This window comes from Mustela putorius, unplaced genomic scaffold, assembly GCF_011764305.1.
Source record: "Mustela putorius furo isolate JIRA1106 unplaced genomic scaffold, ASM1176430v1.1 tig00000695_pilon_pilon_pilon, whole genome shotgun sequence".
NCBI classification, from domain to species: Eukaryota; Metazoa; Chordata; class Mammalia; order Carnivora; family Mustelidae; genus Mustela; species Mustela putorius.
In genome coordinates this window covers 7,925,078-8,065,780 of record NW_025421447.1, presented here as the reverse complement: position 1 = coordinate 8,065,780, position 140,703 = coordinate 7,925,078, and the positions used below count along the sequence as shown (strand labels likewise).

The window sequence follows — 140,703 nt, the reverse complement described above, 5'->3', positions numbered from 1 at the left end:
CCCTAGTGTGCCATTTGCCTTTTAATTCAGTGTTTATGGTAGTTTTTCATGTAGAGAAGTTATTTGACTTAAAAAAAAAATCCGACTCCATCTTTTCCTTCATAACTTCTTATTTTGGTGTCAGGCTTTATAAGGTCAATTACAACTCTAACAGTATATACACAGTATATACACACTCCCTTTTTGCCTTCTGACTACCCTTGTTTTATTTTAATTTTTGCACGTGGATCTTTCATTACACTGTTTTTTTGTGGTATAGGATTGGAGGTAGAAAGCCACACTTGCTTTTCTCCCCCCTCTATGGTTAGTTAGTTGTTCTGATTCATTTATTGGGTAACGGGTCAAGTGGATCCTATCATCTTTAGCACATATTAAATTCATTCAGACACCTGTGTTTGTTTCTGATAGATCAGTTTGGCCCCATTGATGTTACAGCTTACATGTATAGTGCCATTGTGATTTTATGGAACTCTGTGATTTCAGAAAACTTTCCTATCTCAGATGGCAACTTCTCTCATTATGAAACCTTTGGAAAAGTTTCTTGACTATTCTCACACAGCATTTTTTTTTTTTAAATCAAATAAAGTAAAATCATTTTGTCAATCTCCTTCCCTCTCCTCAAAGCCTATGTGTCTTTTATTCGAAACTGTATTACATTCATAAACTCAACTGGGAAGAATGATGTCTTTGATAAGATCATTTTCCCATTTAAGAATATAAGGTGTTTTTCCATTTATGAAAGGCTTTTTTAAATCCCATAATAAAGTTCATAGGTTCTTTTTTTTTAATATGTTATTTATTTATTTGAAACAGACAGACAGAGAGAGAGAGAGAACATGAGCAGGAGGGAGGGGCAGAGAGAGAGGGAGAAGCAGACTTCCTGCTGAGCAGGGAGCCTGATGCAGGGGTTGATCCCAGGACCTTGAAATCATGATCTGAGCTGAAGACAGACATTTAATCGACTAAGCCAACCAGGCTCCCCCGAATTTATTTATCTTATTCATTTTTTGACTCTTACTGATTTCCCTTGACTTTCAGAATATTATTGATACCACCCATGGAGTGACATGCTTGTTTTTCTCATTTTCACAGGAATGTCTTTGCTGTTAAGGACAGTCTTTGCTCTCCATTCCATTCACCAGATATCATACTGTTTGTTGGACTGAGATCAACACAGTTGTCATCTTGACAAAGACTTTCTCTCCCCAGTCACTATGCATTTTCATCAGGGTGCATCTTATTAGGGTCGTTATGTGGCTTTTCTCCTGTGTCCCATTCATATGATGAACAACATTCATAAACTTTTAACGTTGGCCCTCCTTCCATAAACGAAGTGTCTCCAGAGCCAGTGGGAACAAATTAGCTCACATTAACAGAAATAACTCAGGTCTCACTGGTGCGGCTCCCACCTGCGTAATATAAAACAGATGTCACAGACTGGAACTCAGTAGGGTCATGTCTGGTTTGGCCTGCCAAGAGTTTTCAAAGATCGAATTAGCTGCCAGCATTTAAAAATCAAGAGATTTCAGATCAATAATTCTAATTTCTGATCTCTCTTTAAAAATTATAAAACCTTGACCACACCAGTCCTGCATCCCACATGCCCACAGCGGACTGTAGCTGCCCCCCTCGGTGTGTGTGTGTTGTGTGGGGGCGGGAGATAGGCTCCTTCAGCTTACTTGTGTGTTTTCCACACCTTGTTTTCTCCATATTCCATTGCTTCCTAGACATCAAGGTCAAGGTTCCATTGCTGGTTTTGCATTCATGCAGTTTTTCTGATAATGGGATTAGGCCAAGGTGAAATATTTCTTGTGATCATGTCTCTAGCAAATGTGGAAAAAAGACAGGAAGCCACGAGGGTTATGGGCTTGAAGAGGAATGGGAGCAAACATATCTATCTATCTATATATATATATATATGTATACGTATGGAAGTGAAGAATATTCCTATATGTTTAATACGTAAAATGTGTCTCTTGGAAGAACACAGTGTAAGATGCCACCAGAAAAGAAACCATACTGTGTGTAGGGAAAGAAAATCTTACTGAACTGGGGAAAATAAAAGAGGGAAATTTGGGGGGTTTGTTTCAGGAGGCACAGAGTATAAACAATGCCGTCATGTGATGCCCTCATATGGGAAATGAACACCTTCTCGCCATAAGCTTGACCTCTTGGGTCTCAGAGACGCTCTAACTCCTGGCCCCTGTGCCAGTCTTCCAGCTTCTTTCAAAGCCTCCTTCACTGTGTGCTTCTTCCCAACCCTCTCCCCTGGCTCTTCTCCTGCTGTGTCCAGGTTGGAAGACCCCAAAGGAAGCAGCTCTTTGTGAGGGAAGTTCTTTCCCCATCAGATCCAGATGCTAAGCTGTGAGACTGGCCAGGTATAGTGGTCACAGTCCCATTGGTGGCAACACCAAAGGACAGGCTTGGAAGGAGGGGGCGTGCGGGTCGGCCCCACATCCACCATCTGCTCCCCAAACATCCCATCTAAATTTTAGGATGGCAGTCGATCAGTCAGAGCGTCAGCCTCTCCTATGTTGACCTTCTAGAACTTCCACTGGAGGCCACTCCTTCTGGTCCACCCACAAACCCCTCTACACAGGCCCGTGAATTTTGATAAGTGATGCTTTGGGCAAACCAGTCCACCTGAGGCATTGAGTATGTCCAAACTCCTGTAGGCTCCCCCAGGATGTTGGCATCCCTTGAACAAACCCTACGTTGTCGTGGCGTATTACTGTTTTCACTAAAGGCTGAATACGGTTTGTGCTTATTTTACTTCAGATTTTTATATCTGCATCGTGGAGAAGAGTGGTCTATAGTTTCCTTTTTAGGTTTTAATAACAGAAAACGAAAGGGGAAGTTTTTCAAGTGTTGGTAAGATTTGGAACATTTGTTTTTTTGCTCTTTAAAGCGTATACATGGATACAGTTTTCGAATTACCAAAAAAAGTTGCAAAGAGAGTTCCCATAAAAGTTTCAACCAGGTTCCCTAAATATGAGGATAGAACATAACATAGTATGATTATTGAAATCAGGAAATTAATATTGATACAGTACTGTTAATGAATCTATAGAATTTATTTAAATGTTGCCGATGGACCCACTAATGTCCTTTTCCTTGGTCCAGGATCCAGTCCAGAATCTCTCATTGCATTTTATTGTTGTGTGACACTGCCCCTCGTCTTCTGCATCCTGACCTTGGTGCCATTGGAAGATTTTGAAGAATGTCCCTCAATTTGGTTTAGTCTGATGTTTTCTTATGGTTAGATTGAGATAAGGTATTTTTTTAAAAAAAGATTTACTTATTTAAGAGAGAGAGAGCACGTGTGCACACGTGAGTGTGGGGAGGGGCAGAGGGAGAGGGACAAGCAGTGGGGAACCCAACAATGCAGGACTCAATCCCATGACCCTGAAATCATGACCCAGGAGATCATGACCCGAGTGGAAATCAAGAGTTGGATGCTTACCCAACTGAGTTACCCAGGTGCCCCCAGGGGTAAGGCACTTTTGACCAGAATGCCATGGAAATCAAGCACATCCAATCAAGAGGTAAATGATATTGACGATGCTTTGCTATGATACCGTCAATATTTTCACTTGGTTAAGGTATATTTCTCCCTGGTCTCTGTTACCAAGCTACCATTCTTCCCTTTGAAGCGAACATGTGTCTCACGGGGAGCTACTTGAAGTCTAAGCAAATAACCCACTCATAATCACACCTTTGGCCACCACAAAGGGCATCTGCTGATGATTTGTGCCTACAAAAGTTCTTACTGTGACATCTGCCAAATGGCGATTTTCTAATTCTACCACTCCTCCTCCATTTAGTCATTGAAATTCTACCACTAAGGAGATGTTGTCTCTTCTCCATTTACTTGATTTATTCAGTTTTCGTGTTTCCTTGGTGATTATTTTCAGAGCCTTGAGGATACACATTAGAAGAGGAAGCAGAGATGGGTTAGACCCCTCTGAAAACACAAGACAGTGAAAAGGAGAGATTACAGAGAGACATATAGTTTTATTTAATTTTTTATAGACTTTATTTATTTATTTGACTGAGAAAGAGCATGAACAGGGGGAGTGGGAGAGAGAGAAGCAGACTCCCTGTTGAGCCTGATGCAGAGCTCTAGCCCAGGACCCTGGGATCATGACCTGAGCCAAAGGCAGATGCTTAACTGACTGAGAGACCCCGGCACCCCAGACATATATTTTTAAATGAAGCAACAACAGAGAGCTGTACAAAGTATCACGTAATCAGGGGCCACACGAGTGACAAGGGCACCTTGAGTCTTACCAGTTGCTTGGGAGAGGTGCAGGAAAGAAGGTCGAAGATGTGTCTGAGTGGCTGTAGTTGCAAGTTCTGGCCAATAGGTGTCAGGTGGTGACCAGATCTCCAGGTCAGTGGCCTGCCCTCTGAGGACAGGGAGACACAGGGGGAGCTCAGTGAGAGGATGGGATAGCATGCAAACACAGGGGATGCAGGATGAGACTAAGTGGGCTTTGTGGCATGCTCAGCTCCCCGGCAGTGAGCTCTGACAGGCAACTCTGCTTTCCTCCACCTTCAGTTTTAGGATACCAGGGACATAGAGGAAGTCAAGGATGCCATAATTTCCCTGGTGTCTCCTGACCCTTGCAAGTGACCTCACCACCCAACACGTCAATCCGGGCTACACTGTGCCATCCTGGCGACTCAGTTCCTGATTCCAGAGCAGTGCCACCCCAGCGTCCCACCCCGGCCACCTCTGGGCTGTCTCCCTCTTCCCCCTTCTCCTATTTTTGGGGTGGAAAAGAGTAGGGATTGGGGAGACTAGAGTCTGCGCCCACCCTTATCAAGTCGTGTGACCTCAGCGTGCCCTCTCAGTCTTTTGGGGTTCGGGTTCCTTATTTGTGACATGGTGGCGTGCGTGCGTGTGTGTGTGTGTGTGTGTGTATGTGTGTGTTTGGGGGGGTGGATGACGCATCCAAGTACGGGCTCTGAGAGCACTTCCAGACCTAACTGCAGACTAGAACCAGACCGTCGTGCTCGCCTGAGGGTACTTTCTGTTTCTGTGCCTTTGGGGAAGTTGCTTTTTCTTGGTATTTTGGGAGTCAGGAAGAGAAAAGTCACTGGTGTTCACATCTTTCAAAGCCTCAGGTAGGGGTGTGGCTTCTGACCCACAGTAACGTCCGACCTTGTGGCCAGTTTCAGGCGCCTTCAACAGCTGTTGTGACACAGGAGTCCCATTCAACAGTGGAAGTGGAAATTTCAGCCTGGCCCTGCGCCGATTCTGCAATCAAGGGTTATTCTTGCCTCGCCAGGGCTGCCGGCACAACCCCTCCCCCAGCCCCATTTTGGAAGGGTGGGAGCGAGGCACAGGGCACGATTCCCTGCGGAGTTCTTCCTAGCGGCGGCGTCTGTGGGGGAAACCGAAGGGGCAAGAATAGGGTCTGGACTCTGGAGACGACCCCTCCCCCCGCTTCGGGGGCTGAGAAAAGGCCGAGTGACAGCCACCGGCGGGGGAGCGGGGGGAGTCAGCCCGGAGGCTGGGGGTCCCGCGCGCGTCTGCGCACCAGGGGTGCAGGCATTGTAAAGGTTAAGAGCGCCCAAAGAAAATAGAAGTAGGAGGAGGAAGTGGGGCGCTGGGTCGCCGCGAGAGAAGGAAGCAGCTCGACGGAGCTTCCCCTTTCTCCTCCTTCCCCGAAGCCCCCACCCCAAGCCTCCCCCCGGCTCCGCCCACCCCTCCTGCGGGGCCGAGGCCGCGCTTCCGCTCCCCGGGACACGACCGCACCTGACTCCCGGGGGGTCGGTGGCGCTCGGGGCCCCTCCGGCCGCGGCCGTCCACCTACGGGGCCTGTCCCTTCCAGGACCGACGCGCTCCACCCTGGGGCCGCGGCTCCGGCGCTGCGCTGGGCCAGAGGGGCTCGGAGGATGCGTGGGCCGGCTGGCCCCTTGCCCGCGCGCCCCAGCCGCCAGGTGGCGCTAGAGACCCGCTGGGCGCCCCGCCCCGCCCCCAGCCCCACCCCGCCCCAGCCCCACCCCGCATGGCCCCGCCCACCTACATGGCCCCGCCCCCGACCCGCCCCCTGGCCCGAGGTCCGAGTGCAGCCCGGGCTGGTGCTGAGACTCACCGCGCGGATCCTGACCGGCGCCTGGTCCGGGCCGCACGCGAGCCGCGGGGAGTAGCCGCTGGAGAAGGGCTCGGCGCCCGGCGGGGACTGCAGGTGCGTGGCCGGGCGGGCGGGGAGGGCGCGCGGGGAGGTGCGGGGAGAGGAGCGTGGGCACCGTCGGGGAGCAGTGGGCTCTGAGAGCGGCGTCCGCCGCGGGCGGGCTGGGCAGTCCTGCTGTGTCCGGGCCCGGGGACACGCGGGGCCGCAACCGGCCGTCCCGGTACTCCCGGAGACAGAAGGGGCGCCCCGGGGGGGGACACTGTAGAACGCCGGGGCCGTGCGTGTGGCCGCGTCCTCCCTCCTCCCCCGAAGACCGGCCCGAGTCGGGGTCAGGAGCCCGCGTCGCTCCGCCTGGGGACGGTCGCGATGAGCGTGGGCGTCGCCGCCAGGACCCGGGCGTCGCGGGGGTGCCCCGGCTCCGGCCGCGCTTCTGCAGCACCGCTCGTGGGCGCGGTGGCAGGAGCCGTGTTTACACCTGGGTGTCCCCGCGTGAGTCCGCGGGTGCGTGCGTGCAGGTGTGTGCGCGTGTGTTCAGGTGTGCGTGTGCCCGCGCGCTGGCCCAGCCCAGGCCCCGGGAGTAAATTAGCGAGAGGTGCGGGTCAGCAGGAGGAAGGCCGTGGTTGGATGGTTCGGAGGGAAAAGGAACGCGAGATGAAAGCGGCAGGATGTGGTATCAAGTGAGTTAAAAGCCTCAGAGCAGAGCGGAGGGGTGGGTTTGGGCGAAATGAGGGCTAAAAGTAGGCCAGGTCTGCCCGGAAGGCCCCTTTCTGGATCACGCCACCTTCCTCCCTCCGGTGGTCGCCGCATCTTCTCGCCAGCACTCTTCCTCCTGGCCTGGGCCACCTGGTGAGGCGCTGGTTCCCAGAGCTTGTCACAGCACACAGCCCCCAGGCCCCAGCCACGTTCTTCGGGAGGGACGGGGCGGGGGCCGAGGTCTGCAATCTGTAGTTTTCTAAAGTTTGAATAAGCTCCTTTAGGGAGGCGCTGGAGCCATTGTGGGGGAACCCTGTGCCATGTGGAAAGGAGACTTGAGCTGCCGCCCCCGGGGTCTTGCTGTGTGACCTTGAGCATCTTCTGCCCCTTCCCCACGCAGCCCCATTGCCCTCTCTGTAAAATGGGCTCTAACAGTGGCCTCCCCAGGGCTGTGGGGAGATTCCATGAGAAAAGTGTGACAATTCGAGCTGCACATGGAGCTGCTTCCTGGGTGTTTGCAGAACACCAGTTTGCAGATCAGGAGCTTCCCTGCTTCCTCAGCGGGCCCACCGCCCTGTGCATCCAGGAAGACAAAGAAGGTTTCCAATGGTCAACCTCTCTTTTTCTGGGTACCTCTCTTTTCAGGAGACCCTTCCTTGCCTTTTAAAGCATAAGCACCCAGGACTGTTGGGACAGGCAGGCTTGGGGTCTTTGTATGCTAGGCCTCATTGGGATTTTAAGTACCCCCTCCCCAACATCTCCAGCTTAAGAGGGAGATGATTATCTTCTGTCCCCAAGTCCTTGCTGACTCTGCCTTCGTTCCAAGAGGCTCGCCCAGTGGGCTCACCTGGCCAGCCCTGTGGGATTGCTGGGAGCCAGAGTCTTGGTTGGCTCAGCTGTGGGTGGGCTCAAGGTCTGGATCACAGTGTCTTAAAAGGGGAAACTTCTAGAGAGGCCAGAGAGTGATAAGCAGTCACTCAGGGGAGCGTCTGGTGTAGATGTGTATGGGAGGGAACACAGGAGGGGTTACACTGACTTGTCCCCAAGGGAAGATGAGATGTTCCTAGAGCAAACACATGACGTGTTAGGATAGTCTGGGGATTGAAGACATATGTGTTTTTACATTTTAATGACTTGGAAATCAAGATGCATCTTACCTTGACAACGGACAGCAATATTTCTTTTTTGGCAATGCACAGAATAGTGATTTTGGGGGCATGAGTGGTGGCCCACCATGGTGTCTTTTCTGTTTGCTTCCAGGCTCATGGCCGGGTTCTGGATAACCAGGGGTTTCAGTGAGGTGCCTTCTGGATAAGGGCGATAGAGCTGTAGCATGGTGGGGGCTGAGTGTGAGGACACAGTGGGTAACTGGTGGCTCAGAGCAGGCATTGGGTCCTTCTTGGGTCTGGTGGGTTGGGGCAGTAGTTTCCAGCTTTACACCAGCTCCCTGCTCAGCCTTGCTCCCATGGCCATGATCACATAAGGCAACAAATCGGAGCACGAGTTTTGACTGTGAACCCTTCAGACCTGCCACCACACCCTGGAGAAGGCTTGTACTCCTTGGCATGGCTAGCCAGGTCTCCCACCAGCCAACTCAGGGCCACCCTGCTGCTGTCTCTCCAGAGGCTCGGGCAAACCCCAGTGCCTTTGTACCCGCTCTTCCTTCTCCGTATGTTGCTCTTCCCTTCCTCTGCCGCCCAGTGGACTGTGACTCCATCCCCCATTCAAACCTCATCATCTTTGACGTCTTTTCTTCCACTGGCTCTCCACTCCCCAGCCCTGGCCACCCACCCTGTCCTCCCCACACCTTGTGTGTCCTCCTGCCGGACCACCGACCACTCTGGCCTACAGTGTCTGACCAGCAGCGTGTTGGCTTGCTCACCTGAGCCACCTGACCCTCTGTGTGGCTGTTAAGCTGTCACCGTGAACCCCCGCTCCGCTCCCCAAGATGTCAGAGGCCTGAAGTCCATGCAGGCCAATAATGGGAGTTGCCCGCCTGCAGGAGGGTGGGGTCAGGAGGGAGGGGTGTGCTTTTCATTTTCGTGTCCTCTGGAGTCTTCTGGCTGCTGTTGTTGACCCAGGCAAATGAGGCTGTGTGGTTTCCTTGTTGGGGGCAGGGGCTGGGGTGTGAGGGCAGAAGGTGGCGTCTGGGCTTCTGCCTCCCATACTTGGTTGGCCTTGTTCCTGCCAGTCTCTTGCACCGCCAAGTACACGACTTTGGGTCCATCCGCGCATGTCCCTGGGGATGTCCGTTCTCATGTGCGTGGAGGCGTGTGACGGGTGTGTAACAGGTGCTCTCTGCAGTCCTTTCCTGAGCTCCCACCTTCCTTTCCCCGGCTCAGCACATTTCTTCACGGAACACCTTCTGTGTGCAGGGCAAGGGCTGGGCTCCCTCTGGGCGTCCCGAGCCACACAGTGTCCTGCCCGTGTGTGATTCGTCAGGCGGCCAGGACTTCGACCCGCTTCCCATCACCACAATGGTGAGAATTAGCAGGGCCTGTGATTTTACACAAAGGGAGCTCCCCTGTAGCTTGGGGGGGTGAAGGAAAGGCTTTCCCTAGTGAAGTTCTATTCACCGTGAGACCCAAGAGATCCAAGGCAGAGAGACACAGGAATGTGGATCACAGCAAGGTCGCTGGGCCCAGGCATAGCTGTGCAGCATAGAGCAGGCGCTCAGCCCTTGAGGCCATCAGTGCTATAACTGGTGCTTCCCTTTTCCTCCGCCCTGATCATCAGCAGGGAGCATGTGTCACCGCTGTCTCCGTGGGCTTCTGGCAGGAGGCCTCCGCCTCTGTAGCCCAGCAGCAACGGGAGCCCCTGTGTGCCACTGTCCGCTGGGCTTGCGTTCTGTCCCTATCCGGAGCCACTGCCCTTACAGGGTTAAGAAAGGTTGGTTTTCTGCTATCTGGTCACCCTCCTCCCCCACATTCTCCTTGTCCACCCAGAGCTCTCCTCCCAGAACCATGAAGTCCGTGTGCGTCCGCGTACATACATAATTTCCCTCCCTCTCTCTTTCAAAGTTTTGCATAAATGGTCAGGCTCAGGGCGCCTGGGTGACTCAGTCGGTGATGCGTCTGCCTTTGGCTCGGGTCATGATCTCAGGGTCCTGGGATTGAGTCCCGCATCGGGCTCCCTGTTCAATGGGAAGCCTGCTTCTCCCTCTGCCTGCCCCTCTCCCTGCTTGTGCTCTCTCTCTCTGATAAATAAATAAAATCTTAAAAAAACCCAAATGTGTGTGGTGGGGGTGGGTACAGGGGGTGAACTTCCTGACCGTTCTCTGCACCCCCTCCCCCCACCCACCATGCTTATGCTTTCTGAATTTCTCATCAAGTCTTGAATTTAGGCCATTTTCAAGATGACAAAAGAGCATCACTTTTGCTACCGACGTTCTTACAAGAAGCCCTCTGCTCCGTCCTGGCCAGCGCTGCAGATGGTCCCGGCTCCCGGAGTGCCCAGGGACCGGCCCGAGCCCGGGGCTTTGTTTCTCTGATACGTGGGTCCGGTCAAGTGTCCCGTGTGAAGGAGGTTTCCTTCAGTTCCTCATGACTAAGGACTTTTGGAAGCATGAATGGGAGGGAAGTCTGTAGACTACTTCCCTCCGCGTCTACCAAGATGCTCTTGTAGCCTTTTCCCTTGCTGGAGGTTTGTGTCACACATGATGTCATTAGCTCCTTGGATTGAGCCCGTCCTGCATTTCTAGAGCAAACTCTGTCTGTCTGGTCAAGGTATTTTATTCTTTCCAAGCAGTGCCAGGTTTGACCTGCTCGGAACCTCTTTCGGACTTTGGCATCCTTACTCCTGAGTAAGGTCAACCCTCCTCATCCGTCTCTGTCCCGCTGTCGTCACTGGAGTGAAGCTCTGCTGAGTGATTTGGGGATAGACTCATCTCTTGTACCCTGGGGTTGGCAGCCGGAGCAGGGGAGTGCTCTGTGCCTGGAAAGTCAGGATAAAGGCTCTGGTCTTGAGTCCCTCTGCTCGTGCATCCTGGCCTCTGGGGGCTGTCATCCCTTCCTTGTCTCCCTTCCTGAGCCTTCCACACACATACCTGTGCTCCCGGCTTTGATTCTTGGCCTCCAGCAGTCAGCCACGAATTCTGAGCCCTTGCTTCCCGTGCTCTTTAGCAACGGGGTGGCCCCATTCCGCTCCAGGGGCCGTGCCTGCCGGGGATGCTGAGAAACCATGTCCTACGCAGATGCAATAGCCAAGACGGTGATGACGTCATGCCAAAGAGGCCGAGAGGCTTTCCTTGAAGAAGAGGGCCCTGGGGACAAGTCGTATCCATCTCCACATGTTTGGAGGGCAGCGTCCCGGGGAAAAGGCGAAGGCAGCCTGCTCCGTGAGGACCGGGTCCCCAGGAAACCAAAAACAAGACCTAAAGGGGCCTCAAGTTGGGTACAGGGAGCATCGAGGACAAATTCAGAACAGATCAACAGCAGACTGGGTGGCCTTGCGGTAATGAGTTCCCTGTCAGGGGGAAGCATTCAGGGGAAATACACGTCCTGTGTAGGCAGGACTGCCGTGAGAAAGGAGGCCAAGGCTGCTCCGTTCCCAGGTCTCTAGTTCTCCAAATCCTAGCGGCTGTGTCTGACGGGTTGAATACAGATCAGTAGTTCTGAGAATGGGATTTGAATTTAAGGAGTTCGGTGGCCTTGAACAGACAAAATCCCAACGTTGCCCAGTTCCCCCACAAATCCCACAGCCTGTTCCTCCCAAGCAAGGCCGCTTTGGGGGTCAGAAAAGTGTAACCATCCAGGGCAGGAGACCCTCGCCCACACCCTGTGCTGAAGCATGGGCTTTTGTGGGAGGGTCTATCTTGTTCTTAGCTCCTTCCAACAGCTGGGGAAGGACACCCATCAAGCCCTACGTGGAGGGTCACCTTCCTGGGCGGGTGCCACGTTCAGCCCCTGGCTGCGCCATGCCTCCTTCCACCCAGCCTTCTCTATAGGACGGCTCCCTCCAAGGTCACTGGCAGCTGCCTGATGGTGAATTCCAGTGGCTGCATCCCAGCTGGTAGGGCTCCCCGGAGTTTCCGAGACCCCTGATGCCTACAGCTCCCCTGGAGCTTTATCTCTTCCCGCCTGCACCTCCTTCCCCAGCCATCCCCGGGCACGTCCGTGTCCCTCTCCGGCAGGTGTATCTCCAAGCCCAGGCCTGCTGTTCGCACTATGTCAAGCTCACCCCCTGTCAGGAGCCCAGCTCCTCACCCACAAAGTGGGCTTCCTCTGCGGACTTCCCCATTCTTGTCTCTGCTGACAACAGCCTCCCAGACATGAAACCTTGGAGTCACCTCTGGGTCCTCCCTCCATCTTCCAGTTCTCCGCTCCCCGGCCCATGTCATGGCGCCGCCTGGGGTCCTGGCCTCTCTCACTTCCCCACTGCGCACTCTGCCACACGTCATTCAGCTTTTGTCCCCACAATCCCGCCCATGGGCCTTCCTTGCTCTGGCAGCAGACTCTTCCTACAAAAACCCCTTCGCCACCAGTCTTGGAAGCTTCTGGAAGCCTCTGGGGATGCCCTGCCTCACAGGGAAAGCCCAGAGTCCTTGGTGGACATTCAGATGTCAACCCTGAGTCCGGCTCTTGGAGTCTTTCCCCCTGAATGTGTACCCCTTCCTCTGGCCAGGCTGCCAGCCTCAGTTTCTCCAGTACCTAATGTGCATTCTTGCCTCTCCCCCATCTTCCCGATGAGGAGACGCCCCCACCCCCAGCTGTCATGTTCAGCCCCTTCTCCCCAGTGCCCAGCGGGCCAGGATTTGGCATGCCCTGTCCGTGTTGGCTGGTTGAGCCGCTGCACAGAGGAAGCCTGGGGCCCCAGCCTTGGGTGACAGGTGATTAACACCCCCATCTGAGATCTCGTGGGGTTCAGTCCTCCTGCGACCCAGGGACTGCGCCCTCCAGGAACTGCATTGGATTCTGTAGTGCATCCGAAGGAGCAAAAATACTGTGTTTTTGCCTTCCTGGACAACAAGGCAGATGTCCCCCTCTGGGGGGGTCCGCCCAGGCCCCAGGGGCCCTGGCAAACCTCACATGCAGAGAACCCTCTCCTTGGGAACCTGTGTCCGCCCTCCATGTGAGTCAGACTTAAGACAAGCCATTCTGGAAGTCTGACGGTGGGGAAGCCCCGGGGAGCCAGCCCCACGCAAGTCACTCCCAGACCTGGGGCCACTTCTCTACAGGGACCTAGGGAAGTCAAGTGTCTGTTTGCGACACGATGTTTACAAGATAGAGGAGCTTCCTGTCCCTGCCTGCTTGGCGGGCTGTGGGGCAATCAGGAGCCCCGTTTTCAGGGGGGGAGAAATGCTGGGAGGATTTCTGGCGATTCTGCAACCTTCCCCAGGGGGCCGGGCCATACTGACCCTGGAGGAGGCCGAGGGAGGCATAGAACTCAAGTTTTTAAATCGGGAGAAAGTCAAATACTACCAGTAACCAATGTTAGTTTGCATATCGCCATTTATGGCTTATAAAGCATTGTTCTTGAACCTGGGTCTGCTAGTCGAGGAGGAACCCTTTAGAGACTCCCCTGGGTCACTCCCAAGCAGGGGGATGGGTTGGAGCAAGCAACGGACGACGGACGACGAGGTTCGGGTTTTCTTCCCTTTCTTTTTTTTTCTCCCCCCTTTGAAAGGGAGTAATGCTTTGGAGAGGAAAGAGAGCTTTCTGGGGAGGAGAGAGCAGTGGGAAAGACTCCCCAGGAGAGAGAACCCGCCTATCCCGATCCTTCCAACTTGGGCAGTGACACCACTCCCCCTGCCCCCCGAGAAAAGGGCCGAGGGGGCTGAGACTGGCCTTGCCTGCCTCCTCAAACATTTGTGCCAGTGGCCCTGGGCACCCCCTCGCAGCCTGGGACCACCCACAGAAGAGCACAAGGGGCTTGCGTCCAGGATTCCCTACTGTGCCTGCGACCCTACAGCAGCATCTGGATGGGTCTGTTAAGGTGCCCTGGACTTTGGTGGCCCTGGGGATAGGAATATTCTGGCATTCCCTCTCTAGCAAGCAGGTAATCAGAGATGGGGCTCACCACAGCCACCTGACTTCTCATGCCCCGAAGATGTTTTCTGCAGTGAATTCTTCCTCCAAATCCATGAGCTGGCCAGCAGCAGGGCAGAAGTGCAGAGGACTCCCGTGACGTCACATCAGCCTGCAGGGCATGGCGTGATGATACTGGTTTGGGGATAAGGTGCTCTAAGACACAAAGGAAGGACGAAAAGCAAGGGCATGACTTTGAAAGAAATTGGTCATAAAGCCCCTATATTAGAGAGGCAGAAGTTGGCCGAGGGAGGTGATTTGAGGGCGTGGCCTTGGGGAGGGTCCAGAAAACACATTTCTTAGCTAGTGATGCTAAGGAGCTCAGGGTTGTGCGGTGCTAGCTGTGTGGGGTTGGGAGAAGACTACAAGGTTCTAGAAGATTCCCGAGTCAGCTGGAAAAACAAGGTGCTGGGACTTGTGGGAGTTGGCAGAAGCAGGCCCTCAAGACTGCATGGCCCTATGTTGGAGGCTGTGGATAAAGAAGGAGGTGCCACCCACTCTCCATTCTCCTGTTCTCCCCCTGCCCCAAGGCAGTATGCAGCATTGCCCCAAGGTGGGCGGAGAATGCCCCTTCTTGGCCCAAGGTTCCGTCTGCCGGCTGCTCCCCATCAGGGCTCCCGTATGGGCTCTGTTGAAGGGATTGGATTGGGACAGTCTCACCTTGGGTCCACTGCTCAGCCTCTCAGAGTCCGATTTCCCCCCTGTCTTCCTCCCCATTCAGTGCTTTCAAAGGTCAGGGATTACTCATTGCCTGTTACTCCTACAACCTGCCCAGTGGATGGAGGCGGCAACGGGATTATCATTTTTTTAAAATAAAGACTTAATTCTTGAGAGCAATTTCAGGTTTGCAACAAAATTGGGAAGAAGGTGCAGAGATTTCCTGTATAATCCCCCCCCAACACATGCATAGTTTCCTTTGTTCTCAGCATCATCCACTGGATAGTACCTTTTTATCCAAGGATGAACCTCTGTTGACACATCACAGTCACCCCCAAATGCCTCAGGGTTCACTCCTGGTGTTGGGCTTTTTTTGAGTTCTGGTAAATGAATAGTGACCCATAGCCATCACTGTAATCTTATATGGAGCATTTTGAATGTCCTAGAATTCCTCTGTACCCTGCCTATTTATTTCTTCCTTTTCTGCCATCCCAGGAAATCACTGATCTTTATTGTCTTCATAGGTATGCCTTGGGAATGTAATTGTTCACAAAACCATCTGATCTCATTTCAGGAGGACAAGTTTTGTTAGTCTAGGCTGTATTTGCATGGTCCTGTCTACCGAACCAGTAGGAGAGTCTCTCGAAACCATACCCTCTGAACTTGAATTGCTTCAGTATTAGCTGGCCAACCCAGTCTGCTCCAAAGAATGGCTGACCTTTACATAAGTCAGTCTCTGTGGGGGATACACAGAAATGGGCTCGCCGTAGAGGAGGTGTATGCTCTCATGTAATAGGCTGAGCATAAGTCATCCAGACTTTATGTGACAGGTTCGTAGGTTGGGAATCTGTGCTCCTTCCATCTTGTTGATCTGCCTGCCTGACCATGTGGCTTTCATCTCATGGTGCATAATGGCTGCCTAGCAATGGCCATCATATCTGCATTCCAGCTAGCAAGAGGAAGAAAGGGAAGGAACGAGGCATGCCTCTTCCTTTCAAAGGCATGATGTAGAAATTGCATTCTTCAATATATACCTGTATTGATGGCCAGAATATAGCCACATGGCCACACCTGACTACAAGAGAATCTGGTAAATGTAATCTAAAATACCCAAACATTATATTATTATAGAAGAAAGAAAAAAGGATGTAGGAGGACAATTAGGAGTCTCATCCACGTTTGGACCCCACTAGTTTGAGGTCTTTCTGAATCTTCTCTATCATATAAAGTTCCTTTATCCCTTCTGCTGTGTGGCAAGCATGCCTTCTGAGCTCTTTTGAAAACCCTTTAAAAATGGCACTCTATCAAAAGCTGGAATCTACCCTAATGTCCATCTACAGATGAAGGGTGGATACAATGTGGCATATACATGCGATGGGATATTAGTCAGCCTCAAAAGGGAGTAAAATTCTGACATGTTCCAGTATAGATGAGCCTTAAAGACCTTATATGAGGTGAAATAAGCCAGTCACAAGAGAAGCAGTATGGTATGATTCCCCGAATATGAGGATCCCAGAGTCATCAAACTCAGAGGGACAGAAAGACAACCAGTGGTTACTAGCAGCTGGTAATAGGAAGAGGGGAATTGGGCAGTTAGCCTTTCATGGGTGTGGAGTGTCCATTTGGGAAGATGAAGTTCTGGAGACAGATGACAGTGGTGCCTATGTGACGATGTAAATGTCCTTCTGCTACTGAGCTGTGTGTTGAAAAATGGCATGCTTTCAAGGGCCAAAACAGAGTGCAGATGCAGATCCTCAACACCCTTTTAGTTTGGTTAGTGAGCCAATGGGGAATCCCTCTGTGTCCTCCTTCAGCTCACGCTTTTCGAAATTCTCACAAGGCTCCTGCAGGACTCGTTCAAATCCAGAGATGCTGCTTTCATGTATTTTCTTGTATTACTGTTGGTGAGGCCATTCCAGCCCCTGGGGATCCCTGGGTCCTCTCCTGGGTGTTCCCAAACTGCCTTTGATGGCATGCAGAGAGCTCTGTCAGGGGGCTGGCCAGCTCAGAGATTGTGGCTCTGTAGATCCTATGCTTTTGATATTCTCTGAAATTGGGACAGCCATTTCTAGGGTCTGTTTCTGTCTTTGTCTGTCTTGCTCTCTATTTTCTCTTGTACATCTTTCATTTTCTTCAATTCTTTAAAGATGATCGATAGCAGTCCCCTTTCACAGACTCTGGTTTCCTTATGACTTGGAGATGTGTCTGTCCTCATCTGCGATTCTCAGCTCCTTTTTAAGCAGCAAACTCTCTATATGACTTCAGAGCCCTCTGTGGCAGATGTCTCTCCCCTGGTCTCCCCCTCACCCCTTCATTGGTGTGGTCATCTGAATCCCAAGGCTGATGTGTCACGTGCTGGTTGAAGGTTTGACAATGGCCACACAAGACCCTTGAATAAACCCTTAACACGTAGCCTGCTATCCAAGGCCATTCCCATCTGCCACCTCACCCCATGAGGCAAAATTTTCCAGTGTGCCCTGTGTCATACTTTATCCTCCAGTGGAGCTGGTCTCCTGCCCTTCCCTAAAGGAATCATGCTTTCTCATGGCTTTTGCCTCTGTCCATCTTCCCACCGCCATGCCTGAATCCTGCCTCCATCCATCTTCCCACCACTGTGCCTGAGTCCCACCTCTGTCCGTTTTCCCACAGCCATGCCTGAATCTCACCTCTATCCTCTTCCCACGGCTGTGCCTGAATCCCAGGGCAGTTGTTCCTTCCTGAAAAGTTGTCTGGGAATTACTCTTTCCGAGAAGCCTTCTCCCACCACCAAGTTCCTATTGCACCTGTCTGGTGTTATCCTCCGCTGGATGTCTCACTCATTGGGTACAGTCCAGTAGGAATGGTGCTGCTCTGAACTTTGTGCTGTGTGTCCTTTGAGTAAAGGTCTGGGAGTGGAATTGCTGTGTCATGGGCCAGCACAGGTCACACTTGAGTGGGTACTGGTAACTGGCTTTCCATTTGATAAGCAGCTGTCCTGATTTTCACCTTCTCCACCTGCAGCTGTGAGGCTTCAAGGTGCTTCACAACCTCACAAACAGGGTTTTCTGTGTTTTTCATTTGGGCCATTCTGGTGGGTATGTGGCGGTATTGCATCATGGTTTGAATTTGCATTTCCCTTGTGACTAATGAAATTGAGTACCTTTTCATGTTTATTGGCCATTTGGAGAGCCTCTTTCATGAGAGAGAGAGTCAATCAAGTCTCGTGCCTGTTTTTCTAGTCTGGTTTGTGTTTATCATTGTTGTTGGTGATGGTTCTATCGCTGTGCATGGTGACCTCTCAGGATCCCCTCTTTCCATCTGACCACAAGCTCCTTGAGCTTTCTGGATCCCCAGTGCCTACTAAGACCCTCCCATAGCAGACCCTGAACACATGCTTGCTGTTGGTTAAGTCAGCTCTCTTTGATCCCTACTTTCCAATAGGATGACCGTTCTCTTTGAGAAAGTGATGGAGGAAGTAGGCAGGTGAGTGGTTCTCCTTTCTCTAGATCACCTGTAACTACTGCCCCACCAGCCTGGAGTGGCTAACCTTATCCCCAGGCTGGGGTTATTCTGAAAATAACTCTACAGACCCTTTTTGGTGTCCTTGGTGCTTTTCACAAGCCTTCCTTTCCTGACATGCTCACTCCTGCTCTCCTGTGTTCATTCTCTCTTGGGGACCTCCCTTCTGTCTTTGACATATGTCCTAGGAATCATGCTTCCAAAACGTCAGATGATCAGAGGAATGACAGTTTATTAGCTGGCTTGATTTTAACCTAAGGAAACATTCCAGCTGCTGTGCAGGGGGAGCACACCACCATCCCAGGGCCCTGCTGTGGATCTCAGGTTGATGATTCACACAAGAAAAGTGGCATCCATATCTCAGTCACATGAGTTCTGCGTAATGCCCTGTCCATCTCTCTTCTTTTGTCAGCCCTGAAATCTCCTCACCCTTCCCTCCTCCCATTCATTGTGCATTCGTTCATCCAGCAAACATGTGCCAGGCACTCTTCTAGGCCCTTGTGGGGCTGGAGGAAAAGGACAGGCAGCAAGTATGATAAATAACAAGTAATATGTATGGTGTGTCCGTTGGTGGTAAGAGGTGGGAAAAATAAAACAGGGTGTGCCAGGGGTGGGGTTTGCCCAAAGCTCTCCTTGAGAACATAACATAAACACTGGACAGAGGGGAGGGAATGAGCCTGGCAGACATCTGGGAGAAGAGCACTCCAGCAGAGGAAGCAGCAAGTGCAAAGGTCCTGGGGCAGGAGCATGCGTGATGTGTTGGCTGTGGTCATTCGAGCCCCTGGGAGGTGGCACCTTCCAGGCTGGCACCAGCAGAGTTCAGTATCTGAAACGAAGGGCAACGTATTAGTCATATTTATATCTACCACAGCATCGAGCAAAATATCTTGTGGTCTCAATTGCTTGATAAGGGAAGTTTTTCTTTGAGTGAATGAATTTAGGTCGGATACCCCCTAAGGGCTTCCTCCTGTCATGGCAACCTCCAGGGGCTGGTCAGGTCTCTTGCTCGACTGCTCCAAGCACCAAGTGCAAGGCTTCCAGCAAACGAGGCAGGAAGGCTCCGCTCTATGACCTAGCTCGAGAAGCCACACACTGTCGCGTCTGCTGTCATCAGTCAGGTGAAGCAGTCACACGCCCGCTCAGTCTCCATGTCTTGATGGGCGAGGGACAAGCCTGCTCCATGGAAGAGGATGGGAGATGGGGTGACCCCATCTTGGGAAAATACAGCCTTGTCATGTCCCTTCCATTTCCCTGGGGAAGAATTCTCATTTTGTGTTGTCACGGGCTGTGGAGGAATTTCACGTATTTCCTGGGCACCCCGGCCAGCATAATCTCCCAGGCAAAGGTGGTTGCTGAGACCAGCGCCCCCCCTCCACGGCTGCCCACCCCTAGGCCCCAGGGATGAGGCCCCCCCCACCCCCAGGCATGGGGATGCGCCTGGGGATGCTGGGGAGTCAGGCACAGATCTTGTGCTCTGCAAAGTACGAGCGCTCCTGGGGTGCGGCCGACGATCCTTGGGCCGTAGTTATGTTTTAGCTCAGTGTGGTAATGGTGCCTTCGGGTTGGGGAATGCAGTTCAGTCTAACATTTAACAGTGACTTGTCATGGTATCTGCAACCAGCAGCTAACTTTCAAATGGTTCAGCAAAAGGGGTGTGTGTGTGTGTGTGTGTGTGTGTGTGTGTGTGTGTCAAACTAAGGATTACTCTGTTCCCTGGTTTAGCAGCCAAAGAGGAGTAAGGTCAAAGGCAGATAGAGGTGGGGCACCCCTGCCTGCCTTCCATCCGTGACTCCCACCCACAGGCTGATTCTGACCCCACTGGGGCTGCTGGGGGGCTCATCGGTCCACAGGCTGGATCTGCGCAGACCCCCTCCTCTCGCTGCAACGGCTGTCCAGGAAGGAGGCTTCTATCCGCTCAGGGCCTGGGGCATCAGCTGTGGGTGAGCCACAGGAGTGGGCAGAGGTGGCTGTGCTAAGGGGTAAGGAGGGAAGAGGGCTGGGTCGTGGGAAGGGGTGCCGGAGAGAGGCTCTCCAGGGGAAGCTGGGTTTTCGCGGAGCGGTGGGCAGGCAGGGGCAGGGTGTGCTTCCTGGGGAGGTGAGAAGGGGGCTGACCCTCAGCCCAGCTCTGGGGTCTGCACTTCCTTCTTGGGGGCTTTCGAAAGAGCCCACGACCTCATGGGGGGGATGGGGGAAACTTGAGTCCTGGGGAGCTTAGCCCTCCTGTAGGGGAAACCTGGCCCCACGGGGTCTCCCCGAAGCCCCTGCACTACCAGCGTGGAAATCCTCAGAGAAATCGACAGGCCTGGGGAAGCCCGCCCACGTGACACCCCCCACGTGACACACACACCCCCCCCCCACGGGTCTGCAAGGCCCTGGGGTCTTCCTGCAGAGAGGATGCCCCAGGGCTCCCGGCCCCTTGCCCCTGTGCACCGCGGAGCTGCAGCCCTCTCTGTCCCCCACATCCTGTGCCCCGGGGTGCGCGGCGCTCTCGAAGCACAGGCCAGATGTGCAAATTCTGCGGCTGTGCCTGGGGCCGAGCGCAGCACGGCTTGCTTTTCTTGGAAATCATTGGTGATTTGTTAGAAAAACAGGAAACACTGGGGCTGCTGGTGTGCATTTTGACTTTTCTGTTTTTGTTTTCGAACTTATTTCATCGGTCCCAGGCCCGGGACGTTTTCGGGGTACTTGTGGTCAACTCTGACCTTCAAGCCCCCTCCTCACTCCTCCCTACCCTTCCTCCCCCTGCCGCCCATCCCCTCTGTCTCTGTCTCTGTCTCTGTCCCTCTTGCCTTGTGTCCCCTTCTCCCCCACCCCCAATCACTGCTGTGGGGAGCAGGCAGGTCTCTGGAACCATGGAAACAGGTGTTGTGTCTTAGTGATGCCATCGCTTGGTGATGCAGGGGCACGAGCTTCTGTGGAGTTGGGCTTCCCTGCACCTGTGTGCCCCCCCCCCCCTCCCGCCTGCGGTCCTCCCACCTTTATCACCGTGGTTAGACAGGAAGCAAAGTGGTCTCCGTGCACTGGGACCACTGCAGCTGGTGCCGTTGTCCCTTGCTGGGGGATGGAGGGTGGTCACGTAGCTGGAAAGGGAAATGCTTCATCCCTCGTGGGTCAGACCGGAGCTGAAGGGGTGCTCAGAAGGCACTTTCTCTATGGAGACACTGAGGGCAAGACAGAGGGGGCTTTGCATGGCCCTGGGTGGGGTGCCTTCACTGGAGAGGAAGGAAGAGAACGGCTGAGAGGTCGGAGTCCAAACTCTGGCTCTGCCCTGAACCATCCCCTCCCTGGCTGTGTCTCGGAACAGCAGGAGGTGTGCAGGGGGTGGGTGGGGAGCTGGGGTTGTTTTGTGCACTGAGGTCAGAAAGCCCCCCCCCCCCCTCCAAAAGTGCTCACTACTTGGTGAGTTTGCCCTGGGTCTCATCCTGTTAGGGGTAAACTCTGAACATGCATGATTGGTTGGTTTGGGGCTGTATTCAAGCACATTTTTTGTTGTCCATTCCCCACCCCATAATGGGCCAATATGGAGAGGCCCATCTCCCGTTTTACAGATGAAGAAACTGAGGTCCCCAGAGGTTGCACAGCTTAGCTCACCGTTCTTTGTTACCCAAGCAGCCCCCCGCCCCCGCCAGGAGGCGTGAGGGCCAGTGGCTATCTGCCCAGGGAACTGCTGTGCCCCTATCCCTCCCCCCACACCGGGCTCTGCCCTAGGTTTTCATTCAGTGTCTCTGTACCACACATTTAGCTGGGGCCTCCCCCTCTCCTGGGGGAACCGCGCTTAGGGGCTGCCCTTCTGAAGTCATATAAAAAGTCTGATATGAGAGATTAGAAACTCCCCAAACCTCTCCAGGGTGTTATTTTAAGAAGACATCAAACTGTCTTGAGATATCTAGGATGGGTAAGACTAAGAAGAAGATGGGAACCAGCAGGAGGAATGGAAACACAATTTAGGGCACTTCCCAGAAGAGAAGGGGGTTTGAGGAATTCCAGACTAGGGACGGAGAGTGAGCAAGAGGGTTGACCCTTCTTCACAGGGGCACTCCTGAATAGGGTGATTGGTATCAGGCCCTGCTCTCCCAGCCCACATGCCTGCGACCTCTGGGTCACACAGCTTCTGAGGAGCAGCGGCTCTCACCCAGGGGTCCAAGAACTTGCGTGGGAAATGGGTGCCATCTTTGTTGTCACCCACGTCTAACTGAAGCTCAGTGTTCCTTCCATTATGAACGCAGACAACAAGCCACAGTCATATTAGTAGCACCTGTGACTTGATCCCCAGTAGAAATCCAGATGTGGTCCTATCACTTTGTAGGTCATGTTGAGAGCACCTTAAATGTCACTTATGCTTTTGATGACTTTCAGGTGATAATAGTGCTGAGACCGACTGCTGGATTTTGTTACTTAATGTGTTAATGAGAAGAACATACATGACTATTTCATATGGTTGATTATGACAAAAAATCGGTGACTAGTTTCAGCGTAATTTGTTTCCTTGTCATCCCGTGTATTTTGTTCTGTGCATTTGAAACATTATTCAGAAGAGGGGTCTGCAGACTCCAGATCTAGGGCACAAAAAGGTTAGGAATTCTTGCTGCCAGAGCAGCTTGGGAAAGAATTCTAGGTGTTACCCGAGAACTGAGGAGGGCTTTGATGTTAGGCAGACCTGATTGGGATCCTTCTGGCAGACCCTGGGAAAGTGGCCTTATCTCTCAGAGCCATAGTCTTCTCCTGTGTCGACGGAGGTAAAAGAAGGTCCACTTTTGTTCTGCGTGCATGTGCCTGCCTGGTCTGGTACCTGGCAGGCAGAGGTAACTCCATCATGGGAAGGAGTTGGTGGTAGTGTCAGTGGTTTATTTAAGCCCATGAGACTCAAGCAGGATTCTCTCTCTCTCTTTTTTTTAATCACAGAGGAGATTCTAGGCTAGGTCCTTTTCTTACTCTCCTTCATGCGGAAGGGAAACTTGCATACCTGGATAATCTTGTCTTTTACTTTTGCTCTGGGCTGGACCAGGTGGCCTTCAGGTATCCAGTGTGAATGTTGATCCATAAAGGGAAGTATTTAAGAACTGGCCATGATATGGCCACACAGTGGATTACTATGCAGTCACGAAAATGAATAAGTGTGATTGCACACTGAAACATGGATGAATCTAGAAAACACAGTAAGTTAAAAAAGCTAGATGCCAAAAAATGGTATGTTGGGATCCCATGTACATGAAATATCCAGAGTAAGGAAATTCATAGACACAGAGAGTAGATTAGCAGTTGCCAGATAGTAGGAGGAGGGAGAAGTCACTGCTAATAGGTATGGGGTTTCTTTCTGAAGTGATGGAAGTGTTCTGGATTTAGATCATGGTGATGGATACAGAGATTGGTGAAGATGCTGAAAGCAGTGAAGTGTGAACCTTAAAATGGTAGATATTCTGTTATGTAAATTATAGCTGAGTTTTATAAAGTCACTACCCACCACATGGACATTGAAAAGATAATAAAGGAATATTACAAAAAACTCTATATCCACACATTTGATAACTTAGGCGAAATGGACCAATTCCTGAAAGACATAATCAAAGCTCACACAAGGATGGATTAGTGGAATAGATCTGTCTATATTAAAAAAATTTAATCAGTAATTAGTAACCTTACAAAATGGAAAGCACCATGCCCAGATGGTTTCATTGGTGAATTTTACCAAACATTAAAACAACAAATGATATCAATTCTTTACAATATGTTTCAGATTATCTATGTAGAAAATCTTCAAGAATTGACCAAAAACAAACAAACTAACTTAGAATTATAAGTGTTTATGGGAAGGTTACAAGATACAAGATTAATACAAAGAAATCTGTTTTTTCCCTATATACCAAAAATAAGCTATTGGAATTTGAAATAAATATAACACCATTGACATTCACACTAAAAAAATACTTAGGAATAAATCTAACAAAATATGTCCAGAATCCATATTAGGAAAACTACAAAACCCTGGTGAAAGAAGTCAAAGAAGAGCTAAATAAATGGGAAGATGTTCCATGTTCATGGATAGGCAGACTCAATATTGTTAATTTGCCACTTCTTCCAAACTCAAGCTGCAAACTCCATGCCATTCCAATCAGAATCCCCACAAATTACTTTGTCTGTATCAACAGACTGATTCTAAAGTTCATAAGGAAAGGCAATAGATGCAGAATAACCAACACAATATTGAAGAAAAAGAACAAAGTTGGAGAACTGACACTCTGACTTCAAGACTTACTTTAAGGCTATAATAAAACAATGTAATGTAGATGAAGAATGGACAAATAGATGAATGGAATAGAATAAGAGAGCCCAGAAATAGGTCAACACAAATATAATCAACTGATTTTTGTCGAAGAACGAAGACAATTCAATGAAGAGAGGATAATCTTCCTAACAAATGGTGCCAGAACAATGGAGTATCTACAGCAAAAAGTAAATTGACATTAAGCTTAAACCTTCACAAAATTAATTCAAAATAGACCATGCACCAAAAGGTAAAATACAAAACCAGAAAACTCCTAGAAGATAATAGGAGAAAATTTAGATGACCTTGGGTTTGGCAATGAGTTTTTGGGTACAATACCAAAAGTATGATCCATGAAAGAAAAATTTGATGAGTTGGGCCCTATTAACACGAAAACTTCTGCTCTGTTAAAGACACTATAAAGAGAATGAAAAGACAAGCCATAGACTAGAAGAAAGTATTTGCAAGACACTTCTCTGACAAAGAACTTGTATCCAGAATATACAAAGAGTTCTTAAAACTCAACAATAAGAAAATAAACAACCCAATTTAAAAATAGGCAATAGTATAGTGCCCAGGAGAGGCAAGGGTGGGGGTGGTGGTGTTCAGAAGGATACCAATTGTGTTCTGCTCCTTAATCCAGGGCACTGGTTCTATGGGTGTGATCACTTTGTGAAAGCTCATCAGACTACTCTTATGATCTGTGTACATTTTATATATAAATGTCCTACTTGAATAAAAATTTCACTTTAAAAAATAAAAATGAACAAAAGATCTGAACTGCTCATCAGAGAAGATATATCGATGGCAAATAAGCATATAAAAAGATGCTCAACATTCTATGTCCCTAGGGAAATTGGAAGTTAAAATGAGATACTATTAAAATGGCTGAAATCCAAAACACTGACAACACCAAATGCTGGTGAGGATGTGGAGAGATGGGAACTCTGGTTCATTCCTGGTAGAGATGCAAAATGGTATAGCCACTTCGGAAGATAGTTGGGTGGTTTCTTAGAAAGTTAAGAAATCTTGCCATATGATCTAGCAGTTGGGTTTCTACGTATTTACCAAAAGGAGTTGAAACTTATTTCCACACAAAAACCTGCACCTATATTCATATTGCCAAAAATTGGAAGCCACCGAGATGTCCTTCAGTAGGTGAGTGGATAAACAAATTATGGTATATCCACTGAATGAAATGTTATTTAGTTATAGAAAGACATAAGCTATGAAGACACGCAAAGCCACAGAGGGACTTTAAATGCATATTACTAAGTGAAAGAGTCCCATCTGAAAAGTCTACATAATCTATAACGCCAACTGCGTGACATTTTGGTAAAGGCAAAACTGTAGAGACAGTACAAAGATCAGTGGTTGCCAAGGGTTGAAGAGAGGGGAAGGGATGAATAGATTACAGCATAGGGGATTTTTAGAGCGAGTAAAACGATTCTTTGTGACACTCTCATGGTAGATACATGACATTTCGTATTTGGTAACTGCATATAACACTGTATAACTGTAATATTCAGAAGGAACTCTAATGTAAACTGTGGACTTGGGTTAATATCATTGTATCAACATCATCTTATCAATTGTAACAAATATACCACAGTCATGGAAGGTATTAACAAAAGGGGAAACAGTGGGCGGGAGGGAGTTGGGGGGTCAGAAGGAGTATGTGGGAACTCTGTACTTTCTGTTCGTTTTTTTCTGTGAACCTACAACTGCTCTACAATTTGCAGTTTATGAAAAGAAAAAAGAATCCCTTTCTTGACTCTTCTTACATCAATTGAAATCCAGCTCTGAGTTTCACCTATCCCACCAGGAGCTGTCCAGGAGCTCAGAGTTTTTCATTTTCCTGCCACCGGCCTTCCCTGAGGTGGTTGCCTTATTAGCACGGAGGCAGTGAGCGGAGGGAAAAGTGTACAGAAGGAAACACATCATTAGCACTCTAAATCGTTCTGTACCCTGTGGCATTAGGAACGGCTCCTGGAAAGCTTGCGTTCTGACCTGACTCTCTTCCTTCAGTCCCAGGAAGGGAAATGCAGAACGAAGGAGGTCTCAGGGGGCCATCTGCCCACACTGCGGGTCGCTGAAAATGACCAGTTCAACACCACCCAGGACTGACTCACAGGGAGGTTACAGTAGATGTGATTTCCCCCAAAGCCTGAGGAAGATCCCCTCTTGCTTGTATGGCCACATCATGGCCACATGCTTGAGTGGGGCTTTCGGTTTGCACAGCACATTGCCATGCTCCCCATGTCCAGGGAGAATCCACTGGGGCCTCGCTCCAGAGGCTGGAGTTGGAACCGTTTGTAGGGCGGGTGGGCCACTGTTGCCAAGCTGAGAGCCCAGTAGAGGAAGCAGTAACAACAATAGGCATTGGGGGAACAGGGGCAGGGGTGGGCACCCAGCCCAGCGTGCAAGGCTTCCCCGAAGAAGGGACTTGATAAATGAAGACAGAAGAGTATATATTAGTCACAGCAGAAGCAGGGGAAGGTGGTGGAAATGTTTCAGGCAGAAGGAGTCCAGGCAGGGAGATGTTTATTATGCAGTGGGAAGGTGAGGGTAATGAGACTGGCCAGGGAGGAAAGGCCCAGACCTCTCGGGGTCTTATTATCTAGATTGGGGGTCAAAACTTGTCCTGAGGCACCGAAAACTTAAGGACAGGGAGGGAGTGATAATCAGATGCATTTTCTGAGACAGCTCTGCATAGAATGCCATGTCTATGCTGTGATCCCATCTAGTTTGAAGAAAGTACATGTAAACGTGTAGGTATGTGTGGGGGCATATTCATGCATTAGAAAGGACTAGAAGGATAACAGGGTCAGACAGGCAGCAAATGTCTGTGTGTTTGAAAAAGGAAAGTGGGGTGCAAACTATAGGCTAAGAAAAATTTTAAAGATTTATTCTGTACCCAAAGGTATTGCACAAGTCTCTAAAGACATTTTTATTGAGGTTTATATGCATCAAAAGTACACACATTTTGGTGTACAGTTTGGTGAGTTATGGAAAATATGTGTACCTGTTCAGCCTGTATTCCTAGCAAGGTCTAGCATATTTCTATCATCCCAGAAAGTGCCCTCATGCCCATTCTGGATCATCTTTCCCTGTACCAGCTGGAGGCAACTGCCTTTTTTATTTATTTCACCATAGATTAGTTTTGCCTATTCTAGAACTTTTTGTAAATACAGCCAGGGAGTATCTGTCTTTTTGTGTCCGCTTCATATGCACACCATGTTTTTGGTTTTCATGCATACCGTACTTGCATTAGCACTTTGCTTTTTTTGTTTTGTTTTGTTTCTTGCATTGCTAAGTAAATGGGTAAACATATACCGAACACGTTTTCACCTTCTCTATTGAAGGATTGGGCTGTTTCCAGTTTGCTGCTGTGCTACACGAAGCTGCTATGAACATTTTTTTGTACATGTCTTTTTGCCAATATAGGTCCTCATTTATTTGGAGTAAACAAGTAGAATTATTGGGTCAAAATGGTAGGTTATTTGTGAACTTGACAGAGCTGCCAAGCAGGTTTTCAAAGTGGCTGCACCATTTGTTGCTTCTGCCAACGATGTTCCGCTGTTCCATACCCTTGCTAATTTGATATCGCTAATCTTTTTAATTTTAGCTCTTCTAGTAAAGTGTGATCACACTGTGGTTTCAAGTCTCCATTTCCCTGAGAACTGATGGTGGCGAGCATATTCTCACGTGTGTAGTGACCTCTTGGATATCTTTTGTGAAGTGTCCACTCCTACGTGTTCAATTCCAAGATGCAAGTCATTTGTCACATACATGTATCATGAATATTTTCTCACAGTCTGTAGCCGTTCTATAATTTGGTCATTTCCAAAATGTTATATAAGTCGCATCAGACTGTAGGTAATTTTGGGGGATTAGCTTTCAATTCAGCGTAATCATCTGGAGATTCATCGTGTGTGGCGTGTATATTGATAATTATTTCCTTTTTACTGCTGAGTAGTATTCCGTGGGTACCATAGTTTGTTAAACTCTTCACCCCCTCAAGGACATCTGGGTTGTTTTCAGTTTGGGGCTATTATGAATAAAGCTGCTATAAACAGTCATATATATGTTTTTTGGGTGAACCTAACTTTTCATTTCTCTGAGATAAATGCCCAGGGGTACAACTGCTGTCAATTCCAATGTACGTATTTAGTGCTACAAGTTTCCCTCTTAGACTGCTTTAGCTGTGTCCCATAACCTTTGATATGTTAGATATTCCTTTTCATTCTGTTTCCTGCATTTTGGGATTTCCCTTGAGGCTTTCTCTATGACCCATGGATTTTCCAGATGTGTGTTTAGTCTCTAAGTGTTTGGGGGTTGTCCTGTTATCTTATCTTTCTGTTTGCTTTCTGGTTTGATTCTGTTGTTTCAGTTCTCTTACATTTGTTGAGGTTGGTTTTATGGCCCTGGATATGGTCTGTCTCAGTATATGGCTCATGGGTACTTGAAAAAATGTGTGTTTTGCTGTCATTGGGTGGGGTGTTCTGTAAGTTTTGACTAGATCCTGTTGACTGATGGTGTGACTTAGTTCTTACGTGTCCTTGCTGATTTTCTATATAGCTGCTCTCTTTGTTGTTGAGGGAAGGCAGTTGATGTCTCCAGCTGTAATTATGAGTATGTTTAGATCTCCTTTCTGTTTTATCAATTTTTACTTCATGTAATTTGCAATGTCATTGCGTAGGGAAACACATTTGGGATTGCTGTGTCTTTTCGGTGGCTTAACCTTTTTGTCATTCTATAATGTCACTCTCTGTCTCTGGTAATTTTCTTTGCTTTGAAGTGTACTTTTACTAATATTAATATAACCATTCCTTTTTTTTCCCTTAGTAATGTTTATATGGTATGTTCTTGCCCACCTGTGACTTTCAATCTGCCAATAACATTACATTTATGAGTTTATTACAGACAGCAAGCCATTGTGTCACGTTTTGCAATCCACTACTGATCTCTGTCTTTTAATTGATATATTTAGCCCATTTAAATTTAATGTAATTATTGATATGTTAGAGTTTAATTCTGCTGCTTAATTATTTGTTTTCTGGGTTCTTTTTTCATTTTGACTTATCCGTAATGTTTTTGTGTGTATCTCTTTGTATAGCTTTTTTAGTTTCTGCTCTACCTATTACATTTTATGCACATATAGTCACAGTTGAATGATGTCATCACTTTACCGTTCTAATGGAATGTAGAAGCTTTACTTCTCTTTAGGCCCCTTGACCTTTTCTCATTTATTATATAATAGTCTCAAGTATTTACTCTGCATATACTTATAACCACATCAGATGGTGTTAACATTTTTGATTCAACCATCAAATATAATTTAGAAAACAGGAGGAGAAGGAAAGCTTATTGTATATATCTGCATATTTGCTTGCCATATTCTTTCTTCATTCCTGATGTTTCAAGACACTTTTTTTTTTTTTTTTTAAATCATGCTTTTTCTGTTTGGAGAATTTCTGTCAGCCATTCTTTAGGGTAGCTATGCTGCTGACAAAATCCCTTAGTTTTCTTCATCTAAGATTGTCTTAATTTCTTTTTCATTCCTGAAAGGTATTTTTTTCTGGATATAGGATTCAGGGCTGGCTGCTTATTAAGCACTTGAAAAATGTTGTTCCATTCCTTTTGGCTTTCATGACTTTTGATGAGAAATCCACTGTCATTTGAATTGCTTTCCCTCTAAGAGAAGGTGATATTCTTCTCTTGCTGCTTTCAAGATTTTTTCCCCTTGTCTTGATTTTTCAGAAGTTTGACTCTGATATATCTTGGTGTGTATTTCTTGGCTTTATCCTGTCTAGGGTTCCCATAACTTCTTGAATCTGTAGTTTTATGTATTTTGCCAAATTTGCAAGTTTTCAGCCACTATTCCTTTGAGTACTTTTCCAGCTTTGTCCTTTGCCACTTGAACTCAGAGGATATACATGTTAGACCTTTCGTTAGAGCCCCACAGGTCCCTGAAGCTCTGTTCATTTTCCCTAGTTGGTTTTCTCTCTGTTCAGCTTGGGTAACTTTGTTTTTCTGGATTCAAGTTCACTGATTCTTTCCTCAGTCCCCACCATCTGCTGTGGAGCCTGTCCTCTGAGGATTTTATTTCAAGTTATTGTATCTTTCGGTTCTAGAATTTCCATAGCTTTGCATTCCTATCTTCTGTTTCTTTTCTGAATGTTCTTAGTTTTTCTTTGTTTATAATTACCCATTGAAGCATTTTTAATGAAGCTGCTTTAAAGGCTTTGCCAGATAATTTTAACATTTGTGATTTGCCACATACTGATTGTCTTTTTTTTTTTTTTTTTTTTTTTGCTCAATTTATATAATTCCCTTCATTTCATTCCTTGTCCTTGGTGTGACAGGTTATTTTCCACTGAAGCCTGGCATGGGGGGTATTATAAGAGTTAAGAGGCTCTGGGTCTTATTTAGCTGGCTTCCTCTAACACTTCCCTGAAGAGAGAGGCTACTGCCTCATCACTACCAGGGGAGGGTAGAAGTCCAGCTCCCATTCTCAGCTTCTGTTGACAAGAAGGAGGCGCTCCTGATTCCTTCTGGGGAGGGGGGAGTGGGAAGTGTGGCTTCCAACTAGGCTTCCACTGATGCCACACTGCCTGGGAGGCAGAAGGGTGTCTCATTACTGCTCCATCAACACCATGGGGTAGAGGAAGTGACCTCATCACCACTGGGCAGCAGTGAAAGTCCTGGCTCTCACTAGGCTTCTTCCGACATCGCCCCCATCAGGGGATGGGGGTGGGGGGACTCTTGACTGTCTGGTGGGGTTGGAAGTCCAGGATCCCTGGTGGTCCTCACTGACACCGTAGTGTTGTAAGGGGCTCGTTACTGGCAGGAAGGATGAAAGGCTTGGCTTTCTGAGACACCACTCATGGTTGGGGGAGGAGGGGTCAGACAGCTCATTAGAGCCCTGTCAGAGCGAAGTTCAGCACCCACCCCAGCCCCCCCAGTTTGGTCTTTGCTAGTAGAGATGATGCCATAGTTCTTTCTGCGGTGTTTGACTGGAGTAATGCGGTTATTATCTAAAAGTTTTGTGTCTTGCTAGGTTGCCTCTTTGCTGAGCCTTTGGCTGGAAAGACCAGGCTTTTCTTGGGGCTTTTTCTGTCTGTACCCACTGGTGTCTCCAGGTTGTTGGCTCCTTGGGTCCAAGTCTAGGATATATGAGGCAAAAAAGAAATCCTTTTCCATTATGTTCACCACTATGTCCCCTTTATGTTTTCTCTTTCCTTTGTTAGTTTTGTATATAATGTCCAGGACTTATACTGTACTTTGCAGGAAGAATAGGGGCAAGTACGTCTTCTTCACTTTGCAAGACCATTGTCGACTTTTTACATACTTAACAGCTGTTTTTTGTGTGATCAAAAAGTAATGTGTAAAGTATATGTTATTATAAAAATGTTTTTACAGGGCACCTGGGTGGCTCACTTGGTTAGGCGTCTGCCTTCAGCTCCGGTCATGATCCTGGGGTCCTGGGATCAAGCCCCACATTGGGCTTCCTGCTCAGCGGGGAGCCTGCTTCCCCCTGCTCCCCGCCTGCTGCTCCCCCTGCTTATAATCTCTGTCAAATGAATAAATAAGATATTTTTTAAAAAGTGTTTTTACCTAAGGTAAAAATGGTATCTAATCTTGCTTCTCCGACTCAGATTAACCCTTGGCAGGTAACCTTATATAATTTTTTAGATGTAAAGATTTTTTATTTTTAAGTCATCTCTACACCCAACATGGGGCTTGAACTCACAACTCTGAGATCTAGAGTCTCATGCTCTACGGACTGAGCCAGTTAGGTGCCCCTTTTTAGATGCAGATATAGGACTTTAAAAAGACATAATTGGAAGCATCTTGGGATCCTTTTGGTCACACTTAGCAGAAATGAACTTGTGCTAGGTAAATTAAAAAAGAAACTTAGCAGAAGAATATCAGAGTATCTTATAAAACCCACCCAAGCAAGCTTCTCGAGGGAGTTGACTCTCCCTCACCTTCTTTTCTCTCCTCAGCCTATTCTTTGGGTCTTCTAGCCCCCTTACATATTTGATCCAGGTCACCCAAACCTCCATCCAAGTCCAGTGGTCACTTCTCTGTCCTCATGTTTTAGATGTTATAGCAGTAGTCCATTCTCCCTCCTTGCATTATTCTTTTTTTTTTTTTTTGACAGAGAGAGATCACAAGTAGACAGAGAGGCAGGCAGAGGCGGGGTGGGGGGAAGCAGGCTCCCCACTGAGCAGAGAGCCCGATGCGGGGCTCGATCCCAGGACCCTGAGATCATGACCTGAGCCGAAGGCAGCAGCTAAACCCACTGAGCTACCCAGGCGCCCTTCCTTGCATCATTCTTGTTTTGAGGGTCTGTGACATCATTGTCCCCTCTTTCTGCACGAAGCTCACCTTATCATCCTCCTGCTCATTCTTCACATGCCACCTCTTAACATTGGGTGCTCAAAATGTGATACAATGTGGACACAGTAGGACTCTTGTTTTCTCCTCCCCAATTGTCCTCACCCCAAACTTCCCCATGTCAGCCAGTGCAACCCACCAATCTTCATGAACGGAGGGGACAGAGGCAGCCAACTGTCTGGAAAGGGGGCACATCCACTTGGGGGCCAAACTTTAAATTAGCCATGATGCCAGCCCCGCCCACCTTCCATAGAGATTTTGGCCAGAACTGAAACCTGGATTTCCCAAATCCATTTCCATCTGATTTAGACACGATGCCCAAAACACACCAAGTGTCGGTCTTCAGTGTGGACTGTGAGTTTTTCTTTGTCGTTGTGAGTGTATTTGGTGAGACCAGGGAAAGACTGCCTCAGCGTCCACTGCCCGAACACCAGTGAACAGGCCCTCAGAGTCCCAGGGAGTTCTAGACTGGGCTCTCTGGGTCTCTCGAAATCAGTGTCTGTTTTGTAAAAAGTTGTAAAAACCACACCTGGCCAAGTAGCAGGACGAGTTTCTGATTTCAGTTCCGTCCACAAACCTTGACGATTTCTTTTCTTGCCGGAGGAGTTTCTCTTGCACCCCTAAACCGTATTCATGAATGGGCTGGCAAGGGAGGAGGCGAGAGATTTTTTTACTTAAATAATTGGCAAGAGTTTAAAGAGAGGGAGGAGAAGGAGGCTGACGGAGATGTGTGTGTTGGTGTCTGAGCTCAGGCACCTGTTGTTGGAAGGACAGAGAGAAGGCGGGGGTGCTGAGTGGTTCTCTCTCTGGGAGGGAGGAAAAATGTGGAAGGACGGGGAAGAATAATGGCTGAAACCGGTCTGTGCTGGATCTATTCCGATGGCAAAGCATCTGGATGTCAGAAGGCTCCACACAGTCTTCCTTGCCCCAAACTATGAAAGAGTCACTCTGTCTTACAAACTGGCGAAGAACCTGGCAAGTGCGAGTAGCCTGTGATGAACACAAGTCCTCATGACAACCACCGTCTTTGGCTGCTTCCAGAAAAATCAGAAAGCTGCTCGTATATGTGTAATTGGCCTTTCTCGAGCTTTTACATTTATTTATCTATCGCTTTGTTACCGTGCAAGCCTTTGCTGGCAAACAGGACAGGCTCTGCATTTGAAAGACAGCTGGATTAAAATAGCCTCCCATGCCAAGTACTCAGGGGTTAGCCTGGGAGTTTTTACCTTGGCAAGTTCCTGTAGTCCTTGTCGCATTCCCCATCTTGGCAGTAATTTCAGTCTGCTCGTCTTGTGTTCCCCTTTATTGCACAGGGACGCCAAGATGCTAGGGCATGCCGAGAAAGGCCAGGCATCATTTGCCAGCTGAGAGAGCCCTCTATGCCTCAGTCCTCTCATCTGTAAAATGGGGACAAGAATGTGTGTACCTCCTATGAATTCAGTGAATTAATTCATAGAAAGAACCTAGAACAGTGTCTGGCACATAGTAACCCCTCAGTTAGCATTAGCTGCTATGATTCTAAGTATAATAGCAAAGGCAGCATCTGGGGTGCTGGGCAGCATCAGATGCTGCCTTTGCTATTATACTTAGAATCATAGCAGCTCAGTGGGTTAAAGCAGCTCAGTGGGTTAAAGCCTCTGCCTTCAGCTCAGGTCATGATCTCAGGGTCCTGGGATCGAGCCCCACGTTGGGCTCTCTGCTCAGCAGGGAGCCTGCTTCCCTCTCTCTCTCACCTACTTGTGATCTCTCTCTCTCTGTCAAATAAATAAATAAAATATTTTTTTAAAAGAAGCTAAAACATTTTTTAAAAATTTAAAAAATGTAGCAATGGCAGCCTGGGGCATCCTGTTCTCTTCTCTGGTTCTTTCCGATGATTCCCTGGGTAGGAGGGAATCAGACAGAACTGGGTTCACGTGGCTCAAATCTTCCTGCCCATGCCGCGTGCTAGTTGTGCGACCTGGGGAAAGTCACATAGCCACCAGGACACTCCTGATCCTTGGATGTTCAGGGTTTTGCAAGGTTGCTCAGAAGGAACAAGGTCATGGGCTTCAAGCCCTAAGCAGTCTCTGGTATAGAGTCAGCCGAACGGACATGAGTGTCTTTCTCCTTCCCTTCCCTCCTCTTGTTTCCTCCTGTTGGTCTTAACCACAACACTGGTCTTCCCAAGCAGCCTGGCACCCTTCCCTCGGTAAAGAAGGGCATGAGCAAAGGTGAGAAGTAAGTGAAGGTTTATCTCTGTTTCCTTGGCAGCTCTCCCTTTGCGTGCCCGTCTGCTTCACCTTCCTGCTCCCACGCCCCCTCCAACCACCACTGCTTCCCTTTTCCCATTTCCCCCCTTTTGTGGCCCTGCAGTCCTTCTGATGTCCACTCTCTACTTTCACTGCTGTCTGGGACGCATCTGTGAGCTAAATATCCCTCCATAGAGTTTGCATTTTGAAGAGTCAGCAAGGCCAGAGGAAGTGAGCCATCCTAACCCAGTGGGGAATGAATCACTGGCAATGAGAATTGGGGCAATTTGTGTGCAGGATGTCTTTGCTGGAAGCCTTGAATTATAACACAGAGGCACGACCCCCTACTCAGCCCTCTGAGTGTCTATCAAACAGCAGGGATCATTTCCTATGAACACGGCCCAGGGAAGAATTTGGGCTTTGAGAGTCAGGCCAACTTTGCATGTGCTTCCAGCTTGGCTCATAGGAATGGGGACCCCAAGAACTTGGGCAAATATGTGGCTGGCTCTCCCTGAGCTGTAGGAATTATGGGTGACTCTCATTATGGTAGTGGGCTGATGACGGTCATTAAACTAGGCAAGCCAGTGAAAGTGCCCCGCATGGTATCTGACACAGAGCAGCCTCTTGAAATAGCCAGCCTTCCTGCCTACCCACCCTCTTTCCATCCTTCCTGTTCTGTAGACTGAAACTTACAGAGAATTGACATTCCTATGTAATATTGCAAAGGCGTCAATTAATTATTTGTTGTTTCCCTTTCTAAGTTGTGGTAGAACACGCATGACGTGAAATTTACCACCTCGGGGCACCTGGGTGGTTCCATCCGTTGAGCGTCTGCCTTCGGCTCAGGTCACGATCCCAGGGTCCTAGGATCGAGCCCCACATCGGGCTCCTTGCTCAGCAGAGAGTCTGCGTCTCCCTCTCCCTCTGCTTGAGCTCTCTCACTCTCCCTCTGTGTCAAATAAATAAATAAAAATCTTTAAAAAGATTTTTATTTATTTATTTGACACAGAGAGATCACAAGCAGGCAGAGAGGTAGACAGAGAGAGAGGCAGAGGCAGACTCCCCGCTGAGCAGAGAGCCTGATGAGGGGCTCGATCCCAGGACCCTGAGATCATGACCTGAGCTGGAGGCAGTGGCTTAACCCACTAAGCCTCCGAGGTGCCCCTAAATAAATAAAAATCTTTAAAAAATAAAATAAATAAAATAAAATTTACCATCTTCATGTTGGTAAGTGTATATAGATCAGTGGTGCGAAACACATTCATTTCATTGTATAAAACTAAAACTCTGCACCCGTGTCTCCTCCCCCAGCCCCTGACAACCACCATTCAGCTCTGTCTCTGTGAATCTCATTGCTCTGGGTGCCTCCTAGACAGGGAATTGTACAGTATTTTTCTCTTCGTGACTGGCTTATTTTTCTCAGCACAGTGTCCTCAAGGTTCCTCCGTGTTGGAGCATGTGACAGGATTTCCTTCCTTTTTAAGGCTGCAGAATATCCCATTTCGGTATATGCCGTATTTTGCGTATCCATTCACCTGTGTCTGTGGACAGTTTGGCTCTTGTGAATAATGATGCCCTAACGCAGATTTACAGGGTCCATTCACGTCCCGGCAGTCAGCCCTTTTGGATATACTCCGTACTGGATCATGTGGTTGTTCTATTTTTAATTTTGCGGGAAATCACCAGCACCATTCCACATTCGGCAGTGCACGAGGCTTCCCATTTCTCCTCACCCTCACTAACCCTTCTTATTGTTCTGTTTTGTTTATGGTAGTCATCTGAATGGGCACAAGGTGGTATCTCATTGTGGTTTTGGGTTCTTTTTTTTTTTAAGATTTTTTTGTTGATTTGGGAGAGGGAGGGTGAGACACAGGAGTGGGGGAGGGGCAGAGGGAGAGGGAGAAGCAGTCACCCCCACACCCCACCCCTCCAGCTGAGCAGGGAGCCTGGGGTACATGGGGCTTGATAGCAGGACCCCGAGATCATGACCTGAGCTGAAGGCAGACACTTAAACGCTTAACTGACTAAAACACCCAGGCGCCTCTCTCTCCTTGTGGTTTTGATTTGCATTTCCCTATCCGTGAGTGATGTTAGCATCTTCTCATGTACCCGTCGGCCATCTGGATGTCTTCTTTAGAGCACTGTTTAGTCAAGTCCCTTGTCCATTTTTTTAAATGGTTGTTTGTTGTTGTTGCTGTTCTTGAGTTGTAGGAATTCTTTATGTATTCTGGATATTGACTCCTTGTCAGATAGATGATTTACAAATATTTTCCCCCATTCGGTAGGTTTACCTCTTCACTCTCTTGACTCTGATGCACAGAGTTTTCGATTTTGATGGAGATCCACTTTATCTGTCTTTATTTTGTTGCTTTTTGGTGTCATAGGCAAGAAATCACGGGCAAATCCATGGTGAGGAAGCCTCTCTGTTATGTCTTCTGAGAGTTTTATCACTGAAGCTCTTTACATTGAGGCTCTGATCCATTTTTATTTAATTCTTTGATACCGAGTGTTCCCAGCTCATAATAATGTGTGTATTTCCATTTATTTGCCTTCTTTTGTTTCCCTCAAAAGTTTTATTTCATTAAAACCGTGCCTATTCTTTTTTTTTTTTTAAGATTTTATTTATTTATTTGACAGAGATCACAAGTAGGCAGAGAGGCAGGCAGAGAGAGAGAGGAGGAAGCAGGCTCCCTGCTGAGCAGAGAGGCCAATGCAGGGCTTGATCCCAGGACCCTGGGATCATGACCTGAGCTGAAGGCAGAGGCTTTAACCCATTGAGCCACCCAGGCACCCCAAAATCTTGCCTATTCTTAAAGTTTATTTTCTCTTCATATTTTTTTTTCTAATGCAATTTCTGGTTTTTATTCATATAATGAAGCAATAGTTGATTTCTATCTTGTACCAAATTTCTGTATTTGTAGCAAACCACTTTACCTACCTCTCTTTGTGATAACCATGCCTTTGGTTGATTATTTTGGGTTCCTAGAAACATTCTGAAGGTGAAAAAATGATGAATTACGCCAACGCTTTAATCGGCAAAGGTAGAATTCATTGTAGCCTCAATGAATGAAATGGCTTGTGACATAGAAACGCCCAGAAACTACCTCACCCACACACTCATCGTGAAGTTACTCAGAAGGCTCCAGCAGAGCAATAAATGAATCAAAACAAGGAACTCATAATGAGGGGTGACATAGCATAAAAACAAAGAAACAAACAAACAAAAAAGTAAATCCGTCTTAAAGCTGCTGCCTTCTCCCCAACGAATCACTGCCATTTTCCTAGTTACTACATCTTACGTGAATGTCAACAAGAATTATTTAAAGAATTGTGGTGTAGTGTAAAAATATTTAATACAAATCCAATCCAGATCTGCACTTTTTAAAAGTAATTTTACAACATTTAGAATAAGAGAGGGGCTAAAATTGCAGGTTCAGAAACAATTTCTTAAAAACCATGTAGAAATTCTAGACCCAGCTCTGGTAAGGTTTTAAATCTTGATTAAAATGAATGATGTTGTCAGAAAACCTAAATTTACAAAGCTGACACATGAAGGAGTTGAATACTTATGCGATAATGTGAAAACAAATTTTTTTTTTTTATTATTCATTTATTTGACAGAGAGAGATCACAAGTAGGCAGAGAGACAGGCGGAAAGAGGTGGGAAGCAGGCTTCCCGCCGAGCAGAGAGCCCGATGCGGGGTTCGATCCCAGGACCCTGAGATCATGACCTGAGCCGAAGGCAGAGGCTCAACCTGCTGAGCCACCCAGGCGCCCCAAGAAATTTTTTTTTAAAGATTGTATTTATTTATTGGACAGAGAGAGAGATCACAAGTAGGCAGAGAGGCAGGCAGAGAGAGAGGAGGAGGCAGGCTCCCTGCTGAGCAGAGAGCCTGACACGGGCCTTGATCCCAGGACCCTGAGATCATGACCTGAGCTGAAGGCAGAGGCTTAACAACTGAGCCACCCAGGCACCCCATGAAAAGAAATTTAAAAAAGGATTCTAGAGGGACGTCTGGGTGGCTCAGTTGGTTAAGCAGCTGCCTTCGGCTCAGGTCATGATCCCAGCGTCCTGGGATCGAGTCCCACATCGGGCTCCTTGCTCAGCAGGGAGCCTGCTTCTCCCTCTGCCTCTGCCTGCCATTCTGTCTGCCTGTGCTTGCTCTCTGCCCTCCTCTCTCTCTGATAAATAAATAAAAAATCTTAAAAAAAAAAAAAGGATTCTAGAAATAACCTTGAGGAGAAGAGCCAAGGTCACACTGATGGATGGCAGAGGTTGACTCCCACCTAAGCAGAAGGGTGCCATGACTCCCCCGGGTTCTAGACTCAGATTCTAGTGATAGATTTGCCACTTTCTAATCTGAGCAAGGCTTTTCTCTGCTCAGAGCCTCCATTTTCCTGTCTGTAGAATGGGAGGAATGCACTAACTGGTTTCCAGGATGCCTTCCTAGTCAAATAGTCTAGTACGTGCGTGTCTTTGAAAGATAGAAGGCATCACTTCTCAAGCCTGACATCAGTGGAATCAACCAGAGAGTGTTTTATTTCCTGGCCCAGTCTCAAAGCTCTCTGGAATTGGGCCATAGAATTGTTTATGCCCAGAAAGCACGCTGATAGCTAATAGATAGCATTTACTGAACGCTTGTAAAAAGCCAGGCACAAATTTTCCACTAATTTATATTCTAGTTTCTCCTCAGATGGTGTAAGTGTTTCTCCTTTTACTAAACACGTTCTATCAACTCATTGTGTTCAACCCGAACCCTAGTAGACCCCTAGCCCTGCATTGGCCCGCCCACCAGTAATTAGGAACTGTGACCCCACATGACGTGGGAACTTGAACCAGGGTAACGAAGGACAGTAAGGCATTGAATAACCAACTGGAGGTATGTTTAGAGGATATTAAGCCTATGGAAAGGGTCTTAGAACTATGGAGCCCAACCAACCAGCTTCCCTGAATGCTAACAACTCACGTAACTTGGTACAGTCAGGAAGTGATCGTTGGTACAACACTGCTCACTAAACTGTGGACCTTATTTGGATTTTAGCCATCTTCTCCCCACCCAATGTCTCCTTTTAGTTCCAGAGTCCCATCCAGGATCCCACATTGTGTCTCCTCAAGTTCCTCCAATCTATGGCAGTTTCTTGATCTTCCTTTACCTTTATGACCTTGACATTCTGGCGAGAACTGCTCAGTTATGTTATAGGATGTCTTCTCATGACTCAGTCATGATTATGCATGTTTTTGGTAAGAATCCTGCAGAAATGACATCGTGTCCCTCTCAGTGCATCCTATCAGGGGAGATAGGATCTGAACATATTTTATTGTTGGTAATATTAACTTGGATTATGAGGTTAAGGTGGTGCTGGGTTTCTCCACTGTGAAATTATTATTTTTCCCTTGCAATCAATTAATTTCTTAGAGGAAATACTCTGAGACTATGCAGGTATGCTGTCCCTTCTGAGATTTTCATCCATAGATTCTAACAGTCATATTGAGGATGGTTACTACTATGGCATTTGCCTAATGGTGGTTTTGTATTTTTCTCCTTCTAGCCACATTTATTGATTGGTATTCTTTTGTAAAAAAAAGATCTGTTCCTTCTCCTCCATTTATTCCTTTATTCAGCTGTTTAGAACATTAGTGTAGACTCATTTTGTAGAGTATTTATTTCATTCTATAAATTATAATCCAGCACTTTCATTATTTATTTTGTTGTTAAAATTGTCCTGGCTTTAGCTGTTGGAAGCTCTTTCAAGCTGGCTCCCCTGTCCTCTGACACTCCCATCCATTTTCAAGGAATGACTTATTTTCTGGCACTGTAAGATGTTCCTGGTTCATCTTATATATTTCCTGCCCGAGTCCTGGAATCAGCCATTCCTCTAAGGAACCCTGGTTCCTGTGAGTGGAGAATGGTATTTAGAAACCAAGACCTGGGCACTAGGTGTGCTCATTGCTCCTGGGATGTCCTTTCCTGGCTCTCTCGGTAGAGCCAGAAAATATATGTACACATTTTTTAAAAAGGTTTTTTATTTATTTATTTTCAGACAAAGTTCATAAGTAGGCAGAGAGGCAGGGAGAGAGAGAGGAGGAAGCAGTCTCCCCACTGAGCAGAGCGCCTGATGCGAGGCTCAATCCCAGGACTCTGGGATCATGACCTGAGCTGAAGGCAGAGGCTTTAACCCACTGAGCCACCCAGGTGCCCCTATATGTATGCATTTTAACAGAAGCATACACACATCCATTTCACTTCTTTATGTATCTCTGTGTAAATACATTCAGAATCCATGAGTTCATGCTGATTTCTCCTACTCCCATCTAACCAGGTTGGCTCATTCTAGATTTCCCCTACTCCTTATTTGTCACTTCTTTCTCCTACAGTGAGAAGCTGGCTCTCATAACCTATGATACATTTACTTGTTTGCTTAGTCATAGCACACACATAAAGAGGTCTCCATATTTTAAACACACATCCCTATGGCAAACAGGTTTAATAATTACAAAATGATGTGTAGTTCTTTTTGTCTTTAGCCTTATAGTAGCCAGTCGAAATACTATTTTCCAAAGTTCCTCCATTTAATTCTTTCTTCCCCTGTCCCTTTCAATGTGCTTATGTTACTCATTCACCATGCATTTGGGTCCATTCGTTTTGTAGACTTTTGTCCCCCTGTCCGCCGCAATCCCAGTTGACCTGAGTTATTTATTTAATTTGGGGTATGTAAAACCTTGCTGTAGTTCTGAGAGTCAAAGGGTTACATAGAAATTGCCCCAAAGAAGTGTTGCCCTTCCTCCTCCCCAGATCATTCTCCTCTCCTTCTCACTCCTTTCTTACCCCAGTATCTTTAGTTTTAAGTGTATCCTTCCTGCTTTGAATGGTGAGAAATTTTAAAATTAGGTCACAGAAGAGATTCTGCCTTGAACCGTCATGGGGAGAAGAGTGGGGCCAGAGAAGGGAGGTCAAACCACAGGGGCAGAGGGAGGAGTGATGAGGGACCAACGCGGGGAGGGTCCATGCAGGACCACATGCCTTGGTGCCTTTCTTATTCCCACCTGTGGAACTAAGGTTTCAAAGCATAGGCCTGGAATATTCCAGAACAGCAGGGGAACTGTATGGGTGCCGGCCAGAGCCTGGAGGTACCTATTTCTCCTGCTATGAGATGTAGGATCTCTGCCTCTGCCATCCACAGTGTTTGAGAAATCCTCCAAGAAAAGAAGCCCCAGTGGGGCTGCCCCAGGAGAGTCGGACCTAAGCAGACCTTCCACCAGTCCTGCACATTTGGGAAGATGACCCTGTCTTGCATCATGAGGTCAGGTGAACATGTGAAGAGGAGGTCTCCCTCTGTGCCCTCTGGGCTCACCCCTCCCCAGCTGCAGGCCTCCCTGTTCTGCTCAGGGTCCCCACTAAGGACTCACCCTTACTGACTCAGAAGAGGAACTTGGAGATGGGGGCAAGCCCGGCTGCCGACTATTTCAACATGACCCCACCACGGGTGAGGGCCATTCCCATTCCTGGCAGCTGCTGGAATTTCACAATAGATGCTTCTCTTACCAAGGTGCTGAGGGAAGCCAGGCCTTGCCTGGCGATCTCTGAAAAAAGGCATCATCCTTTGGGAGGGAGGGAGTGCCACCTTCTTTCCCCTTCCTCTCTGCCCCAAAGCCAGTAGGGTTCTGCTAACAAGTCACAAGAAACAGCTGATGACTGACTCATCAAATGGAAATGAGGGTGCCAAAGGACCAGGTGGTGAGCCACGATGCTCTGGGTTAACCCCCAGGGCAGCTCGGCTGAGGGTCCCCCCACCTTGCCCTGGTCAGGCTCCCACCTGCCTGGGCTCCCAGGGCCCAGTGCCTTGGGCAAGTCAGCCTCTCAGAGCAGCTGAGGGAAAACTCTAGATGGTGTCATGATGCCAGGGGGAGTTGGCATGCTGAGAGCTGTGCCCTGTGCCCTGGGGATCCCTGCCCCATCCCTGGAGAAGGCCTTGATTGTCTTCAGTCAACTGCTGGGGACACTAAGGCCAGGAGATGGGAGTCTCGGGGGCCTTGAAGAAGGGAAGGAGTGTGGGCCAGCAGGCGTTGGAGGGGCGCTGTGAAGGCTGCTCAGAGCAGCCCCAGGACACTGTGTCCTGACCCCCTCAGGACAGGGGTGCAGCAGAGGCAGTGTTGGCTGAAAACGTTGATTTGCATCTTGTATTTACAGTGGGACGCGATAGGGCAGGATGACTAATGTCTGCCTCGTGACACCCGGGTGTCCCTTGCCGCAGGGACTGGGCGGAGGGGACTCTAAACCCAGTCATTGTGGTTCAGCCCTAGGTCCAGACTGGAGATGCTCTGGTTCAGCAGGTACTGAGCTTCCAGTCCTGATCCCCTTGCTGGAGGGTGGGTAGCTGGTGTAGACAGACATGGACATGGGGGGCTCAGGATTCCTTATAGCTGGGGAGGTAGGTCTCTTAAAGCAAGACCATGTTATAGCTAATTAAGTCTTCATTTTGGGAGGTGTGAACATGAGCGGATTTTCTTTTCCTTCTGATAACTGGCATCTTCACTGTGCTGAGAGCGCCCTGTAGTGGCCAGGCCCAGGCCCCCTGCATTCATATCCCAGCTTTGCCACCTCTTCACTGTGTGACCTTGGGCAAGTCGTGTAACTTCTCTGTGCCACAGAGGACCCATCTCTCCATCTGCCTCCCCAGAGGAGATCCCCCCATCAGCCTCTTACTGCTAACTTTCCCTTCCCCTGCCTCCCCTGCGGGGAGCCCTCCAGGGCCAACTACCAACAAAACAGCCCGGGTCCAGCTTTTGTGGCTAGACCCCACCCCTTGTCCTCCCCACAAGGACCTCTCACATCTCTTTACCGGCCCTCCCTGCTTTCCCCCTCAGCCCTGCTGTGGCTCACAGGGAGCCCGAAGCCAGTGTGCTTCCTAAACAGTCACGCGACAACAAAATGGCAGCCCCCCCCCCCCCCCCCCCCGCCCACCTGGCAGGTGTCTGGTCTGGAGAAGGGATTCTCTTAAAGACAAACCCCACCCCCACCCCCGCCCTTGGCTTTGGTAGAGAGAGGAGAGTCCTCTGGAATTCTTGACAGCATGTCTTCCCAGTCTTCCCTGTATTTGTGAGCACGGGTAGGTGGCTGTGCCCCTTCTGGACAGACCCCTCCCATTGAGGCCCCCTGGGGTAACTGCCCCCCTCCCCGCTGCTGGCTCACCGTGACTCTTTAGAACATGAGCAGGTGGGTCACTGAGCACGTTTTGTCCCCCGAGTTGGGTCTCGGCCACAGTCGGGGAGCACAGAAGGAGTCCTCGATACCGTTGTCTGCTTGCAGCGCAGCCGGCTCTCCCAGCCGGGCGCCCACCCTGGGGCTGCTCCATCCCCTCCCTGGGGCTAGGCTTCCCCTTCTGCAAAATGAAGGACTTAATGCAGGGGCGGGCGGTGGGGGGCAGCCTCTGAGCTCCTTCCAAGAACCCACCCTGGGGCTCGTGGGGAAAAACCAGCCTGGGGGGGCAGAGGGTCTTCTGATGCCATGTGAGCCATCCACACCCCAGAGTCATCCTTCTGAAGGTGCCTGAGCTCCCAGCTCCTGCAATGGATACCAGGAGCCCTGAGTTTGGGGAGGACTAAGCTGGAGAGGGTCCTGTCCTGGGGCTCCACTACAAGCAGAAGGCTGTGGCCTCGTCACTGGGGTCCGTTCCCAGGACGCACACCCAGGACCCCAAAGCCCACACCCTGCACCATCTAGCTCAGTGGCAGTGAACTCATTGCCTGGGCTGCCCAGGGAGGAATCAGGGACATTGGAAGGGCCCAGGGACATCCTTGGGCTGCCGGTGCCGCTCATGGAAACAGCCAGCGTCCTGAATCCCTGGTGAGAGGTTTTCCCGAGCTCAGTCTGCCACCACAGCAGCCGGGAGATGGGGGGCCTGGCCCTCTGTTCCAGGGTCTCAGTCCTTGGCAGGCTCGCCCCTGCACCCAGACTTCTGCACATGCTGCCTCTTCTTTCTGAATGTTCTTCCTCTCGCTTCTCTCCTCTCTTCCTCATCCAGCTTCGTGATCTCTTCAGGGAGGCTTCCCCGATGGCCTAGCATGGGCTCCCCATCTGGCCTGCCCCTGGCGCCATCTGTCTTCACAGCATCACCTTCCGCGATGACCTCTTTCTTGGTCCATTAAGTGGTCCGGTGTCTGTGTCTGACACCAAGGAGCACGGCCCAGCAAGGACCTTGCTGATGTGGGGAGATGCTGGACAGCTCACAGAGGGCCCATGTGTCCTTGGTCAGGCGTGCGGTTCCTCCTGGGCTGTGGAAGTAGGAGGATTTGCCTACATGGGGCCCCCACGAGCCAAGGGTTCCAGTCACACAGCTGGGTCCCTGTTTGGATTTTGCAGTTTTGCATGTCGTTTGCATGGCCCAGCTCTAAGCTCAGGGCTTCTGCTTGTGGTTTCCTGGTCCCTCCCCAGTTCCACCGAGCTGGACCATGGCCTCCTCGGCTCGTCGCCAGGACCCGGCCTGACGGGCCAGCAACAGAGTCCTCTCAGAAGGGGTGAATGCGGGAGAGTGGGAGGGCGCCAAAGCCTGTGGCGGGATGACGTTCGTGGCCTGAGAGCACACTGGGGTCATCCGCTGTGGCATTCTTGCCAACAGTCCTCTGGGGTCGGTGCCTTGTTAAGCCCATTTTACAGAAAAGGAAACTGAGGTTCGGCAGCCTTCTCCCTGCCCATCCCTGGGGCCTGGGGGGGGGGGCAGAGAAAAAGCCCCCTCCCTACGTGATTCTGATTTTTCTCCAGGAGTCCTCTTGCCCACTGGGGTGTGGCTCCTCCCAGGCACTCATGGGGACACTTGCTGCTGCCTGGTGGGGCAGGCAGGCCCCCATTCACCTCACAGCCTGCATCGCTGAGCTATTGAGCTGCAGCGACTGTAACCCCCGCCCCCCCGTGCTGCGCTCTCGGCGAGGCTGAGGGAGCTCCATGCCGCCGGTCCATGTGCTTCTCCAGCCTGTGGCTCTCCCGGCTGACGGGTGTCTGTCCCCTGTGCAGGCGATGACTCAGGATGCAGCCAGGGGCCACGACGTGCACGGAGGACCGCATCCAGCATGCCCTGGACCGCTGCCTGCATGGGCTCAGCCTCAGCCGCTGCTCCACCTCCTGGTCAGGTAGGTCCAGTGGGTGGAGGCGGGGAGGGTAGAGGGGCTGGTGGGGCCCAAAAAGCCTCGGGGTGTGTGTGTGTGTGACAGTGAGCCCTGGAGTGCTTACAGAAGCCGGCGGGTTCTGGTTCTAGAGCCAGACCTCCCCTGAGCCGGTGCGCAGCACAGCACCTGATGGAGAGTAGCCCCTCAGAACGTGGCACTCTGTCTTCCCCCAATGTCTTCCGCCGCCTCCTCCTCCTCTTCCTCCTCCTCCTCCTCCTCTTCCTCAGGGCTATCTTGCTTTCTTCACTTGCATCAGAAAGAGAGGTCCTGGAAGAAGCTATGGGTCCTGCTTAGAAGAACCACAGCTGCTGATTCCAAAAGAACTGCTCGGAATTCATAGATGACTCACCCCAGAATTCTGTTGCATTGGGTTCTGGTTCCTTCCAGAGCCCCATCTCCTTTCTGCCCATAGGACAAGGGGGAATCTCAGCCGAGCTTCAGTGATCAGGAAGCTTCCACGTCACATGTTTCCCAGGACCCAGGAACGGGCTTATCTGCAGGCAGGGGCAATTCTATCTCTGAAGACTGGTGCCTACTTTTGATCATTTCTCATGCTTCTAAGAGTGTTCATATCCCATATCCCACTTGCCTCTCTGACTAACCCCATAAGATAGGTAGCCACTGCTCCTTGAACATACCCGGTTCCTTCCCTGGTTCCTTCCTACCTCAGGACCTTTGCACTCACTTGCTGCCTGGAACTCTTCCCTCGGAATGACACGTAGCTGGCTCCTTCTCATCTAGGCCTCAGACCAAGTGTCACCTCCTCTGAGATGTTTTCCTTGGTCTTTGGAATTACACAGATCTAGATTAAAGCTGTCTCTCACTGGCTGCTGTCACATGAATGGGTTAACCACTTGGGACCCCACCTGCCTCACCTGTAAAGGGAGAGTGGCGGCCACAGGAGCTTCTTCCTGAAGGGCGGAGGGGAGACTCAGGGGGACAGAGTCCATGTATGCAAGAGCCTAGCACCTTATCGGCACACAGTAGGGGCCAGTCAGTGGTCCTTTACTGCCTACGGTCTGGATGGAACCTAAGCATAGACAATAGAGTTGGTGGGGGGCGGCATAATTACGTAAAAGAAGACAAAAGTATCTGACTTTGGCCAATTTTACAAAACTCCATGTCCGCATGAAAATGCTGTGAGGGTCTCCCCAAACTTGTAAGGAGCCCAAGCTCCTGAAGGTGCCCGCAGCACAAACTCCCTGCCGCTCACGGCTGGCTCCCCTCGCCTCCCCCCGCTACGCTGGCCTCTACCACGCGCACACGCGCACAGGCACACGGGCCTCCATGTGCACCCCACTAACTTCCAGGGGTTTACCACTGCTGCCTACGGGGAAATAGAGCCTGGCACAGTAAGGAAGTCTGGGGAAGTTACACAAGGACAGAAGTGCCCACTCTGGCTTTCAAAAGCTACACGGATGTAGTGTCCCCCTTCCTGGGCCCCCAGCCAGGCAGTCCCAGGGTGGACTCTCGGTCTCTCTCGGAGGCTTGGTCTTGCTTTGGGACGGAGCTTGCCATGACTCTTCTTCTCCTCTTTCCAGAACTTTCTGCCTCTGCCCTCCTTCCCTGCACCTTGCAGATTCCAGCACCCCCTGTAGGAGCCAGAGCCGCAGAATCGTGGCCTCTCAAGGGGACCCCAGCCCGTCTCTGTGTCTCATGAGCCCCGCTCTCTGCAGGACTGCAGGCACTCGTCTCGATGAGGCATGATGGTGTTGGCTGTTGGTCCAGAGTCTTCTCAGTCCGTCCCTTTAACCAGGAGGGCCCCCATGCAGTCCCCGGGGATTCCCGCTGCTCTCCGGACCTGACCCGAACTCCCACCTCTCTCTCTGCCTTTGCAGCTGGCCTGTGTCTCAACTGCTGGAGCCTGCAGGAGCTGGTCAGCAGGGACCCGGGCCACTTCCTCATCCTCCTGGAGCAGATCCTGCAGAAAACCCGAGAGGTGGGCGCTGGCCAGGGGTCAAAGACGCGAGGGAAAGGTCCCCATGGAGTGCTGGTTCTGGGGTGTGCTTGGCCCAGCGTGGGGGGTTGACAAAGGGCACTGGGAACCCCTGACTTTTCTGTTCCAGCAGTGCTTGGGGATTGAACGTTTCTTGGAGGGGCTTGTGGTCCTTTCAGTAAGAGAATGAGGATTCCTAAAATTCAGGAGTCCGGATTCTGAGTTTAAGCTGCTGCTGCTTCTTCTTCTTCTTCTTCTTCTTCTTCTTCTTCTTCTTCTTTTCTTTTTGGGAGAGAGAGCAAATACAAGTGGGTTAGGGGCAGAGGGAGAGGCAGAAAGAGAATCTCGGGCAGGCTCCTCGCCCAGCATGGAGCCGACTCAGGGCTCGAGCTCATGACCCTGAGATCACAACCTGAGCCCAGCTCAACAGTCAGATGCTCCACCGACTGAACCCACAGGCGCCCCCCACTTTCAGCTGCTTCCTAAGACAGACATTTCTTGCAAGTCTGGGTATTCACTAGAGAGGAGGGAGTAAGCTCTCCCGAATTCCTTTCCTTGGAAAGAGCCAGGAAAGTAGACACAGAAGAGAAAACCGATTAAACAGCGAGACCATATGAAGAGGCTTTTCCGACTAAGAAGAATGGTGTGTTTCAGGCTCAGCTGGGCTGGGCTTCTAGAACAGCTGGGGATCCGTAAAGAGGGTGCTAGCTCTTCTATAAAGAATTGTCTTCTTAAGTGTTTTTTGTTTTTTTTTTTTTTAAACATGTGACTTTTTCAGCTGCCCTGAACTGTCTTGGTTTATCAGAACACCCAAGGCCCCAGTTCTGGTACCACCATTTACAAGGTGCTGTTAGACCCCGACCATAATAAGCAGGCCAACTCAGTTGGCCTGCTTAAACTGCCTTTGGGGTGTTTAGTTTATAAACGCAATTCTCTGCAGCCATGTAGCAATAGGGGAGGATTTGTAGGAGGGACCAAGGAGCGGGTGTATCAGGCACATGGTTCAGGGTAAAGAGAAGAATTCTCAGTGCACCACAGAGGGTGGGCCTTTCTCTGCATCTCTGATGCCCACGAGTTCCAGAAGGGGCCGACACCTTTAGCATGTTGACCGAAGGATTCTAAATCCCGTGCAAATGTACGGTGGCAAGTGGATCAAAGAATGAGTTGAGGAGTACATAAACCTTGGAAACAAACATGGAAAGAATGTTGCCTCGGTTACAATAAAATAAATGCAAATTAAAACCATAATGAGACAGTCTTTGCCTAGCAAATCAGCAAAAAAAAAAAATTACAATGAGGAATGCAGGGAAGGGTTAGAGTGAAACCCGTGCTTTCGTATGCACAGCATATTAAAATTGGCACAGTCCTTCTGGAGAGTAACTTGGCAGGGTGCTTCAAAGGTCAGAAATATGTTTATGGTCTTTGATCTGTTGATCCCATTTCTTGAACTCGAACCTAGAGAAGTAATCCAAATTGTGGAAAAAAGTGCACAAAGTAACGTGCATTGTAAAAGGATTTAAAACAGCAGGAAGATAATCTCAAAGGTCCAGAATGAAGCTAATAAATGACAGAGATCTAGCAGAAGAGATATTGCGCAGGTAATAAAAAGATGGGCATTATCCAAAGGTATAAACAAATTTTAATGTATAAAAAAATGCATCAGTGAGATTTATTAAACGGTGTACTGAAAATTGACTAAACGTCTGAAAAAATGCAGAGTGCGTTTCCTAGCGCATACCACACAGCAGGTGGGATTCTAAGTGCATTAAAAATTTACATTTAAGAAAACGAAGCTGCAGAGAAAAGAAGAAAAAGTGTATATGAATATTAACATGATGCTTGCTTGCCAAAGCAAAAATCCATAAGGGAAGAAAAAACAAACACTTCTAATATTGAGACATCAGGAAAAGAAATCTATAAATTAAAAGCTACACAATAGGGGCGCCTGGGTGGCTCAGTGGGTTGAGTGTCTGCCTTTGGCTCAGGTCATGATCCCAAGATCCTGGGATCGAGTCCCATGTCAGGCTCCCTGCTCAGTGGAGAGCCTGCTTCTCCCTCTCTCTGCTGCTCGCACTCTCTCTCGCTATCTTTCTCTCTCTAGTAAATAAGTAAGATCTTAAAAAAAAAAAAAGACAACAACAAATTTGAAAAAATACAACCTAAATAAAATGGAAATGTGTAACTAGGAGCAGGGGGAAAAGGTAGTCTTAGAGATGATGTAGCAAAACAGAAATTCATTTATAAATAATAATAGGTTAAAAATGAGTAAAAATATACACACACTGATTTACATGTCTGCAGAGGAAAATACAGAGAAAAAATGGTGTTAGGAGAACTCATTGCGACATGAGCGGTGATTGCGTTTGGAGGGGAGATATTGTGAGTGCTTTTTTTTTTTTAAGCTTGTATTTCCCAAATTATTGCCTTGTGGTTACCTTACTTTTCCCGTAAGAAAGAAAGGACAGAACAAGAAAACGCCACTCTGTTCTGCACCTGTGATGAACCTCACGCTCTCCTCCTGTCCTGTCCGCAGGTCCAAGAGAAGGGCACTTATGACCTTCTCGCGCCCTTGGCCCTTCTCTTCTACTCAACTGTCCTCTGTGTAAGTTCCAGTGTGGCGGGCCGGGGGAGGCAGGAGAGGCTGGGGAGGGAGGATCTCACTCCTCCAGAGATAAGCCGGGACCTTGAAACAGGTGTCAGCTGTCTGATGGCTTTCCAGGGGGGCCACCATGAGAGGCCTCAGGGCTCCGTGCGGATGCTGTGGTGCCTGGCACAGCTGGGCTCCCGTGGGGAGTCTGTCATCCACGGCCCGTTCAGGAGCTGTGACACGGATTCTGCTGAGGGGTTTCCGGTCCACCCCGTTCTGTACCCCCAGAGTCGGTTCCCCCGGGGTGAGCATGCCGTCTTCCCCAGACCGGTGGCATCGAACGGCCACACATATGTGGGATCCCATCCACTTCCGAGCCAAGAAGTAACCTTTGCCTCAGTGGGGATATGCAAATACAGGTGGTTCAGCCACTGAAGACCATTCCCCAAATGACCAGGAGCAGTGGCACCATTAGACTAACCCCCCCGCCCCGGGTGACAGCTTTACAAAGGGGCACTCTCACGTGTTGGGTCTTATGTGGGGTGAAAGCATGGCCCCCGGGTACCATCCGGCCCATGTGTAACTCCCTCCCTGCGGATAACTTCCGGTTCTTTCTTCCCCTGTCCCGGGACATACTGCTGCCGGGAACAGAGTGCCTTCTGTGGAACATTCCAGAAAGGAGCAGGGTCTGTTGCGGAGTATCAGGCAGCTCTCTCTCAGCCAGACCTCTCTCTCCATCCAGACACCACACTTCCCACCTGATTCGGATCTCCTTCTGAAAGCAGCCAGGACCTACCACCGCTTCCTGACCTGGCCCGTTCCCTACTGCAGCATCTCCCAGGAGCTGCTCACCTTCATCGACGCTGAGCTCAAGGCCCCGGGTGAGTGCTGGCGTGGCAGGCGTGGGGACTTCGTGGTGCACGCGGCACCCGGTGGCTGACAGCAACGCAAAGGAGAATTCTTAGGGGAAGCAGCAGGGGTTCAGGGCGAGGAGACCCCGCTGCACGGTCTGTGCCTGGACTCTGGTTCACCAAAGAGTTTCCGAGACTGCCTGGGTCAGACAGAGGAGCCCACGTAATACTGACTAGAGGCCCCTGCTGGTCCTCTTTGCCTCAGGAGCAAATAGGGAAATGCATGTGTGGACCGATGGCGCTCTGACCAGGGGAGTGACCCCGGCCAGGGGCGGACAGGTTGATGGGCGCCGTGACAGGTGTGGACAAGGGCCTGGTGCCACGTTTGTACATGTGGGGTCTGAAAAGGAGGAATTCTTGAAAAATGGCAAGTGCTCCAAATAAACACAAAAACGAGGGCCCGGCAAGGCGTTCTAGAGCAAGAGAAAACCTAAGGAGGTAACATTTACCGCGAGGTGGCCCGAGGGAGTAATTCATCAGCCTCAAAGGAATAACGTCATGTAAAGGTCCTTAGTGATGCTCTTAACACATTTTATAAAACTCAACTTTCATCCCTAACACCTGAAACCCTGGAAATATATAGAAGTGTTCTTAAGGGGGTAGCAGCCCACAGGGAAATGCTAGAGGCATTTCCATTTCAGTCAGTACCTTCCTCTCTGTGCTTATTGGTGTTTTGCCTATGCAAATAGGCAAAAATAGAATATTTCTTCTTCCAGAGAAAGTAATATTTTAATTACGCCGAGATCAGGCAATTGCTTATCTGTCAGGACTAAGAGACTCACCCACAGAACGGACTGAACTAGTCAAGAGAGCGCTAATGGCATTCGCCAGTCAGAGGACACAGTGATGGGGGAAAAAACCCAGCAATTTATAATAGCAACTAAACATATAAAAGAAGAAAGAGAGAAAGAGAGATGCGAATCTCTCTTCTATGTTACCTACACAGAGAAACAAACTTAAGGAGAAGTAATCTAAGAGAGGCATTGCCAGATTGAATCAAGATTTGTTATATGACGAAGTGGCCTGCAACCAAGGAGGGATCAACTCGGTCCTTTGATAAATGGCATCAGGACCACTGACCGACCATCAAAACTGAGCTACGGTTCTATCTCAAAAACAAACCAGTAAATAAGAGTTCAATCTCAAACATAAAGTACATTTCAGGTGGATTGAAGGTCAAAGTGTGGAAAAAAGAGACCATGAATGTAAATAGAAGAAAAGTAGGTTACAGGACCCACGCAGAGTGGAGAAGAGATACCAAATGGTAACCTCCCCCTGCCACCCAAGGCAAAAAGGATCAAAGAGAAGGCTGACAGATTTGGGAACATTTAAAGCTTTTCTATAGCTATTCAGTCATTAAGGATATAGAGGCAGAGGCACCGAGGGCAAAAGATGTCTAGTCATCTGTTGAGTTAAAATGCAGGTCCCCAAAATGCTATATGTTATAATCCCATTTTTTGTTTTTTCGTTTTTCTCTTAAATTTATATAGGTACCAGACCCTGTTTAGCGCCCATAACACCTAGCTCTAGTCACGCACACTGCACACACACAGGACAGGAACACCAAATCCTGCTCTCCAGGAGTTCCTGGAACCCAAGAGAGCTCAGGAAGGCAGCTTAGTCCGGGGGTGGTGGTGGTGGTGGTGGTGGCGGCGGGGAGTGGGGGGCTTCCTGCCTTCCTTCCCCAACCATCTGATTTGTCCGCCCCCAAACAGTCAGTCAGGCTGGCTGTCTCCTCCTGACCAATCCGCTCATCTGTCTCCTCCCAGCCCATCTGTGGATCTGTCTTCTCCCAACCAATCAGCTTCTCCGTCTCCTGCCAATCAATCCGTGGGAATGGGCTCAGGTTAGGGTAGGCGGGCCCCAAAGCCCACCTGTTCCTAGGTCCTCTGCGCATCCTAGAGGCGTGAGTGCAAGAATTTAGAAACCGGGGAGGCCCCGAGGAGAGGTGCTCAGGCACGTGGTGAATAGACAGCTCGCCGGTCTAACTTTGCGAGGCGCCCTAAGTGGACAGGCGAGTTCAGGATTAATCTCTTCCATTCCCTTCCCCCCACCTGCTCCCCCAAACCACCAGATCTGCATTGCCAGGGCTTCTTCCTGGGGACCAGAATTCCTTTAACAAGAAGGCTAAGCTTTTCTTCCCTCCTATAAGGTAGACAGAAAGGATTCAAAAATGCAAATACCCTAGGAGAGCCTTGGGTGGGTAATCACAGATCTAAGTGACTCTTTTTTACTTTGAAATGAGGAGGGGAGAGCGGGGAATGTAGGGCTGGGGGAGACCATCACCTCCCTGCATGCAGGGAGACCGTTCCCAATGTCAGGTAGTACCAGCCGGCTCTTGTCCGCTGAACGCACGCTATGCCTTGAGATGTTTGCAGGGGAGGGGGGCATCTGGGTGGGGCTGTCTGCTGGGCAGCCCAGCGAGTGTGGAGGGCAGGCTGTGGAGGGAGAAGGTCTGATGCTGGGACGGCAGGGTTCTACGCGTGGGGAACAAAAGTCAGGCAGAGTAGCAGGCAGAGCTGGAGATGGGATAGGGTTCTTGGGCTCAGCGCAGAGGACCCTGGGAAGTCTGGTCCCTCACTGCGGAGCGCCTCCCTCCGTGACACTGCCTGGGGGACGGTGTGACACCGCAGATGTCCTGGTGATGGAGGGGAAGGCCAGCACCTGTGTGGAGAGGGTGGTGTCCTGCCTGTGCTGGGAACTCGTCCTCTTCCAGGGAAAGCAGAACCGAAATAGGAAATCACAGACTCTTCGGCATGTCAGAGAGTCATTTCCAAACAGTAAAAAAAAAAAAAAAAAAAAAAAAAAGAAGAAAGAAAAAACCCCTAACATGTAGAAACACAGGAAGCCTTCGTCAAAGACACTGAGCTCATTACCGAGGGAACCCGCAAGATGGCAGGGCTGTTTAAAGGAAGAGATGAGAGCCCGATGGAAGTGTCTTGATAAACCAGAGTAAGATTGCAGAATTAGATGCGGAATTGGTTAACATCATAGAGGGGGGTAGCACCGTAGCCTGTGGGTGCACTTTTCTACGGGACAAAAATCCCTTCAGTCGTCTCCCCCAGGTTCACCTCCCACTTCTCAGAACCTCAGCCGTGGCCAGTGGTGACTAGCAAATTGGGCTAAATCACCCTTTCCTCTATGATCCCGAAGTGGGATGGTTGGAAAGGGCTGTAGCCAAGCTTTTGTCAGGGCACGTGGGACTGTTTTCCCTTATGGCAGGTCCCCGTCCCCCATCCTCCGTGCCGAGGGAGGCAGTGGGACGGAGGCTGCGGAGTGAGCTCTCCGAGGAGAAGCTGAGGCTGAATCACTTAGTGGTTCCTGGTACTTGGTATGACGCCGTGGTGGCCTCAAATTCTGGAGCTGTGTCCCCTGTGGCAAGACACGTATTTAACTTACAGGAGCTCTCGTTTCTCATCTGTAGGATGGGTAGCCTCATGCCCCCTCCCTGTCGGAGCACTGCCAAGGGCGATGCTGGTGCTCTGGGCAGCCAGAGCCGGAGAGACAGGTCCTGACGGGGGAGCCCAGAGCCAGGCCCTCCACCCAGGGTGCCTTAGGGAGCCAGTTGCCAGGGCGACGAGTGAAACAGTTTATCCCGCTTTGATGTGGCTGGGTGGGCAGAGGAAGTGGGCAGGTTATCAAGCGTTCGGGCCGCCCCCTTCTTCCTGGCTCTACCCCAGTAGGCTGGCCCACCGCCTCTGGTCCCCGGCGCGGGTGGCAGGAAGCCTCAGGTCAGCACTGCCGGCTCCCGCCCACCACAGCCCTCTCGGCTTCAGCCCGCATGTTTGTTGGGTATTTACTCCAACCCCCGCGGGGCTGCGTAGACCACAAAACCTGCCGGCAAAGAGTGGATCTGTGATCGTGAGCGGCGACAGGGGGCATCACCCGTGAGTCTCAGGACGGTTTCCAAAGCACACACCGATGGCTTCTCCCCCAGACCACAGCCCTGTGAGCAGAGGGGAAAAAGCCATAGTCTTCCTATTTCATGCAGGAGAAAACAAAACTCAGAGAAGGTTCGCGTGTCTTGCCCATGCTCTGAAGTCGGGTGTGAGAGAAGGAACACGGGCCTTGGTAGGACCTATGCTTTGTCACTTTCTGGCCGACGCCCTTGGACAAGTTACAGGAGCTCTCTGTCCAAAGCAGGACTGTCGTTGTTGGGGATGAGGCTGGTGCTGGCCCGGGCGTTGACCACGGGGAAGGGCTGGTCTTCCCCATCCTAGAACACCCTGTGGGGTTGTAGCTTATCCTCGTCTTCCAGAGGTTGAACCCGAAGACTAGACAGGTGAGCGGTTCGCCCATGCTCACAGAGCTGACAGGCTCTCCACCCCTGGAGCCTATGTCTCTTGGATCCCCAAAAGCCATATCCTTTGACTCCAGAAACCTACTCTTGCATTTGCATAAAGCTCTTTCTGCCCAGAGACATAAGCCAGGAGTTGTGTATGACGGGAAAACCTGGGACTGTCCCAGCTGCCATTTCGCAAGCTCGTTCCTTCCCCGGGCAGTCTCGGCCACTTTTCCTTTCACTTGGTGCCTTCAATCCTTCAACCCTCTGCTGAAGCAGGTGCAAACCTAGATTCAGTCACTTTGGCCCTTGAGCTGGTGGCAGGTGAATTCTGAATAATCTTCTGTGGCCAGAGGCATTTGCATTTCATGCTTTTTTGGGGGGGGCGCCTCTGATTATGGAATAGAGGATGTAGAACCCTTGAAGGAAAGTCAGATGTCTCTGACTAGCGGATGGGGGTCTTCCTCAAAGAATGCTCCCACACCAAATGCATAGGCCCACCTGTGCACCCCAAACCACGACCAATTCTCCCCCACTCCAGACACCAACTGAGTGTCCCAAGACCCAGTGCGGTTCTGGCATCAACTACCCACATTTAATGCAGACCCCATGGGTTAAGAGCTCAGTCCCCTAGACCACCCCCATTTCAGATGCCAGTTGCAAACCCCACTTTGCTAAGAACGCAAAGTGAGGGAAGGATGCAGCTGGCAGGAGAAAACATTATAACTGAAATCCACTCCCTCCCTTTCAAAGTCTTAATTACAATTGGCCAAAAGTGGTCTGTCAGAAAAACAAAACAAAACAAAACAAAACATTTAAAAATTTGAGTATTTGATGTTATAACATCAATGAAATAGTTTTATGATTGAAAAACTGTGGTTAGGAGGGACGCAACATCACTGCTCTGGTGTACTTGTCAAAGATTCTTGCCTCCCTCCAATCCTGGGATGACATGAAAAGCCCCAGATCAAGGGACGTTCTACCATAACCAATCAGGATTCTTGAGTCTAGGTCACGGATGACCAGGACAGACTGAGGAAGTGTTCTAGGTGGAGGAGGCTAAGGAGAAATAAGTCCATGCAGTGTGGGACTCTGGACGGATAGGATCCTGGAACTGAAAGAGAACAGTCAAGCCATATATGTATTTCTTGTATTACGGAGTCACAGAAGGAGATGTAGGGAAAAGAGTGGGGAGCCACTGTTTCAGAAATCACAGGGTAGGATGAATCAGAAATAAGCTGGCTGCCCATGACAGAAACCCCAGTATAACATTGGTGGAAACTCATAGGAGTTTATTTTTTTCTTATATTAAAAAAAAAAAAAATCCACTGGAAGGCAGTCCAGGGTTGGCACAGGAATCGCACAAACATTCTAGACCAGGCTTCTCCTTTCTTTCTGCTCCACCATGCTTAGCAGAAAACCTCACCCTCAGTGCCCTTTCATGGTCTAATAATGACTGCAGGAGCTCCGGCCATCGTGACCCTATACCAGTTAACAGAAAGGAGGAAAGTGGGAGTTACAGAAAGGGGTCTTCCAGAACCCCCACCCAACCCCTGGAAGGCAGGTTGAGAAATGTGACCTATCGCTCAGTGCCCAGGGTCCCTTTGGTGAAGAAGGGGGTGGGTGCTGGGTGGATGCCCACAGGTCTTTGCTGTGTGTGGCCCCGAGGAAGAGTGGCCTAGCAGAGCGTGGACTGGTCCTTCAGGGTGACCTCGGGCAGGGCAGTGAAGGAGCGGGGATGGCAGATCTCACTCCACTCCCCCAGGCCTGGTGGCTCTGCAGAGCTGGAGGCCATCCCATGGGCGGCAGGGTCAGGAGAAGACTGCGCAACTGAAGTTCGCAGGACAGCATTTCACTGACCGGCTTGCAGGGAGCCCTGAGGGGAGCTTGCCTCTGTCATGAATGCAAGTGGCCACCAGGTGGCGTCCCAGGTCCCCATAGCCATAGCCCGTTCCAGGGACTTTCCTATTACATGAACTTCTAAACATGTGACAATTACGTCAGAGAAACAACACGCAAAAGGCCCCCAAGTCAAAGCAATTAGGTCCTAAATGAGAACAGCACAAACTGGTCATTTTTATTTTTTGCAGTTGACCGGACAAAAATCATGGCCTTTCTGTTTGCAGCTGCCTCTGATCCCTGCTGGTTGGGGCTTTGCACTTTTCAGAGGGGCTCGCCTTCCTGCTCCCCGCTCACACCCATTCTAGGGCAGCCTTGCCCCCTGACAGGGACCCCTACCTGCCCTCCGAACCCCAGCCCCTGCTTCTGGGGCTCTTGCTGGTGGAGAGGACCAAAGGTGCTTGAATCTCCCCGTGGTGGGCACACAACCATGTCCTTCCTGTGGACAGTCTGTTCTGCAGCCACGGGCCTGGGTCAGGCTGCAGGAGCAAGGGTGAGACGTTGGCTAGTTTGGTGCTGGGGCAGAGGCAGGGCTCAGCCTGGGAGGGACAGCAGCAGGGAGGCCGAGCTGCCCTGAGAGCCCCTGGGAAGCTGGGCAGAGGTGCGGAGGGCCAGAGGAGACTGAGCTGGGGGCCCCCACACCCTCGGGGGAGCCCCTGCACCTCGAGAGGGCCAGGGAACCCCTGGGCCGCTGCAGACCACCCACCTTGAAGCCTTGGGTGACGCACCCATCGTCCGTGAGGAGCCAAGCTGCGTGGGACCTGAGCATCATTCCAGGGGCACGGGGGGAGCTTTGCAGGCCGGTGTGGGGCCACCGCAAGGCCATGACTGCTGGAGAAGCAGGTCAACCGACCAACTCTCCTTTGTTCTGGCTACAGGAATCACCTACCAGCGGCTGGTGAGGGCCGAGCAGGGCCTGCCCATCAGAAGTCACCGCAGCTCTACTGTGTGAGTGTTCTGGGGTAGGGTTCCCCCATCCCCACCCCCACACCATCCTCCCTCCCAGCCCCATGCATCTGGCTTTCCCTCCATCCCTGCACCACCTCCCCCTCCGACCCCCCAACCCCTGGGAAACAGTCTTTGAGAGGACCAGGAACACCTGGGAATCATGGGTGATTCTTTGTACATAAGGTCGTTTCTCTGGGCTGAGGCGTTTTCCTCCCAGTTCTAAATGGCTCCAAGGCTTTAAAAAATGAAACAAACATTAAAAGCCACCTGCACCGATCATGCCAGGTCCTGGGCACACATGACTTTGCTTTGCCCCCACTTTTCAGATGGGGAAACTGGAGGTCAGAGAGGCCGAGTGTGACTTCCTGAAGGTCACACAGCTCGTAAGTGTCTGAGCTGGGATTGAAGCCTCAGTCTTACTCAAAGGCGCATGTGCTTTCTATAGCATCTTTCTCCCTATTACTAAAACAGCATTTTCCAAACCTTTTTTGATGAGGACCTACAGTTAAAAAAAAAAAAAAAGCATTTTGTTTTATTTTTATTTTTTAAAGTAATCTCTTCGTGCAAGTTCTATGGGGCTCGAACTCATGACCCCGAGACCAAGAGTGGCATGCTCCACCAACGGAGCCAGGCAGGCGCCCCTAAATGATGCATTTTATATGAAAGCCTACTGTATACACACACACACATGCATGCGCACACAGAACTGAAATGAGCTTTAGGTAAGAACACGCATGCAGAGAAAGCGTGCAAGGGGAGGGCATATGCCCGGCGGGTGGCGTCCTGCCCTCACATCTGCGTGGAAGGAGTGAGTGAGCACTCAGTTGAAGGAGAGTGGCTCAGGCAGAGACAGCTTGTGCAAGCCTGTCCCCTTTTCCTGACGAATGGAGGGATCAGCACTAGTTCCGCCCCCCCCCCCTCCGAAGGATGGGGACTGACAGAGCCCAGTCCTGTCGGTGGGAAGCGGGGGGCTCCGACCCGGGGCAGCCATCCGCAGGGATGGGCAGGAAGGCCACCTTCACGCTCCTTCTCTGCACGGAGCCTGTGAGAGAGAGGGGGGAACAGTTCCAGCAGCTCCCACCGCAGTCTCTACAGCAGGGCTTTTGCGCTGTCTCGAGTGCTTCACGAAAACACAGCGATGGAGGGCGGATGACGGAGGGCGAAGTGAGAACAGACGTGTGTGCTTAACTGCTAGCTGGGCCATCCACACCTTGGGGGGTTCCCGATTCTGTTCACATTTGGTCTGTCTGAAGTTTTCCATGATGAACAGAATGTCAAGGCTGGCCCAGAGAGGGAGCGCAGGGTCTGGGGAGAAGGCGGGCTGGGCACAAACTCCACTCCCAGCCTCGTGCAGGCAAGCTGGGGCCAGCTAAAAAAGGGGGGGTCACCTGTGAGCTGCAGACTCAAAGGCAGCCTTGACCCCTAGCCTGAACTTACAGGGCAGCTTGCACACCCGCGTGTGGCTGCCCCGTTCCCTCCCCCCTGCAAAATGAGCCCTGGGCCCCAAGTCCCCTCCCCTAAGACGGCCCAAGTCCCCTTGAGGCCTCCTTTGTCCATCCCAATGTCCTGTAAGAAAGATGCTGATATAAAAATTAAGGTGAAATTTCTTTTGGAAAAATGAAGTCTCACGCTCAGAAGGTCCCTGGAAAACACTCAAGTAGACTGCAAGCTGTGCTCTTCGAACTGGGAGCCCTGAGCCAGCCCGCTGCCTCTCCCCTGGGCTTGGCCTCTACCTGTGGAGGCCCCCCGTGGGCTGAGCAGCTCCTCTGGGTGCCCCATGTGAGTGAGGGGTGCGGCAGTGCTGTCCCCGCCCCCACCCCAGAGCCCATCCTCTGTGCCCCCAGCACCGTGCTGTTGCTGAACCCGGTGGAGGTACAGGCGGAGTTCCTCGCTGTGGCAAACAAGTTGAGCACGCCCGGGCACTCGCCCCACAGCGCCTACACCACCCTGCTCCTGCACGCCTTCCAGGCCACCTTTGGGGCCCACTGTGACCTCCCGGGGCTGCACGGCCAGCTGCAGGTACGTGCTAGCGGCCCCAGGGCCTTAGCATCACCCTGACCGACGTGGCTGGGCAATGGCTGGCAGACTGGCCATGCTGAGAGATTTCTGTGATGCTGGGTCCCCACAGAGGTGCCAACAGAGGTGGCTGGCAGCCCAGGCAGGGGACTGGGCACGAGCTTCTGAGGACGGGGTGGGCTGGGAATAGGCTGTAGAGGGAAGCTGGGAGACCTGACTTCTAGGCCTAGCGCTGTGATGGGTTAGCCATGCTGCCCTCATGTGTCCTCCCCTCTCTGGGCCTTTCTCTCATGACCACTTCCTGAGAAGGGGACCCTGGGGAGGTGGGTGCCAAGGCTGGGGAGGAGAGGGACCACAGTCACCATCAGAGAGAACCTAGGGGCTTGAGGAGTCGGGCAGCTGAGCCCTGGTTTGGGAGCAGGCCTGTCTTGTCCTGTGGTTTCAGTCCAAGAGCCTGGCCGAGCTTGAAGACATCTTCACGGAGACCGCAGAGGCCCAGGAGCTAGCTTCTGGCATCGGGGACGCAGTCGAGGCCAGGCAGTGGCTCCGGGCCAGGCTGCAGGCAGTGGGAGAGAAAGCTGGCTTCCCCAGCGTCTTAGGTGAGGCTCTTGGGAGAGCGCAGTGTGTTTTTTCCCGGGGGGGGGGGGTGAGCAGCCCCAGGGACCAGTGGCTCTGCCCCACACAGCCTGGGGGGGGGGGACCCAGCCGTCATGCGGGCACCCCACCATCCCAAGGTGGGAAAGAGTGCTGGCTGGCCTCTGCCCGGCGCTAATCTCTTCTCTTCCACGAGCTCCTTGCAGCCCTCACCTCCCATCCCCTCCTCTTGCAGATACTGCCAAACCTGGTCAGCTCCGGACCATCCCCATCCCTGTTGCCAGGTGTCACACGTACAGCTGGAACCAGGATAGCTTTGGTGAGTGGCCCGGCTGGTGCCCTCGAGGTGCCCACCCCCCAACACCCCCCTTCCCAGTTGCTTCCCGTCCTGCCACCTGCCACGGGCCCAGTCGCCCAGGCAGGCTCTCAGCAGAACAAGGGCTTCTTGGCTCTCAGCTCACCCTCCTCCCACCCTCTCCTCCTCCTCCTTCTCCTCCTGCCCCTCCCCCTCCTCCTCCAGCCGGTCTGTCTGAGCCTGTGGTCCCTCCCGAGGGCACTCAAGAGGGGTTTCAAGGACCCAGACACCCAGACGGTGCCTCCCCTGGCTTCCCCGCAGACATCCTGCAGGAAATCCTGCTCAAGGAACAGGAACTGCTACAGCCAGGGATCCTGGGGGACGATGAGCAGGAGGAGGAGGAAGAGGAGGAGGAGGACTTGGAAACGGACGGGCATGGTGCTCAGAGGGATTCCCTGCTCTCCACCAGCTCCTCCGTCTTCCACGACTCCACCCTGTCCCTTGCCTCGTCCCAGGCCTCGGGGCCCACCCTGTCCCGCCAGCTGCTGACCTCCTTCGTCTCCGGCCTCTCGGACGCCGTGGACAGCGGTTACGTGGAGGACAGCGAGGAGAGCTGCTCCGAGCTGCCCAAGAGGCCGGGCAGCCAGGAGCGCCGCGGCCACCGCAGGCCCGGGCACAAGTTCAACCGGATCTATAAACTCTTCAAGAGCACCGGCCAGCTGGTGCTGCGGAGGGACTCCCGGGGCCTGGAGGGGGGCTCGGACTCGGGCCTGCCACTGCGGCGGGCAGGGAGCCTCTGCAGCCCCCTGGACGGCCCGGCACCGCCTCTCGCGCGGGCCCAGCGCTCCCGCTCGCTGCCGCAGCCCAAGCTCAGTGCGCAGCTGCCCAGCTGGCTCCTGGCCCCCGCCTCGCGCCACCAGCGCCGCCGCCCCTTCCTGAGCGGGGACGAGGACCCCAAGGCGTCCACGCTCCGCGTCGTGGTCTTCGGCTCGGATCGGATTTCGGGGAAGGTGGCTCGGGCCTACAGCAACCTGCGGTAGGAGCCAGACCTGGGGTTGCGGGATGGAGACGGGGCTCGCCCTGCCCTGGGTGGGGGGGCGGGGGGCGGGGGCGGGCTGAAGTCCGAGCGGGACGGCTCTCTCCTGGCCTCCTCCTCACCAGGCAGCTGGAGAACAACCGCCCGCTCCTCACACGGTTCTTCAAGCTCCAGTTCTTCTACGTGCCCGTGAAGCGAGGCCATGGGGCCAGCGCCTGCCCTGCCCCTTCCAGCCAGACGCCCCCACTCCCCACAGACTCCCCGAAGCACCCCAGCCCTGCGGTAGGTCCCGACCGCAGCGGAGAGGGGGGCGTCCTCACCTGGTTGAAGCCCTTCCTGGACTTGGGGTTCTGTCCCACGTGCCGTGGGAGCGCAGAGCAGGCCCCCGCGGGCCACCGGAAGGGATGAGAAGTCGCCACCGGGAGCAGTCACCGCCGCTAGGGGGCGCCTCCTCCTGCAGGAGCCTCGCTGGGAGGCGGGGGCATCCCTGCCCTGCACGTGGTGGTGGCACTTCGCTGCGTGACACTGGCTAAAACTTCTCAGACTCCTCTCAGGGCGGGGAGGGGCTCTGACGGGGGCTGCAGATGCCGTCGGGGGCGGCTGGCTGGAATGACTCCCGCCCCCTTGTCCCAGGAGCTGGAGAGCACCAATGACATCTCCCACTACCTCGGCATGCTCGACCCCTGGTATGAGCGCAACGTGCTGGGCCTCATGCACCTGCCCCCCGAAGTCCTGTGCCAGGTAAGCAGCCCCCGTGGGGGCGAGGGGGCACCTGCTGCAGTCACACGGGGCCGCTCGGAGGCCCTGGTTTTGGGGGGACCCGCCCTGAGGCCTCCAGGGCAGCCCAGGGTGAGAAGCGCGACTGAGCCCAAACTGAGGGCAGTTGAGGGCAGAGACAGGGTGGGTCCCAGAAGGGTCCTGGGGTCATTCAGCTTCAGCCTCCTGCCTCATCTCCCGGCTTTGTCCAGCTCCCTGGGGAGCTCTGGTGTCAGGTGAGGGGGCTCCGGAGGCTGGGCTGTGGCCTTTCCCCCGGCCATTCTGTGTCCCTTTGATCACACCCTGGCTTCCCTGGCTCTGTCTGCCTCCATCCCTGTATGGATGCGCGTGTCCATCTCTCTTCCCCTCGCGTCCCCTTGCTCCCTGGCTCCCCTGACCAGGCCCCGCCATGCCCCCCTCCCCCCAGCAGCAGTCTCTTAAAGCGGAATCCCAGCCCCTGGAGGGCTCCTCGGCCCAGCTGCCCATCCTGGCGGACATGCTGCTCTATTACTGTCGCTTCGCCGCCCGGCCGGTACTGCTACAGGTCTACCAGACAGAGGTGAGAACACCCCTGCTGCGGGCAACCTCCCCACCCTGACCCCTGCAGCCAACCGCCTCATGCTGCAGCAGCCCCTGGGTGTGGGGGCAGCTGGGAGGGCCCCACTGATGCCCGTCCATGCCCTCTGCAGCTGACCTTCATCACGGGGGAGAAGATGACCGAGATCTTCATCCACTCCCTGGAGCTGGGTCACTCTGCCGCCATGCGTGCCATCAAGGCTTCAGGTGGGTGATCCTGAGCCCCGGGGGACATGGGCCTCGGAAGGTAGGGGCCTTGCGGTCTGGGAGGGCTACTGGAAACAAGAGGAAGTGAAGGTCTGTCCATGTGCCACAGGTCCTGGCAGCAAGCGTCTGGGCATTGATGGGGACCGCGAGGCCGTCCCTCTAACACTACAGATTATTTATAGCAAGGTGAGGCCACTGTTGGGGCCGGGTTCCTGGGGGTCCTGCTCCTGACCCTTCCTCACCCAGAGTCAGCCCCCCTACATCCTCAGGCCCTCGTTTTTCAGCTGGGAGGCCACAGCCATCTCCCGTGGACAGAAGGGGGAGGGAGTGGACATCCTTCTCTCCTTCGGTCTCCAAAGCCACCCCCCCACACAACGAATGTGCTCTCCCCCAAACCGCATGTACTCAGCAGATCCCATGAAGTGTTAGGGCCTGGCTGCGCGGCTGAGGATGGGAGGGCAAGGGTGCGGGGTCCAGAGGCACAGCGAGGGAGAGCCCAGTGACCACAGGCTGGCATGCCTGGCTGGGTGCATGGGAGCTGTCTGAAGGGAGCGAGAGGATTTGGGGGCAAGGGTGGGTCTGGGTGCTGTGAGCTCTTGTGCCTCTGATCCGTGGACGAGGCCAGCCACCTAACACTCCTCGCTGGAACCATCGAGGTCCATATGGGGGTCAGGGATCAGGAGTCAGGGGTCTCTTGGTGCCGAAGCGAGCAGGTGAGAGCTCCCCCAGGGGAGCACAGACTCCCTGTGGTTGAGGGTCTGGGGGGCCTCTGGCTGAGAGGGCCTGGCTTGGCTGCGTTTCCAGGGGGCCATCAGTGGCCGAAGCCGCTGGAGTAACATGGAGAAGGTGTGTACCTCGGTTAATCTCAGCAAGGCCTGCAAGAAGCAGGAGGAGCTAGGTGAGTGGCGGCAGGGTGCGCATGGCAGGGTGCTGTCTACAGCGGGGAGGGGCCCTGAGCCTGGCCTGAGCTGCCCCTGCCCCTCAGACTCCAGCATGGAGGCCCTGACGCTAAACCTGACGGAGGTGGTGAAAAGGCAGAACCCCAAGTCCAAGAAGGGCTTCAACCAGGTGAGGACGCCCCTGCTTTCCGCTGCGGTCCCTTTGGGAGACCCTGGCGCAGGAGGATGCGGGGTGCTTCCATGGTCAAGAGTCCTGTGCACGGATGTGTCTCACCGTGGGGCCCTGGGCCTTCTCCTGGGGCAGTTGGGGAGGGACAGGGCCGGAGAGGAGGCAGGGCCACAGGGAGGCTGGGGACCTTGGCCCAGGTTAGCTGTCAGCCCCGCAAAGCTGCTGTGGGGATGACCATGGCCAGCGGTTCGGGAGCAGTGATTGGGGGCTTACGGGGGCTTTGCTTCCAGATTAGCACGTCACAGATCAAAGTGGACAAGGTGCAGATCATCGGCTCCAACTGCTGCCCCTTCGCTGTGTGCCTGGACCAGGATGAGAGGAAGATCCTGCAGAGTGTGGTCCGGTAGGAAGGGGGGAGCCCAGGGAAGGTGTGTAGGACCCTGGAAGGAGCTGCAGGGGTGAGGCGGGTGGGGAGCTTGCCCTTACTCCCACCTGTCCTGCAGGTGTGAGGTCTCCCCGTGCTACAAGCCGGAGAAGAGCAACCTCCACACCCAACCCCAGCGGTCCCCTGACCTGCCGTCCCAGGCCGCACCGGACCTCTGCTCCCTCCTCTGCCTGCCCATCATGACCTTCAGCGGAGCTCTGCCCTAGCGGGGCCCTCACAACCCAGGACAGGAAGCCCGGAGCAGGCAGCATCCACCGAGGCCCTTCCCACAGTGGCCGGTCTCACTCCCTATGGAGAACTGGATGGCCCCCTGTGGGATCAGGCCCTGCTGTGGGCCTTGTGGCGGACAGCGGGCAGGGGGTTGATGGTTTCTGGGCCCTCTGGGCTGTGGCCAGCTACACTCCCCCTCCGATTCCTCACGGTAGAGAGGAGGGGGATGGATGAGCTGACCCCAGAGGCCCTGGCCATTGGTGTGGTCTAGGACCCTTTCTAGAAATATCTGAGGTTCTGGTGCTCCGTGGTGTGGTTTAGGCCTCCTCTCCCAACCCTCGGCTGGACCCCCCTCCTTAGTTTGTCAAAGTGTTGGAAACACTTTGTATCTGGAGTTCAGTCCCCTCTACTCTGGGATTCAGGTGGTAGAAACAAGGTTAGGGGCTTCTTCTCAGACTTTCAGTAGCACCCCTCCCCCCATCTCTCTCTCTGCCTCACAAGTTCCCTGGGTCTTCTGGGAAAACAGCACTAATGCTTTACCTGTGTACGCTCAGCCCCGGGAGCCCCTTTCTGGCTCGGAGGGCCTTGGGTTCTACAGCAGTCCGGTTACCTGCTAGCTTCTCCGAGCCTCCATGTCCTCAGCACTAAGACCTTCAGGGGCCTAAAAAGAAATTGCCCGCCAAGTGCCTGGCCCAGTGGCCCGCTCATAGCCGGTGCTCAGTACGGATGAGCGGCCTCACCCTTAAGGGCCAAGTCTCCCCCACCCCCCACCTGGCACTGGGACACCGTCACAGGCTCTGGGATGCCCTTCGCTCCCCTTTGAGGCAGGACCGAGACTGCGGGGGTGAGGAGTGGTTAGGTTCACCCTCGGAAGGAGGAATGGCCTTGGCGAGGGTAAGAGGATGGTTGCACGGGAGCCCCCGCAGTCCTCGCTGACTTCTCTCCTGGGTTGGGCCCCATGACCCCCGCTCCCACGTCAGGCCTTAGCCTGGTGTGTATGGAGACTTCCAGTCCCAAAATCCACGGGCCCCATTCTGGCACCTGGGCGGGATCCCAGAGGGGTCGAGGGAGAGCCTGGCCTCCAGGTGCTTTGTGCCTGGCTGGGGGAAATGGGTCATGGGACATGAGAGCCAAAAACATAAAAGTTGTCGTGTCTGAGTGGTTTGGAAGCTGGAAGCATATGTGGGCTAGGGCGGTAGGGGGGGGGCGGGGGCAGGGCCGAGGATGGGATTTGGATGGGACAGGTGGCGAAAGTAGCCATGGGAGAGGACCACATCCCTCCCAGAGACCCTCCATCCCCTCCTTCTCCTGCTTCACCTGGCTCCAAAGGTCCGGGCTTACAGGAGCCCCCAAACCCCAACCCAGACTACTCACCACCAGAGAGCAGTGACTGGAGCTGGCTCTGCCCTGCGTCATCACCCCCCGCCCGGTCCTCACTACCTATACTTGCTCTGGGCTCCGAGAGTGGCCAGCCATAGACTTTGCAATGTATTCTGTTGTGTGAACAGGTTACTACAGGATAAAGCAATACCCATGAATAAATGAATAGAATTTAATATTATTTAAAAAAAAAACTTGATTCTTCTCCTATTTCTTGATCCCCTCCCCCAGTTATTTTGCTGCATGAGGAGTAACTGCTAGTTGCTTCGTTAACATAAACCCGGTCACAAGCAGGAGCAGCAGCAATCAGATTCTTGGGGGATTGTTCTGTTTATCTTTTTGTAAATTTTCCTCTCTATGGGAAATGTATTTGTGCTGGGATTTTCTCTGACACTACTCCACTGAAGCCTCATCCCGTTGCCGAGAGGAAGGGAAGGGAGCTCATTGTCGGCCCTCTGGATGGGGGCTGTCCTTAGACTTGGCTCACAGGGAAGGAGAGAAGAGCCGTGAAGATGGGAAGGATGTTGGAACAGACCTGTGACTTGCGAGAAGCAGGTCAGCATCGGGAAGGCAGGAAAGCAGATCAGCATCCTAGCGTGCCTAGGAGTTCAGCTTTGAACTAGGCATGGAGGAAGAAGAAGCCATGAGATGCGCTCTCTGCACCAGCTAGCGATTGCCAACAATAAAGCACACCGGACACCCGGTGGGTGAAAACCGTGATCCCTTACTCTTGCTTGTGCGTCTGCAGGACCTCCAGGGATCACTCCGTCTAGGTGGGGCTCAGAGCAGCTTGGCTCCAAGTGCAGGTTGGTCTCAAAGGCACCTCGGGCCGCCACGGTAGCATGAGAGAGGCGTGGTAGGGCCTGGAACTGGTGGGGTGCCTCTTCCGTCAAAATTGCACCGACCCAAATCAAGGAAGCACAACGACCCACAGATTTAATAAACTCAGCAAATCTCACACAGGAGAAAAACAAAATCACACTTTCATTTTTATTGGTCTTCCCAAAATCCCATATCCACAGTCGGATCATGAGGGAAGTGTCAGACAAATCCAGACTGCAGGGCATTCTGTGAGATAATCTGACTAGTACTCCTCCAGGAAGTCAGTGGCATGAAAAACAAGGAAGGGCTGAGAAACTCAAAAGCCAAGGAGGCAGGAAACCTGAAAACTAAATGCAACGTCGTACCCTGGACTGGATCCTAAAACCGAAAGAAGATATTAATGGAAAAGCTGGTGAAGTCCCTATAAAGTCTGGAGTTTAGTTTTTTAACACGTACACACACACATACACACACACACACCTCATTGTAAGACTCCTGGGAGAAAAAAAGATAATGAGAATATCTTAAAAACAGCCAAAGGAGGGGGGGAATATAACCTTCAAAATATAACCTTCAAAAGATCAATAATTAAACTGAGACCTCCCTTCTCAACAGAAACATTGGAAGTCAGAAAACAATGAAATGACATCTTTAAAGTGCTGGAAAAAATTCAGTCTAGAATTGTCCAGTGATTTTTTTTTTTTTTAATACGCTGCTCACAAGAGACACTCTTTAACTAGAAGAACACAGAAAGTCTGAGAACAGAAGAAGGAAAAGGCAGTACCATGCAAACCTGACACAAACAGCTGGTGGTTTTATGCTAATATCAAATATTTTAAAGTAAGAATAAATAAAAGAGGCACATTTTATAAATATTAAAGAGCCAATCCAACAAAAACATATCACCATCATAAATCTATATGCATGCAATAACACGCCTTCAAACTATAAAGTAAAAACTGACAGAATTAAGGTCTCCACGACCTTAAGGAAGGGCTTTATTTTCCTCAGTAGCTGACAGAATAAATAGGCAAAAAAGTAACAGAGATATAGAGGATCTGGACAATACAATTAACACATTTGATCTCATGCAAACAGAACGCTGCTCAGCCACAAAATTCACATTATCTCAAGTACAACTAGAATTATCAAATTTCAAATGACTGTCATCAAAGGGAGTATATTCATCTCAAAAAGACTGAGGAAGAAAGGTATAAATCCTAAAGGACGGAGGAGGAAGGACAGAAGGGTAAGAGTGGAAATCTATGAATTAGACAACCAGTGTCCTAGGAGATAAGTACAAATTATCAATATCAATATCATGCATGGGAAAAAGGACATCTCTACAGATCCTATGTACACAAAATACAACAAAAGGATATTATAAATTCGCCAAAGAATCTGGCAATTTGGGTAAGATGGAGAAGTTTTGCGGAAATAGAATTTGTGAAAGAAAAGGATTTCCTGGATAAGCAAATATATATTCAAGAAATGGAGACTATTTTCTTAACTACACTGGCAGCTAGTGGTTCTTTTTGCTGCCCCCCATACTTCCATGAATTTCAGGGTATCATGGAGTTGGAACCATAGTGACTACCCCTTTCAGATTGGCTCACCCACTGAGCAGTGTGTATTTAATGTTCCTCCTTGTCTTTGCACGGCCTCACAGCTCCTTTCTTTTTGTTGCTGAATAATATCCCGTTTTACTGATGTGCCCGGTTTGCTTCTTCACTCGCAGACTGAGGACATCTTGGTCAATACCAGTTTTTGGCAATTATGAATAAAGCTGATATAAACATTCATGGCTGGTTTTTGTGCCGACATATATTTTCAGCTTGTCTGAGTAAATACCAAAGAGCACCATTGTTCCAGCATATGTATATTTAGTTAAGAGAGAAAAAAAAAAAAAAAAAAGCCAAGCTCTTCTGAAGTGACTGTGCAACTTTTTCATTCTTATCAAATGAATGAGAGTCCCTGTGGCTCCAATATCCTCATCAGCATTTGGTGGCATCATGGTTTTTTGGATTTTATCTATTCTAATGGGTATGTAGTGATGATATCTCATTGCTGTTTTGATTTGCAAGTGCCTAGTAACTGCAAGGTTTGAGTACCTTTTCATGTGTTTTTCATGTGAATATCTTCTTTGGTGAGATATCTCTTCAGATCTTTTGCCCATTTTTAAATCGGATTGTTTGTTTTCTTACTATTGAATTCTCAGAGCTCTTTGTATATTCTGGTTACCAGTCTTTTATCAGATACGTGTTTGACAAATATTTTCTCCTAACCTCTGGCTTGTCTTTTCATTCATCTTAACAGTGATGCCTTTTTCAGAGCAAATGGTCTTAGTTTTAATGACGTCCAATTTATTGATTTGTCCTCCTCTGGACAGTCTGGAGCTTCCTCTGTCTGGTCTTTATGTGACAGGTGCACTGGTCTGTCATCATCCTCAGACCTTTCCCTGAGGTCCCTGACATCCAAGTCGTGCCACCTCCAGGGGACCAGCTCTCCCACAATCCCTGGGGCAGGGAATGCCTACATCCCCTTCAGTCTGCTCAAAGCAGAGGCATCAGAGCTGTTTCCAGCCCCTTCGCAGAGGTGTGTGTGGACCCCACCTGCCTGGTGCTTGCCCAGGGTTTTGGACTCCCCTCCCCCACTCTCACAACCACCACCCTCTCCAGTGCTGGGATCCAGCACTGTTGCCCTAGGGGTGGTGGGTGGGGGCTTCTCCCTATTTTCCAATCCCTGGATCCCTCTACTTCTTCAGGCCTGTCATCAGGGTAAAGGAAGCTGGCTATTCTGGCAGAGGCTGTCCTCCCCCACCCTCTGGGGACAGAGACAGGCAGGTGGCAGACTGTCCCTACCTGTGCCACTTCCTCTCTGTTCCCTGCAGCAGGCACACAAGCGTTCCAGCTCAGACCACAGTCCCTTGTCTCGGTCTCCTCAGGCTGCCATCATGAATGCCACAGAGTGGGCAAACAAAGGGTGTTTAATCCTCACAGTCCAGAGGCTGGGACATCTGAGATGAAGGTGCTGTCAGATTCTGCTTCTGGTGCAATCCCACTTCCGGCCTTGCAGATGGTCGCCTTCTCACTGTGTCTCCCTGCGGTGGAGAGAAGCAGCCCTAGCATCTCTTCCTCTTCTTAGGAGGCAGGGCTGGGGGCTCTACCCTCATGACGTCATCCAGACCCAATTACCTCCCCAAGTCCCCACCTCCTAATTACTCTCCCCCTGGAGGGGCAGCATAGGAATTAGGGGTGGACCCAAACACCCAGTCCATAACACTCCACAACTCTCAGTGGTCACTGGAAAGGTGGCTGGGGCCACACCGATCACCTGCACGTGGTGGGCCTCTCTGCACAGGGTGAGGTGCCTGTTGGAGGAATCTTAGAAACGCAGGGCTTGGAAGGCCGAGCCTCCTAGTTCTTGCAACCTGATCAGAAAAATCTCCACTGAAAGTCAAGCTAGCACAAGATGAGATATTAGCAAACACTTTATAGTACTTACTGTCCACGTGCTAAGCACTGCCCATGAGCTTTACATACCTCTGTTATCATGCTCATGCCTCCCAACAGCCCCGTGGTGTGGGTACTATTAGACCCATTTTACAGATGAGGAAACAGAGACACTAAGGAACTTGCCCAAGGTCACAGGGACAGCGGAAAGGAGAACATGGGATTCAAGCCCACATCGTGGAGTCCGAGTCCCGGCTCTTAACCACTCAGCTAGGCTGCTCCCTCAAGCCACTGATGTCAGAGCTGGGGAAAGTGAGGCCCAGAAAAGTAAAGTTCATGTAGCTCTCCAAGAGGCTTGACTTCATTGTCATGGAATTCTGCAGTTCTGGTGGTTTCAGAGTGGAAGCTAGGGTCTTGGCACACCCCCCAGGCATGGGGGTGAGTGGGAAAGTGGGTGGGGTGGGGAAGCTAAGGCCCAGGGGGTTGGCAGGGCTCCAGACAAGCCCATACCTTCCACTGCGGAGGGGGAAGCAGTCAGGAAGGTGGCCCTGTGTGGAAGTGCTCCAGGCCCAGGAGCTGGCCCCAGGGATTCCCCCAAGACCTATGAAATGGGAGCAGCAGGAGGGGACAGAGCAGTCCTACCCCCCACCCCCCACCCCGCACAGAAGCCTTCTCTGAGCAAAACTAGTAGCAAGTTTCAAGGCGAGAACCAGGATTGTCACTGGGGAGGAAACTGGGACCCAGACGGTAGGAGAGACCTGCGCAGCTAGAGGAAGGTTCCAACAGAGTCCAGCCAGGTCCCATGTATCTGCTCGCCTGAGTGCGCTTGCGCGTGCGCGTGAGGGGCAGACAGTTGGCACACATGATAAAGGGTTGGGGTCTTTGAGTTTTCTCAACGATCCTTGTCAACCCCCAGCCCTCCTGACGTCCAGCTTTCTTGCCCTGCTGACCTGTCCCTATTCCTAGTGGGAATTCCAGTGCAAGAACACAGCGACTGTGATAGGTCTCTTCTAAAACAAGAGGCTCCAGGCTCCTTCACATTGGGGGAGCGCTCAGATCTGCTCCCCAGCTCGGTTTCTCCAGCCCCCGTCTGGCCTGAGGACAGAGGAGGTGCGGGGAGACTAGGCCCCGCCCCCAGGGCTGCCCAGAGCTCTCTCCGCCCCTGCCCGGAGGCCCCGGTGGAGTCTGGAAGGACTACAGGTGCACAGAACAGGAAAATCCTGGGGAGGGAAGTTTTCTTCTCCACCTTGGAGGCCGGTGTGTCCGAGGAGGCATGGGCTGATTTCCTCCGCATCTGGACCCATGTGCGTATGGTGCTGGGCCAGGAAATACCGACTTTGACGTTTAAGAAATTGATCCTTGGGACGCCTGGGTGGCTCAGTTGGTTAAGCCGCTGCCTTCGGCTCAGGTCATGATCCCAGCATCCTGGGATCGAGTCCCATATCGGGCTCCCTGCTTGGCAGGGAGCCTGCTTCTCCCTCTGCCTCTGCCTGCCATTCTGTCTGCCTGTGCTTGCTCTTGCTTCTCTCTCTATGACAAATAAATAAAATAAAATCTTTAAAAAAAAAGAAAGAAAGAAATTGATCCTTTTGTACTGATCTTCGGTGCTCTCGGTGCTCCCGAGGTAAACAAAGCCTGGGGAAGATCACTTTGCATAATCACCCCGGCAGGCAACACTGATTATCACAGGGTGGAGACTATACTAGGAGGGAGGGGTGCGGGGGCGGGGTGCTCCTTTTCACTCTGTATACTTCTGTAATAGGAGTGTTTTTTGTAATGAAAATGTATGTGAGTGGCTTAGTTTTTTTTTATTAGAGATTTTATTTATTTACTTGACACAAAGAGTGAGAGAGGGACAGAAGAGTGGGGGGAGAAGGAGAAGCAGACTCGCCAAGACTCTGGGATCATGACCTGAGCTGAAGGAGGACACTTAACGGACTGAGCCACCCAGGCGCCCCTTAAGTAATGTTTTGAAACACTAAAATTAAAAAAAAAAAAAACACGTTGACATTACAATCAAAATTCTCTTTCCTCAAAAATAAGACTGTCTGAAAGAACGAGTGGATGGATATAGAACACAAGCCTGCTTCCTATGACGGTCCCCTGACTCTGGTCCTAATTCTACACGCACACTCACCCCACAGGACAGCCCTGCCAGAGATAAGGATGGAAATTCCCGGACACCGTATTCCTCGGTCTCTCCACATCCATAGCTGAGACTACTAGCTGCTAACAGGTTCCCAAGAGAAACTGATGCCACTGATTTTGGGACCACTCATGGCGGACCACTGCTTTAAAGCATGTCGTCGTCCTCTGCCCCTGCTTCCCTGGGCCGTGCTCTGAGGGCTGGAGGGAATTCTCTGGAAGCAGAGGTGCACGTCAGGTGGGTACGTGCCGTGCCTTGCCCGAGTCTTCTTAGAGTGGGAATGGGAGCCCAAGAGGGTTGGCCAAGCTTCTCTCTGACTTGTTGCCGTAGGTCCTCCCAGGGGAGCTGCGGGAAGCCCCTGGTTTGAGTCCCACCCCCACCACGTAGGTGAGCCATCTCCATAACTGTCCCAGGTCGGGAGATGGTTGTATACGTGAAGGAAGGTGTGTTTCCATCTGGGTACCTCTCCTGCCTTTCTCACCAACCAGACAGCCATTTGGTTTTGGGTGTTGTTCATGAGTTTTGGGGATTATAAACCTGGAGTCAGTGGTCATGATGGAGGTATAGTGCTCTAAATGCACTTTTAAAAAAATGTGCTTTTATTTGTTTATTTAAGAGAACACAAGCTAGGGGAGCAGCAGGCAGAGGGAGAAACAGACTCCCCACTGAGCAGGGAGCCCGACACTGAACTTGATCCCAGGACCCCGGAATCACCACCCAAACTGAAGCGGATGCTTAACCGACTGAGCCACCCAGGTACACCTAAACTGAAGCGGATGCTTAACCGACTGAGCCACCCAGGTACCCGCCCTGAATGCACTTCTAAGAGGACTTCCCTTTGTGAAAAAGTCTGAGCGGGACGAACTAGGAGTGTGTGATTCAGAGTCACTGGGGGAGAGAAGAGAAAGCAGAAAGCAGCCCACCAGTCCAACAGCATGGCACGGACCAAGGGCGTCTGGACAATAGGATGTCCATGGGAGATTTTTAGTTTTAGTTTTTTATTTAAATTCTATTTAAGTAATATACAGTGTATTAATAGTTTCAGAGGTAGAATTTAGTGACTCATCAGTTGCGTAGAACACCCAGTGCTTATTACACCACGTGCCCTCCTTAATGCCCGTCACCCCGTTACCCCTCTCCCCCAGCTATCTTCCCTCCAGCAACCCTCAGGTTGTTTCCTACAGTCAGGAGTCTCTTATGGTTTGTCTCCCTCTCTGCTTTCATTTTATTTTTCCTTCCTTTCCCCTTTGTTCCTCTGTTTTGGCTCTTAACTTCCACATATGAGTGGCATCAAATGCTATCTCTCTTTCCCATGGAGGATTGTTAAATCACTTGCTAGAAGATGTGTACAGGCTTTTGCCGTCCTTGCCCTGTAATCTTCAGGAAGATCTACATTGCTTATTGGGATTTCCTGTGGGCAGATTCCTTAGAAAATGGCAAGGGCTGATGAAGTCTGCCTTTGCTGCTTGAGCTTCCCAAGGCAATTCCCACAGGTGCAGCTGGAGTGAGAGCACAGGTGACCCCGGGCGTCTTGCATCCAAAGCAAACAAGCTTGAGTGACTCCAGTGCCCGGATCCCAACTCTGGTCCCCTATCCCACTGCTGTTATCAAAAGGATTTAATGTAATGGGTTTAAAAGTTACAAATGTAATTTGTTAAAGCTCTTGGCTGCTTAGTGATGGATAGACAATGATACAAAGTAGCTGGGTGACTAGAAGGGGCTGGAGAGGGTCTTTTTGCAACATTGGAAAAGAGACTCCACCCTAAGAAGAGCTTCTGGAGAGGCAAGACGTCCCTGGGATCAGTCAAAAGGGCAGTGCCACCTCACCCTGGTGATGGTTGGGTGGTGCAAGGGACACGTAGGGGTCCTTGGTCCTTCCTTTCTCCCTCCTCTTCACTACTCCTTGTTCCTGGCTGCCTATCTCGCAGCTGCTTCTTGCACAGGACAGCTCTGGGGCTGTCCATGGTCACCAGGCAGCCTGTGGCTATCACACCCAGTGTGCGGGCCAAGCAAGATGTTAGCTGTTGAAAGAGGACAGCGCGGCCACAGGAGGCCCCGTCAGCTTGTGATTTCCGATTCAGTTAGGCTGAAACTGATAAGGAGGGGGGTTGCCCACTATGGCCACACTGACTAAGGCTGCTGCTGAGTGTCAGTCATGCGGGGGTGGAGTCCCTGGTCTTTATCCTGCCCTGGACTTACTGCCCTCATTCACTCCCCCATCCATCCATTCGTTGTATTTAATGAACCAAACAATCTCTTAAGAGTCTCTTGTCCTGGGACTGATAGGATAATGAGTAAGACCTGAGTAAGACCTAGCCTCTGCCTCCCTGGGACTTACTGGGGGAGGGTTGAGAGATGAGGCAGAACTCAAAGACATAGAATATAATTCCAGTCATGTGAGGGGGTGCAGAAAATTACCTATGGCAGGGGGACTGACCCACAGAGCAAATGATTTAAAATCCTGGACTCTTTTTTTTTTTTTTTTTTTTAATGCACTCTTCTGCAGAACCCACCCAAATCTTGGCGGAAAAAAGACCAGTCACTTCTTTTTTGCAAAGGAGAAACCCAAGTGACAGAAATCTGTCTTACTGAGAACAGGTGGGCAAGAGAATGCAATGAATCACACAAACAATCAGGAGTATATCCAGGCATTATTAGGGTTTCAGGCATGGCTGAATCCAGGCATTCAAACGGCACTGTCAACAACCAGTCTCTCTCCAGAACCATTTACCATTAGGCCAAATCAGTTGAGAGCATAGTGTCTGTGAGCTTTCCAAAGGTCTAGAAGGGTGCTGAAGATTTCCCAAAATATTGCTTGGCTTCGAAGTGTGAGGGAAAAAAAAAAAGAACGTGAGGAGCTAGCCAATGGGTCCACCTCCAAGGTGGTCTGCTCCCTGGAAATGCTCCCTCCTAATTGCCAAGGTCAGCAGATGCTTTCATCAGCCTCCTCACCCGTGTCCTCTCTGCAGTCTTTGATGCCACTGACCGCCATGTCCTTAACACCCTCCCCTCCCCCAGCATGCACGGCACTCTGCTGTTCTCCAGGCTCTTTGACTTGTATTTTTGTTCTTTTCTGCTGGAGCCAGGAAGACTGAAAGGTACCCCACAGCACATCCTCCAGCCTGGAGCTCAGGGGCTATCTGGACCACTAGGGAGCTGAAGGTGTCCAAGATTCCTGGGATGGGTCACAGTGATGGGATTAAACCTGGGCTTGGGTTCAGGGAACAATCAGGTCGAGACAGGCCTTGGGAGTCTGGCCATTCTCTTAAAGGTAACAGTGAGCCATTGAAGGCTGTACTGGGGACATAAAGTGACCAGATTTGTGTTTCAGCACCAGAGAGGGGCCTTTGGCTGGGAAATGGAGGCAAGATCAGGCTTCTCCGGTCATTCAGGAGGAGGACTATGGTGGCCCAATGAAGGGGTGAGAGCCATGGGGTGGAAAAAGGGGACAATTTATGACACAGGATTTGGTTCCACTTATGGAACAGGTGAGGGAGAAGGAGGTGTTGAGGCTGACACCCAAGTTTTTGATTCTGAGATGAGGAGCAGAGAGGTGGGTTTGCACGGGTTGGGGGAAAAAGAGCCTGGTTTGTCCAGGTTGAGCTGGATATGCTGGATGACCCTCTGGCTGGCAGTGTCCGGGCAGGGACAGTGGGTTTGGGGTGCCTGGAGCTTGGGAAAGAGATCAGGGCTCCTCCGGGCATCACAGCCTGGTCAGCACAGGGCGGGGGATGTGGGGGTACTCTGTGGAGGTGCCCCCTTCCAAAGAAAGAACCCCCAGGACTCCGGGGTGACCACAGAGCTTCTGCAGAAATCAGCTTCAGTGCAGGATGTGTTCTGGGAGGAGCTCTGAAGGCCACGGGGAAGGGGAAGGAAGAGGAGGGGACATAACAGGGCCTGGGCGACACGGGGCCTTTCTCTGCAGAGCGGAGGCTGCCGTGGAGACTAAAGTCATCGGGGTCTCCGGTGAGGGCAGCCTCCCTGAGCCGGACCGTGGGGAGCCCGTCAGCAGAGACTTAGTGGAACCGAGTTCCTCCCGAAACAAGGTAGGTGCTGGCTGGGGTGTAAGGTGTCCTGGGAGGAAGCTGGGGAGACGCAGATGGGAGAAGAGCGGATGGAGGGGCTGAGAGGAGGGATGTCGGCCGGGAGCCCGAGGGGCTAAGACGCCCCCGGCTCTTCCATAGCAAGCTTTCCGGAGAAGGGTTTCCGAGATATGGAGGCCGCTAGCGGCACTGGGCCAAGTGACAATCATCTAATCCTTTTCACAAGAAGCAGGGACCCGGGACCCATGAGAGGACCTCTTTCTTTCCTCCCCGAATGCTCTAAGTGCCCATAATAGTGTAACATTTGACACACGCGGGGCCCTGCCGCGCGTACCCACCGGCCGAGGCTTCTCCCGAGCAACGGCAGGTGGGCCGGGTGCGCGTTTGATGCCTGATTCGTAGCTCGGAGATGTGAGGCAAGGTGGCTAGGGCTGCGGAGCAAGCGAGCCAGGCGCCGGGTCAGGGTCAGCCTCTGGTCCCGCCGGCACCCCTTCTGGGACATCCTCTGTCCGTCCTGCCCCCGGGGACGCAGGTGACCATCACGCTGGCCCGGCCACTTCTCTCCGCGCGCACGATCGAGCATCTTCTCCCCGGGCCGCGCGAGGCCAGTCTCTGTGCTCCAGCCGCTGTGGTGCCGAGTGTGGCAAGAATGACCCCCAGAAAGTAAAGGGCGTGGGGGGCCTCGGTGAGGTGAGGCGGGTTCGTGCAGGCGACCTCGGGGTGGGGGGTGGGGGCTCTGCGTGGGGAGGCGACACGTGAGCCTGGAGGGGCAGGGAGTGTGCATAGGTAAGACGGCAGGTGTGCGAACTCACAGAGCAGGGGAGGGCGTGCGGCGGGGGGATTGTGGGAATGCGGCGGGGGGGATTGTGGGAATGCGGCGGGGGGATTGTGGGAATGCGGCGGGGGGATTGTGGGAATGCGGCGGGGGGGGGATTGTGGGAATGCGGCGGGGGGATTGTGGGAATGCGGCGATGGGATTGTGGGAATGTGTGGCTTGCGACTCTGGCTGTGGAAGCTGGAGCTCCTAGAGGGCTTGCAGACGGTAGATGCTCTGCGCCTTTCCTCTGAGACGTTGGTGAGCATCCTTTCATTTAGTCCTGGCAATACTCCTATGAGGTTGGTGCTATTATTAGCTTTCCTTTAAAGATCGGGACACTGAGGCACAGAGGTTCTAAGCAGTAGCCCAAGATGTCACTCACAGCAACAGAGAGCGTTGGAACCCAGGCAGCCCCGCCACTTGGCCCCACAGCGCCTCCCCGGGCCCTGCCTGGGCTGGCTGTGGTGGCTGTGAATCTGGTCCCCGGGAGATTCCTCCCAGGCTCCCGGCCCTCTCCATCCCCCCCTGCCCCCGCAGAACAATGCTCTCCTTCCCTTACCCCCCACCGCTCAGACTGGCTCTCCCTCACATCCAGGTGTTTCCTCCCCGGCCAGAGGCAGACACGGCAGGGGAAACAGGCCTGCCCCATCCCCAGGGGACAGCTGGGAGCAGGGCCCCCATGTTCCTGGCGCCTCGGGAATCTAGAAAGCCCAAGTGGGCTTCACGGGCTGAGCTCTGCATTTCTGCTGTGGGTCCACTAATCACACGCTCCGAACCAAAGAACCGGGGTGTGCTGTCGGCAAGAATGACTCTCCATGGAGCACAAAGGTCAGAATGCTGGAAATAGCATCTGTCCCCCAAACTCAGGGGGGTTGAGACTGCCCTGGTGGGAGGAGAAGGAAGTGGGTCAGTGGTGGGGAGGTCCCTTCTCCCTGTGCCAGAGCGAGGACAGGTGGGCGGCAGAGCTGCCATCTTGGGAAACGCCGTGTTTTCCTTCCCTGGTTGTAGACCTGGGGGGTTGGCCGCAGGGAGGGTACGTGGGAGGTTGCACGTAAACAACAACCTGGCCCAGGGGCCAGCGATGGGGGAAGGTTGGGGTACTGGGGGTGGGCGGGGGATCGTCAGAAGCTGGGGTCTTCATTGCTGGAACACGGACCCTGAGCCAGGCCTCCCCAGATCCTCCCCTGAGATCCCCGAGCCCGCTTCCTTGAGCCCTTCCTGTAGCTAGAAGGCTTCCCCACCTTGTCCTGCACCAGCAGTGGGCTGGGAACAGCAGCCGGGAACCGGCTCCCGTTGGCTTCTTCCTGCTCCATCCCCTCCAGCCACCTCGGTGGTTCTGTGGTGGGTCCCAGGGTGTGTTGCACTCCAAGGCTTTGCACCTGCTCTGAGGACTGTTCATTGCGAATATTCTGTATTTAAGGAATGATACCTTCTGAATCCCAGCCCAGTCATTCATCCTTTGTCTCTGATCTTGTCCCTACGTAAAGAATTGTGAAGCGCCTCAAATCTCCCCCCCACAACTATTCAGTTAGCCGGCCACAGTTTTACCAGCGGAAAACATAAGACTGGAGAGTCCAAGACGGAGGACTTGATGACTCATGGGGCGACAAGCACATGAGAATACAGTCGGAGCATCTCAGGCCAATTCGGCTCTACTCATTCCCATGCCTCTCGCAGTTTTCCACCCAGAGCTCACCTCCTCCATGAGATCTCCCTGAGCAACCTTCTAGAAACCTCACCCCCAGCTCTGGAGCCCCACATTCCACTCCCGAGCCTTGTCCTTACAGCACTGACCATCAGCTAGTATATGACTTAATTATCGAATCTATCGTCCATCCCCTGCATGCTTGTCACACACCCAGTAAAGTCCAGTCTCTATGAGAGCAGCTGTTTTTGTCTCTTTTAAATGATTGCCCTATCCCCAGGACCTGGAACGGTGTCTCACTGTCTAGAAGGGGCTGAACGAAGTAATGAGTGAGTGAATCCATCCGTTTCCTGGGTCCCCTGTGGAAGACCTGATTTTCTTACCTGTGCCTGCGGGATAGGATCAGGCACACAGCAAGGCTCAGTAAAGGCAACACTGAAGGAGCACCAGGGGGCGGAGCAGGGTGAGAGGCAGCCTGCAAGGACGGGGGTGCTTCTCCTGCGTGGTGGGGACCCACCCCAGACTGCTTTCCCTGCTGCCGACACCAGCTGCTAGGAATCTCCCCGACTGGTAGCAGAGGCTGGTGTATTCCTTTCCTGTGCTGTTACGTTCTTGCGGTGACTTGGGGCAGTGGGGGAGGCACATGAGCTGATCTCTGATGTGCCCTTTGCTCCAGTAGTGGCACAAAAGCCACAATGGGACATTACAACCTGTGTTGTCCAAGGTGGGACCTGAGCTGGACCCCCATGCACAGGTGGCAGAGGACGATGTCCTTCTCACCGCCACGCCTGGGTCCCCTTCCCCGACATGGGCATCTCCTTCGCCAGCATTCTGAGCACCAACACAGTCTTCGATTCATGTGCCATTTGTCCAACCAGTAGTACCCCCACAGACTTCTTTCTGCTCCCTGGCCTGAGAACGGTCAGGGAGGGTGACCTTATCCTGTCTTCCTGTGAGCACCTAATACTCGTTCATTCAAAGATATTTATCGGGGGCCTTCTACTGGTATAAGCAGCGTCAGGTAATGGGGACCCAGCAGTGCATAAACAGAGTCCTGCCCTCAGGGAACATTCTAGCAGAGGCAACCAGTCCATTCACAAATGGGACTCCTTGCATGGTGCCCAGGGAAGTGGAGAGGCACTCCGTGGGTGTTTGTTGACTGACTCACATGGGCACCATTGGCAACCCCAGTGCCCAGCTCACAAATACTATCTTTTTTTTTTTTTTTGGAAGATTGATGTATTTATTGGAGAGGGAGCACAAAGGCAGGGGAGGGGCAGAGAGAGAGAAAAGAGCATCTTAAGCAGCCTCCCTGCTGATCGCAGAGCTGAACACGGGGCTCAGTCCCACAACCCATGAGATCAGATCATGACCCAGCAGAAACCAAGAGTCGAACGCTTAACGGACTGAGCCACCCAGGCACCCCTGAAAAGCCATTATTAGCTGCTCGTGGAACATTAGGCATGGAGACGCAGTGTCGCTTACAGATGGCTCACCATCTGCCTACAGGGGCCCGCAGTGGCATGAATGATGCCCCAACCAAGCTCCTGAGCACCAGGGAACACGGGTGTCTCTGCCTCTGCTCACAGGGTGGGCACACCTGTGGGCTGTTGCCATGCAGGGAAGTGGACCCCGTCTTGCCAGATCTCCCTGTTAATTCCTTTTATGTAAAAGTTGGGAGTCTGGATTTTTATATAAAATATGACTTCTTAAGAGTTGGCCACAGATTCAGATCTTCTGAATCTCTGGCTTCTTCTGGGTAGGGGAGCCAATGGCCCAGACAAGGGTTAAGGATACTGGCTTTTCACTCTAGAGTGGTTTGAATCTTCTCAATTTGCCATTGGCATGGTGGTTCATCAAAAAGTGAGTTTTATTGATCTATACTAGGCAGAGCGTGTCACTGGGGCCCTGGGGCGAATCTGGGAAATGGGTTCGTTGTCTGGAACTTGTGGACACAGGTCCCTGAGAGTGTCAGTGTGCTGATCGTGGGGTAGGCGTGTGGCCGCTAGGGCCACAATGCTGTCCTTAGAAAATCCTTTAAAAGTCAGGGCCCCAGTTCAAAGGGCAAGGACCGTGTCTCCCTCATTCATGTCTGAACACCCACACCCTTGCCCAATTTCTGCTGTCTGGACTGGACCGTGTTCCATAGATCCTCTGGTTTGCTTAGTAACATCAGTCATTTTGAACACTCCCAGGAACTAGGAAGAGAGCCCTGGGGCCTCTGAGCCACCCAACTGGAGGTTCCCTGTCTGTGGAACTTCCTGCTCTTTTCCTGGATCTGTTTTCTCAGGCTTTGTTTCTGTATTTTACCTATAAGACAATCCCATGTGCTTATCTGGTTTCCCAGCCTTCTGGAAGAGCAGAGATGGCTGAGACACGGTTGCTGCCAACAGTGGGGAGCCCTTGTTGGAATTAGAACAGTCCCCTCTGAGCCGACACATTACAGCAAGTGCCTCTTCACATGGATGAATTACAAAACCTCACCCTCCCCAGCAGGCTGGATTACCAAAAGGCCAAAAAAACGGTCCACCCAACGGTAGCCCCCATTCACCCACTAAGTGCAAGGTGCACCCCCACTGCTGAGACAGGACTCATACCCAAGGAGTCAGAAAGTACGAGCCATTCAGGGCAGGATGGAGGCTGCCGTCACCTGCAGACAGCCCCTGAAGTTGTTGGCATGCAACAATGATGTGCCATGAGCCCCCATGAGATTCATCAAGAAGACCATCAGAGACCTGTTTCGGTGCCAAAATGGGCAGCTTCATTTCCTAAGAAATGCATGCCATCATGAAGTGAAGAGAGGTAATGTTGATGCATTCTGAGAATGACCGCGTTCTGCTTCTTTCTATTTCCTGTCTGGGTGTAACCTTGTCCCCTGAGGGCTCCCCCACCATCTTATGGTCAACAGCCCCAAAGGACAGGAAATAGATCACAGAGGTCTGTGGAGGAGCAGGGGGGCCACAAAGCATCTCCAGCACCTGTGCAAATATTCATAGGCACCGAAGAAGCGTTTGCTGAATGAACGAGCAAGCAAATGAATGAAGAGAAAAACGGCTAAGGAGGCTTTCCGACACTGGTTGTTTACGCCTCTTAAAATTTTTACTTTCTGTTAAAAACCAGCCCAGAATAGCCCCAACTTTGCACCATGAGTCCTGAGACACGCACACATCTTTAATCTATCTCTCTCTGATTTCTTTTCCTTCGAGATGCTCAATATTCCTTATCCGTGGATTCCACCTGGACAGAAGCTTACCTGAGTGTTCATTTCTTTCTTTTTCACTAGTACAGAGGGTGCCCTGTGAGATTTGGAGGTGGGAGAAGAAGGGGTGCAGAGGGCAAGGGAGGTGGCCATGACCTCATCCCCTCAGCTGAGATGGAGGTCTAGCCCTGGTTTCATCATTCATTAGCCATGTGATTTTGGGCAAGATGCTTCACCTTTCTTCTACAGAATGTTAATTCATCATCTACTGGGTACCAGCACTGCCCAAGGAGTGGACATGCTGTGGTGAATAGACTCAGGAGGGCCCAGTGTTGGTGCAGCTCGTGTTCTAATGAATAGCCAAGAAAATTAATCATGACACAGGAGAACTTCTGAAACTGATAAATGCTATGAATAAAATAAAAGTGTGTGCTAGAGGATCACCTAGGGTGGATGGTGGGTTTATTTTAGGTAGATTGACCAGGAAAGGCCTCTCTGAGGAGGCAAAATTTTAAATGAGACCTTAGTATTGAGAAGGAGCTTACTGTGGAGAAAGGTGTTCCAGGCAGAGCCGTGTGAAGGTCCTGAGGCAGGTCTGGGAAGTGTGAGTAACACAGTGAGCCAAGAGATGAGAGCCTCGTGAGCCAGAAGGAGAGGGGGGAGAGATGAACCTGGAGAGGTCCACTGGGTCCAAATGAGGCAAGATTTAGGCAAGGTGAGGAGTGGGGTGTTATTCTAAGATCCAAGAGAAGCCATTGGAGAGCTTTAATCAAGGACTGGGGTGTAGAGAAAGAGTGGATGCAGAGGGACTTATTGGGGGATGACCATGATCTGAGCAAGAAGTGATGATAGCTTGGTCCCCGTGCGTTGGGCAGAGATTATCTTTTCATTCTTAATCACAGCTAATAGAGGGGGACCTGGAAATCCCACATCCTGGGTCCCACTTGGGAAGCTTCTCTTGGCCTCTCTGCATCACTGGGTCTGGAGTCAGGGTCTGCCCTGTCCCCACCGTGCGGTGGCTCAGACCACCCCACGTTGCCATTTCCAGCTCCTCCCCCCAGACTGGGGACATCCTGGGGTCAGCCACATGCTCTCATCCACAGGTGGATTTTCAGGTTTGCGTGTTCACAATTCCTTCAGTTTCGATGTCTACTCTCAACCACAAAAACACGCCACGAAGGCTTTTCAGAAAGAATGAGCAGCAATGAATGCTCAACACGTTCCTTCTTTGGTGGAGTTTTGGGTCCCTCATCTCCACACCAAGCTCTTTTTCAAAATTTTGTCATGAAACACTTTGACATTCTACCTGGCACTTTGGGACACCCATGTCACCCAGGGTATGGAGGGGCTGCAGCTGAAAGAGGCCAGAGATGAGCCCCACAGATGCCCAGGAAGAGAGGGAAGGGCAATTATTTTAATAGTTTTGTCATTTATTTTAAGTTAACATACGCAGAGCAACATGACAGGAGTCTTCCTTTGCTGGATGGTAGGCTCACAGGTGTCCATTTTATTCGTAGGTTTCACGACGCTATTGGGCACACTCTGTTCCACAATAAAAAATAAAGTCACGCATCGTCTTGGTTGATAAAAATCTCAATTCCGGGGCACCTGGGTGGCTCAGTGGGTTAAGCCTCTGCTTTTGGCTCGGGTCATGATCTCAGGGTCTTGGGATCGAGCCCCACATCGGGCTCTCTGCTCAGTGGGGACCTGCTTCCCCCTCTCTCTGCCTACTTGTGATAGCCCTCTGTGTTGAATAAATAAATAAAGTCTTTTTTTAAAAAATCTCAATTTCTGTGAATTCCTAGCCACCCACCCCCCAGCACCGTTAATTTTCACATGTGTTCTCACCACCACCGCATCTTCCTCGCAATTAATTTGTTAAAAAAGAACTGGATATGTGTCCTGTAGAGGTTCTCAGAATCTGTATTTTCCATCCTGGTCGTAGGTGTCCATGTACTCTATTTTCTGTAAATCAGCCATCCATATAGAGACTTGTTTGCTTTTAAAATACATAAAACATGCACAAGTTTTAAAAATTAAAATGGTCCGAAAAGGTGTCTATTGAAAGATCAGAGGCCTTCCCGGCCCCTTCCCTCAAGTGCGTTCCCAGAGGCAGTTAGTGTCACGTGTGTAAATGACAGGGATCTGGTTTTACAAACCTGTGAAAACACCCATCAAGTGAGGAGTGCTTTTTGTTTCTTTGTTTAGTAAATTCTAGAGTTTGGTGATAAGTATTTAAGCGTATAACCACATGGTGCCAGTTACAAATTAGGGTGTGGGCTTCTCTCTTTCTAAAAAAAATAATGTACTTAAGATTTATATACAGTGAAATGGACTGTTTTTCCTATACCCTTCTATGAGTTTTTTTTTTTTTTAAGATTTTATTTATTCATTTGACAGACAGAGACCACAGGTAGGCAGAGGCAGGCAGACAGAGAGGAAGGGAAGCAGGCTCCCTGCTGAGCAGAGAACCAGATGTGGGGCTCGATCCCAGGACCCTGACGTCATGATCTGAACTGAGGGCAGAGGTTTTAACCCACTGAGTCACCCAGGTGCGACTCCTTCTATGAGTTTTAACACATGTGTAGACTGATGTTTCCATCACCCCAATCAGGATATATATATTACGAACTGTTTAAACAATTATTTTTCCTGCTTGGGGTTATTATTTGTTTTGTTATCATGGAGTTTTGTGAATTCTTTCTATGTCCTGGATACAAGTTCTTTGTCACATTTGTGATTTGAAAATATTTTCTCCAAGTCTGTACTTTGTCTTTTCATTTTCTTCTTCTTCTTCTCCTCCTCCTCCTCCTCCTCCTCCTCCTCCTCCTCCTCCTCCTTCTTCTTCTTCTTCTTCTCCTCCTCCTCCTCCTCCTCCTCCTCCTCTTCCTCCTCCTTCTTCTTCTTCTTCAAGATTTTATTTATTTATTTGACAGAGATCACAAGTAGGCAGAGAGGCAGGCACTGAGAGAGGGAAGCAGGCTCCCCGCCAAGCAGAGAGCCCAACGCGGGGCTCAATCCCTGGATTGACCTGAGCCGAAGGCCGAGGCTTAACCCACTGAGCCACCCAGGCTCCCCTGTCTTTTCATTTCTTAAAGCTACTTTTGCAAAGCCAAAGTTTTTAATTTTGGTAAAGTCCAGTTCATCAGTTTTTCCCTTTATGGATCATGCTTTTAGTATCATATCTAAGAATTCTCTCTAACCCAAGGTCATGAAGACTTTTCCCTGTGTTTTCTTCTAAACCTTTATAGTTTTACCTTTTACATTCAGACTGTGATGCATTTTAAGTTCGTTTTGATTTGAGGTATGGAATTTAAGTTGAGGTGCTTTGTGTGTGTGTGTGTGTGTGTGTATGTATTGATGATTGATTGATTTTTCCAGACAATTTGTTGAAAAGACTTATCCTTCCCCTTTGATTGTCTTTACAACTTTGTAAAAAATCGATTGGTTGGGGGCCCACGTGGTTCAGTGGGTTAAGCCTTACCTTTGACTCAGGACATGGTCTTGGGGTCTTGGGATCAAGCCCCACGTTGGGCTCTCTGCTTGGCAGTGAGCCTGCTTCCCCCTCTCTCTCTGCCTGCCTCTCTGTGATCTCTGTCAAATAAATAAATAAAATCTTTTAAAAAATCAATTGGTTGTTTCAATGTGTGTCTATTTCTGGACCCTCTATTCTATTCCTTGTATTTGTGTGTAGTCCTTCACTAATAATTTTATGGTTGTTTTTAAAATAGGGAGATGAGTCCTCAAATTTAAAAAAAATTTTTTTTGGCTACTTCAGTTCTTAGAAATTTTAGAATCTGCTTATCTTCTATCTGCAACAGAAATCTGCTGATATTTTTATTGGAATTACATTAAATCTATAAATCAGTTGGAAAGAAGGGACATCTCAACCATATTGGGTCTTCCAGGTCATAAACAGGGTGTGTCTTCATTTATTTCAGTGTTCTTTGATTTATTTCATCAGCATTTTGTGGTATTCGTCATACAGATCCTACAAGTGTTTTGTTAGCTCTATTTCTCTTTTTAAGTATTTCTCTCTTTTCCTTTTGGAGCTACTTTAAATGGCATTGCATTTTAAATTTTGGTTTTCAGTTGTTCCTTTCTTAGCATATAGAAATATGCCTGATGTTGTATGCTGACATTATATCCTGTGATCCTGGCAGACTCATTATTAGTTCTAGGAGATTTTTTTGGTAGATTCTTAGGGATTATATATGTACACCTATTATGTGTGAATAGGGCTGTTTTATTTGCAAATAGTTTTATTTCTTCCTTTCCAATATGTACACCTCTTTTCTTTTTCTACTTTTTTTTTTTGTCTTGTTACACTGGATTCCAATAATATGTTGATTTGTTGAGTAGAAGTGGTGAGAGTGAATGTCCTTGCCTTTTCCTAATCTTTGAGGGGAACTATTCAGTTTTTAAAAAATTTTTATGTATGTTAGTTGAGAGGTTTTTTTGGTCTAAGCCCTATATCAGATTAATGAAGTTCCCTTTTAGTCCTAATGTATTCTAATGTATTTATCATAAAATTAAAAATTTGTCAAATGTTTTTACTGCCTCAACTAATAAGAACATATGGTTTTTCTTTTTTAGTCTTTAATATAACAGATTACTCTGATTGACGTTCATATATTGAACCAGTCTTGCATCCCTGCAATAAACCTCACCAAGTTGTTATGCATTATTTTTTATATATTCCTTGTCTTCATTTGCTAATATTTTGCTCAGAATTTTTTTCATTTATGTTTATAAAGGATATGGGTCTATTTTCTTTTCTTGTACTATTTTTGTCTGGTTTAGATATCAGGAGAATGCTAGACTCCTAAAATGAGTTGGGAAGTGTTAACCCACTTATTTTATTTTGGGGGTATATGGATTACTTAGAAATGTGTTGTTTAATATTCTGGTATTTGGAGATATCCTAATTATTTTTATGTTACTAATTTCAAGTTTAATTTCATTATGATCAGCAAACCTACTTTGTATAATTCAATTATTTTACATTTATTGAGGTTTGTTTTATAACCAAGAGTATTGTCTATCTTGGTGAATGTTTCTTGTACATTTGAAAAGAATTCATATTCTGCTATTGTTGTATGTAGTGTTCTATGAATGCCAGTTAAATTCAGTTGGTTGATAGTATTCATTTTTTCCATATATTCAGTTAGCTGATAGTATTCAGTTTTTCCATGTCCTTCTTGATTTTCTATCTGCTGGTTCTATCAGTCACTGAGAGAGTACTGTTAAAATTTCCAGCTATAATTGTGGATTTGCCTACTTGTAATTTAGTTTCATTAGTTTTTCCTTTGTGTATTTTGAAGCTCTGTTTTTAAGTGCAGAAATGTTTAGAATTTTTATAACTTCTTCATGAATTGACATTTTTATCATTATGAAATGTAATAAGAAGCTTATTCTGACAATTTTCCTTGCTCTGAAATCTACTTTGTCTCATACTAATACACCTACTTCAGCATTCTTTTGATTAATATTCAAGTAGTATATATATTTTTTTGTTCTTTTGCTTACCTATGACATTATATTTGAAGTAAATTTATTGTAATCAGCATAGAGTTGGTTCTGTTTTTTTTTAAAATGCTGACTATCTATGTCTTTTAATTAGTGTGTTTAGACTGTTTACATTTAATATAACAATTGATATATTTTTATTCAGGTCTACCACTTTATTACTCATCTTCAGTTTGTTATTTCTTAATTTTATTCCTCTGATAGAGGGAAGAAAGCATTAAGGATTTTTCCCATGCCCTTGGAACTATAGTTCCTCTAGTCAGAGGGAAGAATTTCCCTTTTTCAGAATTTTAGGCACCTGTTTGGCCACCATGGCCAACCACTGTTGCTGCTGTTGCTATTAAAAGATTGCCTGGGGGATATGGAAGGAGGAATTGCAAAATAAAAAGTAAATTCCCCCATCTCTTCAATCCTTTTGGGACTTTTTTTTTTTTTTTTTTTTTTTTTTTTTTTTTTTTTTTTATGCTAAGACCAGAAAGAGAGGCTTTTATTCTAGCTCTTTCTGTCTGCCCTAAGTGTGGACTTGTGAATTTCAGGCTATCTTTGTGGTCCAGACCAGTGGATAATGGGGAGGGGGGAAGTGAAGAAAACTCATTGCCAGATTGTTCATGAACTGGTTTTCTTCCCCATTCTGCCTGATACCATTTACTTCTCAGAATCCTCAGATAGCCATTCCATGCATACCATCCAGAATTTTTAGGTTTTTTTTTTGAGTGGAAGAGTTAACAACAGAGTGTACTTACTCCATGTTAACTAGAGCCAGGACCTTCAGTGTCACATCTTGATGTTTAGCTGTTTATTGTTTTGTTTTGTTTTTTAAGATTTTGTTTATTTGAGAGAGAGAACATGAGAAGGTAGAAGGTCGAGGGAGAAGCAGACTCCCTGTAGAGCTGGGAGCCCATTGCGGGACTCGATCCCAGGGCTCCAGAATCATGACCTGAGCTGAAGGTAGTTGTTTAACCAACTGAGCCACCCAGGAGCCCTGATGTTTAGTTTTTACTGACTTTTTACAATACATCTGAGGAAATTTAGAAATACATTTTTAAAAATTAATGTGTTAGAAATGTGTTAACTGCTTTGTTACCTAGTGTTTGAGATGAATACTTCTGAAAATCTTTTTAATTCAGTAAATGTAAATATATGTCATCATTTTTATGTCTGCTTAGTATTCCATTGCATGAGTAACTTGAATTTGCTTAATTGACCCTCTGCCATTGGGCCTTAAAGTTTCTTCTGTTTTTCTCCCTTTATAAACAATGTTTTGACGGATATTGTTGTATACTTTCCTTATGCACTTATCCAATTATTTCCTTAGGATAAATTCCTAAGAATGGAGTTGCTTGGACAAAAAGTATACACATTTTGAATTTTGATGTTTATTGCCCAACTACCCTCCAGGAAAGCTATACCAATTTCTGCTCTCACCAACTGAGTACAGAGAAAATTTTCCTGTATCTTCGTCAACAGTTGTTTTATCTTTTCTAATAATTGCCAATGGTATATCACATTTTAACATTCCTTCCTATGATTGTCAATCATCTAGAATTATTCAGAATACATTATAATTTTAATTCATTCAATTTGATCAGTGATATTTTATCCTTTTAACATTAATTTTTATTGTGGTAAAATATACATATCATAAAATTTTCCATTTTAGCCATTTTAAAGTATATGGATTTGGTGTCATTAAGTGCATTCACAACATTGTACAATCACCACAGTCCATTTACAGAAATTTTTCATCATCTCTGTACCCACTGAATAGTAATTCTCCTCTCCTCCTTCCCCACAAGCCCTGGTAACCTCTGTTACACTTTTCTCTCTCTGTGAATCTGCCTATTGTTAGTGCCTCATGTAAATAGAGTCAAATATTTGTCCTTTTGGCCTGATATATTTCACTTGCATGATGATTTCAAGGCTCATCTATGATGTAGCATGTGTCCAAAGTTCATTCCACTTTTAAGGTTGAATAATTTTCCATCATATGGATATACCACATTTTGTTTACCCATTCACCTGTTGATGGATGTTTGTAGTATTTCCAGTTTGGGGCTATTTTGAATAATGCTGCCATGAATGCTGATATGCAAGTATCTGCTAGAGTCCCTATTTTCACTTCTTTTGGGTATTTACCTAGGAGTGGAATTTCTGGGTCCTGTGGTAAATCTGTGTTTAACTTTATGAGGAATCACTATACTCTTTTTCCACCACAGCTGCACCATCTTGAATTCCAACTAGCAACACACCAGGTCTAATGTTTCCATATCCTTGCCAACCCTTGCTGTCGCTTTCTTTTTTAAACAGCTGTCGTGGTGGGTGGGGAGTGATTCATCTATATTTTTAAACTATCTTTATTAGATTTTGCTATCAAGGCTAAGTTGGCTTTTTCAGAGAATCTCTCCTTCTTTATGCTTTGAATAGTTGAAATAGCTTAACATTTTTCATTACTGGTTTGAGAGAACTTATCAGAGGAACCATCTGAGACATATATCAACTGTTTTTTTTTTAAGAGATTTATTTATTTATTTTAGACCATGTGTACCAGTGGGGAAGAGGCAGAAGGAGAGAGAGAATCTCAAGCAGGCTCCACACCAAGCACAGAGCCTGATGCAGGACTCCATGTCATACCCTGAGATCATGACCTGAGCTGAAACCAGGAGTGGGGCACTTAACCAACTGAGCCTCCTAGGTGCCCTGACATATATTACTTTTTAAGAGCTAATTCTTTGATGGCTCTCTTTGTTTCTTCATTGATCACTAACAAAAGCAGTTTTCCTAATTCAATGGAGCCTTTTGTGTCATTTTTATTTCCCTAGAAAACCATGTGTGAGATACAGGTTCTTTTTTTTTTTTTTTTTGCTACAAATAAACATATTACATATCATATATGTACATATGTGGCATGCATTGTGTTATCTTTTCTAATCATTGTCAATGGCCTATCACATTTTAATGCTCATTTATATGATTTGTTTATATGATTATCAATAGGTTACAGTTACTCAGAGTACATTATATTTTATTCCATTGAGTATATATGACACTTACCATTCCTGATATTTTCTTATTTTTTTCTCTCTCTCTGAATTAGCTTTCTCAGGTGCATCTTTATTCATTTATTCTTGGATTTGGTCAGAGTTCTGCTTTTCAGTTTTGGAGTTTATTGCTCTGGGGAGCAGGCTTTGGGGGGGGTTCCCCTGACTGGGGTCACGGTGGGGCAGCCAGGGGTCATGACATTTGAGAGCCAGATAGTCTGAGTTCGGTGCTCATTCCTTTACTTGCCATCTCTTTGACCTTGAATCATTATTTAACCTCTCCGTGCTTCAATTTCCCCATCTGTAGAAGATAGTACCTACCTTATACAGTTAATATGAATATTAAAAATTCGATTGTTTTAAAATGTTTAGAAGAGTACCCAGCACACAGCCAGCACCATAGAAGAATTCCTCCAAAATGTTAGGAGTCTAAGTCCCCTCGGAGCCTCTCTGCTCCCCCAAATACACTTTCTATACCTTCCTACCACTTAGCTAACTGCTTCTTATTTTGCAGAACCACCTCTCTGCGGAAAAACAACCACTTTACTTTCCATTCTGCTGCCTGAGACGACCACATTCTTCTTACTCACACCCCAGCCTCCCATGGAGAGCTCAGGTCAGTATGACTGGGGGCAGCGGGGTCTCACAAGCCTGGTTTCGTCGTGGGGAAGGCCTCCCTTGCAGGTGAGAAGGCCCCCAGGGTTGGGAGGACCACCTTCACCTTCACCCAGACCCCAAGCTCAGCTGCCCAAATGCGAGAACATCTTGAGGAGTGGACAGCCACACACCTGTATGAGACCCAGCTGCTTGGACACTGGGGATAATGACAATGAGGGCCAAGATCTATCACCACATGTTTGTATTTACTTAACAAAAACCTCTGTAGTGCTTATAATCTGTCAAGTAGTGATAAAAACACTTGACAAATAGTATCTCACTGAGTCTTCGTAAAGACCCCATGAGATAGATGTTATCATCGACCCCGTTTTGCAGAAGGAGAAAGTGAGACCCAGAGGGGAGAGGTACTGCTCCCAAGGCCACCTACAGATACCATATAGTCAAACCAGGGTTTGACCCTAGCAGTCTCAGTCCAGCGCTATGCCCTGAATGATTTCACTGAGAGCTGTCTTGTGCATTCATCAGAAGGATCCGTGAGGTACAGTATCAATGTAATCTTGCTCGTTTCACTGAAGGGGAAATGGAGGCTCAAGTTAGGTAATTTGTGCAAGCCACACAGCTGGTAAGTGGCAGAACCACCATCAGAACCAAGGTCTAGCTCATTCCCAACCCCAGACTCTTCATGCCTTATCAACCTGGGACACAAGGAGAGATGACCCTTCCCTCGAGATGTGTATCACCAACGGTCACCCAGGAAATCCCACAGCACTCCTCATGAGACATAGACTCTGATGCCCTTAAAGACCCTGATCCAGGGAAGGGGAGGGCATGTCCAAGGCAGGTGCAGCTACTGGGTTGTTACCATCTCTCAGACATGTGTCCTTTACACACACACACACACACACACACACACACACACACACCCACTACTGCATAGACATAGACATACGACAGGTGACCCCCTCCCACATCAGATGGGCAGAAGGAAACATCCCAAAATTCTGATGCTTGCCCTGGGAGCTCTGAAGGGGGGGGGGTGTTTCATGGTCAGAACTGCAGTTCTATGGGCTGTGTTCCCAAATTAAAAATGTTTATAACCTTTTCCACCTTCTTAGAGCCCTAAAGGGTTCTGTCATTCTAGAGTCAAGATGAGGGGCACCTGAAAAATTATTTTTTTAAGGGATACAAAAGAGCAGTGTGGCACAGGCACCAAAGCTGTAGTTATTTTTCCATCCCTGCAAATCTGAGCTTTTGTTCCACATGAGGGCAAGGGTGATCGGGCATGGGATGGAAGAAAACTGTGAGCAACATTACTCTGGTTGATGGTGTGTCTGGGTGCTGAGCCCAGATTTCAGTGACCAGCTGAGAGGCTGAGACCAGGGGATTCCCAGACAAGTCCTTGGCCCTGGTTGGAAGGGCAGTCCGGGAGGTCCAGATGGTCAATATATCAAGGTCAGAGAAAGTTCACCCTCTGAAAACCAGGGAACCAATGTACCCAGTGACATCCATCTCTACAGAGCTCGGGAGTCCCAAGTCTGAGTCAGAACACAAACACAAACCAACCGTGTTCCTCTCAGTTGTTTTATGGCTCAGCTGACATGAGGAAATGGGCCCTGGGGTTAGTGATTTTATAGTGATTTGAGAAAAGAATGGTCCAGAAAGTGTTTGTTGGTATTTGCCATTTCCATCCCAGGGAGGGGAGCTGACTCGGATGGCTGATATCCGGAGAGCAGAAAAGGGCAATACTTTCCAGTACTCCAGTTTGAGGGGAGCATCCCTTGGAAATTACAACCTCTTTGGTAGTAATTTTGTGGGTACCAAGTGACCCGAGTGTCCCTATAACCCTTGCATCTGGATGGACACATCTACCCGTGCCCCAGTTCCACTCGTTGGCTAAAGAAGGCTGAGGAAAGGGCGCCTGGGTGGCTCAGTGGGTTAAAGCCTCTGCCTTGGGCTCAGGTAATGATCTCAGGGTCCTGGGATTGAGGCCCACATCGGGCTCTCTGCTCAGCGGGGAGCCTGCTTCCTCCTCTCTCTCTGCCTACTTGTGATCTCTGTCTGTCAAATAAATAATAAAAATCTTTAAAAAAAAAAAAAAAGCTGAGGAAATACTTAGTTTGATTGTTCCACCAGCCTTCTCCATCCCGATGCCTTGGGCCTCTGTGGGTATGTTAGGAAGGGCGTCCTACTGCACAACCATGTGCAGAATGATTTGTCTTGGGGAATTTGCTCACATTATTATGAAGGCTGACAAGCCCCAAGGCCTGCAGTTGGCAAGCTAGAGACCCAGGAGAGCCTATGGTATAGTTCCAGTCCAAAGGCAAGGAAAAATCCAATGTCCTAGCTGGAAAGCAGTCTAGCAGAAAGAATTCCCTATTACTTGGAGACGGGGCAAGTCAGCCTTTTGTTCTGTGCAGGTCTTCTACTGATTAGATGAGGCCCACCCACATTAGGGAGAACAGTCTGTCAACTCAGTCTAGTGATTTAAAAAATTCATTCAAAAACACCCTCCCAGAGATACCCAGAAGAATGTTTGACCAAATATCTGGGTGTCCTGTGGCCCAGTCGAGGTGACACATAAAAAACCATGACAAGTAGGTATGGGGTGACTTCAAGACAACAAAGACAGGTCTGCTTAGAAAAATCTTAGAAGATTTTATTCATGTCATGGCTGGACCCCAAGAGAGTTAGAGCCATGGTGTCTGCTGCCTAGTTCCCAGGGTCACGTTTCTGAAGAAATGTATACGTCTTGCAAAACAAGTGAAATACAGCAATAATAAAAATGAAACTTCCTCCCGTTATGTTTTTTGAATCTCCTCCTGTCACCATGAAGCCAGGAAGGAGCCATTCTGACCCTGTGACCTTCATCCTTTATGCAGGGATAATCGGCCTCTGTGAACTCTGAGCATCTTGGCACCTGACTCCTTCCTTGACTAACAGCTCAATTGTCCAGAGCTCTCAGCTTAAGAGCTAAGACAGTAATTCCTACCCTAACTATCTGTTCGAGTGTCCTGGGGAACTATTAAAAAAGAAATTATTAGTCCCTACTCTCAGAGATCTGATTTAAGCTAGTTTCCACAGAACAAAAGGCTGTATGTTAGTGTTTTTTTAAAGCTCTCCAGGTGGTTCTTCTGTGAAGCCAAGATTGGGAAGAAGGGAAAAGGCAAGCATCCTACAAGGACGTTTGGGAGAAATCTGATTCTGTCTGGGACCACAGGGCAACGCAGAGCCGGAATGGCCATGTGCTGCTATAGCTTCAAATGGCCTGAAGTTGAAGAATGGACCTTGAACTGCCTTTAGAGCTGCGACTCTTTGTCCAGGCACCTTTATCTGGGGCATTGGCTTTTGGTATTCAAAGCCCAGATACACATAGATAAACATAATGTTGTTCTCCCTTTTCCGGGTAAGCAGGTGACTATAAGGGGACATATAAGAGTGGGGCTTTAGAGGAAGAGCATCCGCCAAAGGGACAGCTCTCTTCCAACAGCTCTGTGCCCTCGCACAGATGCCAGCCTTATTTGTCCAGCTGTCAAATGGGACGAGAGCCTCCGAGGTCCTTCTGGGCCTGACCTCTGTGTTCCGAGAGACAATACGGCACAAGACAAAGAGCTCTTGACTTGGAATCTACAAATCAGAGCAAGGAGAACTGTATTGCCCTACTAAGCTCCCAGGGCTCTGCTCAGAAGCCAGTGAGATGAGATTCCAGAAAATTATCTGTGCGTCCGAGGGTCTGTCAGAAAGGCTAGCTGGTATACCCGTGAGCCCAATGTTGGTGGGTTAGCACAACCAATGCTTACGTCTCACATCACCATCCAGGCCAGGCTCCAGTCCTTCAGGGATGAGACTCCTTCCCTCTCGTGGCACCATCTCCACCAACACGTCTTCCAAAGTCGCCAAGGAATAGGAAGAGAGAGGTGGAGGATAATACAGAGGATTTTTTTTTAAGTCTTATGTATTTATTTGAGAGAGTGAGAGAGAGCGAGCATAAGCAAGGGGAGCTGCAGAGGGAGAGGGAGAAGCAGACTCCCCACTGAGCAGGAAGCCCGAGGTGGGGCTCGATCCCTAGACCCTGGGATCATGACCCGAGCCGGAGGCAGATCCTTAACCCATGGAGCCACCCAGGCGCCCCAGTGCAGAGGATTTTATGTCATACCTTGTGTCCACCACATTCCACTGGACAGGATGGCGTCCATCTAGCTGCAGGGGATTCTGGGAAATGTAGTCTTCCTGGCGACCCAGAACAAACATGAACTCGGTTTTGTTGAACACCTCACATTGTCTTATCACACTTCCGTAAGACTCTCTGAGTGTACGCCTTTTACGTGCAATTTAAATGTTAGATATTAATAGTAACATGATGCCTAATAGTAATATCCCACATTCCTGGGTGGAGGGGAAGGTAATAATTATGAATGGCCTTTATTATTGGCTGTTCTGAGTCAAGAGAAATGTTAGACATGCATGTCATATACAAATAACCCTGAGCTGCTTGTGGCACAAGAAATATCCCGTTTCTTTCGTTTGCTTAATCAGATCAAATCCAGCTTCAAGCTCTCATTTTCCAAGGTCAGTACAAATTCCAGGGTCACTTGCCTGGGCTGCCTCCCGCCTGTTCGTGATCTCGTAAGCCCAGGGGTTACAAAGTCTTCATGATGAGAAGAGGCTGTGTCTTCAATTCACTGTAGCTGCCACACCCCTGTCCCCAAACAGGTTGGCCAGGTATGCACCATCCATAGGGAGAGAGAGGGTTCCTTTGGAGACATTCTTATGCGCTGGCAAAGGTAACCCAGGAGACCACAGCTATGGCCCTCTAGCACAGAGTATAGTGCTCACCTGCCTCCGTCTGAGCTCTCTGCCACCCCCCTAGGCTGTGTCCCAGCCAGCTCCAGTCTTTCTCGTTCCCTGGGTCCCCATAAACGTGTGCTCTCACAGCCTCCCACCTCGGGTTGCCACTGTCCTCAGTAGCTACAAGCAGCAGCCTTCATCCCTATCCTTTGAGACAATCCAGCTTGGTTTTCTCAGTCCCAGAGCCAGGGGTCTCAAACTCAAGGGGCCAGGTACAGGGTGTCGATGAGCCAGACAAGGAGAGGGGGCCGCTATGAAGAATTGGGGTAGCTGGGCCCCGTCTCAAGGGGGCAGCCCCTTCCCGGCCCCGTCGGTTGCAACATGTGCGAAGAATGCATGCCTGGTGTCAACAGACTTTCCAGGGATGCCAGAAACCCAAACTTTCATGCAAAATCTCCTGATTTGTACATGTTGGCAGCTGATTTGATTTTTTTTTTTTCCAAGACACTCTACAAGCCCAAACAAAACACGTCTGCAGGCCAGATGTGGACCAAAGCCTGAGCGCTTGTTCCGGCCGCCCAGACTTTCGAAAACATACTTTATGTGAGGCTGTCTCCTGGGGCTATTGGCAACTTCTCTATTTTTCTCTGAAACATAAAAGCTTGACTCCCTGTGCAAGGCAGGAGAACCCAGGGCTCAGAAGACAAAGGCTTGGCTGCCCTTCTAGTGAGGGGCAGGGAGGAGATGATGGCTATCATAGTTTGAAGTCTGTGCTGTCCATGGAGAGGCGGCTGGGGATGGAGGGAGACAGAAGGAAGGAAGGAGGAAAGAAGAAAGTAGACATAACAATGTCTTAAAAACTCTGCCTGCATTAACTCATTAAATCTCCGTGTAAGGTTGGGGCGCCTGGGTGGCTCAGTGGGTTAAAGCCTCTGCCTCCGGCTCAGGTCATGATCCCAAGGTCCTGGGATTGAGCCCCGAATCAGGCTCTCTGCTCAGTGGGGAGCCTGCTTCCCCCTACCCTCTCTGCCTGCCTCTCTGCCTACTTGTGATCTCTCTATGTCAAAATAAATAAAATAAAAAATAAATAAATCTCCATGTAAGGTGGACACAGGTAGGTAAAAAGGCAGCTTGTGACCAGCCTTCATGCCAGGCTTCATGATTTCCTTGCCAGGGGGGCGGGGGGCACGGAAGGGTGGGGGGTGATGCACGGCCCAGCAGTGTGGCCGGGGGAGAAACTTGAGCTGTGAGAGCCTCCCACTCTCAGCCTCTGGGAGACTCAGAAACAGACTTTGATGAGTTCCAAGGGGACCAAGTGAGTGGCAGGAGAAAGGTGGGGGGTTTTCGAGAAGCAGGGGAGCCCTGGCCAGCTTAGCCGAGTACACGCCAGAACCCCAGAAGGGTCGGTCTCTGAGCACCAGCGCCTTGGCTGAACACATTCTACCTGCTGATTGTTTAAAACATGTGATCTCTATCTGCATCCTCCAAAGGAGTGTGAGACAATTATGATACAGGTTTCGTAGAACATAAAGCAAGAGCCCCAAAGAGGAGCAGAGAGGAAACGTCCCTGTCCCTGGAGATGAGCTGGTTTTTGAGGCTGGGCCCCCACTTTGTCAGTTTCCTGACAACCCAACAAAAGAGGAACCCCTGAGGCGTGTGGTTGGTGTTCTCTGACAACCAAAGGCACACTTGCTCGTGAAGGAAGACAGACGCTTGATGAGAGCCAGTCAAAAAGAGGAATTTATGGTGTGGGAAGTGTCTCTCATGCTTCCTGTTTTTAGTCTGGAGTCTCCGAGAAGCAGACCTCATGATGGGGTGGCCACGCAGGGATTGAGGTGGGGACACAGCCCAGGGGCAGGCTACGGAGAGGGCGCTGACAGGTGTCCAGCTCTGAGGGAAGGAGAAAGAGTTGAGTTGCTCGTGGAAATGCATTCGACACAGCTGTGGCCAAGAAAGGCTCAGCAGTGTGGTTGGGGAGCCCTGAGCCCAAGTCAGGTGCCTCAAGGATGCAAGTCTTGGAGGAGGAGTGTCACAGTGGCCAGAAGTGTGGCCCCGCACCAGGCGATGGGCTGCAGGTGCCCAGCCCCAAGCCCCCCGCCCCCCACCCTGGCCAGCTAACCTCTTCCTGCAGTGGGAGATGGGCCAGGGGCCTCCCCACCACTCCCATGCTTCCCGGATGTCAGTGGCTCATTCTTGTACCACGCTCACGCTTTGGCATGCCATTGGACCACAGCTGAAGAAAGAACGATCTCGTGACACTGGTTCCAGTGGCAAAGGAGACTTCATTCAAGACAAACACACCACGGGACAGAGATGGGGCTCGACTCCAGATCACACAAAGACACCAGGGGAGTTACAAGCCCATGGACTGCAAGAGGGTGGGGCAGGTGGGAAATCAGTCCGAGGAGACTTGGGGCATCTAGATTTGGCTAACAGTGTTCTGCTCAAGCTGGGCCAGGCCAGCGGGATAGGGGAGGGATAGAACCGGGCCAGGGCTGGGGTCTGGAGGGGAAGTTGGCTTAGCAAAGCCTGAGTTCAGTTTGATGAGGAGACAGTCTGTCCTTTCCTGTCCCATCCTTGATCTGACATGAAATTGACTTGAAATTTAGGAACACATATTTTTTTGAACAGATAAAGATAAGTGCCTAATTATTCAGGTTTTAGGACAGCATGAGTATCCCTAAAACAGCCCTGTGAGCCACCAGTGGAATACCCACGGTGCTTTGGGGAACGTGGGTTTTACAGAGAACAGGGAGGTGCTGATGGAAAGGCTTATTGGAGAGCTGTGTGCTGGCTGCCTGCTCTAAGTTGATCACTTTGGGGCACCTCTTGGGGCTTAAAGAAGGGGTGAACGATGGTCTCAGGGAGAGCAGACATGGGGGCGAGGGTGAGGCTGGGGTCGCTGAGCTCCAAAGCTCCTGGCCCCAGTGCTCCCCCCACCCATCCCTGCTGCCCAGATGCGGAGCTGGACCTCCAGCGGAGCGTGCAAGCCGTTCTCCGGGAACTCAGCCCTCAGGCCCCAGCCCTGCAGAGCAACCAAGGTAAGAGCCAGCAGGCAGCCTCTGTCCCACTCCTTCTCAGCCACCTCCCCAGCTCCCCATGTGAGCAAAATTCCTCTTGACCTGCACGACCTCCAGACACGTGGCCCCAGGTGCTGAGGTCTAAACATTGCCAGCCCATAGGCCACGCGCACACTCTGGCCCACTCATGTCCCACATCCCTGCCTTTCCACCCCAAGAATGCACTGTCCTTGACAGGCAGTGGAGCAGAAATCCTCCACGTGTGACAAGCCCTCCCCACTATGTCACCAGAGCCAGGCACCCAGCTGAGGGGTCAGTTCTGTAGCCAGTCACAGTCACAGCATGGGGCTCCAAGGGCTCCAGTTCCAGCTCAGGGGGATCCCCTCTAAGAGCCCCCATGCCCCGCCTGCATGTGCTGGGGTCCCCTCTGTCCTGGCCAGGCATGTGGAGATGGTCCCTGCACAAGAAGGTCGAGAGAGATCCCGGGAAGAGTCCGGTGCTGGTCCGTATTCTGCTCAGAGAGCTGGAAAAGGTGGGTTCTTGGGCTTCGGAGAGGTGGGTGGGGGGTGGGGAGGAGGGAGAGAGGTCAAGCCAGGTGGGGCCTCAGTCCCATCACTGCTGCATCCACCCTCCCCCCAACTCTGGTCCTTTGTGGACCTCCTGCGTGATTTTCAGCAGCTCTGTCTCCCTCCTCTACTTCTTGAAGGGCAGACTTCCACGGTTTCACGTGACTTAGCGTATTTCAGAAAGAAGTTCTGTACCATGGCCACACATGGAAAATCCCCACTTGTGGGAACAGGAAACGCGGATAAACATAAATGCATACCTATTAAAAATGTTTCAAAATTGTTCTTGTACCTCCCCAAAAGGATCCCCTCCCCCATGCTCTGTGTCGTATCCATTTGGGAGATGCTGCTCTCAGGGCACCTCCACGGTCCGGGGACTGGCCTGCTGCTCGGCACCAGCTCCTACCCTGAGTGGATGCCGCCCACCCCCCAGGCTCTCCCAGCCCTCTCCACCCCCATGCTCCCTCCCCACCCCACCCCTTCCTTGCTGGGGCAGGCCATGCTCTTTTCCCTCCCCTTGGCGTGGTGGGATGCTTGCTTTCTACCCCATCTCCTGCCCACACCTACCCCCACCCAACCTGTGCCCTGCTAGGAGGTGGTGAGCGCCCCCTCGAGCCCCAGCCCAGTAAAGGCCCCGCGGTCTCCTGTTTTCTAGGCAGTAAGTGAAGACCTCCGGCATGTCATCATTCCCTTGCTGCATACTCTGCTGTACGTGCTCACTAAGGTGAGCTAGAGCGGAGGGTGGGGGCATCGTGGAACCCCATGAGCACCAGGGCCAGACACTGTCTTCTCCCTCAGAGGATGCCTGTCTCTGCGTGGGCGGGCCTAGAACTCTTGGACTGCCTGCCCTAAACTGGCTTCTCCACTCCAGCTGTGCCCTCGCCCTAATACACGGAGGGGTGTCCTGGGGCAGAAGTGGGGGAAGCGGGGGGAGGCGGTGTGTAGAATGCATGAGAGCCTTGAATGTCAGAAGGAGGTCCTCGGGATTGCTCCTCTGTGCGCTGGGGGCCATCGCTGACCCCGCACAGAGGATAGACAAGCCGTGGAGAAATCGTCTTGAGAACGGGAACCAGGAGCTGTGTATAGTGCCGGGGGTGGGAGTGGGCAGCGAGGGGGATGAGGGGCGTGATGAGCAGTTCAGGGGCTGCTGGAATCCAGGGGCAGGATGGGGCTGGGCTCCAGCAGGGCAGGAGCCTAGGGTGTGGGTGGAGAAGGGGAGCCCCCGGGCACTGCGCTGTGAGCATCGTGCCCGCGGGACAGCCAAGCTTGGAGCCTGGAGCTCTGCAGGAATGAGGAAAAGGGCGCTGAGGGGGGTGGATTTGCTAGCAGAACAGGAGATGGGTTCCCGCCACAGTGAATTAGAGCAGGGTGTCGGGAGGTGTGTCACGGGTGCTGGGAGAAGACGCTGGGGATGTACGTTTGGGAGGGAGGTGTGAGCCCAGCTCTGGCTGTCAGACCCGTCCTTCCTCCTCTCCATCCCACTCTCCTGCCCCGTTCAGAGCCTTCTGTCCTAGGGCTCCAGGCACCTGACTCCTCCCTCCTACCCAGGCCACCGGCATCACAGAAGAGCTCTACCGGAGAACCTACAACTTTTGCACGAGGTTGCTAACCCTGCCCGCCCCCTACTGCACGGTAGCCTTGGATTGTGCCATAAGGCTGAAAACAGAGACTGCTGTCCCAGGTAAGAGCTGTCCCCAGTAAGCGCTGTTCCAGGTAAAATCTGTCCCAGGTAAAATCCATCTCAGGTAAGAGCTGTCCCAGGTAAGCGCTGTCCCAGGTAAAAGCTGTCTCAAGTAAGAGCTGTCTCAGGTAAAGGTTACCTCAGGAAAGCGCTGCCCCAGTTCAGACCCAGCAGTAGCGTGTCATGGTCTTGCTTTCTGTCTGAGGTCCCTGGAGCTCTGAAGTCCCAGCACCTCCTGTGGAAGTGAGGAAGGAGGGCCAGGGACCAGGGGCTTGCTGGCTGAGGTGGTCTGCTTTGCAGGGACGCTGTACCAAAGGCTGGTCATTGCCGAGCAGAACCTGACGAGTGAGCTGTACCCCTACCAGGAGAGGTGAGTGGCCCCAGGAAGGCTGTTACCTTCTGTGCCCTCTAGGTGTTGGGACTCCGTGACTGCTCACTGAGGGGGACTGGGAGGGGTGGGGACGAACCCCAGCAGAGCTTCCCGTCCATGCCATGTGTCCAGCCGGGGGGTGAATTGTCAAGGGTGTACGGGGCCTGGCTTCTCTGGGGACTCCCCAGAAGCAGGGTAGGTCTTTCTTCTTGGGCTGGCTTCTGAGCCATCCTGCTCCCATGCAGAAGGTGACATGGACACTGAGCCACTCTGGAGTTCTGTTGTCCCACCCCATCCTTGGCGGTGATGCAGCATCAACCAGCCAGGCAGCCAGAGACAGCCCTGGGGTATTTACAGCTCAGGCCACAAGCACACTGTGGAATCTGGGGCACTGGTCTGTGTGTGCCCGGCCCTTTATACAAGATTGAGCAAATGTCTGCTTGTCGTGTTGGAAAGAGGGGCTGATGGAGTGGGGGTGCCTTGCCTCCTGCCCTGCAGGTGCTACTACTGAACTAGCTCCGGAAGGGGCAGATTGGGGTGCAGGGAGCTGGAGGGACCCAGAGGAGCTGGTATCCAGGAAGGGGAGCAGGTGCAGGAGGCTAGTTTTTTGGGTATGATCAGGTGATGGGAGGAGATGGGGTGCACTCAGGGTCCAGAGTGCCTTTGGGCAGGAAGGATTTAGGGTCCCTCCTGGAGGGTGATGTCATCAGTGGGCCACGGAGCTAGGGGAGGGAGCAGCATTTCGGTTGGGGCTTACCTGGACATGAGACTAACCTAGCCCTCTCCCCCCTCACCACCCCAGCAGGGGGTAGCTGCTCCTGCCTGCTCTGATCTGCCCCAGTCCCCACCGCTCCCTGTTGCCATCCCCCCACCTCAACTTTCAAACTCCAGGCTCCTGTGTTTGGAGAAACAAAACACCTGGGGGATGCGAGGCTCTGACGGTGCCCTTCCGGGGGCTCTCCTCCTGGGGGTTACCCTCACCGGCGCCCCCTGCCGTCTCTGCTCTCAGAGTGTTCCTCTTCGTGGATCCGGAGCTGGTATCTCCCTCCGTGTGCAGCGCCCTGCTGCTGGAGATCGAGGCGGCGCAGGTGCAGCAGACCCCAGAGGTCTGCATGCGGCATGTGGTCTCCCATGCCCTGCAGGCGGCGCTCGGGGACGCCTGCCACACCAGCACCCTGCAGAGCAAGCTGAAGGTAATGGCCCACACCGGCACTCCCACTCACCCTCCCGATTCTCCTGTAAAAAGGGGGACACACTCACGGAATGTGATGGGGGGGGGAGAATGCACGTAAGTCAGAAGAGGGAACAAAAATCCCGCAGGCCCGTCTGCCCAGACATACTAGCAGTGAACACTGCGGTCTGTTTCCTGAATCAAACTGTTAGCACTCATCCTCGTAGCTGCCGTGGAGTGAATGCTGTGTCCCGGGCACCGCGCTAAGCGCTTCATGGGTATCCCATCTTAACGTTGTGAAATGGGTAGAAGGATCCAAACGGGCCCAGAGAGGTTGCTGACCTGCCCGTGGTCACACAGATACAAACGGGCTGAGTCAGGATTTGAACCCAGATCTCCGACATCAGACCTATGTTCTGCCACTTCCCAGCCCCGCTCCCCCACCGCTCCTTTTTAATAAAAGGAGCTCCCAAACTCTGTATATGGTTTTTATATACCTCATGGATGTGTGCGCTTACATAATGCCGATTTCCCCCATCCCACTGGAAATACACCGCATCAGAGTGTTTTCCCTGGAAAATATGTAGCCCTGATGGCTGCCCATATTCTCACCTCTGAGCGCACTGCTAGTTATTTAACTTGCCCCCTGCTCCTGTCCGGGGCATTTCGTTCCTTTCTCACACTCACCCGCTTGCATCCTAATTTCTCTGCCTGACTCAGCCTGGGCGGCTATGCACAGCCAAGGCTCCAGTAGGTTAGAGGTGCTCTGGCCATGGGCTGTAGCAGGTACAGGACATCTTTGAGGGGATCGGTGCCACCTGGGGCCGTGTGTCCCGCACCGTGGGGTCAGGGGAACAGGAACCAGGTGTTGCTTTGCAAAGGCGGGTGTCAGGGATTTCCGGAGCAATGTGCGGATGAGGCCAAGCAAGGGGCCTAGAGACACAGCTTTGGGGGCGAGATCTCGCCAAATCAGCAGTGGGACTGGAGAACAGCCGCATCTCCTCAGGGTCAGCGGTCCCTCTTGTCTTCAATCTCCTGAGCCCCAGAAGGAGTTTGCCCACAGCTGTTTCTGTAGGAATCAGAGTTGTCCTGAATTACCATGAGGGACCAGACCTTTTTCTTCCTTCCCCATCTGCTAGTTATTGGGAGTGGACTGTCCTCGGGAGCTGGGTGTGAGCTTGGAGGTGGCTTTCTTCAGCGGAGGCCAACTTTGGCAAGAGGTCAGCTCATCGTGGACAGCTGTCATCACTCCCAGCAGCAGGACTCGGGTGTGTCTCAGTCCTGAAAGTGGGGGATCTAAGTAGTCACGTGCATTTATCACATCACACGGTGTCCTAGCCAGAGTCATTACAATGGCCCATAAGACCCTCTGAGCAAGTGTCCTCGATTATATCCTCTGGCTGTCTTCCCTCAGCCCCCCCGCCACTGAAGGAGCTCGTCTCCTGGCTTAGAGGATGTGAGGTTCTAACAAAGACACAGGCAGGCCCACCTCCGTTCTGGGCTAGAGGTCTGCCAGGGAGGGTCGTGGCTTCCCGATTAAGGGAGAGCACGTCATTCTGACCAGCTGGGACTCCAATAAATGTTTGCAGAACAAACAAATAATGCAATTAGAGGAACATATGAATCCGAGTTGGAAAAACCCTCAGGGTCCATTTCATCTTGGTGCTTAATTTATAAATACATTAAATATTTACTGAGCACTCACGACATGCCAGGCTGTGTTCCTTCTAGATGCTGGGATCCAGATAAAAATTCCTGTCCTCCAGGAGTTTATATCGTAGTGTATCTCTTTCTTTTTCTGTGTGTGTGATAATCAATAAAATGTACAGTATGATAAATAACAGCGAAGGGGGGAAATGTGCAAAGAAGGATGTGAAATTGGGAGGAGGGGCTGAAATTTTATATCGTGTGATCAGGGAAGTCTCCTTGTCAGGTGACTTTTGAGTCAAGTCCTAAAGGAAGTGAAAGAGCAAGCCATGTGGATATTGCAGAGAATGTGCAAGCATCGGGAACAGCAAGTGCAAAGGCCCTGGGGTGTAAGCATGTCTGGCGTGTTTGAGGAACAATAAGGAGACCTGTGTAGCCAAAGCAGAGTGGAAGAGAGGGAGAGTATAGAAGATGGAATCAGAGAGCAAATGAGCTGGTAGAACAGATGCCATGTATACTAAAGGAAGCAGGAAGCAGCCATGCTTGAGAACATGGAATGCACAGAGAGAGGCTTCCAAAACCTGGTTCCATTAATTTCCATTAAGGAGAAGGGCTCAGCTTGGTGCTTTACCCCTAACTTCTTTAACACTAACTTCCCTCTTTTAAAGAGAGAAGGCAGCAGGGGTGCCTGGGCGGTGCAGTTGGTTAAGACCCAGATCTTGGTTTGGTTAACGTCTGACCCTTGGCTTTAGCTCGAGTCACGAGCTCAGGGTTGTGAGATTGAACCCCACAATGCCCTGAAGTGAGCCCCTGGTGGGAGCCCCACGTCTGCTTACGGTTTTCACCCCCTCTCCCCAGTACTCATGCATGAGCTCTTGCTCTAAAATAAATAATGAATCTTTTAGAAGGAGAGAGAAAGCAGACAAGCTCCAAGCTCTAAAGCTTGGCAGGCCTCAGTACCTGGCTAGAATTTAATAATAGTGCCTTGTGATTGTTAATATTCATCTTACTTATTGCAGGATATGCTCAGCCACTAGCCTTTTTATACAGATAGAGCAGCAACATAAATTGTCCCTCTGAAGTCATTTTAAAACCAAAAAGAATGAGCTGATTGGAAGACAAATGGCAAGTAAATATCAGCACGGTATGTCAGGATAGCGCAGGAATGACAGAAGTCCAGGGAATAATCAGCAACTGTTTTCTTGAGCAACTACTCTGTGGTTGAAAATGTTCTAGGGGCCCTGGGTGCAGCTGTGACCAAAGTTCTGCCTTCCCGGAGTTTGCATACAGGACGGCGATCCCTGCCCTTCTGGGGTCCAGACTTTGCAGGGAGCCTCGGTGTGAGGGACAGGAGGGACCCGCAGGTGTAAGCAGCTTCAGGCAACTTCAGAGCTGGGGTGGGTGGGTGGGTGCTGGGCCGGGACCCAGGCTCTGGCGCCCCTCCCCGGCAGGCCTGCCCTCGCCGCGCCCTGGAGTGCTATTTCCACGCCGTGGTGGCCGCCGTGGAGCAGATGGCCAGCGAACCCAACCCGAGCCGGGAGGGACACCTGGAGAGGCTGGAGGAGATCTACGGCTGGCTGCTGGGGCCGGCGGCGGCCGCCAGGGGACGCTGCTGCGGTAAGCAGGCGGGGGCAGCGAGGGCCCGCAGGGGGGCGCCAGAGAGCAGCGGTGCACCTGCCAGCCCTCAGCGGGGCTGAGGCGGGTGGGAGCCTGGGGACTTGGAAGTTGGGGGCTGAGAACGTGGCCCAGCTGCTGTTCGGAGGCACCTGGCATATATTTGAATATTGCATGGATTAATCCTCAGAGTAAAATTCTGAGATAGAAATTACTGTGCCCCTCGTTTTACAGACCAGAAGCCTGAGTTAGAAAGAGGCTGAAAGATGTCGCCCAACATCACCCAGCTCTTAAGAATCAGACCCAGGCTGTGTTACAGAAACACAGCAGCAGGAAAGGCGTCCTGGCCAGGCTGTACTTCTGGCTTGGGGTTAGCAGGAGGGGACCCACCATGGGAGGAAAGGTCCCGAAAGACACTGAGCTGGTCTGTGAAATGTCCTTAAGGTCGAGCCAGGAAGTTTGGAGGAAGCGGGGGAGGGGCGCTCAAACAGCCTTGGGCAGTGAGGGGACAGGTGCGCTGTTGGGCCTTGGGTGAGCTGATGGGACAGAGAGGAAGCCTGGGCTGGACCATGTGGGAGAGATGGTCTCTGCACCCCCTCTGGGCCTTACAGGAGCTGGAGCGGGGAGGGCAGAGGGGAATGCCACAGCCCTCCTCCTGCTTTCAGGTGATCCCCTGCAGGACCCACAGCCAAGCATCCCTCTGCCCAGCCCCCATATCTCCTTCCACCTGTGGACCGACGAAGAGCAGCTCTGTGAGTCCCATGCCTCCCACCTGGCTGGCGGGGAGCTGGCTGGAAAGAGGGGTGTGTGTGTGTGTGTGTGTGTGTGTGCATGTGAAACTGTCTTCACGGGTCTGTGTCCACCTGTGACTGTGTGTACTGTGTCTGCATGTCTGTGTGTGTGTCCGCATTCTGTGTGTGTCCACGTGTGTGCTCCTTAGTGCCTGAGTTGTTCTGCATATGCGGAAGGACCCATTTTCTCCATGTCAGAATAGCTCAGTGCATTAGCTGCTGGCCTCCTGGGATTAGGAATTGCTGCAGGCCATGCTGACCCCAACAATGAATGTCCCTAAGAAGGGACACAATGACAGTGACACAAAAGAAGTTACCGTTCCCGCAGCTGGAGGCCCTTCCAAAGAGACCCGCCTGCCTGACACTTCTGTCCACACTGGTGTTCCCATGCAGCTGTCCCCAGCCCTTCTCCATCCAGGCAGGGCGGTGGGGGCACAAGGGTGTGGATCATGCCGGGAAGTCCTGAGCTAATGAACTGGGTCCGAGTCCTGGCACTTCCTTTCATGTGCTGGGTCACGCTAGGCTGACTCAGTTTTCTCATGGATAGTAAAATGGAAGTAGGTTAGAAAAGCCTAGAAGTCTTTCCTGGAGCAGGTACGGCCTGTTCTCTATGTCCCAGGGGCAGCTACAGACCGGGGGAGGATGGGAGGAAGCCAGGGAGTGGATATGATAAAGAAGATCCCAGGGTCCGCTAAATGAGAGTTACTGAGTGAAGATGACTTCTTTACTGCAGGACTTCTCAGAGCCTTTAACATGTTTACTAATGGAACTCAACTACAGGTGGCAGGAATATTCAGGGTTCTCCATCTTTGTTGGCCACAGAACCTTTGTTCCTTCATGGGGCTTCTATTGGGCTGAATGGTGTTTGAGAAACCTGGAACCACAGGCCTTCCTGGGGTGAGGCCCTGCCAGCCTCCCGTAACTTCTCTGCCCTGATGGTCCCCATGTTCTCTGCATCCCAGGGAAGGAGCTGGTCCTCTTCCTGCGCCCGCGATCCCAGTTGCGCCTCAGTGCCGACTTGGAGGCCTTGGATCTGCAGGGCCTCTGGCCAGACCGGGAGCTGGCCCGGGCGTCCATGCTGTCCACTGACAGTGGCATTGAGCGGGACCTGCCCATGGGTGCTGATGAGCTGCCTGTCCCCGGCAGCCCTGAGATGGAGCGTGCTGGGCTGCAGCGCAAAGGAGGCATCAAGAAGCGGGTGTGGCCCGCCGACATCTTGATGCCTGCGTGCTGGGACGGGCCCCAGGGACTACACCGCAGGACAGGCCTGCCCAGCGGAGATGGGGGGATGCTGCCGGGGGTCTCCCGGCTTCACACGGCCAGGGTGCTGGTCCTGGGGGACGACAGGATGCTGGGACGCCTGGCCCAGGCCTACCACAGCCTCAGGTAGGGCCCTGTGGCGGGGGGCTGGTGGGGGGACAGCTGGGGACAGGGTGGGAGGGCCTGGCCAGGATGCAGCAAGGGTGCGGTCAGACTCCGCCATCACCCAGCACCACACTCACTGGCTCGGCTCTGTGCCATGAGCTCTGTAATCCTCGCCACTGCCCCCCGCCCCTGAGATAGACATTACTGTATGTATTCTATAGCTGAGAACGCCGGCTCAGGGAGATTGGGTGCCCACCCCCCACCTCCCCCGACCGTCTAGACTAACGATCAGAACCAGGACGTGGAATTATCTAAAGCCACAGCACCTGCCCTTACCCCTGTGCTCTGCTGCCCCTTGCCAGGAAACGGGAGACCCAGAAGTTCTGCCTGACCCCCAGACTCAGCCTGCAGCTCTACTACATCCCTGTGCTGGCGCCTGAGGTGGCAGGGCAGGGCAGGGCGGGGCAGGGGAGGGGGGATGTGGGGGAGGACCGAGGGGCTGTCCACAGCAGGGGTCTGGCTTAGGGGCCAAGCAACCACATCCCTGACTCCAGGGGCTAGGACCGTCCTTCCTTAGGATGCGGGGCCAGGAGTGCCCTTCCAGGGCAGCTCTATGTCCCAGGATCCCCAGACCCTGGCCCTGGAGGCTGAATGTGCCCTCCTGGGGGCAGCCTGCCCATTGCTGAATTTTGTTTGGCTTTTCTAATGGAATTCATTGGAAGCGTCTGTTCAAACAGGGACCATCTCTCTCTCTCTCTCTCTCTCACATACACACACACACACACACACACACACACACACATATGCAGGCACACACACAGCACACTTCCTTGGGGTCACATAAAAGGAAATTTCAGGCAGTGGGAGCCCCCTGATTTATTGGGGGGTAGGGGACAAGCTTACCCTTGCATCGTTGCATTTCTGCTGTCCCACTCTGTTTGCTTTTCGGGGAGCATTAAATTCAAAGCAGTCCTTGTCTCTCCACTTCCAAGGCTCATGGTCATTTTTCAGTGTCCTTGGCAAGTGACCCTCCGTCCAGGGTATCCCAGCTTCACGGGAGAGTAAAACCCAATCGTCTTCACATGGCAGAGAAACTGAGAGAGAACCAAGAGGTTCAGTGATTGGTCAGTTTGTCTAGGGGACCCTCTGGCTGGGAAGAAAGTGCCAGGAGACCATGCCTGATGGATCTGCCCTGTCCTCCTGTCCCCAGGAGCCGGCGACAAGCAGACATTCGGAGCTCCAAGAGCTGGCGGCATTCCTGGGCCGCGCAGACCCGTGGTACCAGAACACAGTCAACACACTCTGCCCGGCCATCCACAAGCTGGCAGAAATGGTAGGGGAGACGTGAGGGTAGGGGGGAGGTGGGAGGGGCCCGTTTTCAGATACCACCCTTGGCTCTCGGCCTCAAGAGTCAGCCCTGGGGTCCCCTAGGGTGGGATGAGGCTGGAAGGGAGCACAAGAGAGGAGCCCTAACCAGCTCATGCTGGAGCTCTTAGCAGGCACCTGCTTGGGGGTGGGGGGACACTGGGGAAAATATGCAGCAGAACATTCTCCCATAAGTGTATAGGCCGATTTGTCCCTTCTCTTCTGAGGTTCGTGGGACGGTTTTTCTGTGATTGTAAGAGCCCCTGCTTCCTGAGAGCTCCCACGGGCTCGACACTCAGCAGCCCTACCAAGTACAGGCACTCTTACGGGTGGGTGCTAACGTTGCCATGTCCCCATTGTACAGATCAAGCTTCCGGGGTGCAAAGAAATTAAGTAACTTTGTCCAAAGTGGTAAGATGAGAGAGAGGTAGAGTCCTGCTTGGAACCAGAGCGTATCCTCTTGGCCACAAAACCAGGCTGTACCCTCAGCCTTCCTGGGCGGGGCGGTAGGGTGGGAGCTCCCATCTTTTACTGACTTGAAAAGGCCTTCATCTATTAGGAGAATCTTTTTTATATCTTTCCAGTAAACTCTACCTCCATGTGGGGCTCAAACTTGCCACCCTGAGATTAAGAATCTTTTAGTTCCACTGACCGAGCCAGCCGGGCAGGTACCCCTCCTATTAAGAGACTTTTAACCTTTTTGGGGTTGCAGACATTTTCTTCTACTTTGTTTACTTGCTTGTCAAGTTCGTCAGTAGCGGTTTTTGACTTACAGAAGTTCGATATTTCTATGCAGTTACACACAGGACTTTATTCTTTGTGATACCGGAGTCCTGCTTCGAGAGGTCTTCTCCACAGACTGAATTATATCCAAGATTAAATTAATATTCACTGATCATTTCCCGGAACTTTTCAGGTCTCGGTTTTTCCATTTAAATAACCTGCCTGCGATCGATTTCAGGGTTGAGTGTGAGGCATGCAAATTGCTTTTTTCCAAATGCTAAGCCAGTTGTCCTAAAGCTATTTATTGCATGAGCCATCTTGCCCCGTCAGTCTGAAATGCCAGTTTTATCATCTACTAAGTTTTTACAGATGCTTGAGTTTATTCTGGGACACTTACTCTTTCTTGTCAATCTATTCATTTCTGGCCACGTTAGCATTTTTTCATTTAATAGCTGGCAGGGCAAGCTTATCCCCTTACTCTTCTTCTTGGAAACCTTTCAGACTGTGTTTGTTTCTGTTTGTTTCCAGATAAATATTAGAAATGTGGTGAGGTTTTTTTTTTAATCCCCCCTCAGGATTTCGATTGGAATTTGGAGGGGAGTCAGCCTCTTTTAGGATGCTATGCACCTTGATTTTAGGTACCTAATTTCTGACTTGACAGTCTACTTGAGTGGGGTGCTTTCTAGCACCTTCTCGTGGAGGTGTGGGGGGAGGCCTCCTTCTTGAGTTACCGCTTACCCAAAAAATGTCTTTGTGTATGCACAGGCGACTGTTTAGCTGGGTATTGAAATACTTTTTCCTCAAAACTTGGAGGCTGTTAGAGGAGGAGGATCTTACTTGTGCTCTCTCCTTTTTTAAAAAAAAAAAAAAAAAGATTTTATTTATTTGACAGAGAGAGCACAAGTAGGCAGAGAGGCAGGCAGTGGGTCTCCGCTGAGCAGAGAGCCCGATGCGGGGCTCAATCCCAGGACCCTGAGATCATGAGCAGAGCTGAAGGCAGAGGCTTTAACCCACTGAGCCACCCAGGTGCCCCTTACTTATGCTCTTTTGCCAGTAGTTTTTATTTTCATGCTGGGATATACGTGGGATTTGGGGCCCTCCCTGCTCTCCTTGCCCTCAGAGTTAACGATTTGTACAGCCCCAATGGTTTCCTCCCAAAGCGGTTTCCATGTGAAGAGATGGGAAACAGTGTAGGTGAGGACAGCCTTGTTGGAGTACATTCTCTGTTCCTCCGTGTGGCCTTTCTGAAGGGAGCAGTGTTTCTATAGACCGGACGGGAGATTCTGGTCTATAGAGAGTTATAGGATCAGATAGGGGTTGGATGAGATAAACTCTAGCTGCTTTCCAGTTCTGGTACTATGTAAGCATTCTGTTTATCTAAAAGGAAAAAAAAATCTGATGGTTCTGCTTTATATCCATAGGAGGAAGGTGTGTAGGACATGACACTAGTGTTTTTCCAATAACCCACACGTTTAAATTAATCTGTTGATATATGGAGATACCCCAAGAGCTGAAGGAGGCAGCAGATCCCCTCACTTCTCAAGCCCCAGGTTGTTTGGCCAGTGGGTGGCTGGAACCCAGCCCAGACTCGGTGATCGTTGGCTGTAATCTCAGGCATCTTGTCTACCCCAAACACCCCACTCAGTGCCTTCGACCTAGAGGCACCCCAAGTGTCTTTGTGCAAGTGGAATGAATTGAGGATGGACTTGCCTGGATTAGGAGTGGAAATCAGGGGGAAGGAAAGGGCTGGAGTGTGTTTGAGTGCCCAGCTGGATTGGTGCCCAACAGAGGGCACGTGGGACCATTAGAGTTTCTCTGTTACCAGAATAGCAGCCTCCACAACTGCATGGAGCCCCCACAACTGAAGACCTTCTCTGCCCCCTCACAGCCCCCTTCCCTGGACACATCCCGGACTGTGGACCCCTTCATCCTGGATGTCATCACCTACTATGTTCGCATGGGCACCCTGCCCATCTACTTCCAGATCTACACTGTCAAGGTCAGTATCCCCCACCCTGGGACTCCATGGGTAGTGCACCAGCAGGACCCTGGGATGCCACCCCCTTAACACCCTGGCTCTGGGGAAACACAGGGTACCAGGGCACGAATCACAGACTCCCTGGTCTTGGTTGTTAACTGTAGCTTCCCAATCTCTGAATGCATCAGATAATTCCCAGCCTCAAAGACCTCCAGCGCAAGCAGAAGAACTTGCTCTCGAGGAGGGATGCCTTAGGCCTTGACCCTGTGGTGGACTGGGGACAGGCAACTGAGAAAGTGATTACCAGGAATTGCTTTACCTCAGAAATCCTAGATGCTCACTTTCCAGTCTCTGATCACAGATTCTCGTCCTGGCAAGACCCTCTCATCTTCTCCCCCAGGACCTGCCTCCTTAGCCTACAAGGTTTCTGTTCTTTTCCCTGCTAAATGTGTGGCCCAGTGACAGGGCCTGAGAGGGAGAGCTGGAGGATCTGACTCTTCCCAGACTTTGTCTCGACCTTATCTCCTACCTTGTCTTCAAGCTCCCAGGCTCAAATGGCAGCAGAGAAGTTGAAATTTTAAACCCTCTCTGGTTCCCAAGGCTTTCTAGCTCTTGTAGGCTGATCCAGCCAGAAAGGAGCCCTCTTGGAAGAGCAGTGTTTCTGCCCTCTGTGCCAAGTTCGACCAGCGTCTGCTGACAGTTGTCGCTTTCTTAGTGTCCCTCCCTGACACACCCCTGCATCTCCACTCCCTGATGCTTCCGCCTCCATAGACATGGGGTCTGAGCACGGGGCTCCAGCAGGCAGGCCTCCCAGTCCCCACGGGGTGGAAGGATGCTCACTGCCCTCCACTCCTCCTGACACCTGTTTTGTGTCAGGGAAGACTCGCAGTTGCAAGACATATAAAAACCGGCATTGGGAGAAGAGATATAACAGCTCACCTCGCCGGCAAGGGCAGAGTTGACCAGCTTTGGCAAAGCTGGGTCTGGGGTTTCCAGGGATGATGGGTACCGCACCTGTCTCCTTTCGTCTCCCTTCCTGGCGATGACCCATAGCCATCCTGGGCCAGCATTTTTTTCAAACTCAGCAACCCCAGTGGGGAGAGGGTACCCCTTTTCCAGTGGGATCAAGGCTAGTGCCTATCTGTATGCCTGTCACTGTGACCCAGGAGATGAGTCACATGTCCATCCATCCTGAAGCCAGCGCTGTCGGGCTAGATGGCCTGACCACCATCTCCGTATTTTCTGTCTCACTCTGTCCTCCAACCAGGCATTCTGGCTCTTATGACACTGTTCTTGCCAGTGAGCTCCAGGTGCCAGGCCCGAAGGACACTCTCCTGTCCTCTCTTTTGGGCCCTTTTCTGCATTTGGCACCATGGGCCATGATACTTTTTTCCTTTACTGTACAATTACATTTGTGATATCCGTGTGTGCATCACAATTGCAAAATGAAGGCACACACCTCCCCCCTCATGAAGCCCGCCCCTCACCTGACTTCTGGAACCTTCTCTCCTGCTTCTCCTCTTCTGCAACCTTCAGGGAGACTTCCTTACTTAGCAGCCCCTTCATTCTATCTTTGCTTTCCATACACGCCCTGATGCTCCTGCCTCCATGGCTTTGCCCACACCATGCCCAACCCTGGACTGCCCTTCTCGACCCCACCTCGTCCCCCGACCGCGTCCTCACCAGCCCTCACCTCTGCTCCTCTTGCCCCCCAAGCGGGCTCAGGTGCTTCTCCTGTGTCCACAGCACTGTGGGGACAGCCCTTGCTTTTCCCTACGGATCTGTCACATGCCTGCTCTGTGCATTGATCCCCACCGAAACTGTGCGTCCCTGGAGAGATGGGTCCGCATTTTGTGTGAATCTCATTTTTAAAGGTTTTATCTTTAAATAATCTCTGCACCCAGCATGGGGCTTGAACCCACAACCTTGAGATCGAGAGCTGTACACTCTACCCAGCGAGCCAGCCAGGGGCCCCTTGAATCTGAGTGTTCAGTCTCCTACCACTAACACAGTAAATGGTGTATATGTGTGGGCGTGAGTGTGTGTGTGCGTGCAAGTGTGTGAGGATGGTGGATCCGTGTGGCAATGGTGGGCCAGCGGGGGGCCCGAATGTGGGGTCAGAGGCCCAGTGGGCTGGCAGAGAGTCCACAGCCTTGCTGGTCCCTCTACTTGCTAGCTCTGTGGTCATGGGCACCTCAACTCTTCTAAAATTCATTCTGTCCGCCTATCAAGGAGGCACGCTGAATTTCACCAGCCTTAGGGGTGTTGTGAGGCTTCAAATATGGTAAAGCGTGGGGGGGAGGGGCAGGGCAAGGAGGAGGGCACATGGAGGATTCCAGAGCAGCGGCTGAGATGTTGAAAGACAGCCCAGCTTGGCCACCTGTGACGTCGGGCCAGTCAGCGCACATGTCCGAGCCTCAGTGTCCGGGGTCCTAAAAGGGGGTCAATGAGACCTACCCCCCAGGGCTGCTGGGGGTTAAAGGAGGTCACATAGGTCAAGGGCCTTTCTCAGGCTGTCCAGTGCAGAGTAAGGTCGCAAGAAAAGGGACTCTTGAGACCCCTCCCCCACCAGATGTTGGTCCCTTGTGTCCTGTTCACCCAAAGACCCGTCCTGCATTCCCCCCGCAAACGTCTGTGGCAGAGCTGATGTCCACAGGCACGGGTCCTGGGCTTCTGCTGGGGCCCCCCTGCTAGTGCAAGCCCAATGTCTGTTTCCACAAGTCCCCACTCCCATGTTCTTGGGGAGGCCCTGCACCGCCCCGTTCCGTCCCCTGGAGGTTTCTGGGGGCCGCCTCTGCCATTCTTGTCTCCTTCTGGATTCTCCTTCCCTCGGCATCCCACGGTGGGTCTTTCCCCTCTTTTTGACCTCAATGAGGGATGTAGGCCCTTTCTTGGGTTTCCAAAAGACAATACAACACAAAGTGGAACGAATGGAAGAAACCTCTCACAGCGCAGGTAAAAGGAGTAGACATCTCGGCACCACAAAGGAAAGGTTAGGCCACCATCCACGGTCAACGCCTTTAGCCGGAGGCCCCAGGAGCACACCTGCCCCGCTCACGGATCTGGGTTTATGGGCGCGGGCAGCCACGGGCAGAGGCCGCTAGAACGAATTTAATTGTGTGGCTTGGGGCTCGAGTTAGGTGATTTGGTGGAGGTGCCCCCAAAGCGGGATTGTGCCCCAGCACCCCCTCCCATGGCCACTCTTCCCCACTGCGCTACCCAGCTCCCCTCAGAGGCCCCCCTGCTCCAGATTTCTGCCCCCCACTGCCCGTAGTGGTTCAGCTCCCTCTAGCCCTTCCTTCCCAGCCTGCCTTGCAATGCAAGTCAGGAATGTGGTTCTCCTCTGTGGCCCTCACCAGACACAGCCCCACCCCGCGTGGAATTCCGTGCCCCCCTCCCCCTACCCATTAGATGGTAGTGGGTACAGGGGGTTTTGAGACCAGCTTCTTCCCCGATTTATCAAATCGTTACGTGGCTGGAGACATGTGGACCACAGATGCAGGAAGTCACTGAATGTGGCTCAGAATCTGGCATTAGTAGGATGGTGGGAGACCCAGGCCCTGGGGGAGCAGCTCATGGCAAAGCTGGCCTCCTCACAACCTCCTCCTACTCCCCTACTTCCCTCCAGATCTTCAGGGACCTGAGCCAAGGCCCCACAGAGGACATTTTCCTCACTGAGCTGAAGGTGGATGTCCAAGACTCCAGACTCCTCAAAGGTGAGCATCCGTCCCCTGCCTCCCACGGGGGTGGCCTCAGCTCTCCGTCAAGCCCATTTCCAGAAAGTCCTCCCTCCTCTCACCTCCGCTGAATACCGGATGCCCTTGGCTCAGCCAAGCCTGCCTGGATGGTGCTTCCTTCCATGCAGGGGGAGAGGCTGTCAAGATTCAGGAGCACAGCTCGCCCCCAGTGAGGTGGACAGCGGGGCGGGAGGGGCAGGAGGGGCAGGAACCCGCCACCCTCAGCCTCTTCTCCCCTGTCCCTCAGATGGCTTTTCCCCCAGGAGGAAGGGCGCGGCCGATGGCCCGGGGGCCGAGCTGTCCATCTGCTACCAGAAGGTGCGTGGCCGTGGGCGTGCTCAGAGGAAGGGGGGCAGGAGGAGGGTACAGCAGGGTGGAAGCAGGTGTTGGACGTGCAGATGGGAGCAGACAGAGCTGGAAGAACTTTCAGCCCCTTTTATTAAAGCTTCCCCCAGGCTTCTCCCAGCCTTTGGAGAGTTTTGCAGAGACAGGCAGATTACGGTCGGCCTTGCGTGCAGTCCAGGAGGCCATCTGATTCCAGGAACGGGGCTGTCCCATCGCTCAAAAATCCCTTCCTCCCTGGCCAACCAGACACTTGAACTGATAACAGCAGAGACATACTCCCTTGGGTCTGGGAGGCTGAACGTGCTGCCCGGGGCCAAGAGTGCTCTAAGCCTTTCTCTGCCAGCCCCTTGTTGGCCATGAGTGACACAGACAAGAATCTCAGTCAGGGCCGGGGCGGGAAGCAGGACTGTCGACACAAGGATGCCCAGGGCTAGGGCTCTTCTGAGGACCCCGTCTGTTTCTGCCTCCCCCCTCCCCAGGCCCTGCTCAGCCACCGCGCCCAAGTGGTCACCGGGTCCCTGCGGGCCACTGGGCTGGTCCTGAAGGCCCTTCCAACCAGTGACACTGATGGTGAGAAGCGGGGACAGCAGAGAGAGGCAGAGAAGGCACGACAAGCGGGGTGGACGGGGGAGAAGAGACAATGACAGTTGAGTGACAGTAGACGGGGAGAGCCAGGAGAGTCGGGCTTCCCACCTGTTCCTGAGATCCTAGAGTGAGGTTGAGTCGCTCCTGGTGCTGGGCCCAGGGCCGGCCAGCAAGTACCTGGGCGAGGCTTGGGACCACCATCAGGCTTGTCAGCAGCGGGAAACATACCGTTGCCGTGGTCTCTGGCTACACCCGGTAGCCTGATGAGACACCCACTGGAGGGTGGAGAGAGGCAGGTGCATTTACCCACCTTCCTCTGCTCCGGGCCCCAGATCTAGCTGTGCTGGGTCTGGAGATGTTGTATTGCAAATGTCGTTCCACGGAACAGGAACTCTCCAGTTCACAGAAGGCACCGCTGGTCCCAGTTATCTAATTCTGGCCAATGACCTGATTAGCTCTGATTAGAGCTATACAGTGATGAATCAGAGAGTCAGTCTAATTACCTAACTACCTAAATCTAAAATGGGGACAATAAAAGATTCCAATTTAGGTGCATATCATAAATTAACTTATGAGCTCTCTCGTTAGGTCCCTGGTGTTCTGGAACGACGAAAAGTTTCGTCAGGTGGATTGACATCACCAAACACCTTCATTGGAGGCCAGACCAGGTTCAAAGCCAACACCTCAACACTTTGAGTCCTAGGAGTTAGGCGTCATTGGTGTTAGCAGCTTTTTAATGGAGAGGTAATGAAGCCAGAAAAATGACCCCCGTCAAGGTCACATCCCACCTCATTCTTCCCAGGTTCGGGCCCCCCCCATGCCCCACATTCTGCTGCTCCCATCACAGACCACACGTGCCTGAATGTCAGCGTGACGGAGGTGGTCAAGTCCTCCAACTTGGCGGGCAGGTCCTTCTCTGTAAGTATGGGGTCCATTGAGGTACTCAGGGACGGTGGCTGGGAGCCTGGGGTGTTCTGAGAAGGGGAAATCACTTCTGAGCCTTGGCTGTCGAAGCCCATCTTCCTATCAGAAAGAATCTGCCTTTCCCCAACCTGAGAAGTCCTGAGCATGAGTAAGGCAGGTTAGGGTCTTGCTTTCCACCTGCTGGGCCTCCAAGGACCTAGAACATGCCTGCAAAATAGAAACTCCAGGCACGTTCTGACTGCCCCCACACGACCAGCATTCAGACTCCTGTGCAACAAACCTCGGACCACATCGATCCAGTTCCAGCCTTGTTGTCCTTGGCCCTTATTGATACTTTCTGATTGCGATTCCCTTACTGGTACAGACCTAGGACCTGCCCATATGCTCTGTATCTGTTGGCCTCTCTGGACTTCACTTCCCTACTCGGTTGGGCTGTGACTCCCACGATTACACCTGTTCCAGACTCCCACTCCTCCCACGACACCAACTACCAGGGAGACACTTGGGATCAAGCTACCTACTCAGTCTGTCAAGCTACCTACTCAGTCTGTATGCTCTGAGTGCTTCTAGAATAAATCCCACATCCACAGAGCAAACACCTGGAGGAGGTCCCACCTCAGAGGGACCCTTCGCATGGCTCGAGCCTCTCGCATCTCTTCTGGGCTCTTGTTCAATGTGTTGGTCCCTTTTCTCCAGCGTGGACCCTATCTGCCACTCCTCCCTCGTAACCTTGAAATGTGCTCAGGTCTTTTCCCTCCTGGAAGGAAAATCTCTACCATGACCCGCTTTATCTCTCTAGCGACTAGTGTACTCCTTCCCTTCCCTTTAACCTATAAGCAAAAGTTTAGTGATAACATGGGAAGTGCAAAACAAAACACAAGTAAAACCACTTGAGTCCCTTTTTCTGGAGAAGACGCGTTACTATTCCAAGAGCAAACATCCAGCCTCCTTTTGTATATCTGTGCATGATGGATAGCTACAGACATATGGATGCTTCCTTCCTTGTAGGTCTCCTCAGCTGGGAGCTCCTGCCTGTTGGGGTTTTATCTGTGGGAAACCAGGGTCGAAAACTTGACCTTCTAGAGAAATTCTGCTTCTGGGCTATTATCAGCCCAGGACCATATTTTGAGTGAATTTCTAGCTCAGAAATTCCCAGATCATGCAGACAGTGAACATGGATAGCCCAGACCCATCAAAGGGTAGACTGTGGCTTGGAATTCCCAGGGGAGACTCGTCCTCCTCACCCCATAACACAGGTGCTGGTTTTCTTTCGATGAGAGCATAGACTTTAAGAGTCGTTGAAGGGGGTCTCAGTTTCCAGTCCCTTGGGCCTGTCCCCGGGTCCCCTTGACTGTTGAAACCCAAGCCCTTTGATTCCAGTCATCACCAAATGCCCCTGGGACAACCAGAGCATCTGACCCACGTGACCTCAACTTGAGGACTTACAGGGCTTTTTCTTCACTGCCTCATATAGGATTGATTTTTCAATAGCCTGCAATACCTAAGGAGGACATGTGTGTTTTCTGTCTACAGAATACAAAGTAAGGTACTTAATTATTAGGTGAAACACATATTACTCTAATCTGCAGCATAGAAATGTTGGTCTACGTCATCTTTCCAAAATAAAGCTTTGTCCATATTCCCAGTATGGCTTCAATTTTATCAGTTTGATCTCAGTTGGTTCGAGTTGTTCTAGTTTCTGACACTGCTGCTGGGATTAGGATGCCTTCTTCTGCCTAGTCTTTGTAGAAGACTGTTCCTTTCTCTCCCTTTCTAGAAGTTTCTGACGTTTCACCTCATAGAAGGTTCTGGAATAGCCTTGGTGGAATCTTTCTCATTCATTATCATAGATTTTTAAAGGATATCATCAGTCTGGAGACTCCCATCTTTTGTTTATAACATGTTTTCTAGTGTTTTAAAAATTATTTCCTTCCTTTTTCCTCTTTTTCTCAAAGTTCTATATAATGGATACAGTGGAGACATAATGGATACAATTCATTTTGACTTTTTGGCCCCTTTCCCTGAACTCTTTCCTAAATGGGTTCCTTAAATAGCTCATTAAATAGCTATTGTTCTCAACTTCAGTCCATGGCTCACTTCTCTCATTTCCTGGACTCCAGAACCCACATACGTGGTTTGAGTCCGATGCGTTCAGGACACCCAAATCTCTATCCCCTGGACAGTCGCCCCCCTGAGTTTCTGACTCTGCGTTCAACTCCGCATGAACCAGACGCCCTACAACACCCCAAACTCAAGACCTGCAAAACCAAAGCCCGGCGACGGCCTGGGTTCAAAGCTCGGCTCTGCCATTTACCAGCTGTGTGACTTCAGGCAAGTTAATCAACCTGCCTGTGCCTCAGTCTTACCACCTATAAATGGGGATGATAGTAATAGCTCTGACTTTACCCAGTTGTTGTGCGGAGCAAAACGAAGGGCCGTGCAAAGCTCTCAGAAGAGTGCGTGCCAAGTATGTGCTAAAAGTATGTGCTAACAATGATCTTTAATTCATCTCCCCTCTTCACCCACCCCCCGCCGCCCACCACTGTGGCTGACCTCTCCATGGTACCGTCAGTACCCAGTCACCTCTGCCAGAGTTCTGGGAGTCTCCTCAGAGACCTCCTCTTCCTCCCTTCCCTGTGTCCTGCTGGTTTTCTATCTCAGCACTTCTCGAACCTTCCCCTTCCCCACCATTCCCCTCCTGAGCCACCTAGGTTGTCAAACTGCCCTTTTGCCCAGGACTGAGGACTGCTTCCTGGGGTGTGCGACATTCTGCACTAAAGCCTGGACAGTCCCAGGCAAATCAGGGCAGGTTGGTCACCCTAAGTCCAGACCTACACCGTCCCCTTTTCCTGGACACACACCACGGCCTCCTAGCTGTTCCCCTGATGTCACTGAAGTGCCCCTTAGGTCCCCCCCACCACATCTCTGCCGAGTGCTCTTTCTAAAATAAAACTCGGATGTACCTGTCCGTGCTTAAAACCCCTCTTGTCACTTCCCAGGGCAGAGAAACTTCATTGCGGCATGTCGTCGCTTCTCCTCCGCTACGTCCACAACCCCAGCCAGCATCTGCAGGCCCTTTACCCCTAGCATGTGGAAGTGTTCTAGAAGACACACGTCCGTGCCTTTGCTCAGGTGTTGTACGTGGCCTCAAACACGGTCCCAACTTCCTCTTCCCCACCTTCTTATCGTAGCTCCTTCAAATTGCATCTCGGGTGTTGTCTCCCCCAAGAGGCCCTCCTAGATGCTCTCTCCCCTTCCCTCCACACCCAGCCCCGCCCCCCACCGCACTGTTGGGTAAGCCAGGGCTAGAGCCCTGGGGACCCAGCCAGGGGAGCAGGCGAAACACCATTAATTGGCATGGTCCCCATACGGCGATGGACTGCGAGTGCCTTGGACCCGGCCCTCGTCCTCCTGGTCCTCCCCATTCTCCCCAGCACTCAGAACCCTCAGGGCCACAGCTGGTGCTCCCAGATGTTTGCTGAAGCCTCTAGCCTGTCCCCGCCCCCACCCCCTCCGGAACTTAAACCCTGACCCAAGTGCTTTTGAGACAGCCCATCCGCTGCAGGGGATTGGCTGTAGCTGAAACCTGCCTTCCTCCTGCACAGCCTCAGACTCCAAGGTGGAACGCTTTACCCTCCTGCACTTCCTCTTTGCAGGTCAGTTCCCTGCGACAGTTTCTGTTTCGAATGACCTCTCTAAACAATCTAAACTTCTCGCCCCATCGAGTTCCCTTTGACCCTGCACCGCCTTCCTGGGGGAAATTCCAGGAGCCCTTCTTCGCTCTTGGATCCCAGGCCGGATCTGCACCGATGGGTGGATGATGAACGCCCAGCGGCAGGGGAGGCTCCTGGGGAGCTAGAGCGAAGGGCATTCTCTGCTAAGAGACCGGCAGGGCAAGGGCGCTCACTGTGGCTGGCTTGCTGAGTCTAAGAGGCAGCGACGATATTGGCCGGACTGTGATGTTGGTGTAGGAAAATAGTGGGAGATGAGGCAGGAATGGTAGGATTGGAGCTCTGGGGGCCTGGGAGGCGGGCCCACACCATTCACCAGTAGGCCCACTATTCACCAGTAGTGAACTGGGAGCTGAGATGGAGACCCCTTGCACATTTGGCTGGCCTGGATTTTCCGACTGACCTCCAGGGCTGCATCTATAGAGAAATCTGAGTCCTGGGGTCCCCCATGGGCCAAAGCCAGGCAGGTCTGCATGTGTCCAAGCAGGCCGGCCACAAAAGGGAAACAAAGGCATCTGTCCACACGGCACACAGGTGGAAGGAGGCCCATGGACTCCCTCTGGCTACCTGGAGGGCTGGGTCATGGGAGCCCAGATCCTACTGGGAGTCACCTAGAGCGGCCTGACTCAGAGAAGGAGCACTGTTTTGGGAGTCTGGGAGCTGCGTCCCACACCTACTACTGAAAGCTTTAGAAGATGACACTCAGTCCCTCCAGACCCTAAGTCTTGTCCCTGTGGGAACCCAGAGTGTCCCTCACCAGTGGGGCTCAGTTCAGGTGGAGTACCCCAAGCTATCATAATGCATCTGGCTTCCCCATCCCCCAGCCCGCACAGGACCCCGGCCTCCCTGCGGTCCCTCCAGGTACTTCTGGAAGGTCTTGGACGACATCCCCGGGCTCACAGTCATCCAGCTGGCAGTCTGGTCAGTGTCCACTAGGTTCCACTGCCCGCTGCAGGGCCGCAGCTGCCCCACCATAGCTGAGGGCCCCAAAGCTGCCGTTGGTCCTGATAAACAGCAGGGGAGGAGTCCTCTCTCCCTTTGTGTCACCTTCTGTCTCGCAAGGCTTGGGTCTCTCTGCCTTTGCTCCCCACCCGACCTGTTCCAACTCATAAACGAGTCTTTAGATAGAGTGATGGCAGGAGGGGGCTTGGGCTAGGAGAACAGTGAAAGAATCCACAGCGTGGTCCCCGTCCTCTTTGACAACTAAAGCCACTACTCATGCGTGGCTCCTTGCACAACTATAGTTAAGAAGAAGGAGAGTAACAACAGGCCAACAAATACAGGGCTTACCATGTCCTGGCCACTTGGTGTATTCTCTCCCCTTTAATGTTCACAAAATAATCCTACAACGTAATTGCTATTACTACCGTGTTTTTGTTTTTGTTTTTGTTTTTCTCAATAGGTGGGAAATAAAAGCACTGAGATTAAGAAATATGCCCAAAGTCACACAGCCAATAAGTGGCAGAGTTGAGACTGCAACCCAGGCAGGCTGTCTGTAAGGCATCTGGGTGGCTCAGTCAGTTAAGCATCCGACTCTTGATTTCAGCTCCCGTCGTGATCTCAGGGTGGTGGGATTGAAACCCCCACATCAGGCTCTGCACTCAGCGGCAGAGGGTGGGGGTCTGCCTGAGATTCTCTCCCTCTGCCCCTCCCCCTGTTCTCTCTCTCTCAAATAAATAAATCTTTCTTAAAAAAAAAAAAAAGAAAGGAAGAAAAGTCCTTGCCTGGGCTCCACTCCAGACCCCTTAAATCAGGATCTCTAACTTTATATTTTGGAAAGGTGATTCTTAGGAGGAGACAGGGTTTGAGAATTCTTGAACAAGAATGAACGCTAAAGGCTCAGACTGTTGTGGGAATGAACCACCTAGAACTGCTGTCTGCATGTCGGGGGGCGAAAGGCCCCCTGAATGCCCCACCTGTGTCTGTTTCCTAGATGATTCCATGATACAGGGAGCTATAGGTCTGGTCTGCGTCATGAGGGCAGGTGGCCGCTTCCCAGGAAAATAATTTTGTGTGTAATCCCACTGTGAGAACGGTGGTCAGGACTCAGAGAACCCCCCAAATCCTGCCCCCAACACTGAACATGTAACACATGTGCCTGGGATTTGGGGGCGCAGGGGCCCCTGGATAACCTGGCAAGCACCGGCCCCAGCATTCCTGGTGGTTTGAGGTCTAGGACAACAGATTGGGAGAAGAATTGCTGGAATGAGAGACCCAAGGTCCAAGGGGGAGCCCAGGGGCTCCAGGTCACTTGCAGGAAGAGAGCTGGGGACCCGGTGGGCTGGACTGTGGAAATACACTGAGAGAGCAGGAGGAGTTGGCAAGGCTGGCTGTCGCGAAGGTGACACTCACATGAGCTCTTGGTTGTAGACGGTGACAAACACCTTCCGGACAGCCACCATCCAGATCCAGAGCCAGGACCAGAGGCTCCTGATGCTGCTGCTGGACAAAGACGGTCGGCGAACGTACAGGGATGTGGTCAGGTGAGGTCGGGCCTCGCCCCTACTCTGTGTCCCATGGAGCCAGCCCCTACCACCCCTTGCCTCTAGCCCAGGACGCAAGCAGACCTTGGGGCGGGGCAGGTGTGGTCCACCTGGTGGTGTGGACTGAGGCCACTGCCCCATGGCTTCCTGGAAGTCCAGGGAGAAAAGCAAATGAACGGGGCAGCCGATGATATTAATGTTCTGGAGATTTCCTCGATGAATGTTAGCTGCAATAGGTTTAACCCCCTGCATGGGTGCTGACCCCCTCACACAGGCTGACCTTCTGTGGCATCTGTGCCCCAGTTAATGCAACCCTTAGTGGTCCCCCCCACTGGGGTGCAGTATTTGGGTAAGACGGGGTGCACACAGGGGCCCACGCAGGCACACTTCCTCTCCCGGTGTGTACTCCTGGCCTGGGTGCTCTTTATCTCCCCATTCTCTCTCTGCAAGGCCTCCTCCCGTCTACCCTGTAATGGAGGAGCTGTCTTCACTGTGCCCCAGCACGTCTGACCCCAGAGGTGGGTCTCCTGAGCTTGCCTCTCTCCACCCGCAGAATCGAGGTTGCTCCCTGCCCAGACCCGTGTTCTGGGACTCACAAGTCCAGGGCATCGTGGCTTGGTTCACACCAGCCGGAGGCAGAAGGGACCAGAGCCAAGCCCAAGCCCCTTCTGATGCCCATCAACACGTTCTCTGGCATCGTCCAGTGAGCCTGAAAGGGCGGCAGAAGGGCTGAGTCCAAGAGCCCCAGACCAAGAAGAAGGATACACTACCCCATCAGCCTCCAAACACTCACACCAGCAGCCGGGATGAGGCCTGGCTGCGCTGGGTGGCTTCTGGCTGTGCCCGTGGAGCTCAGGGAGCTTGGCCCACACCCAGGCCCGAGGACAGCTCCAGCAAAGCTGCGCACATGCAAGCAAGACCCAGCTCCGTGCACAAATGTCCACATGCCTTCGTCTATTTTTAGCCCCACCCCTCCCACTCAATCTCCCCCGTCACCCCTGAAAACCCAAGTGAGAGCTGCTGCATTGTCGGGCCCTGTGGCCTGGGGGGAAGTGGGAAGCAGGGCAAAGGCACCTCCTCTCTCCTGAGTCTGCCCCTTTCCATCCCTCCAGCCACCATCCACGCATGCATGGGAAGGCAGGTGTCCCTCCTGGAGGAGAGGAAATGTCAGATTCAATAAAGGCACACTAAAGCGATTCTGCTTTGACCTAATACCTGGCCGGATAGTAAAGACGTGAAAATTCCTGGCTTCTGAGTTCCAAAACGTATATCCAGATGTAAAACAGGGAAGACCAGGGAGACGGGACCACTGTCCTCACCCTTAGGACTAGGTGTGGGGCAGGAGGGAAGGCGGCAGAGGAGAGGGCAGGGTCGCAGGGGGGAGTGGGTGGAGGGTGTGGATGAACCCTTCTCAGGTTCCCAGGTCCAAAAGCACAGATGTAGCTGCTTTACTTTCAACCTCATTGCCTGGCGAGTGGGGGCAAGTCTGGAAGACTCCCTGTAAGAGGGGGTGCCTGGGGGGGGGCGTCTAGGCAGAGGGGTCCAAGGAGCGCCAGTACAGAATGGTGCCCGCCTCTCTGTAGACATCAGCCCTAGACAGAGTGAAGACCGAGGAGTGGATGGACTTGAGATCCTCCACTGACCCCGCCAACAGAACCCAGGGAGAGAGGGACTGGGGACAGTCCCCAGTGAGTCGGAGTGGTTTTAAACCGGAAATGATTGATATCACTGTATCTGGTGACTTTACCTGCAGGTGGCTCATGGAGGGTGTAGCCGGTAACTAGACCGCTAGGCACCCTCAGGTGTAGACTAAAACTATCCAATACGTTCATAGGGTTACAGGGGCTGGGACGGCCCCCTTCCTGGGGTTGGGATCCTGGCGGAGACAGCCAAGAAGCAAGATAAACCCGCAAAACAGAAACGCGTGGAGCTCTGGGTGGCGATGCGTGAGGGGAGGGGGTGGGATCTGTCAGTGAGGGTGGGCAGGCGGGTCCCTGAAGGTTACAGGGCGGTCCTTGACGGAAGAGGGGCGCCAAGACCTGAGGAAGACAGGGAGGGAGCCCCCATCATGAAGTCCCCTCCCGCTCCCCGCGCCGCCCCCCAGTTTTCGTCGCCCGAGGCAGCTCAGGAGCTCAAGCAGGTTAGCTGGGAGCGCGCGGAGCAGGTCAGAGGCCCCACCCTCGCGCCGCGACCGACCGGCAGGTGCGGCCGGCAGGTGAGCCGGCCCCGCCCCGCAGGTGCGGCGTCCCGGGGGGCGGGGCCACTTCCGGGACGGCCGCCGGACGTGGCGGGGCGTGGGGGTGGGGGGCGGCCGTTGACCCGGTGACCGCGCCGCCGCCCGAGGCCGGAGGCGATTTCCCGCGCCCCGCGCCCTCTCCCGGGCCATGGCCCCGCGGCCGCCCCGCGCCCAGCTCGGCCCCTCGCCCGCCCGGGACTGACGGAGCCGGGCCGCCATGAGCGCCAACCCGCAGTGGGACATCAGCAGGGCGCTGGGGGTGGCCAAGCTCTTCCACCTGGTGTGCGGGGTCCGGGACGCCTGCGTGACTCCGTTCCTGACCCTCTACCTGAGGCAGCTGGGCTTGGCCGCGCCCTGGGTGGGTATCCTGATGGGGACCAAGCACCTGATCGCCGCCTTCTGGGGTCCCTTCTGTGCCTTCCTGGCCAAAAGCTACCAGAAGAGGAGGGTGCTTCTGATGGGCTCGCTGCTCGGCTCGGTGGGGGCCAGCATGGTGATGGTCCTCGTGCCGCCGCTGCACGAAGGTCCGGGGTACCGCTCCTGTAACGCCAGCGACAGGGCCACCCCCACTGCTCCTCCGCTGGGGGCCGCAGGAACTGTGACTGTCCCCTCGGCCCAGCCCGCCTCCAGCCATGCGGCGGGGGCGCCCAGCCCCGCAGGCGAGAGCCGCACCGGGATGGTGGACCCCGCTGGCTTCATGAAGGCACCTGCGGGAACTGTCCACGTATTGGCGGGCGGGCCACCTGGCTACACCAGGACCACGTCCCCAGCTCTCCATCCTGTCACTGCAGGGGTGAAGGCTACTCCTGGGGAAGGGGCTTTTAACTCAGGCAGGACAGTCCTCCCTTTGCTGGCTGGGGGTCCAGCCAACTTGTCAGCAGCCCAGGGGAATGCCCGGGGCCTTGACCTCTCCTTGGAAGGCTTACACTGGACTTTCCTCCTCTCTCTGGGCTCCCTGGTGTTCTGGGAGCTGCTGACAGCCCCTCTGGAGCAGGTGGCCGACGACAGCCTTTATGAATACTTGGATTTTGTGGATGCCACTGACCGCTACAGAAGCCTGTGGATCTGGAGGCCGCTGGGCATGTCAGCCGGTGTGTGCGGTGTCACAGCCTTGGTGGGGCAGCTGGAATGTGTCCTGATGACAAATGGCCCCCGGGGTGTGTTGCATTTCTATGGCTACTCGCTGGTCGGCACCCTGGCTTTAGTGGTGAGCGTCTCCTTTCCGGTCCCCATCTGCAGGCGGCGGGAGCCCAGCTACAAGACCATCAAAGCGCTGTCCCTCGTGGGCGGCGCCCCGCAGCTCATTGTCCTAGCCCTCACTGTGTTTCTGGTAGGCGCGGCCACCAGTGCGGTGCAGAACTTTCTATTCTGGCACATGGAAGACCATGGGAGCAGCGAGCTGGTGATGGGTTTCTCGGTGGCCCTGGGCTCGCTGGGGGAGATTTTACTCCATCCGTTCAAAACGACACTGCTTAGGAAGCTGTCGAGGGTGGGCACGGTGGGGCTGGGGCTGGGCTGTCTGGCAGCCCAGCTCCTCTACTACTCATTCCTCTGGAGCTGGTGGTCGGTCCTCCCTGCGCAGATCTTGAATGCCATCAGCAGCGGGGCCCTGTGGTGGGCCGTGAAGGCCTCCGTCGAGGACCTGGCCACTCCTGGGACAGCGAGATCTCTGGGTGCAATGTTCCAAGGCCACATTTCTGGGGGAGGGTGCAGCCTGGGCAGCGTTGTGGGGGGCTTTGTGGTGATGTCCTTCAGCCTGGCTGTGCTCTATCAGGCCTGCTGCGTGGTCCTGTTACTCTGGCTGGCCCTGTTCCTGTCTATTCAGCCCCGACTGCCCCAGGAGCAGAAAATCAACTACTCGAAACTGCTGGTCATGGAGGCCAGCGACACGAGTGACTCCGAGCAGGGGACAGAGCGGGACTGGCTGGTGAAGGCCATGAGGGAGGAGGACTCAGAATAGAAGGGCGGAGACAAGGTCACGATGTACCAACCTGGGAAGGCACCCAAGGGTCTGGACAAGAGCTCATCTGCTGAGGACAAGCCCTGCGTCCCGCCAGGGGGCTGCAAGGGAGTCTGGAGAGAGAGAGTACAATTCTGTGCAGGACCCCAGCCCCTACCCCGGGGATCATCTCGTTTCATGATTTTCTTTACTTTTAAGGTAAAAGGAGATTTGACTTTTTGCTGTTTAATCTTTTTTAAAGAATGGAAGAAAAATACATTTGCTAAAAAAAAAAAAAGGCGCCCTTTGTAGACCCCATGTTTTGGCATGTGAGGTTTGCAAGAGCTTCACGGTACTGACTCTTGGTGCTGTTGATTTGAGCCACAGTGGGAGTGCACGAATGGTGGGAACCCCCAGGATTCTCTTTGGCAGATGGGGCAGCGGGCTCTGTTTGGTGAGTCACGTGCATTGCCGTGGTTAAAAGAGCATGAGCCAGGTCCTACAGAGGCCCTGCTGTGGGCAGGTAAGAATGGGAATGAAAGCCAAGCGGGTGCCCACACTCACCCCCAGAGACCTAAGCCAATGCTGGGTGATGTACTCTGCATTGGGGGCTCAGGGATTCAAGTTAATATGTTTTCATTCTTACTGTCAAATGTGCGTGTGTCACCAGGGGTCCGATCGCTAGAATTGTCTCCCATACTTGGGTCCGAGCAAGAGCAGTTTCATGTCTTTGGGCCCATACCATGCACGCTCTACTCCACACAAGTTCACAGAGATTGTTTGCAACTGCTTGGTTGGGATGCACAGCCTCTATAGGGTTGGGGATGCCATAGTTGGTCCACATTTGTGCCAGTGCTTAGCCAGTCAGTGGGGTGACTGCTCAAACCCTCCCACCCTCCCCCCACCCCCTGCAGGAAAGGGCTCTTTATTCCGGAAGCCAGCACCAGAGACCAAGTCTTCTACCTTATAATCAGGTAAGTATAGGATACTAGATTTCCAAGGGTCTCATTTTATGAATGCGGAAACGTCTCATACTGGGGGAAAGGAGGCAAATACATGAATGTCCACTGGGTCATACGTGGTTCTAGAAAATTTATACTTTTTCAATTTTCCCTGAGAAGCCTTAGGGTATAAACAACCACAACCAACAACAACAAAATTAGCCTCTGCCTTAAATAACTAGGGATTTGTCTCACATAAGAAGTCTGGGGGTAGGCAGTCCAGAGCTGGCATAGCAGCCCAGTGATGCCACCCAGGGAGTCTTTTCATCCCTCTGCTCCCATCACCTTCTACTCGTAGATCCCGTATTTGTCCACTCATAATAACAGAATGGCGGCCACACCGCCAGCCCTCTCATCTCATATTCCAGGCAAGAAGAAGAGGGCAAAGGGAGAAACAGGAATGAGACCCTGTATCAGGAAAACAAAAGCTTTTCCAGAAATTAGCAGATTTCTGCCACCCAGAACTGCAAAGGAGTCTGGGAGGTGGAGTATTTTCCGCCCGGCATGTTTGCATTTTGAGTAAAATCAGGGTTGTGTGAGGAAGAAAAGGGGGCTGAATGTCGGATGGTCAACTAGCAATGTCTAGCACAGTTATCAGAAGTGGAATTCACATCCAGGCCTGTCTCACTGCAAAGTCTGTGTCCCTCCCTGCATGACAAGCCAGATTCCCAGGCATAAATGGCTTTAGCAATTCCACTCCCCTGCCAACAGCCCTGTGAGTCAGCCAAATTTGTTTTCTGCGTGTTGCAAAGAAGACAGAGTCTCGGAGAAGTTACACATTGGATCGCTGGCAAGAAACACCACCAGAACCCTAATCTCCCTACCCTGAATTTCTTTTTTAAGATTTTATTTATTTATTTGACAGACAGAAATCACAAGTAGGCAGAGAGACAGGCAGAGAGAGAGGAGGAAGTAGGCTCCTTGCTGAGCAGAGAGCCCAATATGGGGCTTGATCCCAGGACCCTGGGACCATGACCTGAGCTGAAGGCAGAGGCTTAACCCACTGAGCCACCCAGGTGCCCCTCTACCCCGAATTTTGATCCTTTTCTGCTATGCCACAGTTTCCAAAGCCCGGCTCTCCACCCAAGTCATCTGGGGAGCAGATCCAAAAAGACAGGCTCCATGGTTCCGTTGGAACCTCCTGACCGGTGCCCAGGAATCTGTATTTTTTTTAAGATTTTATTTATTTATTTGACAGACAGAGATCACAAGCAGGCAGAGAGGCAGGCAGAGAGAGAGGGGGAAGCAGGCTCTCGATGCAGAGAGCCAATGCAGAGCCCGATCCCAGGACCCCGAGATCATGACCTGAGCCAAAGGCAGAGGCTTAACCCACTGAGTGACCCAGATGCCCCAAGAATCTGTATTTTTAATGCACTCTCTGAGTGATAGTCCGTTCAGTTACCCTTTCCAGCCCTGTCTGTCTCGCCACTCCTTCCAGGAGCGCTTCTAGCATGCAGGGAAATGCACAGTAGCTACTGAGCGGTGACCGTGTGCTAGACACCTTCCGAATACTTGACATGCGCTGGCTCGCTTAGTCCTCCGAGCGATCTTAGGATGCAGCCGATGTCCCCCCCCGCTCCAATTTACAGATGTCAGAGTGACAGCTCAGGACCTGGCTGGATGTCAAAAGGCAACATGTAGCAGAGCTGGGACTCACATCCAGCCTGGTGGCCCTAGAGCCCGAGGCTTTAATCACCATGCTGTGCGGCTAAGGAAGGGGAGAAAAGGAGGGAAATTCAGTATTAAGATTTAAGGCAGGTGCACTTGAAATTTACTGGACAGGAGGCAGAACTTACTATGTAGACGGAACCCACAATAATATCAAAATGCAAACATGGGTGTGTCCCTCTAATGTAGACAAAAGGATGGGGAACAGGATTTGGTTTGGGGAAGGACTGAAGTTAGTAAACGTGGTTTGACCTGAAGAAGGAAGGAAGGAGGAGAAAAAGGAGCAGGAGGTGGGAGAGGAGGAGGAGGTAAGGGACCTGACATTGAAGGGTCTCCAAGATTTTCCGGGGAGGATACTGAGAAACTTCGGGCTATTTAGTTAATGTGACCGTCCTCTGTGAAGAATCATAGCCCCTGTCCTGGGGAACTCAAGAATGGAGAAAATGCATTGTCCCTCCCCAACCCCAAGAAGCCAGTGGTCTAACGGGGAGATTGGCTTTGTGCAAAGACACGCGCATACCTAGACAGAACAGGACCTGGTGGAAAAGTCCCCGCAAACAGCATCCCAGGAGTGAGGAAAGGGACAGATGGTTCCTGACTCAGGAATTCAAGGAAGGTTTCGTGGGGATGACATTTAAGCCAAGCTAACAGGTGGGGAGAAAGTGGTCACTCGGGGAGCGGTCTTGCAGGCAGCGGGAACAGATGAACAGAGTTACCGAGGGGGGGGGAAGCGTGGAGTCTGTTTGGGGAATGGCAAGAAATACAGTTCGGGGAGGTGGGGGCGTGGGGTTTGCATGGTGTGGTGCTGACAGACAAGCCTGGGGAGAGAGCTTAGGGCCAGGTCACGGAAGGCCTCAATTCTGTAAGCTTTAGGAAAACCATGGAAGGTTCTTGAAAGGGTCGTGACAGGTGAGGACGACAGTGAGCTTTTTTTTTTTTTTTTTTAAGATTTTATTTATTTGAGAGAGAGAGGGAGAGAGCACACACAGGGGGAGCAGCAGGCAGAGGGAGAAGCAGGCTCCCCACTGAGCAGGGAGCCCAATGCAGGACTCCATCCCAGGACCCTGCAGTCATGACCTGAGTTAAGGTAGATGCTTAATTGACTGAGCCACCCATGTGCCCCAACCCCAAACTTAAAAAAAAAAAAATCAGCTTGGGGCGCCTGGGTGGCTCAGTGCGCAAGCCTCTGCCTTCGGCTGAGGTCATGATCTCAGGGTCCTGGGATCGCATCCCACATCGGCCTCTCTGCTCAGTGGGGAGCCTGCCTCCCCCTCTCGCTCTGCCTGCCTCTCTGCCTGCTTGTGATCTCTGTCTGTCAAATAAATAAATAAAATCTTTTTTTTAAAAATCAGCTTTATTGAGGTATTATTTATATATAATAAGATACACATATTTAAATGGTACAAGTTGACATATACACAAATCCACACCCTTGAAACCATCATGAGCTTATCCATCACCCCCCAGATTTCCTCCTGCCCCTTGGGAAATCCCTCCTCCACTCTGGTCCTAAAGAGCCACTGACTGGTTGGTTCTCTGTCACTATGTAGTGGTTTGTAAAACATACTAAAGACTATGGTATCTACGATTTTATGTCTAACTTCTGTCATTGCATAATTGCAAGGACTTCTGACACCCAGCACCCTGGGTTAGGCCAAATTCCACTGGCTAAGGGCACACAACTGCCCCCATCTCCTTTCGGACCCCCAAGGCCACCCTCACTCTGACCAACCAGCTACACATGTGGGGGTTCCCCTCTCCCCCTCAGGTTCCAGGAGTCACCAGAACTCCGAAAAGTGTTAACAACCCAGAATCAGCCAGAAGAGGGGAGCCTGGCTGGCTCGGTTGGGGAGCATGCGACTCTTGATCTCGGGGTCGTGAGTTCGAGCCCCGTGTTGGGCAGAGAGATTACTTAATTACAAAAACAACAATAATAAAAGAATCAGCCAAAAGAAAAGTTACATGCATGGGGCAAGTTCTGGGAGAATGCTGACATGAAGAGCCATGTGTCCCCCCTCCCCCACCATGTGTCAGAAAATGGTATAAACTACTGTCACCTCTTAGAAGGTTACAGCACCCCTTAGCTAGTAAAGGCTCCGTAAAGCCCTAACAAACTCGTTTGGCTCTGTCGGACCTGTAATTCCTCGTAGCCATGTGGTAAGCTGACCTTCGCAGTGACTCCCACCACTAGCTTGCAGAACTAGTATTTCCTGGACGATCCTTTGGAAAATTCCGATGTTGGTGGTTCACTGTGTGACCTTTTCAACTGAGCAGAGTCGGTGCTCAAAGATAAATCTGGGCTCCGCCCCCGGACTGGCAAGGATCCTGAGAATCCATGCTAAGAACTTGGCAAAGCTTGTCCCATTCAGTCAGAGCATGAACTCCTTTTACAGGTGAACTAACTAACTTCCAGGCTAGGTCTGTTTGAGCCACTCTGTCAGTCTCTGTGTTACAACTGGTTTGGATAAGTGGCCAGGGACCAGGGATCAGAGGCTGGGACGGGCCCGGGGCCGAGAAACCGAGTCTGCAGTGGATTTTGTAGGAGGAGCCATGGACAGCAAGGTTGGTGACCCTAGCTGCCAACCTTAGGGCAGGTTGAACCGTGCCTTCCCTCTCTGGGCTTGACACCTGCATATGGGAATGCTCGTAATTTTCACAGCACTATGGCTCATTTTACAGCAGGGAAACTGAGTCTTGGAGAGCTTAACTGACTGAGTTGCCCAGCATTGAGGCTATTAGACGGTGGAACGTGGCTTGAGGGCAGATCCGACCACTGCAAATTTCTCAGTCCTTCCTCTGAACATTATGCTGCTTCTGGCAAGGTTTTACAAGCCACCACACATGTACTGAAAGTTTTTGACCCTCTCTTGCCCCTTGCCTTGTAAACAATAGGTCTGAGCTGGGCGGAGATTTTGGGGTCTTGGGCAGACCGTTGCAACTGTCCAGGCAGGAAGTGTGTTAGCAAAGCCTTCTAATACCACGTTCGTTTTGCTCCAGACCTTGAAAAGAATGCATCTAAAGTATCAAGTGTGATGTCTGCTGAGGGTTTTATTAAGTTAAAAAAAAAAACAAAAACCTTTCCTTTTCTTCCTCATTTTCATGACATTTTCAGCACAAACTTTATCAAGAATTTCCTGCATCTATTGAGAAGGTCATGTGATTTTTTCTTCCTTAGTCCATTCATGTAGTGAATTTCACACTAGCCGTGAACTCTTAGATAATCCCTATTTCATCCCAATAAATTGTGTTTTTAAAAAATACGCTGTTGGACTTTTATTGAAGATTTTTGCATAAATGTTCACTTTGCTTTTTTTCCTTTTTCCTAAGCTAGTTTTGTCATTATGGTTATGCCCGTCTCGCCTTTATATTTTCTATTTTATGGAGCCACTCATAAGAGATAAGACTCATCTGGTCGGGGCGCCTGGGTGGCTCAGTGGGTTAAAGCCTCTGCCTTTGGCTCAGGTCATGATCTCAGGGACCTGGGATCGAGCCCCGCATCGGGCTCTCTACTCAGAGGGGAGCCTGCTTCCTCCTCTCTCTCTGCCTGCCTCTCTGCCTACTTGTGATCTCCGTCTGTCAAGTGAATAAATAAAATCTTAAAAAAAAAAAAAAAGGCTCATCTGGTTAACGAATGGTTAACCATTCGTTATGGTTATGGTTAAACATTCTCAGTTCTCTGTTTATTCATCTGACCTTGTACGTTTTTCTGTATCCTTTTTACTCAAGTTTTCACATGCATTGGTGTATAGTTGTTGAGACAGAAACTGCTGCTTGCCTACTCAACACTCATTCTTCTCTCTCCTCTACCCAAACTGTGTTCCTGGCAGCAAATGTGTTCAAGTGAAATGCTTACCTTCCCAGATTCGCTTGCAGGTAGAAATATGCACAGGCTGTCTGGGGAAGTCTTTGCTTTCCAGGGCATAGGCTCTGCCTCCTGTAGGGGCTCCGCCTCCTACTACTACTCCATCTTTCTTTGGGAGAGAAACAGCTGTCTCACAACTAAGTTGACTAGTATGAACCAAAAAACGTCACGCACACTTAGCTGAACACATTCCTTTTTGCTTAGCTACTTTTATCAGAGGTTTGTGTTTAGAGTTTTCAGAAGACCTGTCCCAGGTTTTGCTAATTTTGTCCATTGTTTTTGTTTTCATTTCTTCATTAGCTCTATTGCGTCCTTTCTTCTTCTTTCTCTGGGTTTACTCTGTTGCTTTCCCCCCTTGAGTTACACACTCGCCTCTGTTGTTCTGAGTATTTCTTGTTTTCCAATAAATGTCAAGAATGTTAATTTCCCTTATGTATTGCTTTGGTACAAACTCTGACCTTGCAGTACAGTTTCAAATGTTTCGTGATTTTCTTTGCAGTTTCTTTGTTAGCCCAAATGTAGTTTTCATTTTTTCCTAGGAATATGGGATTTTTAAATGTTCTGTTTTTACTAGATTGTATCTGCATCTCATTGTAGTTGGAAAATGTAACCAATACCATCCTTTGTAATGCATGGCGAGGTCCTTTGTTTGTTAGATATAAAGAGGTATGTGTGTGCAAGCGTAGCTCCAGATTATTAATTGTCTTGGTCAAATATTCTATCCTGCTTATTTTGGGTCTGCTTGCTGTATCATATTCTGAAGAAGTGCGAAAACCTCAAAATATAATTGCTGGTATATCCATCTCCCCATCTTAGCTATTCGTTGCTTTATATATTTTAAGGCTGCATTCCTGGGTGCATATATACTTATGATTGGTATATTTTTATTATCCTTTATTAGTATGTAAGCTCTCCATTGGTCCTTTATTTTTACCCTAAATTCATTCTTTTTCTTCTGATGTTAAAATTGCTACCGTAGAGTTATTTATTTTCTTAATGTGCCAGGCTTTTTTAACCATTGGTTTTCCAATTTTGCTTCTATGATCCCTGCTAACAATATATCACTGTATCTTGTTTTACATCTGATCAGAAAGTCTCTAGGTCTTGATCTGTGAGTTTGACTCAGCCTCCCCTAACTTTATTTCAGGACATATTTTGCTGAATCATTTTGTGTTTTGTGTTTATTGTGCTTTCTCTCTACTCCTTTCCATCTTTGGAATAGTTCAAAATTTCCTGCCTTGGATTTTCTGCTTTCTGTTGCGAAGATCAAATTATTCTGTAGAAAACAATACATCCTTTTTATACCCTCCTCATGGTTAATGCTGATGTATCATGACCCTTATTTAAATGTATTCTTTGTCCTGTCGATTTCTTAACCTTGACAGCTCTAGATTAAACACGACATGTTCCATCACCCTCCAGCCATTCCTCCTCCCACCAGGTCACCATGCCCCTCCCCCAGCCATGCTTCCAATCCAGGGTGTTACTTCTAAATTATCTGTAACAGATTTTTTTTTTTTTTTTTTTTTTTTTTTTTTTTTTTTTTTTTTAGGAGGGAGGCATTGCTAATTTAAGTAGCATTTCACATTTCTAAGTTACGTTCTTTCTCTTACTTTGCCTAGCTCATTGCTTCATTTTGAATTAATGTCCCATCTTGGCGAAGTACTTCTCCTTTAAAAATGCTTTCAAGGGAGGTTGACTTCTGGAATGGTAAAGCGAGGACCTTGGTGAACCACTCTTCCATAAAAGCAACAAAAATACTGGCCAAATAACCAAACCCAACCATCTCAGAATTCTGGGAAAGTGCCAGAGCTACCACATGAACTGGGAATCATCTAACCAAGAGAAATTACTGAGCTTCAATAAGACTGTGGTGCCTGTCACATTTTAACTTGGGATTATTCTCATCCTCCCCCCCTCCACAGCTTGGTGGTCCAGTAGTCGTGAAAAGTCAACAGTCTCAAAGCTAATGGAGAAGACTGACTTCTTCTGAAGCTCTGTTAAGAGCCCCATCCCTAGAGCCCTGTCAATATTTTGTCCACTTTCGCAGCTCCCTGGAAAACCTTCATTGCCAAGGTGTTGTGGCTATTTATTTCATTTGACTCACAGCTCAGCTCCGGGGGAAAATAAAAACTATACTTAGGGCACTACCAAAAACAATAGTAGTCTTCTGGCAACACATCAGCTGCCAAAGTTTGTGATTTTGGTTAGAGGAAACAAGAGTCTGGCCAACACCAACAGAAGTTTAAAAGTAAGCTCTGCATAACTAGAAAACCACAGAGGACTTTGAAAAGCTCCGACATGTTCCTGGGGATCTAGAAGGCTGTACAGTGTGCATGCTTGGGAGAGACCTCAGAGAGAAGAAGGCTCCAGTCACTGACCTCTGGCTGACCTTCAGACCCTGTGCACTCAGGAAGTAAGAGCTAAAGCCATTTTGTAAACTGAAGTTTGATGTGTGCTTTCAGATACAGATCCCCTTGTAAAAGGGTAGGAGACACATACACAAGGCATTTAGGGAAATCTTTGGACTGATCATTGGTTCACCACTAAATTATACTGAACCAAGAGTAAACCCTAGAAAACCAAATTTAAAAATAAGAACTTTAAGGAAAAAAATAAGGGCCAGCAAGAGGTCGAGAGCTGCACTCTGCAAGGAATATAGAATGGACAGAATTCATTTAGGAAATTCCCTAAACAAATAAGCAGCCACAGGAAAAACAGCAATAAAGATTTTTTTTAAAAAACCAGCAACAACAAAAAACCTGGGGAGAAGGAATCTGATTTTAGGTTGTTACAATACATTATTTTAAGTGCCTAAATTTAGACAAAAATTTGCAAGCTCTGCAAAGAAACCGAGAAGTATGCCATATACACAGTAAAATGAACAGCCAACTGAAAACATCACCGAGGGGCACAGATGTTTAATTTAGTAGACAAAGACTTTAAACGAGCTATCATAAATATGTTTAAAGAACTAAAGGATACATGCCTTAAGAATTAAAAGAGGGGCACCTGGCTAGTCAGTTAAACATCTGTCTTCAACTCAAGTCATGATCCCAGGGTCCTGGGATTGAGCCCAATACTGGGGTCCCAGCTCAATGGGGAGTCTGCTTCTCCCTTTCCCTTTGCCCCCCCCCAGTGAACTCTCTCTCTCAAATAAATAAAATATTTTAAAAAAGGAAAATATGAAACAGTGCCTTACCAAATAAAGAATATCAACAACAATAAAATTACAAAAAAAAATTAAAAGAGGAATTCTAGAGTTGAAAAGTACAAATACTGAAATGAAAAATTTACAAAAGGGACTTAAGAGGAAATTTGGGCTGTCCAAAGAATCAACAAACTTGAAGATAGATTAATAGAGATTATCCAGGGGTGCCTGAGTGGCTCAGTGGGTTAAGCCTCTGCCCTCAGCTCAGGTCATGATTCCAGGGTTCTGGGGTCAAGCCCCTCATTGGGCGCTCTGCTCAGCAGGGAGCCTGCTTCCCCTTCTCTCTCTCTGCCTGCCTCTCTGCCTACTTGTGATCTCTGTCAAATAAATAAATAAAATCTTTTAAAAATAAAGATTATCCAGTCTAAAGAAAAGAGTGAAAAAAAGAAAGAAAGAGAAATGAACAGGGCCTCACAGATCTGTGAGATACCATCAAGAATAGCAACATATACCTAATATGAGTCCCAGAAAGAGAAGAGAAAGGGGAATAAAGAATATTTGAAAATAAAAATAATGACTAAAAACTTCCCAAATTTGACAAAAACAATTAATGTGCACATCCAAGAAACTTGACAAACTCTAAGTAAAATAATTCAAATAGATCCACACCTAAACACATCATGGTCCAACTGGTGAACACCAAAGACAGGAAAATCTTTAAGGCAGTAAAAAGAAAACTTTTTCTCATGTACAAGTGAGCCTCAATAGGATTAACAGCTGACTTTTTATCAGAAATCATGGAGGCAGAAGACAGTGGAATGGTATCTTCAAAGGGTTGATAGAAAAAGACCATCAATCAAGAATTCTATATCCAGGGTGCCTGGGTGGCTCAGTGGGTTAAGCCGCTGCCTTCGGCTCAGGTCATGATCTTGGGGTCCTGGGATCGAGTCCCGCATCGGGTTCTCTGCTCAGCAGGGAGCCTGCTTCCTCCTTCTCTCTCTCTGCCTGCCTCTCTGCCTACTTGTGATCTCTACCTGTCAAATAAATAAATAAAATCTTAAAAAAAAAAAAAGAGTTCTATATCCAGCCAAACTCTCTTTCAAAAGTGAAGGAGAAATTAGGATATTTCCAGATAAACAATTACAGAGAACTTGTCACTATAAGATCTGCTCAGAAATACTAAAGGGAATCCTTAAAAGGACACCAGACAGTAACTTGAACACACATGAAATAAAGAGCACTATAGTGGAGAGGTAATTATGTACATAAATATAGAAGGCAATATAAATGTATTTTTATTATAATTCTTTTCTTCTATGTCATTTAAAAACAACTGCATAAAGCAATAATTATAAAACTTGATTTATTGACTTATAATGTCTGAAGATGTAATTCATATGACAATAATAGCATATTGTTAGGGAATGGAGGTATACT

The 140,703-nt window shown here is 50.9% G+C and overlaps 3 protein-coding genes across 9 annotated transcripts; all 3 read left to right on the top strand.

Annotated features, from left to right (window-relative positions):
• The first annotated feature begins 6,047 nt into the window (after positions 1-6,047).
• Positions 6,048-67,403, top strand: PIK3R5 (phosphoinositide-3-kinase regulatory subunit 5). 3 transcript variants are annotated; one of them, XM_045083370.1, is made up of 19 exons: positions 6,052-6,197; positions 45,922-46,037; positions 47,912-48,012; positions 50,543-50,611; positions 51,339-51,477; positions 58,567-58,636; positions 60,481-60,655; positions 61,098-61,251; positions 61,482-61,565; positions 61,863-62,577; positions 62,703-62,859; positions 63,211-63,318; positions 63,761-63,892; positions 64,023-64,116; positions 64,226-64,302; positions 64,921-65,014; positions 65,102-65,184; positions 65,475-65,587; positions 65,688-67,403. In XM_045083370.1, exons 2-19 carry the CDS (start codon positions 45,935-45,937, stop codon positions 65,833-65,835), a joined length of 2,616 nt encoding a protein of 871 aa, XP_044939305.1. In that variant the 5' UTR covers positions 6,052-6,197; positions 45,922-45,934; the 3' UTR covers positions 65,836-67,403. The 3 variants fall into 3 exon arrangements, with proteins under 3 accessions (XP_044939307.1, XP_044939305.1, XP_044939306.1); XM_045083371.1 differs by having other exon boundaries at positions 6,053-6,197; positions 63,764-63,892; XM_045083372.1 differs by lacking the exons at positions 65,102-65,184; positions 65,475-65,587; positions 65,688-67,403 and having other exon boundaries at positions 6,048-6,197; positions 64,401-64,951.
• A 10,101-nt stretch (positions 67,404-77,504) lies between these two features.
• On the top strand, positions 77,505-126,605 carry PIK3R6 (phosphoinositide-3-kinase regulatory subunit 6). Of its 5 annotated transcripts, none has more exons than XM_045083369.1 (20): positions 77,505-77,685; positions 92,425-92,526; positions 100,271-100,354; positions 100,774-100,865; positions 101,555-101,623; positions 102,448-102,580; positions 102,881-102,950; positions 103,960-104,143; positions 107,220-107,385; positions 108,048-108,134; positions 109,136-109,559; positions 109,901-109,979; positions 110,749-110,871; positions 113,515-113,625; positions 117,233-117,320; positions 117,589-117,659; positions 118,166-118,256; positions 119,074-119,189; positions 125,297-125,409; positions 125,860-126,605. In XM_045083369.1, the coding sequence occupies exons 2-20, from the start codon at positions 92,514-92,516 to the stop codon at positions 126,140-126,142; spliced, it is 2,397 nt and encodes a 798-aa protein (XP_044939304.1). In that variant the 5' UTR covers positions 77,505-77,685; positions 92,425-92,513; the 3' UTR covers positions 126,143-126,605. The 5 variants fall into 5 exon arrangements, 3 of the variants coding, with proteins under 3 accessions (XP_044939304.1, XP_044939303.1, XP_012915875.2); XR_001180799.2 differs by lacking the exons at positions 77,505-77,685; positions 125,860-126,605 and adding exons at positions 78,796-79,327; positions 118,860-118,939; XR_006607667.1 differs by lacking the exons at positions 77,505-77,685; positions 125,860-126,605 and adding exons at positions 78,796-79,327; positions 118,860-119,015 and having other exon boundaries at positions 119,119-119,189; positions 125,297-125,320.
• A 1,061-nt stretch (positions 126,606-127,666) lies between these two features.
• On the top strand, positions 127,667-129,943 carry MFSD6L (major facilitator superfamily domain containing 6 like). Its single transcript, XM_004760180.3, has one exon. It carries the CDS (start codon positions 127,863-127,865, stop codon positions 129,603-129,605), a length of 1,743 nt encoding a protein of 580 aa, XP_004760237.1. The 5' UTR covers positions 127,667-127,862; the 3' UTR covers positions 129,606-129,943.
• The last annotated feature ends 10,760 nt before the right edge of the window (positions 129,944-140,703 follow it).

Excerpts from the sequence above, each read along its gene's own strand:
- MFSD6L (XM_004760180.3), top strand. The coding sequence starts at position 127,863 with ATGAGCGCCAACCCGCAGTGGGACATCAGCAGGGCGCTGGGGGTGGCC.
- PIK3R6 (XM_045083368.1), top strand. Across the intron at positions 104,144-107,219 it reads CCCTGCAGAGCAAGCTGAAG|GCCTGCCCTCGCCGCGCCCT; the intron begins GTAATGGCCCAC and ends CCTCCCCGGCAG. Across the intron at positions 117,660-118,165 it reads TGTCCATCTGCTACCAGAAG|GCCCTGCTCAGCCACCGCGC; the intron begins GTGCGTGGCCGT and ends CCCCCTCCCCAG.
- PIK3R5 (XM_045083370.1), top strand. The coding sequence starts at position 45,935 with ATGCAGCCAGGGGCCACGACGTGCACGGAGGACCGCATCCAGCATGCC. Across the intron at positions 63,893-64,022 it reads TACAGGTCTACCAGACAGAG|CTGACCTTCATCACGGGGGA; the intron begins GTGAGAACACCC and ends TGCCCTCTGCAG. Across the intron at positions 65,015-65,101 it reads CAAGAAGCAGGAGGAGCTAG|ACTCCAGCATGGAGGCCCTG; the intron begins GTGAGTGGCGGC and ends CCTGCCCCTCAG.